Raw genomic sequence first — 137330 nt, 5'->3', positions numbered from 1 at the left:
AACCGACGACGTCGAGGTTAAGTGGTCACGGTGTTGGATTGCAAAACATGCGAGCTGCGTTCAAAGCTCCCTCGTGCCTTTTATTATTATTTTTTCGCTATTCGCTGTACTGAAATTTCTGTCTGTGTCGTGGTTTAAGTCCGTTTGCAAAAGCGAGGTGTAAGGAAGAGACCTATAATGAAAGTTGATGTTGCACAACCACTCTATTAGCAGCCGAAAGGAAGTGGCTTTCGAATGGAAATCGCAAACCTTTGATGACAAGTCAACGGAATGCTCTGGTGTGTCATATACAGCGTTAGTGACAGTACATGTGTCATATAATAGAGCTAATTTGTACGATTGGTGAGTTAGTGAGTGAGATATACTTCTTTGCCCGATGTAGGAGTTCGTATGAATGTGATCACTCCCAAGGGAATGATGAAAACAAAATAGTTTGTCACATGAGCTGCAACAAATTAAAGCAACAGTTTCACAATCACCCAGTTTCTCTGTGCTCTATCAAACCAAATGTTTTTAACGTTTTAAGTTGTGTTATGTTTGGAAGTATTGGTTCTTGAATTCCTTTGTTATAACATAGCTCACATCCGTTTATTTGTTGTTTTTACTTTGTGAGACGTCTATGTGGTATCTCGCCTGCTCTCACGATTCACCACAATTACTTGTGATGGTAACGTATTCTTACCACATGACTCATATTCTGTAATTAACGCACAGTGTGACAACTGTCAAGACTACAGAAAGACAACAAACATTTCAATGACCGAATTGACAGTTCATAATGATGGAAAAGAAACCCGAGGTATTTTGAAAACGGTTCGCTCGTTGGCAGTCCAACACGAGGACCACTTTCCCACGATGCCATTGCTACTATTAGACTGCTCTTTATTACACTCTTTCTTCTTGGACCATTCACTGTTTCTATTTTACTTTTTTTCACAGTTCAGTACACCTTCTTTCTGTTTTGACTGGCAATCCACTGGGTCATCGTACTATTAAATCTGAGGGGGTGCTTTGGGGAGGTTGCGTTGTGAGCAAAACTGACTGTTGTTTGGGCTTCTTGTGCATGTGAACAATGTCGTGAAATAATACTTTAAAGTTCGTGAAATTCAAACTTTGAAACAAAGAAAACGAATGTAATTAAATGCCAAAGAAAGCTAATTGTGTGCTCTATGAACACTATAGTATTAAAATTCAGTAACGAAGTGCATTACGAACGTTGCACGATATGAAGTGCCATGTTAGACTTGGAAAAGGCACGGAAGTAAGATACTGCTCTACTCGGAAGAAAATAACTATTTGAAACTACCGATACTGTTCACTGAAAATTAATTTGATTGTTAGCATAATGCCTGACGGACTGGACGACACACTGTTTGCCTAAGAATGCAAGGTGAAGTGCTCCCTGAGGTAAACGTGACTTACCTCATGCTTAGCATGCTGGTTTTGTGTCTGGAGTACCGACGTGCTCGAAAGCAAATACAAATCAGCAACTGTAGCAGCTAAAGAAAAATAAGCTATTCTAATATTTTTTGATTGTCGGAAGTAACCTTTAGCTGTGTGTAGCATGGGTGCAATGAATACACGGCAGTAATTTAAAACTTCATTATGAGTCATGGAGGTGGGTTTTACTCTAAAAAAAATCGTACTTGAGAAGTGAAACTCTGATTATTGAGAAAAGGACTGTACAACATAAGAAGATTAATAATTACAAAATTCTCTCATTACAAAGAAATTACAAACATATTTTTAAAATTCCTCCAAAATCTTCACAACCAGTAAAAGAGCAAGACTTGGCAAAAAATATCGTAAAACTTGTAATGTTAATTTTAATTGTAACTTATTGTACACATTTCTTTCTAATTTTTTTATATAGGTTAAAAAAGTAATAAAAAATGCCCTGATTTGAGTTTAACAGTTGAAGATCGTCTTTGTACAGTTAGGAACCACGCATACACTTCGCTGAGTTCTGTAGAATGTAGATTGGAGGTAAATGTTGAATCACTGAAAACCATCGAAAATTTGGTTTTAAGTTTCATATCATTAATCTTGAGCTAGAATGTAACTGCAAATGAAGGTAAAATGTTGCATCACTTAGCACAAACGAAGATACTATTAATGTCTCTTGTTATTAATCTTGTGATTAAGAAAAGGAATGCCACTAGCACAATATTGACACATTTCGTGAAGCACAGTCACCGATGAGGTCGCTGATAAAAGTGAAAAGTGTTTTAGGCTTAAGGGTAGCAAGTAAGTCAATTGAATGTCTCTGCAGATTAGCAATAAACGTAGAATTAAATATGAGCAGACTCAGGGAAGTAGTTTTCCACTGACAACTCATACGTCCAGTTCAAATCTCGTAAATAAGTTTACTCTCAGTGCTGCTTTTTCCTTTAAGTTTGTGCAAAACTTAGTTAAATCTCTGACGACTTCATCGAATTTGTGGTTTTCACAATACATTACAAAAATCTAAGCTGCACATGCAATAATGTCTCTCTAAGAAATGACCTTATTCCAAGTAAATATGTGAAAGGGTACGCCGAGCATTGCATGAAAATGTAAGATAAACTTTTCGTACAAAACATGAATAATTGTAGATTGCAGTAATCAGTGTGATCAGAAAACATCACATACGGAAAGAATTATGCAGTATTCTGTGCCGGATAGAAAGCAGAGTTCATAAGAGCTTACAAAACATCATTATCTAATGGTGACAAATGGCCAACAATATGTACAAGAAAATCTAGCATGCACACAATAGTAGTTACTCAGAAATAACAACTAACACGTAACTCGTAGTAACAGTGGTAGTAAAAATACATAAATAAAAGAACATTAACACAGCGTAGGTGAAGGAGGTATATAGATCAGAAATAAATGACAAACAAACGTATCACGGTTCATGTAATGGAAAAGTAAAGGGAATTATTTGCACTTTAAAGTCAAAGTCTGTCAGTCTGTGTGAAATTTTATCCCAGTGTCATGTACTACTCTAGTGCACTGATCAGCTTTCTAACTGCTGTACTGTAACATACTATACTTTCTTTCAGATATTGGACTTTTCTTGTAATAGCCTTTATCTCAATGCAGTTTCCAAAAACATCATATTCGTCTAATAATACATCTCATGTCAGTTTACCTGCCAAAAACACCATGTCAGTTTGGCTGTGTTTCATTATCACACCATAAACACATAATATAGCTATTATTGAGCCTCCCTATATTCATTTACATTTCCACATTGTGCAATTCCTAATCACACATATTATTACTTCCATTCCTCTGTACTCATTACTTTCTTACTTCTGAGTGTACCTGTTATATTCTCGATTTACTGTCTTCCTATACTAATTTTTCATAATTCTGTTGTCATTTACATCATTTATAGCACATAACAACAAATGCTTACACCAAATGAGCTCTGATAAAACCTGTGGACGCTGCGATGTAGATATATCCACAAAAATAGTTCATCAGAAAAGCGATGCAGCCAAATTCACAAGTTCATTATCAAACGAGGGTGTTAAAAAAAAAAAAGGATAACATTGCCATGGGCGGAGCTTGCGTAATGCATATTTCTGCCGCTATGCTTGTATAGCGCAACTCATCGCCAATTCAGAGCCGCCTGTGTTGTCGACCTGTATTGTTCTGTTCTGCTGCAGTGTTTGTTTTTGCTACGCTGTTTTTTTCGTTTTTTATGACGGCAAGTTCAAGTGAACGACGTGCAGCTGTGAAATTTTGTTTTCTACTCGGCAAAAATGCTGCTGATACTGTTTTAATGTTGAAAACAGATTACCAAGATGACGCTATGGAGAAAACCCCAACTGTACGAGTGGTTTGCTCCATTTAAAAATGTTATTCTGTACGTCCGCCGACTGCCTGAATCGATAAAAACATTGAAAAAATTCGAGAGCTTGTGCTCACAGACTGCCGAAGAGACAATTGATCAACTGTCAGAGATTAGTGGGTTATCTTGGAGTTCGGTTCACCGAATTTTAACGGAAGATTTGAGAATGAAAATACTGCCAAGTTTGTTTCTCGATTTCTGACTGACAATCAAAAGGAACATCGAGTTGAAACATGTGCTTTGAAACAACAGCCTGAAACTGATCCAGATTTTCTGTCGAGTCATGGTGTTATGGTTATGACCCAAAAACAAAGAAACAGTCAAGCCAGCGGAAGACGTCATTGTCACCCCGTCCAAAAAAATATCGTCAAGTAAGATTAAAATCAAAACAACGCTGATTTGTATTTTTTGATGCCAATGGCATAGTTCATTCAGAGTTTGTTCCCCCAGGTCTGACCGTCAATCAAACCTTTTATTTGAAGTTTTCAGAAGAAAGCGCAACAGTGTTCGCCAAAAATAAAAAAAAAATAAAAAAGAGCAGATTTGTGGCAAACAGAAGACTGGTTCTTTCACCACGACAATGCACCTCCACACACAGCCTCCACTGTTAAGACAGCTTTTGGTTAAAAATGGCATGGTTCAACGGCCTCAAGCACCTTACTCGCCTGGTCTGGCTCCTTGCGACTTGTTGTTATATCCACGCATGAACAGAGGCATGAACGGACGCTGATTTGACAACGTTGAAGAAGTAAAGGGGGGAAAAAAACAAGGGAGGAGCTGTCAGCCCGGCTATAAAGATGATTACAAAAAATGTTTCGAACAGTGGAAGCACCGGTGGGACAAATGTATTAGTTGTAATGGAGAGTATTTTGAAGGGGATAAAATTGTTCTGTAAACAATTTGAAAATTTACAGCTTTTAAAAACAATTCCGGTTTATTTTGCATACCCCCTCCTACTGTGTGGCGCCGTATAAATATTCAAATAGTCGATAATTCACAGTTAAAAGACTCTTAAATTTTCTGTGCGTGCATTGTACCTATCTTCGCGGTTTACAAGGGCCTGAGAACTGCTTTTGTGATCGCCCAGAAAGCGATGGAGAACAAGCTGAGCATCATTTCCAGTCTGCATGTCTACATTATTCCTTGTGCTCACTGAAAGAAAAGAAAATGTTCCTACTTGCTGTTTACTCAGCGGGGTCAAGAACTATGATTATATATAAAAGTTTAGAGTTTCAACCAATAAAGGTATTCTGTAAAAATTCACACACACAAAATATAATAACATCCATAAAAATAGTAATAACGGGAAGTTCCAAGTGAAATGGTTTATCGCCCTAACTTCTAATCACAAAAGTTAATTACACGCCTCAAGAGTGCCGCACGGTTTCTTCAACACTACAGCGTGCACAGAGCCAGTGACTTCGGTGAAATCTAAGGGATCCAGCACGGTCTACAGTCCTCGCTTGTTCACTTGCTAATTTTACTGAAAAAGCATTCAAGTCAACTAAGCCCTGACGTCATCCAAGGCACAACGCACAAAGGTGTTTGACTGATGCGAACAGTCTGATATCTTGGTGCGAAGTATTTCTGCGCAACTACCTCTCTTGCTGCATTTGTATATGGGCGCAGCGGACCGCTAAACGGAACATCTGCTATCAACCGACCTAGGCACAGGTAGCAGTATCTGAATGGCCCCTTCGTCGGGTACGTATTAAAAATAACTTTGTCGTTTGACAATTGACAATCTTCTTAATTTTTTTTAAAGCAGAGTTAAGTTTGCTTTTGTTACTGAAGAAGTCTTCGCTCGATTGCATTTAAACTTTGCCAACTGGAATTTCTAGAACCGAACTGACACTAAAACATGATCCCTGAAATGTTTCTTTAAGATTACTTGTAGTCATAGTTATGTACAATAGTCTTGAAACTTAGTACAGCTATATTAATGCCTGAATGTAATAGAGTGCCATAATTAGAAATTTCTATTACGAATACAAATGATACTTAATCTACCACGATTAAGAATATTTTAGTTCAAAATGTGGTTTTTAGTAAATAACTTGAAAAGTAATTGAGGTTACTTTTTGGTGTCACATATTTATGTTTTGACATGTAACTGAGGTTACATACGAATTTCTGAGTCTAATATTTAGCAGCTTTAATTATTATTAAAGATGCCGATTCTAGCGAAAATATTGCTCTGAGCATGGTGAAACTTGTAACTTTTATTTGCGACATACATATGCATATTCTGAATAACTTTTAACTTTGTGGTTTTATTATTCAGGCAACATTAATGATCTTCTCCTTGGTGTTTTCCAACTGTGCCTAGCATCGTCATAAAGAAGTGTTTTCAATGATGTATCCTATACATGCATACATGCATCCTATACATGTATGCAACTATAGCTCATAAGTCTGGAATATATGCGTAATAGCCAAATTCGTTTATATGTATATCATTATGTCTGTCATAATCTGACTTGCAGACAGAAAGGTCTGTAGTTAGTTCAGCAGGATAATGCTCTCGTATGCCATATGCAGCAAATAAAAAAAATGATTACAAAAGCTAGACCATAAAAATGACAAAATTTATGCCATACCAGTTGTACCTGATGACTCAAAACATCTTCACGTAAAACATAATTGTGCTGTCTTTTACAGGTGTTACTTACCATTTCAGATTTTAGTTGTGTTACTAACAACATATCTGTTCATCACCTTCTTTTTATTACACGCAAACTAATGAAATATATTACTGTAAAGAAAAATCAACTTCACCGAAAACATGATCTCCAGTATACGCTCTAGCCATACTTATACATTCCTCGTTAACATCATAATTCCTAACCACTGCATCCTCCTATCACATTTTCATCATAATCCTCATAATTCTCATCATCAGTAATCACTAATACCTTCACGATATTTATCTCTACTGTACCATCGTCATAATAATTACCTCATATTTCATAATATCCTTATACATCGTAAATAATCAGAAGTTAATACTTCTGCTTTGTTTATTTAATCAATCCTTACATGAGAAATGTTCCACAGTCACACTTCATAAGTAACACTATTGGTGAAACTAATCTTCATTACCGCACAGCTGATCATGAAAAGAAAATCTCGACAGAAGTACAGGTTACCTCAGACACTCATAATTTCTTCCAGACAACACACTCTTACCTTTAACAAGATTTAATTATTCCTTAAACTGGTAAAAATCCTGCATATACTTCAATTCATCAATACTACCACTACTTGAAAATTGACTTTCCATTTGGGCAAAACAATTAAAATGTAAATAATCTTTTATCTCACCACAAATGGTACCAAGTCTTTCATTTTCTAACTCGTGACTGGTGCTGTTATATGGAAAAAATGATAGTGTTAAAAGTTGTATACTGGTTTCGCCAATATCTGGTTCAAATCCAAAAATTTCGTGTTAGAAAATGTTTACTGACAGCACATTTCCAATTTCTGTTTTTTTTGTGCTGGACTGTTTAACATCGTGTCTGGGACGATCAGTAAGATATATTTAACCGAGTTAAGTTTTATTAGTCCCTAAATGCGTGTAATCGAAATGTTCAGTTTTGTCAGATGCAAAATTAACTTTATCGGCAATATGACACATTCTCAATCATAGCTCACAAGTCATTTGACTTACAACATATTTGCATTACGATAGTAGAAGAAAAATCCTTGTACTTATCGACTAGAAAGGATGGTAGGAGAAGACGGGTGTACCATGAAACTGAAAAACAGTTAACTTTAGCTCGGAATGGCATCGTTCGCTAATCGATGTATCAAAAAAATTATAATGGACCCTTTACCTACATTTAGACTTAGTAAATTGCACTGAATTCAGATTGTCACTTCTTTCGTAGCTCTTTTGCTCCAATGCGCGGAATGTTCACTGTCTTTTGTGTAAATACGTCTTTGTTCAAGAAAATAATCATGTAAGTTGACTGTACGAAGATATTTGTAATTTTAACTGGAGGCTTTCTGTATCCACAAAACATTTCTGGTATGTCACCCAGGCTGTTTACTGTTTCGAGTGCTATTAAAATTGTGTTCTCCCGAAAGGTCACCTGAATGGTACAAACACACACAAAACCGGAAAGTGCCAAAATATGAATGAGAGTAGCCAAAATCATCGCACTTACATTTTCTTTCATTAAGTGTAAGCTGTTATTCTATTGTTCTGACATAGCCGTCTTTATGCTGCATCAAAGTTTTACGTTTCTTTGTATCTGAGGAACAAGTAAGAAAAATGTTATCTGAGTTTCTGCTTAGCGTTACTCGAAATAATAGTATTGTAGTTGAGCCCTAATGGTACAGGAGTTGGTTTGTTTGGTCAGTTGTTCTACTTTGCCACTGCGCGGATTTGTTTCATTGTTTTAACTCATGTCGGCTACGTTTGTGCTCTTAGTTAACGTACAAAGTTGTTCTTTTCGTTCGACAGAGTTCAGTTTTAATGCGTCTGCCTGTTTACTAATTGTTTCAACAGTGACATTAAGGTGGTCGTGATGTTCTGTGAATTGCAGTGGTATTTATTTTTGCAAGTAGCTCTTCTTTGTAGTTCTGTTGCGTAGTTTTCATATTATGTTGTTCAGTTTCAAGGTTGCATAGCCTTGCCTCAAGCCTCGTAATAATAGGTGGTAATTCATCTCCACTCCGTCGTCGGATTTCTACAGAAAGGTTTTTCTATTTTTCTTCAAGCTTCCAAATGTGGAATGTGAGATTACTTTTTTTTGCTTTTAATGTCTTTTCACATTTCTTCTTGTGATTTTGTGTTCTGTTATAAGTTGTGTCTATCTTTAATAGTAACTCTAACAAAGTTGGATTATTATGTTCCGTATGGATGTCTACTAGATTTGCAACGGCAGAGTGCGTGTTGACAGTAACAGATGTTGGCACGAGCATTGTTTGATTAAAACAAATGGAAACAAAACTCAATACAACTGTCTGAGTATGTGGTTGTTGCGAAATTTCGCATTGCTGAGGTGACTTGCCGCCTCCCGATTCGACTTCTGAAATTTCTTGTTCACTGTTGGACATATGTTTTAGTGCATTTCCTGGTGAAGAACTCATCTGTGTTGGACACTCACTGCGTTCTCTGAAATCTCAAATAAATCATTTTTGTGTAACGACAGTTGTACTTGTTCTGTTCTATTGGTTTGTGCCGTGGTTTTTGGTCTAGTGGCACGACGAAATACTGAGTAGGAAGCCATAATGTTGAAGTGTAAAAACTGAATTTAAAATACCTATTTGCAGCTAAATAAACTAAAGTAATAAATTGTTTCATGCAACAGAAATATCTGCAAAACATCTGTGTAAATCTGGATTGTTTAACATGATTTATACTGCTGTCTGCCTATGCAACAAAGATTTTCACACTCAATATTTTTTTTGCAGAAGGAGAAAAAAATTTCACACAAAATCACACACAAATATGACAATGGATTTACAATAGCTGAAAGATAAAATACAAATGTCAGCACACTTACGCGTAGCGCTAATTTGCTTACGAGAACCTGTGCTGCAATCCCACTACGTAATCAGCTTCATATAAAATTTACTGTCTATACATGAGACAGCTGAACATATTGATTTAATAAAACTTTCCCCACATGTAACTTGTGATTCAGCTATCGTATTCAATTGCTCAGCGAAATAATACCTTCATCTCTTTCTCTACAGTTGCAGCAGATACGGTTGTTAGTGTATAGAGCGCTCTCAAATGAATTTTTCTGCCTTTGAACTTCTGAAGAGTAATTTTTAAATGTTTATTTGGGCAACGGGTTTTCATATCAGATGAAAGGTCTCTGTTGGATTCCTTTCATGTTAATTTTTTAAAACTGTTGACATTTACGGCATACATTCCACTTCTAAATTTACTGTGGTGTTTCTGACTATCTGGGAGGAGACTGAGCAGTGGTATGTGTTACTTTTACACATAATCAAGAACGATCTATCACACTACTACACTTTAAAACACAGTTTATATGTAATTCATGTCACACATTCTCATACGGAACCTACATCCGCTTTCTTTTATATACTGTATATGATAAGATACTGTCATCCCCCTTCCCTTCTGTGTGAAAGGATGAATGAGCATGTATTTCTAGTTGCATGCTTGATGGTAGCAGACAAGCCTGTCTGCTAGAGAACAGTAGGACCAGCGTCGGAACAGGTAGCTACGCTTTCTAAAAGCAAAGAGGTTTCTATTCTTAGTATGGTCCTGTCCATCCCTTGTCATGTTGGTATAGAAAGCTGCCTCTCTGGTCACTTCCGTTTTGTATCTGGAAGCACCCTTGGGAGGGGCCCACGGCAGTCTGTCCACGTCGAGCGTCTGAAGTGGTGAATCTCCGGTTAAGCGTGTCTTTGCTAAGTCCGTAGGACAATGGATTTCTTAAGTTCAGCCTAACTGAAAATTTAATCATCTTTATTTCAGGTTTAGATCTAAAATATGTTATCTTAAATTGCAACGCAGTGTAATTCGAGTGTGAATTTCAGAATGTCTTCCAGTAGTAGCTTTGTCACTACTTTGTGAGTAAAGTGGAACCACGTGTGGATGATCCGTAACTCTAAGATCATCAATCTTAAATGCGAATGTGCGTGAGATTATAACATTTCGTCTTGACAATATTTTTCAATATAGCAACTTTTCTTTATGTTCAACCTACATGGGGTGTACTTTGTGAGACCAGTACCATGTGCTTATACAATTGTTTGACCCATCAGGTTAATAGTAAGACGATAGTAACCAGTTCGAGGTTTTTCTTTTGTAATTTTTGTTTCGATGTAATTTATTTTAGTTATCATAATTATTGTGGAGTTACACTCTTTGTGTAAACCAAGTTGACCACGTGAAGCATGTAGTGTAATCATCAAAGTAGATTTCACAGAGAGTTAGTGTGAATTTAGTATACCATTGTGTGGTAATTTCATGACGTACAGGATTGCGCTACGAACGTAACTTCTTGGGTGAAAATTGAATTGGTTGGTTGTGGTTAATTTCCTCTTGCATATGTTTCAACGTTCTTCGTGTGTTATTTTATGAATGCAGTGTTGTATGCAGTCTCCCAATCTTGGCTCCATATTTGATGTGTTCTGTAAGATTACAAACTCACGTTTTCACAATCCTAAATAAGGCACCAGTTAAGTTATGAATCAAGATTAATATGCTGAAATTTTAACGGAACAATGATCAATGTTAAAATAAATGTCCAAATATAAACTGATTTATTTCTTTTTATATATATATATCACCGGTTATCGTAAGATGAGTACTAAAAGATTGTAATTAATGATAGTCTGGTTGGGAATTTGTTAAGCTAGACTGGATACCTAGTGAAACAGTTGCTCAGTAATGCAAAGTTAACTTCCCCAGATAGCTCACGGCTTTTAACCCACTTTTATTGTCTTGAATATCAGCACCGCTTTCAGAACAAATTAATGCATCAACATTACACAGATCGTATGACATAATATTAATGCTTTAACCTTGATCATTAAGATTCACGACTCTTTGTCTAGAAACAGTGTTGTGATCTATTTTCTACCTTGGTCTACGTTACCTGCAAGATGATGCTGAGCTCAGTTTGTGTTCTTGATGTTGATACGTAGGTAAAAAACAAACCAACACCGTCCGAAGAGGCCTTGAAGGCCCAACGGTACAGACCTGCTGCTGTGTCATCCGCAGCCCTTAGGGGCCATTGGATGCAACATAAGTCCATACCAAGAAAGGAAACAGAACTATCTACTAAACATGTAAACAGATTTTGTTGCATTTGCAAAGACCCGGTCCACTACACTCTCTAATAAGTTTGAAAATGATTGAAAGAAATGGAAGACAGGAATATAAAAAAGATTGCTCGGCGACCAATTTAGAGTCCAAGAACAGCATTGTGCATTCCCAAGTTCTGAAGTGCCAATGTTCATAACTCTAGTGGTCTGTGGAGCTTCAGCTTGGTATTCACATCATGAAAGATAACGACGGGACCTGATTCCATGGTCCTTTAATCTTCTGAGAGCAGTTTTCGACGAGGTCGGGAAATGTGAAGCTTTCCTTAGTTTTAAAGTGAGTGATGGAGCATTCTGAGACCCTCTGACCAATTCTTCATATTGTCTCCGTGTAGAGACTCTTGGTCTTCCTGGCACTGGACTTCTCGCTACCTCTCTAGATCCTCTAATCTGTCTTCTTGCTGTGGAAGCCTCAGATGCACTTAACACCGTTTTCAAACACAGCAATTATTAGACAGCAACTATTCGCTCGCGAACATTTAATCAGCCATTTTGAAGCACACCTATGACGTATGCCAAGCAGCCAAAATCAGGTGGTGGTCGAAGTAATTACAAATAAATACATCCATTTTCAATATTTTTACAATGGCCATTTATCTGTTTGTTCAAAGGTTAGACAATTACAGAATGGAATCTTTTGAAGGAATATGGAACCTAGAATAGCCTACAACTGCACACTTTGTAGCAAGTTAAGGTTTAAAATGTTACCCGCACAGCAGGTCTAAGTAAAAGTGACACCATACTTTTTAGTTATGGAATAGGTTAAGAAAAATACAAGAAGTCAGGAGAAGAAAATTTCTGTTTCACAACTATCCAGAAGTAGGCTATTTTGGTTCCACTTAAAAAAAAAAAGTGGTTGTGGTGTTGGACTGCTAAGTGAGCGAGTTGTCTTCAAATCTCCCTCGTGCCACTTTTTTCTGCTGTTCGCTGTATTCAAATTTGTGTCTGTGTCGTGGTGTGACGTCCGTTTGCAAAAGTGAGGTGTAAAGAAAGGACCTAAAATGAAAGTTGATTGTGCACGACTACTCTATTAGCAGTCGAAAGGAAATGGCTTTCTAATGAGAACCGCAAAAGTTTGATGACAAGGAGACAAGTCAACCGGATCGTCCATAGGAAAACACGTCTGGTGTGTCATACACGGCATTAACGACAATACGTGTGTCATATGATAGGTATCTCTTATGGACGCACCTAATTTGTACGAGTGGTGAGTGAGTGTAATTTGCCTCCTTGCCCGGTTTAGATGTTCGTATGAATATGAATATCATCACTCCCAAGGAAATGATGAAAACATAATAGTTTGTCACAGAAGCTGCAACAAATGAACGCAAGAGTTTCTCAATCACAGCATTTTCCCTGTGCTCTGTCAAAACATATGTTTTCAACGTTTTTGAAGTTGCGTTCCTTTTTGGAAGTTCCGAGTGATGAAATCCATTTCTTGTAACAGTTCACACCCTTTTATTTGTTGTTTTCATTTATGTGCGACGTATATGTGGTATGTCGCCTGCGCTCACTATTCATCACATTTACTTGCGACGATAATGTCTTCTTACCACATGACTCATGTTCTGTAACCATTGTATAGTATGACAACTGCCAAGAATACAGAAAGAGAAAAAACATTTCAATGACCGGACGGACAGTTTATAATTTTGTGAAAAAAAAATTAAAATTGTCACGAGAAAACTTTGGACACGGCTCGTCCGCGTTACAGTCCAAAGCCATGTGGTAGCTCTTCCACGGCGTTCGATGTTGCACTTGTTAACCTTGGACCGTTCACTGTTTATGTTTTGCTTGTTTTTCTTGCTTCAGTACATCTTCTTCCTGTTTTTATGCTTGATCTGTGTTCAGTTTTTGACGGGCTAACCGCTGGGGCATCCAACTACTAAACCTGAGGGGAGTGCAATGGGGAGTTTCCCTTGCGAGGATAGCGATGTCATCAGCAACTCTTATCATTGGTATCCTTTCCCCTTGAATTTTAATCCCACTTGTGAACCTTTCTTTTATTTTCATCACTGCTTCTTCGATGTCCAGATTGAACAGTGGGAGCGAAAGACTACATTCCTGTCTTACACCCTTTCTAATCCGAACACTTCGTTCTTGGCCTCCACTCTTACTGTTCACTAGGACTTTAAAGTATGTAAACAAGAAGATGCAACTTTCAACAGTTCTTGAGAAAATCGAGTTTGAGAATAATATTCGAGCGTTTTCTGTACGTTTTTTAGGGCCGTTCGTCTTCACGGAATCGGCGACTAAGCACTTAGTTTCATATGCGGTAGGTCTGTGGATCGAGTCTCACTGCCGGTAGTTTATTTTTCAATCCCAAGCAATCCAACAATTGATTTATTACGACCGTGAAAAGTATCAACATCTAATAATTCAATTACTTTTGTCTTAATCTTTAACATGAAAAAGGAGAAAATTTTTTTATTTTTTTTAAAAAATCAGTGTAGTCATTTTATTTACAGTATTGTATCCACATTTGTGACATGCAGCACTGCAAGAATCAGGATGATACTGATCGTAGAAAATGTAAACAATAATTATCATGATCTGCAACATATTGCAAGGAACGCCGAATTCTTGCATGTCAATGATTTTTTGTTTTCAATGAGTCTATTACAAAACAAACTTGGTTTACATTTTGTGTGATGTCCTTAGGTTAGTTAGGTTTAAGTTGTTCTAAGTCTAGGGGATTGATGACCTCAGATGTTAAGTCCCATAGTGTTCAGAGCCATTTGAACCATTTGAACTTGTTTTACATTTATAATTGGTTCCCGGCCCCCTCACAATTTCGCAGAGTGCCAGCTTATCGAAGCATAGCGGCGAATACTAACCAAAGGAAGCAGCTCTAAGAGCGAAAATGAAGTCAGTGACCTCTCGCTTATGAAACTGAATGGTTACTCGCTCGGCTGCGAGCTTGTTCCGCTTTGCTGAGCATACAATGTTTATAACGACACCTAAAATTTTCAAACTTGTTTTTCTCTAAAATGTTTGAGATATGCGTTTTTCTTATTACAAATATTGAAGTCCTAGTCATGCCCTTCACACCCAATCAATACGAAGCAAATCTGTGACGGGATGTTATTACGGTCCTCTTGTCAATGTGGCTTCTCTTGACCTGCCAACGCGCGGTACAAAACACCGCTGGACATTCATTTGTTAGTTCGCAAACTGAGTACTCTGGTGTTCATTCTCGTAGTACCTATAGTCTCAGAGAACTTCAAACGCATCTCTTCATTCCTCCGCACTTCAGTATGTCGCTTCTTTTCACACCGATTCTTCCAAACGAGTCTCTTAAACTTCAGTCTAAATTCTATTTTCATTACCAACTTCTAAAGTGAGTCTATTTCTGTGCTGGGCACGCCTTAAAATACAATGCCTGATTTCAAAATCTCTGCCTCGTCATGATGTAATCCGTCACGAATGTTCCCATATCTCCAGGCCATTTTCAAGTGTAATTCTCCTTCTCGAATTTTTGAACCGTGTGTTAGCTATCACTAGCTGACCTTTTCTGCAGAACTCAGTCTTTCTCCTCACTCATTCGTATAATCAAACCCATATTCTCCCATAACTGTATTTTCCTTTACATACTAAAGTACTCGTTCAGCATTCTCATACATTTTCTCTGTTCTTCATCTCCTACTTGTGACGTCGGCGTGTACAGCTGAACTATTTTTGCTGGCATTGATTTACTGTCGATTTTGATGGGAACAACTGTATCACAGCAACTCAATCTCTGCCCTACATTCCTCTTCATGATGACGCTGCTCCCACTATAACATTTTCTGATGATTTTGGTATTAACCTACAATCGTTTCACCAGAAATAGTTTTTTTTATGCATTTCATTTCACTGGCCGTGCTATTGAACTTTCTCACTTTAAGAGTACTAAAGAGTGATCTGTTTTAATTGTTAAAAACTATTCAACAGTGAAGATCACATATGTATGTCCTTATTTAACACAACCGCTTTCAGCAGACCTTTGCTAAATCTTCAGGTCTTAAAAATCTTTTTGTTCATTTCACGCTGAACCTCAGGCCAAGATGCGAAGTGGATGTTGATAATGTGCTGATTTTTATTCACTTGACATCTTGGTGTGAGGTTCAGCTTAAAAAGAAGTTCTTCCATAACAAAAATACTTCTTAGATCTGAAGATGACAGCAAAGTCTGTTGAAACCGGTTGTTTTAAATAAATATTTTACTCGGTATTGTCTGTTGAAAGGTTTTCGGCTCTACTGTATTTAGATTGAGCTCTGGCACCTTCGTTTCTAGATTGTATAGCTTCTCCAACTCCTTCAGACTTATAGCATTCCACACACCTTGTCGAATGTTGCCCACTCGTTGGTTATTCAGTCTTTCTATCACAGTCACCTCCCCTCAGCAGTCTCCTTCCGAAGATCCGACTGGGGAATTAATATGGAATCTTTAGCCACTAAAGAGACTGCGACACTTCTTGAAGTACAGGCCGCATGTCCTTTAGGTACTCATTATGTTTCTTTAATGCAGTGGTTTCCATTCCTTCTGCATCCTCATGCTGTTAATCATTGCTGATTCTTCGCCTTTTTAGGGAGTTTTCAGCACTTTGTGGGTGAAAAGGTGCCCCTAACATGTGTTCACGTCTTTGACCTCTGTAAAAAGTTGCTAGCAGAACAGCGGCCACTTCTCATAGGGGTCGTGGTTTTCTATCAACGCTTCAGCTGTATACAATTATGCGCGCCTTGCGGTTATTCACAGAGAGCAGACGCATGTAAGCAGATTGATAGAGATTTTGTAGTGACCCGTCACGTTTGACCGTCGAAACTGAATGGCACGATTTCTTTTTTAATTGTTACTGCTGTAAATTGCAGATCATCCTTTGTTCTCTGTCTAGGATCTCCTTCTACATCTACATCTGTAGTCCGAAAGTCACCTTACTGTGTATCGTGGAGAGTACTTTGTATACCGATGTCACTTCCCCCTTTTCCTGTAACAGCAGCGTATGGCTCGCGGGAAGAACGATTGCTGGTAAGCCTCGATGTGTGCTCGAAACTCTCTAATTTTACCTTCGTGGTCTATTCGCGAGATATACGTATGAGGAAGCAATATCTTGGGTGACTCTTATAGGAACGTATCCACTCGGAACTTCAAAAGTACACCATAACGTGATCCAGAATGCCTCTCTTGCATGCCCTGCCGCTGGATTTGGCTGAGCATCTGCTTCGCGCGTTCGTGGTTACTAAATGAGCGTGTGAAAAAACGCACTGCTCTTCTTTCGACCTTCTCCAGTTTCTCTATCGGTCTTGCGTGGTACGGATTCCGTACTAACGAGCAATATTCAAGTACTGCTGAAACAAGTGTTTTATAACCTACTTCCATTGTTGGTGAACTACATTTCCTGAGGATCCTTCCAATGTATCTCATTCTGCCATCTACGTTACTACCGATTAATTGTATGTGGTCGTTCTACATCAAATCGCTCCTTAAGCATACTCGTACATATTTCGTGGAAGTAACTGCTTCCATTGACTGTTCTGCAGTTTTGTAGTCTTCTGTCTACGTAGTCAAAATACGTTACATTTGTTTATGTTGTGGGTCATTTTCCACTTCCTACACCAAGCGTCCATCTTCTGCAGGTGTTGCTGCATTTCGCTACAATTCTGTAGCGTCGTGACTTCTCTGTACACCATAGCATTATCTGCGAAAAGCCTCATGGAACTTTCGACATTATCTATTAGGTTGCCTATAAGTATTGTGAAGGGTACTGGTCCTATAACACTCCCCTTGATGGTAAAAATGAGTATGACACACACTGACTCTGAGAGGTGAGAATTCAAGTATGTCGACACTCTTTTTCAGGAAAGCTCCGAATAAGAATCTTTGGTAATATCGCTAACATCCTTGTGATACATATTACAACGTCGTTCCCAATAACATAACGGTATGTGAGTATTACGCTTGCATTTGTTTTGTGGTACCTGAAAATCAAACGCTGGAAGGCAGCGAAATTAGGAGTCAGAAAGCAGCAGATTTCTTCCGAAATTCACTATAGCGTTTCTTGAATCTAATGCAGAAGCCTGATTGTCAACAGAATCTTTTGTGATCACGCCTCTACTTAATTTGCCGCTTTTTGTTTTGTTAAAGATCGAGGAACTGGTTTATGTATTAAGGTATATGCAATACATTTTATTTAGTCAGCACCATTTAGAAAATTATGGAGTCACTCCAGATGTGTGTGATAAGCAAGCTGTTGGATGTCGTGGAGCAACATTCATACGTTATCAGGCTTTTGCCTGTGGCAAGTGAGTAAACCATTACGCTCCAAGGTTCGAGTACTTATCTTCTTGTGCTTGAAAGCGAGTAAATGACGTAAGGTGTAGCTGGGAAGGGACCACATAAATTAGCGTCTTACTCATGTTACGCCACAGCTTTTCAGTAGTCGTCGTTTTATTCGTGATCGCTCATGACTTTCCTCTTAAGCTCTCTTATACTCGGAGCAGGGCTCGCAAATATTTCCAAGTGATTTCTTGCCGACAGAGAGGCAGCTGTTCTGGAACGGCTTTGTAAGCCGTAAATTCACCCACACTGTAAGTGGGTGTCGTGTTGCTCAGTACCAACATCGCACCGATAGACGTGATGGAATCACAGGACAAAATCCTGCGTGGCCCTAGGATGGACCTGCCGCTGCCAGATGTCTCTCTGGGAAAATACGTTTTCAGCAACATGTTGAAACTTGGGGACAAGACCGCACAGGTAAGTGATTGCTGGAGCGATTCTCATTGTTTAACGACATAATTGTTCACGTCTAGTGCTGGGTATAGCCATCATGGTGGATACATTCCTGGTGTCTCTTCACTTGTCTTTCCCAATTATTATGTGAACTGTGGCTGCCTGCAGGTAGAAGAAACAGAGGAAGTCCTCAGCCGACTATTGCTTGATGTGTGTCACTCCGGGTATCTGGTGTCCATGTACTAGTTGATGACACTCATGCGTTCGCATCTTCACCCATTCTTACTGTACAATAAGCTCTCGCCTGTATCTCAGAGGGTGGGACGCGTCGGCAAAGTGCGGTTTTAGGCACCCTGTATCAGTCTGGTAGTCTCGTTAGCGAGATATCCAGTTATAGATGTGTGCTGCACAGAGACTGTGCACTGCCCTTCCAAATTACACAGGGCAAGCGTAAATGTCCTGAGTGTAAGTGGTTAAGCACAATAATGAGTGTTCTTTAGCCTCCTGATGATGCTGATATTAGCCAGTTTCTTATTCATACAATGTTGTTTAAAATTCCGCGTACGGACCAAAGTTACTGCCAGACACTCCTTTGAGTAATAACGCTCCTGGTTGGTAGCATTCCGTTTAACTAGTGACGTTCTTTCAGTTTCCTGGTTTCTCAAATGGAGATCACAAATTTGTGTTGTCTGATAGTAAGGATTTAGTTTGTTCTTCTTTTACAGGGTGTTTCAAAAATACTTTTACAAACTCTGGGGACAGGTTTCTCTCACCAAAACAAGAAAAAAAAGTCATATAAACATATGCCAGTAAACTTTCGTTTTCGAGTTGTTGTTGAAATCTGACGTCCAAAGGCTTTCGCGGTACAAACAAGCAACTTCACTTATCTATGCTAGTCATTATATACTAGAAGGTGTTACGTTGCCATACGGACTGATATACATTTGCCATTCATCTGTCTCCAACGTGCCCATTGTATATACGTACTTTAGTGAGTTAACTGAGAATGCTCAGTTCAAACATGGTAGATATTCATGCCGTGACCTGGCAGACATGAATAAATACCGCGTTTGAAGGGAGCACTCTCAGTTAACTCACGACCTGTAGTACATGTATACAATAAGCACGTTGAAGACAGATGAATGGCAAATGTAAACAAGCCTGCCTGGCAACACAATGGACCCTACGCTGGACGGCTGTATCAGACGGCGTCTCCAGACCAAAGATAGCCGAGTCATCCAGCCTTTGGTGCCGTGTTTCGTCGCGTTGCCGACACGGAATATGTAGCTCCACAAACTATGGAGATCACGTGTTGCTCGTACGACAAAGAAGAGCACGTTCTACGAGCTGGCGAAGAAGAGCCAGGTATCAGTGCAAGACAAGTGGCCGTGGCACGTGGTACATCTTCAAGTTTAACATGGAGGATACTTCACGAACAAATCACAGACCCGTATCACCTTCAACGTGTGCAGGGCCCTACGCCTGCCAATCACCCACCACGAGAGAACTTCTACCTATAGTTTGTTGCACAAACCCTGACAAACCCTTGTTTGCCTCTTCAGCTTTGTTTACAGACGAGGCAAATTTGGGAGACACAGAATAACGAACAACAAACACATATGGAACGATCGCAGTCCTCATGCTACAGTACAGGCCAGACATTAGCATCAGTTTAAGATTGATGTGTGGGCTGGAATTGTAGGTGACTGCCTCTTAGGGGCATACGTTCTCACATCACGTCTTAGAGCTTCAATCTCCAGGTATTTTACGCAGAATTCCCTCCATAACTCAGTAGAAGAAAAATGTGATTTATACATGATGGAGTTCCAGCACATTTCGGTCTCAGTTTTCGAAATTCATCGAATGGTATCTACCATGACAGATGGATAGGTAAGAAGGATCAGTTCCGTGACCCTCACGTTTCGCCAACCACGGTCGTTTAGATTATTATGTGTGGGGGCGCCTTTAACAATTGATCTATCGGTACGCCACGCGGATGCAGAAAATCTTCAAACGGTTGAGTGGCTCTGAACACTATGGGACTTAACATCTGAGGTCATCAGTCCCCTAGAACTTTGAACTACTTTAACCTAACCAACCTAAGGACATCACACACATCCATGCCCGAGGCAGGATTCGAACCTATGACCGTAGGGGTCGCGCTGTTCCAGACTGAGGAAAATCTTCGTCATGGATGCCTGTGAAACCTCTGGAAACTGTAAGGGAGTATTGAAAGGCTGCGACAATCCGTGATTCGATGAGTGAATGCGTGTTTGGAAGCAAGAGAAGAACATTTCGACCATTTATTAAGAGTTTATGTGTTCATGAGCTCCTTTTATTAATAACTCAAAAACGAAGGATTTTCGAGCATATGTTTACACGAACGTTTGTTCTTGTTTTCGTGTAAGAAACCTATCTCCAAATATTGTAAAAGTATTTTTGAGCACGATGTACAATAAAAGAGATTCAACGCTTTTGTCAGGCTTCTTTCAACGGAATGAAGTTACCAGACGGTCAGCATAAGAAAATTTGTAGTAGTATATAGCAGATGATGACCTGTTCTATTTACTTTGAAAGAGTGAAAGGCGACAAACTGTCCTATGAAAGACCCTTTTTGTGTCGCCTTTGGTCCTTTGGGTCTTTCAAGTCAACAAAATACCTCCGGTCTCTTCGCACTGGAGACATAAGTAATGACTGTAGTCTTCGAGCAAACCTTCTGGATGGTGACTGTCGAACCATTGATCGATTAAAGGTTCCTTGATTATGTTCTCACTTGTTGGTGTCAGTCGAGGCAGTGAATGATGACTGGTTGAATATAAGATAAACTTTTCAAGAAAATTTGTGGAAGATATGCACGGTCACTTTCTAAATACAGTATAGGTCGTTCTAGACTTCATTTGACGATGGTTCGTTTCGACAAATAAACTTCAGGTCTGAAATTTCCTGGCAGATTAAAACTGTGTGTCGGACCGAGACTCGAACTCGAGACCTCTGACTTTCACGGGCAAGTGCTCTACCGACTGAGCTACCCAAGCACGACTCACGACCCGTCCTCACAGCTTCAATTCTGCCAGTACCTCGTCCCCTACCTTCCAAAATTCACACAAGCTCTTCTGCGAACTTTTTTGAAGGTAGGGGACGAGGTACTGGCAGAATTGAAGCTGTGAGGACGGGTCGTGAGTCGTGCTTGGGTAGCTCAGTCGGTAGAGCACTTGCCCGCGAAAGGCAAAGGTCTCGAGTGCGAGTCTCGGTCGGGCACACAGTTTTAATCGGCCAGGAAGTTTCATATCAGTGCACACTCCGCTGCAGAGTGAAAATCTCATTCTGGAAACTTCAGGTCTGTTTATATCAGTTCTGCAAGTAAAAATTCACTAACATTACCATAAATTATAGTGTGTCAAATCAAGGACTCAAAACCAAGTCATTGATCCGACATAGCACGATTTGATATGAGTTCTTCATGTCTTTCTCCGTAGACGACAGCCTGATTACGTATACACGGTACTGATAACACTCTGCCTCTCGACTTTACTTCTTGTTGTTTTCATACTCTCTATACTGATAAGAGTGTACATTTTGAGATTAAAATGTACGTTTGCTTGGCACGTAGCGAGACATCACTCTTCGAAGATCTTATTACATCATATTGTTGCTTGTGCATAACAATCCAGATGAGAAACTTCCTGGCAGATTAAAACTGTATGCCAGACCGTGACACGAACCTGCGAATTTCGTCTTTTGCTAGCAAGTTTTCTACAGACATACATTTTTTCTTCTGTTCTCTACGGTATTTTTCTCGTTATTGTTCTCATTCTTTGGTGTAGGTAGGACGTCACACAGTACACCCTCAAGTTGATAGTTGAATAATTCACTTAGCTATTTTTTATTTTTTATTTATTTTTTGTTACAAAGGGCAGTCAGCGCTCTGACCGACTGAGATACCGAAGCTTGCCTCACTACCCGCCCTTACGGCTCAACTTTCGGCAGTAGCTCGTCTCCTACCTTCCAAACTTCACAGAATTTCTGCTGCATACCTCGCTGCACTAGCACCCCTGGAAGAAAGGATACTGCAGAGACGTGGCTTAGGGGATTCACGGCTCTCGCGCTACAATAATCAGCGTCATAGCCGACGCGAAATGTCAGTAAAAGTATGATGATATAAAAGTATCTTCTAGCCGTCCTTACAGCTGGTGATAAGGAGGAGCTCGATGACCAGAGACAGAGGTCAACAAACTCATGAAACGCAGTAAGTTGTCTCATTTGCTCCTCCAACTGTGATGCGTAAGTCACCGCATGGAGTGTGGTAGGACGCACATGGGTTACTGTGACCATTCTACCCTCTTCGAATGCAATATCGGATGATGCACAGAATCATCATGTAACCTAGAACGTAGTTAATTTTGCCGTAACTATCCGTGAGCCGCATGCAGAAAAGAGTTTTACATTTCTTGATTCATTATGAAATTTTAAAAGTGAGCTTTTACATTGTGCACAACGTCCCTCCTCCAGTGTCTCCCACCAGAGACATTTGAGCATTCCTCAGACCCTCGTTCTCTGGCCTGTCACAGCCGTGACGAATCACCCAGCTCTTTGTTGAATTCTCTGTCTCGTCCGCTATCCAACTTGCAGGGGACGAAGCATCTAACGTTGACGTAGAAGCGGATGGGAAATGCGACCTCACGAGAGACAGCTCCCGCGTCACGTGGGACCATTTGAAACTGTAGCGGCTGTATCTCGTTCGCAAACCGTACAGTTTGCTTACAATAATGGACTCGCGAAAAATACTTACGTTAGTTCTATTACAACGCGTACTTCGTACCCTTTCCACGTGCCAGCCATGTTTCGTGTCTGTAGTACACAGCCGCGTGGGGTAGCCGTGCAGTCCCAGGCGTCTTGTCGTGGTTCGCGCGGCTCATCCCGTCGGAAGTTCGAGTCCTCCCTCGGGCATGGTAGTGTGTGTCGTCCTTAGCATAATCTTAGTTTCAGTTAGATTAAGTAGTGCGTAAGACTAGGGACCGATGACCTCAGCAGTTTGATCCCGTACTCCTTACCACAAATTTCCAAATTTGTAGTACACGTAAATAAAAACTTCACTGTCCTTGAACATGTTATAACACAAAAAGGAAGGTTCCATGTAGGCGGTATGGACAACAGCTCATAGAACCTGACGAAACCGGGCAAACTCACTCCTAAGAGAGAACGCACTTATATTTACATAACACAGAATATGGCAGAAAGTCCCAGAAACTTTTTAGATAACGTAATGATTAAAAAAGAAATTAGTATACAGCAAAATGCAAAGGCACACACATTGTTTGGTAATTCGGGGGCTCTACCAGCAGTGCTACGCTGAATTCCGACAACAGAAGACTGTGTATTTTGTGTAATGATATTCCGAAGGCTTTAATCGTGGTTGTATTATGAACTGGGATTTAATTATAATAAATTCTACGAAGAACGACTAGTCTTCAATATGCAGTTTCCTTAAGATGGCGTACTTACATAATACACGAGCTATAATACGAAAATAACTAAATAACACAGGCTGTCCCACTCGAAAGAGGCTCCTCAGACATGTGTAGCAATTTCGCTGAAATTTCACCATGTAATCTGTGACATTTGCCGCGGCAACACTGCGCTCTGCAACACCGTTTGGCGCAACAGTGTGTTTCCGCGCTTCATTGTGGCTGGAGGTCAGTGTTTAGTGTTAAGTGAAAATGTATCGCTACTCTGTTGAATAGCTCGAGCTTCTTGTGAAACAATATTCGATTACTGGTTTCATTAAGACATGTCAGCGAATGTGTTCTGAACGGTTTGGTGGCCAGCATATACCGTCTAAATGCCGTATACAGAAGTTAATGAACAAGTTCGACAGCAGTGGAACTGTGCTGGAGCTTCACGGTGGGGGACAGCCGCCATTATCGGAAGAAAAAGTGACTAACGTCAAACAACGATTGTTGACTTCTACTGCAAAGTCTGTTCGACGTTTAACTCAGGAATGTGGAATATCACGGAGCACATGTTGCAGAACGGCGAAGAAAGCAGACATGTATCCACACAGGTTTACAGTTGTTCAGGAAGTGAACGCCAATGACAAAGACAAACGCATTGCATTTTGTCATTGGTTTCAGAAATTTATTGCTCAGAGGCCGTGAATATTGCAGTACACGTGGTTCAGTGATGAGGCGTGGTTCCACCACTCCGGCTATGTAAACTCTCAGAATACACGTTTGTAGTGTCATGAAAATTCACATGCACTGGCCGAGCAACCCCTGCATTCACAGAAGATTGGATTGTTCTGTGCACTATCAATCGTCGCATCATCGGACGAATTTTTTTCGAGTCTACTGTGTCAAGTTCAGGTAACATCGAAATATTTCGGGAATTTGTGAGCCAGTTGGACGATGAAGAACTTACACTCGGCTGGTACCAACAGGATGACACAACATATCACAGGTCTCGAGTGACCATGGCTAAAGTCGAATCATTTTGCCACGGTAGAGTGATTTCGAAAGAACTGTGGCCCCCAAGGTCACCTGATTTAATACCACCTGATTGGAGTGGCCTAAAAGGCAAGATCTACAGGAACAAACCGCACAACTTGAAAGATTTACGAGAGATCATTATCAGTGAAATCCAGCCAGTGACACCTGATGTACTGGCAGAAACATTGGAGAATCTGCCGCGTCGTGTGCAAGAGTGTATACAAGACGAGAGCGGTCATTCCCCACATCTTTCGTGTCTCACTTTTATTTCCCCGTGAACAAGTTATGAAATGTTCATATTTTTCATTTACTGATAGTTATGCAAAATCTTGATGTGTAATTTAAGCAAATGTTTGTTTGTGGGGTCTCTCTCGAGTGGGGCATCCTGTATGTCTAATATATTACGAAAATACAAGACATCGTATGTATAACGACGCAGTTTTGAAAGGTCCTCAATCTACTGAAGCTTAGAGACGGTATATGTTCGTAGGATGTAAGTTAATATGAAACACATCAAACGAAAAATACAATATTGCATCTTTCAAGCTCTATTTCTAGCGTAGAGAGTGATCTTGCCTCTCATTAGTTTAACATTTGGTAACACATTGCCGAAATATTGCAGAACTTATTTTGTGTTTTAAACGAGGCAATGGCTCCTCAGTGTGAAATAACAGGAACTGTCATCACAAAAATCGTAAAGTTCCATGTCGTTAGCTGACTCGTCCCACTTGAGGACGGCTCGTAGAACTACATACTGACTCATCTGTCGAGCGGTCTATGGCGCTGCAGTCATGGACTGTGCGGCTGGTCCCGGTGGAGGTTCGAGTGCTCCCTCGGGCATGGGTGCGTGTGTTTGTCCTTAGGATAATGTAGGTTAAGTAGTGTGTAAGCTTAGGGACTGATGACCTTAGCAGTCACGTCCCATAAGATTTCACACACATTTGCACATTTTTTTGACTCATCTGTTCAAAATGGCTCTTAGCACTACGCGACTTAACTTCTGAGGTCATCAGTCGCCTAGAACTTAGAACTAATTAAACCTAACTAACCTTAGGACATAACACTCATCCATGCCCGAGGCAGGATTCGAACCTGCGACCGTAGCGGTCGCCCTGTTCCAGACTGTAGCGCCTAGAACCGCACGGCCACTCCGGCCGGCGACTCATCTGTAATAAGCAGGGAGCGTGTGGGAAACAAAAATTTCAGTGTTCCAGACACAATGAGATAAATAAACTAAAATAAGCAGCTTACCCCAGAAATAACTTGTTGCACCACGAGCCGTTTATTTATTCATCGTCTACTCGATTATTTTAGAAGGATGTGATGACAGCAGGTTTCAGCTTGACAGCTTAGCCGACAACAAGACTGAGCACTGCGACCCATAAAATAATCGCAAAGAAATAAAATAATAAAAATGTAGCTGTAAAACTGCTACTGAATCAAGTTTGCTTTCGTACTGGCATTATTTTGCTTTTCGCTTCAGCTTCAGCACCTTATGCCATACTTCGGATTGTGGAGTTGTCATTTGTTTTTACACTGGCAGTCTGTCTTTCTTCACTACGCAACCACCCCTTAAACATCGTGAGAGCCATCTGTCTGCAAATCGTGTAAGGATCGTTCTACATTTTTCATAATGTGTTTTTAAAGCCGAGATACGGAATAACCGCGATCTTCGTGTGCAATGGTGTGCTACTCACGTTGTTTTTGTGTTGTTTGGGGGAAGAGACCAAACTGCGAGGGCATCGGTCTCATCGGATTAGGGAAGGAAGTCGGCATTTGCCTGGAGCGATTTGAGGAAATCACGGAAAACCTAAATCAGGATGGCCAGACGCGGGATCGAAGCGTCGTCCTCCCGAATGCGAGTCCAGCGTGCTAACCACTGCGCCACCTCGCTCACGTAATCACTACACCAAGGCCAAAAAGCAGGTGTGTTGATAAGACACATACAAGAGATTGAATAAGAATAAATCAAAACAAGTATGATACCTTCAACTGGGGATCCATTATTCTATAGCGTACTAAGAAGATGACAGTTCTGTGTGTAGCCTCAAGGCAATTTTTGACAAATTTGGTGTGGATGGCGGTTTACTTTCTGTAATTTTGTCTTACGAACAAGCAGATATTAACATTATGAGGATATAAATGACACGTATGCTTCCGTCTTTCTTGGTTTCGATGCTGTTATGAAGAATTAACAGTAACTGACCAATGAGGGAATTAACTGTGGCATATGCTGTAAAGAATACAGTGACTGTCGCTGTAAAACTGCAACGATTGTAGTCATTGATCTATGCGAGCATTGGGAACCGAGGGAGGTGGAGTGGTGTTTAAAATTCTTAGCTCGAATTCGACAGAAGCTGTTTCAGGTGTCCTGATTTAAGTTTTCCTTGGTTTACCCAAATACTTGATGGGATGGTGCATTAATCAGGCAGTGGTAGCCTCCTCACCTACACTTTTCCAAATGAGCTATGCTCCATAGCTAATCATCACTACGTCAGAGAAACGTTAATCTCTAACCTAGCTTAACGGATAGGAGATGGATTATGAAAGAGACCTTCGAAGAAAGATTCCAACAATATCTAGTTTTTTTTTTTTTTTTTTTTGGGTCATCAGTCTACTGACTGGTTTGATGCGACCCGCCACGAATTCCTCGCCTGTGCTAACCTCTTCATCTCAGAGTAGCACTTGCAAACTACGTCCTTAATTATTTGCTTGACGTATTCCAATCTCTGTCTTCCTCTACAGTTTTTGCCCACTACAGCTCCCTCTAGTACCATGGAAGTCATTCCCTCATGTCTTAGCAGATATCCTTTCAACCTGTCCCTTCTCCTTATCAGTGTTTTCCACATATTCCTTTCCTCTCCGATTCTGTGTAGAACCTCCTCATTCCTTACCTTATCAGTCCACCTAATTTTCAACATTCGTCTATAGCACCACATCTCAAATGCTTCAATTCTCTTCTGTTCCGGTTTTCCCACAGTCCATGTTTCACTACCATACAATGCTGCACTCCAGACGTATATCCTCAGAAATTTCTTCCTCAAATTAAGGCCGGTATTTGATATTAATAGACTTCTCTTGGCCAGAAATGCCTTTTTTGCCATAGCGAGTCTGCTTTTGATGTCCTCCTTGCTCCGTCCGTCATTGGTTATTTTACTGCCTAGGTAGCAGAATTCCTTAACTTCATTGACTTCGCGACCGTCAATCCTGATGTTAAGTGGAATTCCCGTTGCACTCTAAATGTTACCACCGTTGCTTTTAATGTCACCAAAGGTTGTTTTGACTTTCCTGTATGCTGAGTCTGTCCTTCCGACAATCATATCTTTTTCGATGTCTTCACATTTTTCCTGCAGCCATTTCGTCTTAGCTTCCCTGCACTTCCTATTTATTTCATTCCTCAGCGACTTGTATTTCTGTATTCCTGATTTTCCCGGAACATGTTTGTACTTCCTCCTTTCATCAATCAACTGAAATATTTCTTCTGTTACCCGTGGTTTCTTGGCAGCTACCTTCTTTGTACCTATGTTTTCCTTCCCAACTTCTGTGATGGACCTTTTTAGAGATGTCCATTCCTCTTCAACTGTACTGCCTACTGCGCTATTCCTTATTGCTGTATCTATAGCGCTAGAGAACTTCAAACGTATCTCATCATTCCTTAGTACTTCCGCATCCCACTTCTTTGCGTATTGATTCTTCCTGACTAATGTCTTGAACTTCAGCCTACTCTTCATCACTACTATATTGTGATCTGAGTCTATATCTGTTCCTGGGTACGCCTTACAATCCAGTATCTGATTTCGGAATCTCGGTCTGACCATGATGTAATCTAATTGAAATCTTCCCGTATCTCCCGGCCTTTTCCAAGTATACCTCCTCCTCTTGTGATTCTTGAACAGGGTATTCGCTATTACTAGCTGAAACTTGTTACAGAACTCAATTAGTCTTTCTCCTCTTTCATTCCTTGTCCCAAGCCCATATTCTCCTGTAACCTTTTTTTCTACTCCTTCCCCTACAACTGCATTCCAGTCGCCCATGACTATTAGATTTTCGTCCCTCTTTACGTACTGCATTACCCTCTCAATATCCGCATACACTTTCTCTATCCGTTCATCTTCAGCTTGCGACGTCGGCATATATACCTGAACTATCGTTGTCGGTGTTGGTCTGCTGTCGATTCTGATTAGAACAACCCGGTCACTGAACTGTTCACAGTAACACACCCTCTGCCCTACCTTCCTATTCATAACGAATCCTAGACCTGTTGTACCATTTTCTGCTGCTGTTGATATTACCCGATACTCATCTGACCAGAAATCCTTGTCTTCCTTCCACTTCACTTCACTGACCCCTACTGTATCTAGATTGAGCCTTTGCATTTCCCTTTTCAGATTTTCTAGTTTCCCTACCACGTTCGAGCTTCTGACATTCCACGCCCTGACTCGTAGAACGTTATCCTTTCGTTGATTATTCAATCTTTTTCTAATGGAAACCTCCCCCTTGGCAGTCCCCTCCCGGAGATCCGAATGGGGGACTATTCCGGAATCTTTTGCCAATGGAGAGATCATCATGACACTTCTTCAATTACAGGCCACATGTCCTGCGGATACACGTTACGTGTCTTTAATGCAGTGGTTTCCATTGCCTTCTGCATCCTCATGTCATTGATCATTGCTGATTCTTCCGCCTTTAGGGGCAATTTCCCACCCCTAGGACAAGAGCGTGCCCTGAACCTCTATCCGCTCCTCCGCCCTCTTTGACAAGGCCGTTGGCAGAATGAGGCTGACTTCTTATGACGGAAGTCTTCGGCCGCCAATGCTGATTATTTATCAAAATTTAGGCAGTGGCGGGCATCGAACCCGGGACCGAAGACGCTACTCCTAGACCACGGGTAACACCCCAATATCTAAATAAGATACTTGTAAAAATAAAAGAAATTAAGTTAAATTTGTTGTTCCTATTAGACCGTTCCCTTAAAAGAATTCAAGCATCCACTCTTTCGACTCTGCATCCAGAAACAGAACGGAAAGAGACCCAAGTACGTGGACACAGAAACGTGTTACCTGCCACGCTTTATGCAGTGACTAATATTGTGTAGATGAACATCAGCGACCAAAAGTTCAGCGTGCTACTGAAAAGAGGAAGTTGGACGTGTGAATATTGAGCTAACTGCATAGGAAAGAATTACTTCCTGCTTCGAATAAGTATGTGAGGCAAAGACAACGAATAAAAATCACTGGACACACAATGAACCATGTCCCCCAACTGGTACGGACAGAATGTAGTCTCTCGGCGGTTCACGACGCAACGATGCTATTTATACCCTGTTTCGCGAGGCAGAATCCGCGGACGATGGAAGCACTGTCTGAACCGCGATTTAACATACCACAAGATGTAGCATCAATGTTTTTTATGAAACTTTTGTCTTACATGAAATGATGTTCTAGACCTAAGACAAAACACGATCGACTAAGAGAAATCACTCTGCAACTGGATCGATATGCGGACCCACCTGCACAGGAAATATAATACGGTATACAAGACAATTGTCTGCAGAAATGGCGGATGCCACTAAAGAGGTTGTTCCCGGAAAAATGGTGTATCGGAGACTCAAGAAAAGTTGTTTGCATGCTCTGCGTCCAGCAGGGTGTATTCCATTCACGGCCGTGTAGACGTTCTCGACGTGTCATTTAGATCGAGGCTAGGTTCTGAACGAATAGAGGGAGCCCTTTTTACTTTGCAGAACGGCTCTCGCTGCACGTTACCCTGGGTGAAATGTGTTAGCAAGCACAATCAAAGGAACGCCAAGAAAGAATGTCCTGGTATGGAGAAAATCATGCTGGGTGGGTGAACGAAACTTTACGTCTCCATTGACGTTAGAATACCATTGGTCCTCACAGGTAAAGAGTTGAGGTACACGTCTGACTTTTTGTGCATCCTAGTTGCTCCAAACTTCCCCTGCATGAAAAATAGTGGCTGCCGGCTTCTAGTTGCTGTGATACATCAGTTTTATGTAATGTGATGTGCGCAAATAGACGAAGGGTCAGATATTGTTTTACTGCATAGTTATTCGAGCAGTTCCTGCGTATTATTCAAATGGTTCAAATGGCTCTGAGCACTATGGGACTCAACTGCTGCGGTCATAAGTCCCCTAGAACTTATAACTACTTAAACCTAACTAACCTAAGGACATCACACGCATCCATGCCCGAGGCAGGATTCGAACCTGCGACCGTAGCGATCGTTGCGTATTATTCATCGGTCTGGGCCTTTACCATGTTGGATAACGAAACAGAAAAGATTCTAAGAAGAGCTGCATCATTCGTCATGGATTTGTTTAGTCCTCATGAGAGAGTCACAGGAAAGGTCAACCATCGGCAGTAAGGGACCTTAGAAGTAAGGCTCTGCATAGCGGATAGGTTATTCTCGAAATTACAAGTGCCTATGTTCCGAAATTTTTCTAACATATATCTCGCCTAAGAGAAATCATAGTTTATATAGAGACAGCGACAACCTTTCTTCCTGAGCAGCCTTCGGTAACTGAACAAGGAAGAGGGCAGGGAATGATAGATGTACAGTAAGTGCCCTCCTCAAAAAGTAGCTTCCTTCATACACCGCCGGGTGCCTTTTGGAGTACAGATGTACGTATGAATTTCTAATTTATCCAAAATTTTTGATGAAACATGGAGGACATAAGAAATATGTCTGTTAGTACCAGGTGGTTGCAATTAAAGTGCAGCTCCTCACAAAGCTTCAGTGTGTGTTGTAATTACCATATCCCAGTGAAACTTGGTGGATATTCTAATGCGTTAATGTGGAACCCATTTATGCAGAAAGAAAATATTTCCAGTTTTGACCAGAAGGTGCAAATCTGGTGCTGTGAATGCAAGAAATGTTTCCGTATGTAATGGATTAGGAACGTGGCGTGGTGAGAAAAGGTCAGACAAGTGAGAAAGGCATAATTTTCATTTTATTATTAACCGCAGCTTACACAATTTGTTCAATATGAGCACCGGAGACGTCCACGAGATGCTGAATCCGTAATACGTAGTGATCAACAGCTGCTCGGTTCTAGGCGCTCCAGTCCGGAGCCGCACTGCTGCTACGGTCGCAGGTTCGAATCCTGCCTCGGGCGTGGATGTGTGTGATGTCCTTAGGTTAGTTAGGTTTAATTAGTTCTAAGTTCTAGGGGACTGATGACCACAGCAGTTGAGTCCCATAGTGCTCAGAGCCATTTGAACCATTTGAACAGCTGCTCGCAGCAAGTCCGGTGCAATCCGAGCAACGCTTTCCTGTATACTGACCATCCTGCAGGTTTCCTTGGTAAACGCTTTCATTTAGATATCCCCAAAGCCAAAAGTAACGTGATTCAGATCCGGTGACCTTGCAGGCAAACCGCTGGAGATAACATGTTCGTGGAAGGCTGCACTCAGTTGATCTTTCACAGGGGAGCGATACGAGGTGTTGCCGCATTTTACGTGAAAGCGGTGGTTTCCACGCAATTGCGCTTTTCTAAAGCAGGAATTACATTCTGTACAAGAAGGTCTCAGTAACGTACAGACGACACGGTACACCAACAGGCCCTCTGCATATATTATCTTCAAACAAGAACCGAGAAAAAAGGTTCTTGTGAATTCACACCACATAATTACATAGTGCGAGCGAAATTGCTGGTTAACAGTAACCGAAATTCGGCAGTTCTGTGTCTTCACTGCACCCTTTAGTGTAAAATGTCACTCCACAAAATACTGCCCAGACCCATATCATAAAATTCAATCCGTGTCAGAACCCGAAGGGCAAATTCAGACGGTGCTGCCGATCATGGGGTTTCAGTTCCTTTACCGTCTCGATCTTGTACGTGTATCAGTGTAACAGAAACCACAAAACTTTCCGTACTGTGGACCATGGGACGTATAATTCTTATGATCCTGTTCGAGCACTAGCACTACTCGCGCTTCGTGCTGCATGATCAGTTACAACAGCAAGCTCGGCAATAACTTCCACCGCGATACGTCGCCTTCCTCTTCCAGGTGCTACACCATTGGAGTTTCCGAATTTCATTATCGTCTTCTTTAAACAATTTGAATACAACGGGCCTATCATCAGGCCTCTCAGTCGGCGACACTCTCTCAGTACGGAACTGTAATAACAGCCGTTTGCATAAAACAGTTTCACTTACAGGACATGACGTCTTTTCTCGACAGCCACACAATTCACTCACGTTATCGCTTTTCAAATGACAGCGTCGATGTCATACCATTGCAACGTTCCCTTAGAAAAATTATGAATGACAGTGCTGGTAAACTTCTACGTTATTTGATTTTCAAACAGCTGAGCAAAACTGAACGTACTCAGACATTTCTCTCGGATTAACTTATTCTGATCATCACTAAACTGACACACAATATTTTTAGCGAAACGTAATCTATCAATAATCCCTACAAAAGAATGGCCCTGACTAACAATAAGTCCGCAGCTCGTGGTCGTGCGGTAGCGTTCTCGCTTCCCGCGCCCGGGTTCCCGGGTTCGATTCCCGGCGGGGTCAGGGATTTTCTCTGCCTCGTGATGACTGGGTGTTGTGTGATGTCCTTAGGTTAGTTAGGTTTAAGTAGTTCTAAGTTCTAGGGGACTGATGACCATAGCTGTTGAGTCCCATAGTGCTCAGAGCCATTTGACTAACAATAACCTATACGTTTCATGAATCACTTACCTCACAAAAATCCTCGTTACTCGAACTACTGCAATACAGCGAGCGCCAATACTGCCAGCTAAATAAAAGATTCTAACTACTGAAGGCACTAACTACTGATAGGCACAGTTAGCAAATGAAAGATTTTGATAGAGTACTAACAATGTATTTACCTTAATATATATAATTTCCTTTTTTCTGACAGACACAAGTCCAGATCGTCCGCTCAAAACTCTGGCATCTCTCTCCCCACATCCACCACTGCTGGCGGCTCACCTCCAGCTGCACAATACTACGCTCTGTTTACATCCAACTGCCCAACACTACGCAAGCGAATATCCCAACAATGAACCCAAGCAGCCACAGACTGCACACAACGCAGTCAGCCATTTTCATACAGAGCACTACGTGGCGTTACCAACATAAAAACCTAAGCAGCCTACTTACACCATCATACAAACGGTGCACAGCGCCACAGTTAGAACTAATTTTTTTTTCCAGCGTGAATCAGTTTTGCATTAACGCATTGACATATCTGCCAAGTTTCGTTGCCATATGATAATTACAGCCTGAAATGGACGTCCGTGAGTAGCTGCACTCTAATTATAATCACCCGGTGCCAATAACAGTATTTAATTTGAGAAAAAATTCAAAAAATTACGTCCATTTCCTCATCACTGTATGGAAGTGAATCATGGAGCTTAGGAAAGATAATCTAAGCGTTTCAGATGTAGTTCTATAGATGAATGCCGAAAAATGGATCGATACGACAAGAAATGAACATCTCCCCAGAATAGGCGAGGAACGGTTGATGTGTAAAACACTGGCGACATGGAGGTATGTTATGACATTCGGGGATAACTACCGTGGTGCTGGAGGCAGCCGTAGTGCAACATTCCTTTCGTCTGTTATTCGCAGCTTCTGTGGTGAAATCCTACTCGCTGCTGTGGTCGCATCCACGCATAGGCGCATTGCGCGACTTACTGCTGCTTACGTGCAATCGGAAACATTCATTGGCGGACTCGGATTAACAGTCAGCAGTACTAGGCTAGTATATGCCCGCGAGGTTGGCCGTGCGGTCTGACGCACGGCTTTCCGGGCGGGAAGGAGCGCCGATCCTGGGCACGAAGCCGCCCGGCGGATTTGTGTCGAGGTCTGGTGAGCCGGCCAGTCCGTGGATGGTTTTCCATCTGCTCGGCAAATGCAGGCTGGTTCCCCTTATTTCGCCTCAGCTACACTATGTCGGCGATTGCTGCGCAAACAAGTTCTCCAGGTACGCCTACACCACCATTACTCTACCACGCAAAAATAGGGGTTACACTCGTCTGGTGTGAGACGTTCCCTTTGGGGTCCACCGGGGGCCGAACCGCACAATAACTCGGTTCGGTGTGGGGCGGCAGAGGGGTGAAGTGGACTGCGGTAGTCGTCGTGGGGTTGCGGACCACTGCAGCTGCGGCGGGGACGGAGCTAGTATACCTGCGACCGTAGCGGTCACGCGGTTCCAGACTGTAGCGTCTATAACAGCAGGGTCACCCCGGCCGGCGAGCAGAGAGCACGAGAAATGAATAATGGAAAACGGGCCTCGGTGTGTGTTGATTATGGAGAGGATGGAAAGAATGGGGAAAGAGGAAGCTGAAAGGAAGAGGAGCAGGCTTGTGGCTGTTACATGTTCCTGTAAAACGTCCCACTACCGTTGATGTAGTTGAACATGTCGATTCTGTGAAGAAAATGGCTCTGAGCACTATGGGACTTAACAGCTGAGGTCATCAGTCCCCTAGGACGTGACACACATCCATGCTCGAGGCAGGATTCGAACCTGCGACCGTAGCGGTCGCGCGGTTTCAGACTGAAGCGCCTAGAACCGCTCGCCACACCCGCCAGCGATTATGTGAAGAATAGAACACATTGTTCTAGTTGTTTAGACGATTTTAGTGAAATAATTAAATGCAGATGATGTCATAATACACGTTCCTCAGAATGTATATGATGCACAGAGTAATGACATTGCTGAAGTTAAGGAAACTAATGTAGAAGTACCAACCCCAACATTCAGTGGAATCGTGGAGTCTCGGTGTGGGCATTACTGGAGTAACTAACTGCTGGGACAGCAACATGGATTATGTAAGTGCAGTACTATTTGCCCCATTGGGTGGTTACGTTAATGGCAGAGAGCTTGCGCCAGACGCAGAGTGAGGTACATACACCGGTGATTTTTGCGTCGTGTGGAGTGGAACTGCGGATAATTTTGTTCTTTTAGATACTACGGGGGAATGCACAAAATGTTGATGATAGTTGCAGCTATTGTAGCATAAATGGTAGGGGGCACATAAATTTTTCAGAAGCAAGATGAACAGAGGAAAACAAAGAGGAGACGAGTTCGTAAAGTGGATGATCACGTCGACAGGGCTGAATCTGTTCTAGAAGGGGAGAGTAACATTAGCAGGAAACCTGGTTACAGTGAGGGGCCGAGTCTTCTCCGTGCAGGAGGCAGTGCAGCGTTGCTATGTAGCCAATGAGAAAAAGTAAGAAGTAGTGAAACAATCACCGTAGTTCGTTGCATTAGCATTTGCAGGGGTTACACTCGTCTAGTGTGAGACATATCAGGCATGTTAGGTTGCGAGACGAGGATATCCGAGCACAGAAGTGAACTGCACCGCGCAGTGTTAGCCATGTAAAAAGTAGGTTGATATCATCACACCAGCGGAAGTCTCTTGTTATGGATGACGTGACTAGGTACTGGGTTTTAGAGAAACAAATGTGAGCCAGAGACATGTAAATGAATCTTGAGGTAGAGGCACTTCTCGCCACTGGAGACCAGCAGCACCACTACGACGCCGAAGTTACTCTGGACAACAAGACGACTGGACACTGCCAGCAGCAGGCTAGGGTTCGAGACCAGGCTGCAGCTGCCACCAGCACTAAGTCCTTCACGGGACTTGGTGCCCCAGCTCCGAAGACCTGCCGTCTGTGGCTGCTACCACTGATGCTGAGACTCGCACCTCTGCAGAAGCCGCCGTCCGATTCCTGCCAGAGGGCAGTCAGTTGATCCCCGCGCACAGGCACCTCCACGTGCTGTCGTGGAGACGAGTGTAGAGTGAAGGATCACCAGGGCTCCACACGGCCAAGGGAAGTAACGCGCCACTGACGTGAACGGCTGTGGCACCCAAAGGTCGCCGGCCTACGTTCAGCACAGGAGGGCGCCGCCTCAGCATCCAGGGTGGACACCGCCGTTCGTGCGTGAGCCCCGCCAAGAACAACAGAGGGAGGAGTATTTGTCTCGCTGAGCCACAACACGTCACGTATTGAAGTTAAATGAAACCAGTCTTTACTGTCAACGGTGTTCCTATTGGGCCCTCCAGACAACCAGTACCACCTCACACCAGTCTCACTCTTCAACACATATATCGATTTTCTCTTAACATACTTCTATACCTCCCGCCATCTCTCCACACTCAGATGTGTTCTTGTGCATTTAATCTGATCTTGTTTTACATTAGTGGCATTTTACATTAATATCACACAAAAGTAGAACAAGAAGTACAATTCCATTGTAAGTAAGCTGGTCCGAGTGGCCGAGCGGTTCTAGGAGGTACAGTCTGGAACCGCGCGACCGCTACGGTCGCAGGTTCGAATCCTGCCTCGGGCATGGATCTGTGTGATGTCCTTAGGTTAGTTAGGTTTAAGTAGTTCTAAGTTCTAGGAGACTGATAACCTCAGATGTTAAGTGCCATAGTGCTCAGAGCCATTTGAACCATTTGAACTTTTCAGTATTCCGCTTCTAGCCAAACCTGTAATAGAAGTTAAATATATTTTCTTGTTTCATTTATAAATGATAGCCTTCACTTTTTGTACGCTGCAGTTTTCCTTCTAAAATTACTCTTGAAAAGTAATTTTGTTTTTCAAAAGTGAAAAATGTCCCAAGGTACAATATGGTCATGTATTTAGGAACAAGTATTATAACGAATTTAAAATGGTTGCGTTCGAGAAAATGTTTAAACAAAAAAAAAAATGGCTCTGAGCACTATGGGACTTAACATCTATGGTCATCAGTCCCCTAGAACTTAGAACTACTTAAACCTAACCAACCTAAGGACAGCACACAACACCCAGTCATCACGAGGCATACAAAATCCCTGACCCCATCGGGAATCAAACCCGGGAACCCGGGCGCGGTAAGCGAGAACGCTACCGCACGACCACGAGCTGCGGACAATGTTTAAACACTGATGTGATAATGTACAGGAGGAGACAAAAATAAGGAAATACTAAAAACACGTTACCATGACGAATACATAGTAGGAAACACGTGGGCATTTTAAACAACTTCCAGTCGTCTCGGAATGCATAAATAGAATCCTATTTTTCCTGCCATAAATGTTAACGAGCGGTTCTAGGCGCTTCAGTCCGGAACCGCACTGCTGCTACCGTCGCAAGTTCGAATCCTACCTCGGGCATGGATGTGTGTGATGTCCTTAGGTTAGTTAGGTTTCATTAGTTCTAAGTTCTAGGGGACTGATGACATCAGCAGTTAAGTCCCATAGTGCTCATAGCCAATTGAACCATTATAAGTACATACATTCAAATGTCCTTGTTAATCACGTGAATTGGAGAAATGTTCAATTACTAGGTAAAAAAAAGGAGACTAAAATGAGAGTTGCAGTCGACTTTTTTAAGATGTGTGCTCTTGAACTTGAGTTTGCCTGTACTTGCTTGTGTGCAGGTGTACCCCGGAGAGCAGGATCTGCGGCTGTCGTACAGGGAGTTGTCGAGGCGCGCGGCCTGTGTGGCCGAGGAGCTGCGCATGCGCGGCGTGGGCCCCGGGGACGTGGTGGCGCTCGGCTGCCGCGTCGTGCCGCAGTTCGCGCCGCTCCTCATAGGCACCCTCCTCAGGAACGCCGTGCCGGCGCCCTTCAACCCAGACCTCGACAGGGGTACGTCTTCGCTCTTCGTACTGACAACAGCATCGCCTAAGTGGAAAGTACGGCCAGACTTGTACTCTGGCGCCTCAGCCGGTTAAGCGGCTGGACGACAGGTGGCACTCTCATATGATATTCGATTTATTCGTAACGATTGATAAGCGTGTCTTACTAGAGCAGCATACCGTATTTTATAGCATAAGCTACCCGTGGTCTAGGGGTAGCGTCTTTGATTCATCATCAAAGCGTCGTCGGTCGTGGGTTCGATCCCCCCCACTGCCTAAATTTTGATAAATAATCAGCATTGGCGGCCGAAGACTTCCGGCATAAGAAGTCAGCCTGATTCTGCCAACGGCCTTGTCGAAGAGGGCGGAGGAGCGGATAAAGGTTCAGGGCGCTCTCTTGTCCTAGGGGTGGGAAATTGCCCCTAAAGGCGGAAGAATCAGCAATGATCAACGACATGAGGATGCAGAAGGTAACTGAAACCACTGCATTAAAGACACGTAACGTGTATCCGCAGGACATGTGGCCTGTAATTGAAGAAGTGTCATGATGATCTCTCCATTGGTAAAAGATTCCGGAATAATCCCCCATTCGGATCTCCGGGAGGGGACTGCCAAGGGGGAGGTTACCATGAGAAAAAGATTGAATAATCAACGAAAGGATAACGTTCTACGAGTCGGGGCATGGAATGTCAGAAGCTTGAACGTGGTAGGGAAATGCAAAGGCTCAATCTAGATATAGTAGGGGTCAGTGAAGTGAAGTGGAAGGAAGACAAGGATTTCTGGTCAGATGCGTATCGGGTAATATCAACAGCAGCAGAAAATGGTACAACAGATGTAGGATTCGTTATGAATAGGAAGGTAGGGCAGAGGGTGTGTTACTGTGAACAGTTCAGTGACCGGGTTGTTCTAATCAGAATCGACAGCAGACCAACACCGACAACGATAGTTCAGGTATACATGCCGACGTCGCAAGCTGAAGATGAACAGAAAGTGTATGAGGATATTGAAAGGGTAATGCAGTACGTAAAGGGGGACGAAAATCTAATAGTCATGGGTGACTGAAATGCAGTTGTAGGGGAAGGAGTAGAAGAAAAGGTTACAGGAGAATATGGGCTTGGGACAAGGAATGAAAGAGGAGAAAGACTAATTGAGTTCTGTAACAAGTTTCAGCTAGTAATAGCGAATACCCTGTTCAAGAATCACAAGAGGAGGAGGTATACTTGGAAAAGGCAAAGAAGTGGGATAGGGAATGACGAGATACGTTTGAAGTTCTGTAACGCTATAGATACAGCAATAAGGAATAGCGCAGTAGGCAGTACAGTTGAAGAGGAATGGACATCTCTAAAAAGGGCCATCACAGAAGTTGGGAAGGAAAACATGCAGGAAAGTCAAAACAACCTTTGGTGACATTAAAAGCAACAGTGGTAACATTAAGAGTGCAACGGGAATTCCACTATTAAATGCAGAGGAGAGAGCAGATAAGTGGAAAGAATACATTGAAAGCCTCTGTGAGGGTGAAGATTTGTCTGATGTGATAGAAGAACAAACAGGAGTCGATTTAGAAGAGATAGGGGATCCAGTATTAGAATCGGAATTTAAAAGAGCTTTGGAGGACTTACGGTCAAACAAGGCAGAAGGGATAGATAACATTCCATCAGAATTTCTAAAATCATTGGGGGAAGCGGCAACAAAACGACTATTCACATTGGTGTGTAGAATATATGAGTCTGGCGATATACTATCTGACTTTCGGAAAAGCATCATCCACACAATTCCGAAGACGGAAACAGCTGACAAGTGCGAGAATTATCGCACAATCAGCTTAACAGCCCATGCATCGAAGCTGCTTACAAGAATAATATACAGAAGAATGGAAAAGAAAATTGAGAATGCGCTAGGTGACGATCAGTTTGGCTTTAGGAAAAGTAAAGGGACGAGAGAGGCAATTCTGACGTTACGGCTAATAATGGAAGCAAGGCTAAAGAAAAATCAAGACACTTTCATAGGATTTGTCGACCTGGAAAAAGCGTTCGACAATATAAAATGGTGCAAGGTGTTCGAGATTCTGAAAAAAGTAGGGGTAAGCTATAGGGAGAGACGGGTCATATACAATATGTACAACAACCAAGAGGGAATAATAAGAGTGGACGATCAAGAACGAAGTGCTCGTATTAAGAAGGGTGTAAGACAAGGCTGTAGCCTTTCGCCCCTACTCTTCAATCTGTACATCGAGGAAGCAATGATGGAAATAAAAGAAAGGTTCAGCAGAGGAATAAAAATACAAGGTGATAGGATATCAATGATACGATTCGCTGATGACATTGCTATCCTGAGTGAAAGTGAAGAAGAATTAAATGATCTGCTGAACGGAATGAACAGTATGGTTTGAGAGTAAATCGGAGAAAGACGAAGGTAAAGAGAAGTAGTAGAAATGAGAACAGCGAGAAACTTAACATCTGGATTGATGGTCACGAAGTCAATGAAGTTAAGGAATTCTGCTACCTGGGCAGTAAAATAACCAATGACGGACGGAGCAAGGAGGACATCAAAAGCAGACTCGCTATGGCAAAAAAGGCATTTCTGGCGAAGAGAAGTCTACTAATATCAAATACCGGCCTTAATTTGAGGAAGAAATTTCTGAGGATGTAAAAAAAAAAGCTTCCTTCTTCCCTACGAGTTTTCATCGTTAAAAATCATTATATCGCCCATAATTCCGTTTCCTGGTTCGTTCTTACTGGAGCGGCCTTCAAATGACTTGACAATGGACAACAGTAGACGCAGTGATACGTGGAATAAAAACATTTCCATTGTCACAACATACCATAAATCTGAAAAGTGAACTTACAGACACAGTTCTTGGTCAATTTGTTGTAATTCATCATAGTGTCGAAATATCAAACTACACTGCAAAATTTAAATTAAATGAGTTATGCTGATACAAATGAAGGAAGACATTTTAATTCAATAAGGTATGTCGGGAGATAAAGATTAACTCATGGCTGGAAAGGCAAGCTACAAATTTTCCCGTTGGCCAAAAACGGGGAAATATCCCGAAATTGATAATGGTTCAAATGTTCAAAAGTGCGTGAAATCTTATGGGACCTAACTGCTAAGGTCATCAGTCCCTACGCTTACACACTACTTAACCTAAATTATCCTAAGGATAAACACACACAACCATGCCCGAGGGAGGACTCGAACCTCCGCCGGGACCAGCCGCCCAGTCCACGACTGCAGCGCCTTAGCCCGCACGGCTATTCCCGCGCGGCGTTGATAATGGTGTAACTGCTTATGTCAATAAACTTCGGAATGGTGGTTGTGCTGTGTCTTATGAAATGTTTCAGCTTGCGAGATAGGTGCCACGCTAACATTGACATAAAGGATTTTAAAGCAAGCATTGGTTGGGTGGTTCGTGTTATGAGACGGCAAAATCTCAGTCTACGAAGGAGAACATCTTCGTGCCAGCGTTCACCTCTAGACTACACGGATAAGATAAAAAGAGTTCCACCGTTACGTAATATGTACAAGTACGACAGCAATATGACTATTTGCTCTCCCAGGTAGGTAACGCTGACTGGACGCCAGTGTTTCCTGATATGCCACATAACACTCCCGTTCTTCCAACTGGCTCAAAAAGTGTCTTGTGAAGCCGACTCGAGCGGAGAAACTAAGAATACGACGATGTGCGAGTGGATAATCCGTATAAGAGAGAATTAGTGTCGATATTGTTAAGAGTTTCAAAAAAACTGGAATTTCTTGTGCCATTGACGGTTCCGAGTAGGACACGTGGAATAGTGAAAGTGGAGATGTGTTGTCTGAGCCTGAAAATAGTGATGATAGTAATAAAAGCAGGCCGCAGAATACTGAGAGAAAAGAAGCAATGAATCAATGCTTCTCCGCTCTTCATTGTTAGCTAATCAAACCGTGGTATGAACCCAGACCCTTTCTGCTAATTAAAAGTAAATACCGGTACGTAGGTACCACTTTTTTTCTCAAATTACCGTAAAAATAACTTTTACCTACCTAATACACATAGTTTCCCTTCGTAGAAGCATCACTCTACTACACCCGTAATTCTCTCCCTAGTGTTTACAAGAAAAATTTTCGAGTAAAAAAGAGGGAAATTATGCGTTAAAATACGGTTATATTACATCTTAATAGAACGTATGTATTACTGAAAGTTGGCGCTGTTACTCGTAGGTCTTCTTCTTCTTCAACCACTCCAGGTTTAGATCTAGAGCCTGTTCCGGCCTCACCATGTCTCCCACGGTCTTCCTACGTTTCTCTTGCCACTTGGCTTATAATTCATTGCTCGTTTGGGATGTCTTTGTGGCAGCATACGAAGTACACGGTCCCTCGAATTTTTTTTAGTGTTCCGGGTATCTCAGTTGGTAAAAACGGAACCCTTGTAGCATCACTCGGCTATCTGACTGTCTGTCTGCCTGTCCGTCCGACTATTCAAAACCCTTTTTCTCAGGAACGGTAAGGCGCAGCAACTTGAAATTTGTCACTTCTGTGGTCCTTTGGCGGTATAATATACGTAAGCTGCTAAGTCAATGCAAGCAAGAGATAAGGAAGTTTATGTGACACTTTTTGTTGGTCTCAAACTCACTCATCGAAACCTATAGGTGCTTCCCCTTGACGAAGATTTATGAAATCTAGCAAGAAGAAAGGTTTCATAGCACAAGTAAAGCGAAAAAATCATAAAATCGTTGATTCTTAATTATGTCTAACGAAAAAAATATGTATTTTGTCAATTGTTATTCGACTTCAAATTAAAACGTCCTCGAAAGTCTTGGAATCCGTGGGACCAATACCTTATCACTATCAAAGCAGATGACGGGCAAAACTCGTCGAGGTCCTCGATTGCCAAAATGGATGAAGGGAACCCTCAGTACGTCAGTCCTACTCTCACCCGGCCAACTTTTCTTCTTTGTGTTTGATTGCCTTTCTGAATTATTGGTTCAATCCCTAATTCTTCCATACTCATTTGGTTTTTGATTTCGTCTTCCCAGTGCAGCCTTTCAAAGATCTTACAAATGTAATTTCTGATGCTTTCGGTTTTCACAAATCTTTATTTTTCGGCGTCCAGCCTCCCGCCACTTATAATAAAGTAGGAACTGCCATGAGAATAAGATTTCAGTGATATGCAAAGAATCTTACCTTAAAGAAATCCTCGTACTGATTCCAAAACTCGTCTTCGATTTTACGGGACACATATATTGCTAAAGTCATAGAGAATTTAATATTGTGATTAATGTTTTAGGAATACCCTGACAGTATCTATATCCACGAAGCAAAAAACCCTTTGGGGACACGTGTATTACATTGCTCTATATAATTTTTTGCTATTTTAGACTCAATACAGATTCAATCAAAACTGTTGTTACTGATGTCGCACACCCTCTGCATAATCGCCTCCATTGCCATCGTTTGCCTTTTTCCATTTAAGCGTATGACGTAAGCTTTTTGGTTTATGAGTCCAGGACATACAGGCCCGGCCCACCGAGAAATTCCGTTACGCAAGTTATCGACTAGTCGTACTCATTTACTTCAGAATTATTGGTATTATGGATAACTAATGCACGTAATTTATGGACCTCACCCATTAGGGCCTAATTTCAGTACCATGGGTTCTTAATCGGGAGCAAATTTTACGTTGCACCGAGAAATTCCGTTACGCAAGTTATCGACTAGTCGTACTCTTTTACTTCAGAATTATTGGTATTATGGATAACTAATGCACGTAATTTATGGACCTCACCCATTAGGGCCTAATTTCAGTACCATGGGTTCTTAATCGGGAGCAAATTTTACGTTGCATGAAGTACCAACCAAGGGCAAAATTTGACCCTGTTACAATACGCTATAAATCTTGTAATATATATTTTTTAAGTGATTGTGTTTCCAATGTGAGTCAGTTTAAAAGTGCCCAGTGACATAATTAAATCCCTAATGTTTGGAAGGTGTAGGGTGTCCGCAAATGTATAATTTGTTATACTATTTTTTTCTGATAAAAGGGATAACAAGCAGCAATGGTCAAATCTTGGACAATGAAAGAGTGTATAAACTAGAAACATCAAGTCCGTACTTGAATATAAAGGCTGTCTAAAATTTCCATTCACTCTTTGAGCTAAAAACTGAATAACACATTTCTGTCGACGAACAGTTCCAAAAGCAGAAATAAAAAGACTTGCACAAATATGGATTATGATGTATTGATCCTTTCAAGAAACACTCTCTATACAGAGAGAATATTGTCATATAAAGATGAAATTTAGCCTCTGCCCACAAAAGGATTGATTCTGGATTATTCTTACACAGATGGCTACAAACACCACACCCGAAGGAATTTGTGAATAGGCCTATGAATAAACGAATGGAGATATTACATAAATGTAATAAAAAAGTAATCATAAATTTGATTCAACAAACAGCAGTTTTCTGAATGAATTACGCCAGTTACTGCATGCCAAATGAAATTTAGGCACAATGTAAATTATGAACACAGGTAGCATCAACCCAGGCCAAGGAGGCCCTTGAACATAAAAGTTGTATTTTTCACTTCCAGTTTAAAAATCTTGACCATATAAAAGTATAGCACTTTACGAGGTCAAAGACAAACAGAGAAAAGGCAGGTAAACGTAGAATATTTATTATGATTTTGTAATAAAAGAAAAATGTAGGGGCAACTGTTTCCGTGCTTGGTTAATTATCAATCGGAAATTAAGAATAAACACACAAAACGTTCATCTAGTCAGAAGGTAAGCATAAAAATAAAAAAAATTGCACTAGGACCGTCCGAAAAATGAGCAAAATCTGTGACCCGTTGGTCGCACGCTTTCTTGCCAACTCTTGCGCATCGTGTGTCAGTTGCATAGCCGTGGTAACGTCAGTGGTGCTACGAAGATGCGATTCTCGCGTCATGCATTATGCGAACAGAACAAATTAGAACTAACGTTTCAAGCGCTCAGTGTAAGTTGCGGGCCTGGGGAGCTGTGAGCGAGGAGATGGGCTACCTGTAAGGGTCAGGCTTCCTCTTAAACCTCCGCACCATAAAGGGCGTACTGAAAAAAGCCAAAGTAGTGATGGTTAGAGCACAGTTGTGATTAGTTTTGGCAAAAGTGTATATATTGCTGACAAGTACCCAGTCTCAGGCAGTTAAAACCGAATAAAAATGATTTTAAAACATTGTCATCCGTCCACGTTATATACTGGTGTCTGCCAAACTCCCCATTTGTGTGGAACTGATGTTTAATGACCTCGCCGTCGACGGACCTTAATTCCTAACTTCTTTTTTCAAAACTGGTTGCTTTGTCAGTGAGGAGTGATCCAGATCCTTATTTATGGAAAATACACTCGTTTTCCTTCCAAAAATGTCTCTAAGGACTATGGGACTTAACATCTGAGGTCATCAGTCCCCTAACTTAGAACTACTTAAACCTAACCTAAGGACATCACACACATCCATGCCCGAGGCAGGATTCGGACCTGCGACCACAGCAGCAGCTCGGTTCCGGACAGAAGCGCCTAGAACCGCTCAGCCACAACGGAAGGCCTCATTTTTCTGTGTTATTATGTCCTGATAACCAGTAACCCGAGTTACATAAATACAGACAGTTAAACTGTCACATATAGGGGAGACTGTTGTACCTTGGATATTTTAACAGGTTTTCGTTTCTAGCAGCCATGTAATAGAAGTTTAATATATTTTCTTTTTAAATGACGATATCCACCGCAATGAATTTTCACTCTGCATCGGAGTGTGCGCTCATATGAAGCTTCCTGGTTGATTAAAACAGTTTTAATGTGCCAGGAAGTTTGATGGCATTTACTTTTTGTTGCTGCAGACTTTTTCTGAAATTACGAAAATTACTCCAGAAAAGTAAGGTTTTTTTGAAACATGAAGAAATATTCCAAAACACAACATGATTTTTTATCTAGGAACAAATATTCTACTGCAATTTAACAGAGTTGCTACCTAGAAAATCTCGTCAATACTCTATTTAATAGTCTTTCTGTTACCTTGTTTAATACATACTAACAATCAGTAAGCGTTGTCAAATTAAGTAAAAATATTATCAGAAACTAGTTAAAAGTTGATATTGAAGTGTTTTTATTTTTATTTTTTTTTTTTTTTTTTAATTTGAAGTGTTTGGAAACCAACACATTTTTCATTTACGAGGCGCATAAAACTGTTAAGAGGTTAAAGAAACTCAGTTCATTTGCAAATATTAGATCTTACTCCGTTCCAAGTTAAAAATATTGTGCATAGCTAACACGTTATGCAAATAGTTTAAAAAATACGTAGAATTAATATTACATTCTAAGTAGCTTTAATATAATATACAGCACTTAAACGTGTAATACTCAAAATATTTACAAATGCTGCACAATGCACAACCTCGTGTCGTCGTCTCCCCCGCCTCCCTTACCCCCTGAATCCGGTTATGGCAGCCTAACACGAATTGCTTCATTTGAATCAAAACTCGGTACCTAGATTCAACACATCGACCAAAAAACATTATGTGTTCCTAGTACTCTATAGTCCAGGTACAACACTCTGCCTCACATATGTGCGACAATGCCTGAAACCCTTAACCGGGAGACAGTAAAACAGCGATCGACAAACTGAAAATTAGTGTATAACATAATCTTACTTCCTACGGATGGTCGCTCCTCTAGCAGCTTTCTTTCACGATACCTCATATTAGACCTTAGAATGGAGAGCTATACAACATGACTGCAACGAATGTAGCGAAGTAGTAAACAGAAATCTCACCGATGCCTTCGCAGTACACCTGTAGAGGTTTTACTGGTAATTTTCGGGCTATTTCCGTTGGATGTCTTTGTACGTTACAGGGTGAGCGTTCGTTGCTGCTTGAACAATATGATCGAGTAAACGAGATCACATATCTAATAAAAGACGCCTACTAGCCTGAAGATTAGACGAATGGCAATCGGACTGGGACACTTGAAACACTGCAGAGGGCGTATGCAACATATCCCCAAGCTTTAGAAACATGCTCAGTTCGCGTAACACTGACCAAACTCAAGGCGTGGTTCAAATACTAATTGGTCATGGCCCACATCCCAAACAATTTCTTGAATGATATCAGTTTGTCACAATGACTATTAGTGTCAGGATTTCACCAGCCTTTTGCGCTACATTGTTCATTACTAAGCTCAGAAAAGTCTTAGGGTACCTTCTAATATCTTGTCGAACATACTTTTGCCTGGCGTAGTGGAGCAATTCGACGTGATAGGGACTCAAAAAGCCGTTGGAAGTCCTCTGCACAAATATGGAGCCTTGCTGCCTCTGTAGTCGTCCATGACTGAGAAGCTGTTTCCGGTGCAGAATCTTGTGCACGAACTGATATCTCTGTTATGTCCCATAAATCTTCGATGGGATTCCTGTTGGGCGATTTGGCTGGCCAAATCATTTGTTCGATCTGACAAGAATAATCTCCAAACCAATCTCTAACAACTGTGGCTCGATGACGTGGCGCATTATCATCCATAAAAATCCCATAACTCTAGCATGCTGAGTATAGGCGGACAGCAATTCATTTCTCAGACTGTGATGCAAAAAGAGTCAGCCGGAGTTGCAAGTAAAATGGAAGTTTATTTAGTCGATGACCGGTTTCGGGTTACGCCCACTCTCAAACTAACCAATGTTCGGCAAGTAAAATGACCGTCCAATCTGTTATTTTCTTAGCAAACATTGGTTCGTTCGAGTATGGGCGTTGTCTGCAACCGATCACCGACTAAATAAACATCTGTTTTAGTTGCAGCTCTGTCTGTCTCTTTTTGAATCACATCATAAAAATTATATCGAAAGTATCCGAACATAAGCATTTACAGTCAACTATGGGCTCAACTGGATCTGAGGACCCAGTCAATTCCACTTAAAAACAGCCAACACCGGTTTGGAGCCATGACCAGCTTGCACGGTGCCTTGTTGACAACCTGGGTTCACGGCTTCATGGGGTCTGCGGTACATTCGAACCTTAACATCAACTATTACCAACTGAAATCAGATCTGATGTGACCAGTCCAAGGTTTTCCAGTCGTCTAGGGTCCCACCGATATTGTCACGAGATCGGGGGAGGCTATGCAGGCGATGACGTGCTTTTAGCAAAGGCACTTGCGTTGGTCGTCTGCTGACACAGCCTATTAATGCCAGATTTCGCCGCACTGTCCTAACGGATACGTTTCCGTAAGTGTCGCATTGGTTTCTGCGGTTATTTCACGCAATGGTGTTTGCCTGTTAGCACTGACAACACACTACGAAAACGCTGCTGCTATCGGTCATTAAGTGAAGCCGTCGGTCACTGTGTTGTTCGTGGTGAGAGATAATGCCTGAAATCTGATATTGTCGGCACACTGTTGACACTTTGGATTTCGGAATACTGAATTTACTAACGATTTTCGAAATGGAATGACCCATGCATCTAGCTGGAACTACGATTCCGCATTCATAGTCTGTAAATTCCCGCCTTGGGTGCATAATCGCTTCGGCAACTCTTTCACATGAATTACTTGAGTACAGATGACAGGTCCGTCATTGCACAGCCCTTTTATACTTTGTGTGCAATACGACCACCTTCTCCATATGTACATTTCGCTATCCCATAACTTTTCTCACGTCAGTTTATTGTTTCGGCTACATAACCCTTCTAAAGTGTAAAATGTAACCCTTTAAACAATCAATGGACTTACCTGTGTCACTATGTTTTAGGAGCCGAATGAGGTTGGCCGATGTTTAGAGTTATAGGCAAAACAGCAGGTTTTACCGAAACAGTAGCACTTAGCGTAGTCACCTTGTGGCATCCGTTCCCATTCTTCGATGAGAGCCTTTGAGAGTTCTCGGAGAGCTTTGGTGGAACAGGACGACCACGAACACGTCTGTCAATCACGTCTCATGTATACGCAATGGGGTTTAGGTCGGGACACACCGCTGCCCTTTCCGTTAGATGAGTATGTGCCAAGCAAGATCGTAAGAGATGGAAAAGAGCCACCGTGGTACAACAACCGAGATAGAAAACTGCTACGGAAGCAAAGGGAACTTCACAGCAAACATAAACATAGCCAAAGCCTTGCAGACAAACAAAAATTACGCGAAGTGGAATGTAGTGTGAGGAGGGCTATGCGAGAGGCGTTCAATGAATTCGAAAGTAAAGTTCTGTGTACTGACTTGGCAGAAAATCCTAAGAAATTTTGGTCTTATGTGAAAGCGGTAGGTGGATCAAAACAAAATGTCCAGACACTCTGTGACCAAAATGGTACTGAAACAGAGGATGACAGATTAAAGGCCGAAATACTAAATGTCTTTTTTCCAAAGCTGTTCCACAGAGGAAGACTGCACTGTAGTTCCTTCTCTAGATTGTCGCACAGATGACAAAATGCTAGATATCGAAATAGACGACAGAGGGATAGAGATACAATTAAAATCGCTCAAAAGAGGAAAGGCCTCTGGACCTGATGGGATACCAGTTCGATTTTACACAGAGTACGCGAAGGAACTTGCCCCCCTTCTTGCACCTGTGTACTGTAGGTCTCTAGAAGAGCGTAGCGTTCCAAAGGATTGGAAAAGGGTACAGGTCATCCCCGTTTTCAAGAAGGGACGTCGAACAGATGTGCAGAACTATAGACCTATATCTCTAACGTCGATCAGTTGTAGAATTTTGGAACACGTATTATTTTCGAGTATAATGACTTTTCTGGAGAATAGAAATCTACTCTGTAGGAATCAGCATGGGTTTCGAAAAAGACGGTCATGTGAAACCCAGATCGCTCTATTCGTCCACGAGACTCAGAGGGCCATAGACACGGGTTCACAGGTAGATGCCGTGTTTCTTGACTTCTTCAGGACGCTCGATACAGTTCCCCACAGTCGTTTAATGAACAAAGTAAGAGCATATGGACTATCAGACCAATTGTGTGATTGGATTGAGGAGTTCCTCGATAACAGAACGCAGCATGTCATTCTCAGTGGAGAGAAGTCTACTGAACTAAGAGTGATTTCAGGTGTGCCGCAGGGTAGTGTCATAGGACCGTTGTTATTCACAATATACATAAAGGACCTGGTGGATGACGTCGGAAGTTCACTGGGGCTGTTTGCAGATGATGCTGTGGTGTATCGAGAGGTTGTAACAATGGAAAATTGTACTGAAATGCAGGAGGATCTGCAGCGGATTGACGCATGGTGCAGGGAATGGCAATTGAATCCCAATGTAGACAAGTGTAACGTGCTGCGAATACATAGAAAGATAGATCCTTTATCATTTAGCTACAAAATAGCAGGTGAGCAACTGGAAGCAGTTAATTCATAAATTATCTGGGAGTACGCATTAGGAGTGATTTAAAATCGAATGATCATATAAAGTTGATCGTCGGTAAAGCAGATGCCAAACTGAGATTCATTGGAAGAATCCTAAGGAAATGCAATCCGAAAACAAAGGAAGTAGGTTACAGTACGCTTGTTCGCCCACTGCTTGAATACTGCTCAGCAGTGTGGGATCCGTACCAGATAGGGTTGATAGAAGGGATAGAGAAGATCCAACGGAGAGCAGCGCGCTTCGTTACAGGATCATTTAGTAATCGCGAAAGCGTTACGGAGATGATAGATAAACTACAGTGGAAGACTCTGCAGGAGAGACGCTCAGTAGCTCGGTACGGGCTTTTGTTAAAGTTTCGAGAACATACCTTCACCGAAGAGTCGAGCAGTATATTGCTCCCTCCTACGTCTATCTCGCGAAGAGACCATGAGGATAAAATCGGAGAGATCAGAGCCCACTCAGAAGCATACCGACAATCCTTCTTTCCACGAACAATACTAGACTGGAATAGAAGGGAGAACCGATAGAGGTACTCAGGGTACCCTCCGCCACACACCGTCAGGTGGCTTGCGGAGTATGGATGTAGATGTAGATGTAGATTTCAATTTCCAAATACGCCCACCACATGGGCTCTGGCAAAATCGTGCATGAGAACGAGTTCAGGACGACCATCGTATGCAACAGCCACCAGATGGTCCAACAGGATATGTTCGATGTACTATCTGGCGGTGAGGCGGCCATGAACAACGACGAGATCCGTACGGCTGTCAACACTGATGTCTCCTCATACCATCACTGAATCTTGGCGGAATCTGCGCTTTCCTGGATAGCATTCTGCAGGTACCGCTCACCATGACGTCTCCACACACTAACACGGCCTTGTCCCAGAGAAAATGTGGACTACTCTGTGGATAACATGTTTCGCCAGTGACGAAGTTTCCAGTTGATATCGGAATAGCAGAAGAGAAGGCGAGCTGCGAGATCTTCTAGTGTCAAGTAAACGAACGGGACGTCTGGGTCATAAGGTCGCTTTTCGTAACCTGTTCCTTACAGTCTGATTGGACACAGCGACTCCAGTGGTCCTTCTGTGATCGTCTGCAGTGCTCTGACGATAGCTGTACGACGTCTCAACGCAGCGATTGACAGATATCGGTGTCCCCTTGGGCTGTAATGTGTCACTGATCTTGTCCAGCTCGCATTATGTACTGACGTGTGTCCCTATTGCGTGTCCACAACCTATGAATGACAGATGGAGTGATACTCGCATTTGCTGCAACACGACGGAAAGTCCATCTTTTTTGGATCAAACAGGTTGACAATGAAACTTTCACTGCAGTTAGATGTCGTATTTCACGTGCTTGGTTGAAAACATTATCCACAAATAACAACGGCCAGCTGTGTACCTCATTAGAGAACACTGGGACTCCAGTACTCACTTCCTTCTCAGCGGTCACGTCATACTGTAACGCGTAACACAGCCGATAGATGGCCAATTACTTTAGTTGTGGCATACATTGAAGCCGAAGGTCCGAAGCTATTCAATAATAGCCCGGCTACCGCCTGGATCCCAACAGGTTTAATTTACAGGACGTTGACACACATGTTCCCCTAAATCTTTTAAGGAGTATAGAAGAAAATTGTGTGGAATAGGACACAGCATCTACTGCTCTATAGACATCGCAGAAAATTTCATTCTGTCACCTGTAAGAATCGTACGAAAAATAGTGCTACCACTCTTATGCTGACTAAATAAGTGCAACATGTGGAAAACAATTCTCACTAGATTCTCTTACTGAAGGCAAATGATCACAGTTGGGTAGTCACTGCTGAATAATATTTAAGTCCATGACCAGGTGACTTTGTGAAAAGAAACGCTGTATAATTATTTACTTTCATTTTAATGATGGGAACGTGTGTGAATGAATATAAGAAGATTTGTTAACACGGTTGATTATTGCAACGCAAAGATAAATTCATTTACATGAAGGTCGTAGTTAAAGTTACATAAACCACGTGGGATCTGTATCATAGCTTGAAACAGACTTCGCTCAGGAAAGATTCGTGAAACCAATGAAAATGCAGGGTATCATTAAATGTATGAATAACAGCTTTACACAGTTCACTGAGGAAACAATTGCCTAGCAATGATAAGACAAATTCTGGCCAATACTAATCGAAACTGGTTGTCCCACAATGTCATTCATAATTTCTCAGTACAGACGTGAATAGCTTGCATCAATACGGCACACCAAACAACCTCACATCTCTTCATTTGTACACAGGGAAATGCAGGTCGCAATTCTTGATATATATTTTCACATACAAACCCTGGTTGTAATCACCAACCAATCTCTTTCTCACTAGATATATCTGTGAGGAGGCGCGGTTCCTCCTTACAAGCAACATACTATACGACCACAGAACAGGACAGACAGTGCTACCAGCACTGGTCTCCTCGAATTCCTATTGGCCGACCAACCGCTCATCTGAAGAAAGGCATTAAGGCAAACCATCACGGCTGATCCAGGATTGACTACAGCAACGATATCGATTAGTGGGCACAGACTGTCGTAGCAAAACTGCTTGCGAGTTAGCAGACGCATAAAACATGAAAAATCGACGTCGACGAATATAACAGGCAGCTTTAAATTTCACCGATAACTGTTATCAATCAATCTGAAAGTTAGTCCCTTATGACTTTAATTGCATTCCTTCTATTTCAATTGGTTTTATTTGAATATACACTCCTGGAAATTGAAATAAGAACACCGTGTATTCATTGTCCCAGGAAGGGGAAACTTTATTGACACATTCCTGGGGTCAGATGCATCACATGATCACACTGACAGAACCACAGGCACATAGACACAGGCAACAGAGCATGCACAATGTCGGCACTAGTACAGTGTATATCCACCTTTCGCAGCAATGCAGGCTGCTATTCTCCCATGGAGACGATCGTAGAGATGCTGGATGTAGTCCTGTGGAACGACTTGCCATGCCATTTCCACCTGGCGCCTCAGTTGGACCAGCGTTCGTGCTGGACGTGCAGACCGCGTGAGACGACGCTTCATCCAGTCCCAAACATGCTCAATGGGGGACAGATCCGGAGATCTTGCTGGCCAGGGTAGTTGACTTACACCTTCTAGAGCACGTTGGGTGGCACGGGATACATGCGGACGTGCATTGTCCTGTTGGAACAGCAAGTTCCCTTGCCAGTCTAGGAATGGTAGAACGATGGGTTCGATGACGGTTTGGATGTACCGTGCACTATTCACTGCCCCCTCGACGATCACCAGTGGTGTACGGCCAGTGTAGGAGATCGCTCCCCACACCATGATGCCGGGTGTTGGCCCCGTGTGCCTCGGTCGTATGCAGTCCTGATTGTGGCGCTCACCTGCACGGCTCCAAACACGCATACGACCATCATTGGCACCAAGACAGAAGCGACTCTCATCGCTGAAGACGACACGTCTCCATTCGTCCCTCCATTCACGCCTGTCGCGACACCACTGGAGGCGGGCTGCACGATGTTGGGGTGTGAGCGGAAGACGGCCTAACGGTGTGCGGGACCGTAGCCCAGCTTCATGGAGACGGTTGCGAATGGTCCTCGCCGATACCCCAGGAGCAACAGTGTCCCTAATTTGCTGGGAAGTGGCGGTGCGGTCCCCTACGGCACTGCGTAGGATCCTACGGTCTTGGCGTGCATCCGTGCGTCGCTGCGGTCCGGTCCCAGGTCGACGGGCACGTGCACCTTCGGCCGACCACTGGCGACCACTGGCGACAACGTCGATGTACCGTGGAGACTTCACGCCCCACGTGTTGAGCAATTCGGCGGTACGTCCACCCGGCCTCCCGCATGCCCACTATACGCCCTCGCTCAAAGTCCGTCAACTGCACATACGGTTCACGTCCACGCTGTCGCGGCATGCTACCAGTGTTAAAGACTGCGATGGAGCTCCGTATGCCACGGCAAACTGGCTGACACTGACGGCGGCGGTGCACAAATGCTGCGCAGCTAGCGCCATTCGGCGGCCAACACCGCGGTTCCTGGTGTGTCCGCTGTGCCGTGCGTGTGATCATTGCTTGTACAGCCCTCTCGCAGTGTCCGGAGCAAGTATGGTGGGTCTGATACACCGGTGTCAATGTGTTCTTTTTTCCATTTCCAGGAGTGTATTTTAAACATTCCGTATCGATTCTTCATTGCGCAGGGCGATAAGGGTTCATGTACAGATATTATGATAATTGGTACCCACTTCAATGTGTTAATTGCTTTTTTTCTGCTTCTATCAGTCTTCCCACAAACACATCACATATTTTGTACTTGATGTTTTCTGCGTGATCGTAACTGCGCCATGAAGTGTGAACTGTCAGTATGGACTATCCGTATTGCAGCTAGGTGACTACGCTTCAATACTTTTCCTGATGGACAGGGGAAAATAAACATCATTGGCTTGCTTGTACGATGTGTGCTTGGAGGTACTAACCATACTATTCCTAATAGCTATAATTATGTATCTGAAAATGACGTAAATACTTACGTAATATTGCTCTGCACTTATACCCCCAACACCCTCTGTATTAACAACAGCTTCTATTACCATTCCTTACCACTATGTACGTAATATAAAGTATTGCACGTTATGATTACTGGACATGTGCGACCTATGTAATAGTTTGCAGAAAACAGATCCAAAATTTATGAAAACAAATAAAGTACAAAAGTTGAGGGGTAACAGTATAGCATCAAAGTTTACATTCGTTACTGTCTGCCGACGATCAATTACTCATGGCTCTGAAGAAAAGTGATGCCATGTGACAAATGAGAAAGTAAAAGGATATTTGACTAACAGTCAACATGGGTAAAACAGAATATCTTCTTGTTGAAAGTGGGAAAGATGAGAATTTGGATTTTGAGTTTGATACGGTAAGCAATGTGGAAATATTCAAATATCTCGGTCCACTAATCGATAAGACTGGACTGTGTGACGACGATATATCGCATAGCATAAGTCGAGCGAAGGTACCTACTAGCTAATCAAATGATCTGTTTTGTAGCCGGCACATTTCCGTACGAACAAAAAAAGTAGGGCTCTGTGCTGTGGTTGAAAGCATTCTGATATACGGCTCAATGTGTCTGACATTCAACGAGAGACAAAGGGGGAAGAATTAATGCTGCTGAAATGACTGTGTTACTACGGAGCAGAAAGCAACCCACTTCGATCGAATAAGGAATAAATATATAAGAATGGAGGTGGATGCCATGCAACCAGTCACAGATAGGGCCGATGCTCGATAACTGACAAGGAACCCCTTGAGTGCAAGGCCAATGATACTACGAAGCTGCAATATTGGCTGATAATGGCAACAAGCGGCAGGACTGGAGGTACCCCATGGTGAACACAGCATGAGGCTGCGGAGTGTAGCTGAACTGCTTAGCCAACGAGTAACTCACGACAGTGCTGTAGTGCTGGTGGTGCTCATACAAAGGAGAGCAATGGCAACGATAAACAAAGCAAACATTGCACTATATCTACAACAACACTAGCCATAGTTGGCATTTCGTCAGAAAGGAACCCAAGGAATTTCGCAGTGTGAGAGAGAAGTGACAGATGAGATACTAGCGTTTCTGCAAGATGAGGCAGTTGAATGCGTGGTTTCGCATAGGATCGACTGTGCAGACAATGTGTATGAGGACTGCAATGATGACGATAAGTGCTTAACAAGTGAAAGTGGTACTGAAACAGGTGTCGAGCTATTTAGTTCATCATCCTTGTCGGACAGCGAGCCACAAACTCCTTTCCAGTGAAACGTACTAAAGGACAGTAGTTGTCAAAGGAGCGGATACTAAACATAATTACGTACGTGGAAGATCGTAAGCAGCATATATATATAGTCTGAACCGATTTCCAATATGTCGGCAGCAATATGACCGTGTAGTGCATAACTACACATACTTAGGGAGGACAAGGCTCACTTGCTGCAAAAACTGGTGTTTACGTACATTTCAAGGATGTGCATGATAGTGACCTACTGCGTCATCCACATCAAATTGCGCATGACATAGATTACAGTGATTTAAAAGGAAGAAGTGGATGCTTGCATAATTTCAAACAATGTTACAGAATTTGAAGGTGTAAGATAGCGAAATTTCAAACAAAGTGTCAACTTGACGATGCACAGCAAAGTGCGGAATCGGCCCGAAAATTTTAAAATTAAATAAACAAACTTATCCCATCGTTCAGTAAGGAATTTGTTTTCAAGTCAGACCAATCGGTATTTTAAGAGGAAATACATATCAAAAGAGACCTGGAAATCTGAGGTACGAAGAGAGTCGTATCAAGATCAGCTATCATCAATGCCTTAACGTATTTGTATACAATTATGCCGACTGTTAATCTGGATGGTAAATCGGATGGAAAGTTATTTATTGTGCTGCTAGAAGTTGGAGGTGCTCTGCCCCCGACGTTTCTTTCTCGTGTGAATGATCTTGCAATGGAAGTAGGGAATATGTACGTCACAGGAAGCCAGAGTGTGGAAATGGGCGTAAGAGAACTACAACTATGGTATGAGCACTGCTTGTGGCTAATTTGTGGTAAAAATAACTTTTTTTGCTTGATTTCTGGTCTCTGTTTAGAGCAAACTATCCCTCCTGAAAAGTGTGTGACATTGCAATTCATGACGAAATAAATCTCGGGTGAACAGCCTGGTATGAGTGTGCGTAGGACACTAGTGTCCTATGCACACTCATACCAGGCTATTCACCCGAGATTTATTTCGTCATAAAATACACCTGGAGAAGTTGAAGAATCACATTGCAGTTCATACCACCAACAGCCACTGGACAAACAGCCTCTGGATGTTTTTTTTCCGTTCCTATAAAACATATTATCACACCATCTGCAGCTACGACGTAAAAGATAGACAGTTTCACGATCATCTGTACAAGAGACTGTTTTGCACTGGGTTGCATGCCATCACATTCCATCAATTCTCATCATCCTGCACGGTTTGTAACTCGGAAGGGGTTCGCCTTCGATCTTGATTGTGCCGACGTATGTGATCACTGTGGCGCTCCATTTTTCATTCGGTGTTGATGGCTCCTGTTAATGGTTTGTTTTGAAAATTTCTTGAATGTCGACGATGTCCGTTTGGCGAAGTGTAATACTTACATCCGATAGAAAGTTGATCTCTGCACTTCCCTGACACTCATTTTCTCTTACCCTCCTGATTGATATGGTGAGTCATTAGCAGCTAATATTTGTCCTGTCATAGATGTTAACAGAACGGTTTCAAACGATCCTTACTAATGACTGAACTTGCGACCTCGCTGTCAAGGGGTTCCTTGTGACGTGGTACGGGGAAGAACAACGATGGTAGCAGTGTTAGCTCATCTGGTGTCCGCCAGAGAGAAGATGCCGAGGGAGGCCGTGGACAACATGGAGAGAAACTGTACGAGGGGCGTTTGAAAAGTCTGTGCAAAAATAAAAAACTACATACGTGTTTGGGGTATCCTTTTTCATTTTTTAACATAGTCTCCTTTTAGACTTATACACTTCGTCCAACGCTGTTCTGATTTGTTGATTCCTTCCGAATAATAGGAATTGTCCAAGTCTGCAAAATAGCTATTACTTGCTGCAATCACCTCCTCGTTTGAATAAAATCTTTGTCCCGCCAACCATTACTCCAAATTGGGGAACAAATGGTAGCCCGAGGAAATCAAGTCCGGAGAATAGGGGGGATGTGAAACGAGTTGGAATCCTATTTCTATTAGTTTTGCGACCACAACTGCTGAGGTGTTTGCTGGTGCAGTGTCGTGATGGAAAAGGACTTATTTGCGGTCCAATCGCCGGCGTTTTTCTTACAACCTGGTTTTCAAACGGTCCAGCAATGATGAATACTATGCAACTGTAATAGTTTTACCCTTTTCCAGATAGTCGATAAGGATTTTCCCTTGCGAATCCCAAAAGACAGTCACCATAACCTTTCCGGCCGAAGGAATGGTCTTCGCCCTTTTTGGTGCATTGTTTACATTGTTCTTTGGTCTCAGGAGTAAAGTAACGTATTGATGTTTCATCTATAGTGACGAAACGAGACTTAAAGTCCTGTAGATTCTTCCTGAACAGCTGCAAACCATCCTTGCAACACTTCACAAGATTCCGTTTTTGGTCAAGCGTGAGCAATCGCGGAACCCATCTTGCGGATAGCTTTCTCATGTCCAAATGTTTAAGCAAATTATTATGTACCAGTTCATTCGAGATGCCCACAGCACTAGCAATCTCACGTACCTTAACTCTTCTGTCATCCATCACCATATCATGGATTTTATCAATGATTTCTGGAGTCTTAACCTCTACAGGGCGTCCAGAACGTTCAGCATCACATGTGCCCATATGGCCACTCCGAAAATTTTGAAACCACTTATAAACTGTTCTAATCGAAGGTGCAGAGTCACCATAATGTTTATCAAGCTTCTCTTTAGTCTCCTGAGGTGTTTTGCCTTTCATAAAGTAGTGTTTAATTACCTCATGAAATTCTTTTTCGTCCATTTTTTGACAATCACTCGACTTCCTTGATTCACACGAATGACAAACACAAAGAAATAGACCAATACTGCTGAAACTTGGTGTGTGTTCTTTCCAAAGATGCTACTAACTAAGCATGACCTCGATAGACGCCGGTGGTGCCACCTTCCGGACTTTGCACGGACTTCTCAAACGCCCTTCGTAACCAAAGCCGTGGAAATGAGATGTCTATTGGAAGAAGGTTGGCGGGATAGAAATTCGTAGCATCTGAGAAGAGGCAACTGCTGATAATAGAAAACACTTGCTAAAGTAAAATAAATAAACTGAACTGAATCGAAACATCTTAGTTGCATAAGTGAGCATAACAATGAACATTGTCTAATAAATGTAAACCGAACAAGTATGCCCATAAGTGGAATTCATTGGCATTGTTGCAGACGAGTTGACGTTGGTAGTGCAGCAGATGATGAGACCGAAGCTGGTGGTGAGCCAGGAGCCGGCGCTGTCGGCAGTGAGAGAGGCGGCTGGGTGCGCCGCGCTGCCGCTGTCCCAGGTGGACGGCTGGCTGCAGCGAGACGCAGACCCGGAGCGGGCGCTGCAGGCGCTGTCCCCGCCAGACGCGGCCGGCTGGATCGACTCGTGCGCCGCCATCCTCTGCTCCTCCGGCACCACGGGGCCGCCCAAGGGCGTCATGCTCTCACACCGGGGGCTGCTCACAGTCTGTGCTCTGGTCAGGTACACACATCCTCTCTGTTACTCAGGTAGATTCACTAGCTTTCAGTTTCTCGTTGTCCCGCTTCCCGACTGACGACGTTTCTTTGTATTACGTACGTACAGCTGAGAGCAACTTACTCCGTCGTAGATCAAGGTCTGATACTGGTAGCAGATTTCTTTTCCTTCCATCTTTTCCTCTCTGCAATATTTGCTTAGTCCACAGTTTCATTCCGTGTCTCACTTGTTCCTTGCTTTGGATGTGTTGTATACATTTATTTCCAGTACAGCGAATTCGCTTTGTTTATTTTCCAAAGTTAATTTAAAGCTTGCACTTGCAAAACAAATAAATAAATAAACAAATAACTAAATAAAATTAAGTAGCGGGTGGTTATAATTGAAGTGCAGCAACTCCCACAGCTCCAATATGGGCTGTAATTATCGTATGGAAGCGGAACTTAGTAGATATTCTAATGCGTTAACGCGGATCTATTTACTCCAGAATTTTTTTTTCTTTTTCATTTTTGACCAGCAGGTGCAAACGTGGCTCTGTGAATGCATATATAATGGATTAGGAATGGGATTTGTGCAGGAAGGGACAAACAAGTGAGAAGGGTATAATGTTGATTTTATTACTAACCGCTGCTTACACAGTTTGTTGAGTATGAGCACTGGAAATGTCGACGAGATACTGCAGCCGTAAAACGACGGGATCAACAGTTACTCGAAGCACTTCCACTGGAATCTGAGCAACGTCTTCCTGTACACTGGCCTTCAGGTTCTTTTATATACCCCTTGAACTAAAAGTCACATGAATACAGATCACGTGATTTTTCAGGCCACGCTTTTGAAAAACCTATGGGGACAACACTTTCCTAGAAGGTTGCATTAAGCACACCTTTCACTGGGCTAGCGACAAGAGGTATTGCCCCATCTTGCATGAAAACAGTGATTACCACACATTTGCGCTCTTCCAAAACAGTAATCACGTGCTGTGCAAGGAGTTCTCGAAAACGCGCAGGTGTCACGATGCATCTGACAGGCCCTCTGACTGTATTCTCTTCAAAGAACAACAATCCGAGAATAATGGTGTGTGTGGAGCCACACACGGCGACTGCAATGGCTCTTAGTGCACAAAACGCCGTTTAATAGCTCTGTGTATTCACTGCATCTTGTAGTGTAAAATATGCCGCCGGCCGTTGTGGCCGAGCGGTTCTAGACGCTACAGTCTGGAACCACGCGACCGTTACGGTCGCAGGTTCGAATCCTGCCTCGGGCATGAATGTGTGTGATGTTCTTAGGTTAGTTAGGTTTAAGTAGTTCTAAGTTCTAGGGGACTGATGACCTCAGATGTTAAGTCCCATAGTGCTCAGAGCCATTTGAACCATTTGAAGCAAATGACAGGGAAAATGTCATACCGTCGTACAAACAGTGCACAGTGCCACAACGGAACTAATGTTGTTTTTCCAGCGTAAATCATTTCCGCGATAACGCATTAGCATATCTACCACCTTTCGCTGCCGTAAAATAATTACAGTCCATACTGGACCTTCATGAGTAGTTGTACTTAAATTGTAAACACTCACTAATCGATTTTTTTTGTTCGTTTGGAGATACATGACTGCAGTCCTGGTACACAGTGAAATACATTTGAGTGACAAAAATCATGGGATAGCGATATGACATACGTAAATGACGGTAGTATTGCGTAAACAAGGTACAACATTGCAATACATTGACAGAACTGTCATTTGGACTCGGGTGATTCACGTGAAAAGGTTCCGACGTGACTATGGCCGCACAATGGGAATTAAGACTTTGAACGTGGAATGGTAGTTGGAGCTAGATGCATGAGACATTCTATTTCAGAAATTGTGAGAGATTACAAATTCCGAGGTCCACAGTGTCAAAAGGGTTCCGAGAACACCGAGTATCAAACATTACCTTTCACGACGGACAACGTTTTGGCGGACGGACTTCACTTAACAACCGACTGAAGCGGCGTTTTCGTAGGGTTGTCAGTGCTAACAGACAAGCAATACTGTGTGAAATAACCCCAGAAATCACTGTGAGACGTACGACAAACGCATCCGTTTGAACACTGCGGCTAAATTTAGCGTTAATGACCGACGCGAGTGCCTTTGCTAACTGCATGATATCGCCTGCAGTGCCTCTCCCGGGCTCGTGGCCGTATCGATTGCCCCTAGACGAATGGGAAACCGTGGTCAGGTCAGATGAGTCCCGATTTCTGTTGACACCATGGTAGGGTTCGAGTACAGAGCAGAGCGAATAAGGCACTGTGCAAGCTGGTGGTGGATCCATAATAGCGTGGGCCCTCTTTATATGAAGTAGACTGGGTTCTCTGGTCCAACTGAACTGTAAATGGTTATGTTCGGCTGTTGGAGGCCATTTGCAGCCATTCATGGACTTCATGTTATCAGACATGTCACGGGCCACAATCGTTCACGAATGGTTCAAATGGCTCTGAGCACTATGGGACTCAACTGCTGTGGTCATAAGTCCCCTAGAACTTAGAACTACTTAAACCTAACTAACCTAAGGACATCACACACATCCATGCCAGAGGCAGGATTCAAACCTGCGACCGTAGCGGTCGTGCGGTTCCAGACTGTAGCGCCTTTAACCGCTCAGCCACGTTCACGAACGGTTTGAAGAACATTCTGAACAATTCGAGCGAATGATTTGGCCACGCAGATCACCCGACACGAATCCCATCGAATATATAAGATACATAATCAGAGACCAGTTCATGCACAAAATCCTGCACCGGCAACGCTTTGTCAATTACGGACGGCTGTAGATACCTCTGGCTCTGTATTTCTGCAGGGGACTTCCAACAAGTTGATTCGAAGCGACATAGAGTTTCTGCTGTACTCCGGGCAAAATGATGTCCTACACAATTTTAGGAGGTATCCCATGACTTTTGCCCCCTCAATGTATGTGGATTGGTCTGCACACTGAATCGGCGGTAGCAGAAGTCATTTTTAATGCATCGAATCAAAAACTAGAACACAAGAATATAAAACAATAAAGTTACAGTCAACAACGTATAAAAATTGTGTAGCTGTAATGTCTTTTCTGCATCTTAGAAATTTTACACCACTTGGTCAGACTGTTCTCCTGGTCGAAACATTCAGAAATAGGTGATCACTTCTGTCATCTGTTGTGATCGCTCTTGATAATTCCTCTTCTACTTACGTATTGGTAGATTTCATATTACAAAGTTTGAGATAAATAACTATATAAGTATATTAGAGTGCAACAAACTCTTTCCGTTGCTAGTGTTCTGATTCGTTGCGTTTTCATAGGTGCCACGATTTCATAGCACGAATATTTATCCTAAAGCTTAAATTACTTTATATTCTTCCACTGTTGTATTTGTTGACTTGATCAACGTGTGAGGGATCACACTGACGATGATTCGGTGACCATGACGTGTAATATATCACTAAATGTTGTTTTTGATTCTACTACGTTCTGTTATCAGGCATAATTTGCACCCAGTGTATGATAGATATTAAACAAGTGGAGCTTTGCAATTTGCGGTGATGTATGTGGGATCTTACAGACGAATGGAAAAAAAACTAGTAGAAGCCAACCTCGGGGAAGATCAGTTTGCATTCCATAGAAACACTGGAACACGTGAGGCAATGCTGACCTTACGACTTATCTTAGAAGAAAGATTAAGGAAAGGCAAACCTACGTTTCTAGCAATTGTAGACTTAGAGAAAGCTTTTGACAATGTTGACTGGAATACTCTCTATCAAATTCTAAAGGTGGCAGGGGTAAAATACAGGGAGCGAAAGGCTATTTACAAGTTGTACAGAAACCAGATGGCAGTTATAAGAGTCGAGGGACATGAAAGGGAAGCAGTGGTTGGGAAGGGAGTAAGACAGGGTTGTAGCCTCTCCCCGATGTTGTTCAATCTGTATATTGAGCAAGCAGTAAAGGAAACAAAAGAAAAATTCGGAGTAGGTATTAAAATCCATGGAGAAGAAATAAAAACTTTGAGGTTCACCGATGACATTGTAATTCTGTCAGAGACAGCAAAGGACTTGGAAGAGCAGTTGAATGGAATGGACAGTGTCTTGAAAGGAGGATATAAGATGAACATCAACAAAAGCAAAATGAGGATAATGGAATGTAGTCGAATTAAGTCTGAGGGAATTAGATTAGGAAATGAGACACTTGAAGTAGTAAAGGAGTTTTGCTATTCGGGGAGCAAAATAACTGATGATGGTCGAAGTAGAGAGGATATAAAATGTAGACTGGCAATGGCAAGGAAAGCTTTTCTGAAGAAGAGAAATTTGTTAACATCGAGTATAGATTTAAGTGTCAGGAAGTCATTTCTGAAAGTATTTGTATGGAGTGTAGCCATGTATGGAAGTAAAACATGGACGATAAATAGTTTGGACAAGAAGAGAATAGAAGCATTCGAAATGTGGTGCTACAGAAGAATGCTGAAGATTAGATGGGTACATCACATAACTAATGAGGAAGTATTGAACAGGATTGGGGAGAAGAGAAGTTTGTGGCACAACTTGACCAGAAGACGGGATCGGTTGGTAGGACATGTTCTGAGGCATCAAGGGATCACCAATTTAGTATTGGAGGGCAGCGTGGAAGGTAAAAATCGTAGAGGGAGACCAAGAGATGAATACACTAAGCAGATTCAGAAGGATGTAGATTGCAGTAGGTACTGGGAGATGAAGAAGCTTGCACAGGATAGAGTAGCATGGAGAGCTGCATCAAACCAGTCTCAGGACTGAAGACCACAACAACAACAACATGTGGGATTTTACCCCAGCATCCACTGGGCAGCACTTTGTTTTGTACGTCGATATCGCACACTGCGTGAATTTGTTTGGTAGATGATTGACAGTTCTTGGGTAAGAAACTTTCATGTTGCTGATACTATTCCAAAGGCGAATGTGCGTAATAATGAATTAATGTTTTCACATATATCATAGGCGGCAATGGAAACTAGATGAGTGCTGTGGATTTTGCCATTAGTTGGAATTTTGTCATTCACAATTAAGTATCACAACAAGAGGACCCGAGATGGGACCAAGGCTTAATGTATATTTCTCCATTAAACTCTCTAGGTGATCTGCGTTTCCTTTTGTTCGATGGAGCTGCTAATGGCTGTTCTAGCCACAATATGATACAGCGTTCTATTCGAGAACCGTTTTGTAGGTAAATGAATTCTAGATAGCACACTCTGATGCCCAGACATACATCGAAAATATCTGCAATGTGACGGGGCCATCAAACTTGTTCGTTTTGTACATTAAGTGAAGTGTAACGGGTGCACACAATTTTTTAAAAGATGCTGTGTTTTAGCTAGACAGCCACTTACAACAAAGCGAAAAACCAGAAGCCGTCGAGATAGCAAAGCGGTCGCCCAACATGAATCGACTTGGTTGCAACTTGTTGCAGGTCGTCAGGCCAGCCTTAGGTGCATAGCCAGCGACCCCACCGCGGGCCGTAAATGCGCGTGTTCCAGAAGCTTATGACGGGTCACAGGGTGAATTATGTAATAAGCTCTACGTTTGGTTGGCAATTTACACTGCATTCGCCAAAGACAACGAAACAAATTAACATAAAATATTCCCAAAAACAAGAAACTGATATCCCTCTCACATGAACATGTCGTGGTATCATAACACAGCACCCCACGATGCCCAACAACTTCCAACTAATACAGGGAAACATATAATTCCTATTCCTATTACATGCTTCTGGGGCTTGTAAAGGAGTCTCAGTATATAAAGTTCCGATAACGAACCAATGTCCAGAAATGTACCGTTTGCATGTAAAATAAGATCGGGGCACTTTGAAATCTGCTGCTTCACGGAACGCTGACAGCGGAGAAAATAAGCTCTGCTTGTGTGCTCTACAGAGTCCCATGACGTGGGCAATGTTTCGAGGACTTGTCGTTGGGATCTCTTCCACGTAGCGCAGGACACCGCCTACAAAATCGGGAGGAAGTGCGTATCCGGGGAATACAGCAGTCAACTCTCCTAGATGCAAACGCAGCAACTTTTTGCGGCCGTTGTTGTGGTAGGTATGTGATGTTATAGATACAACAGAAACTGACGGCGGCACCCTCTTCTCAATTTGTGGGTGTAATGTGAAGCGGGAGAGCTGAAAGTGATACGATCTTTAGACTTATTTTATATCCAACGCTACATTTCAATACCTGTGTTACCTAGCAAAACTTTATCTAGTAAATCACATCTAGACTCATAGAAGGCTATGACAGGAGTTGTGGTTTTCCGTGATTTCCCTAAATCGCTCCAGGCAAATGCCGGGATGGTTCCTTTCAAAGGGCACGGCCGACTTCCTTCCTCGTCCTTCCCTAATCCGATGAGACCGATGACCTCGCTGTCTGGTCTCCTTCCCCAAACCAACCAACCAACCAACCAACAGGAGTTGTGAAAAACCATGTTTATGAAAGGCAGTAACCACCACTAGTAGACACTCTGATGAAGTCAGGCTGCAGTAGAAACAGGTGCGTCCATAGTTATACTGCGTAGTGAGATGGTCACAAACACAGAAGGTTTTATTAAAAAAGAAAATGTACTCAGCGATTCGAAACTGCTGTGTAAGCTCCCTTATTCTATACGGTGGGCTCATCTGTGTAATACGGATAGTGGCGTGAATGAGCTAATTCACAGCACACATGAAATCCCGCTTCACCCTGTAGTGGGCGTCAGTAGCGCAGAGGGCGCGGTAACTGGGAACTGGCAGACCCAGCCCAACGCCGAGCTTTGATGTTGCGGTGTAGGACAGCTAAGGGCAGCTGGAAGTACGGAACTGGAGTGGCGACTTGGACTGGGAGCCTGTGCCTAGCCGCTGAGGGTAGCTGCTGACATGTCTGGGCGCGGAGCCTTGGGTTTTGCGTGGTGCGCTGGCCAAGCGTGTTTAGCATCGGCGTGACTGCCCATGCAGATGCCACATTCAACGCATTCCGATGTAGGTGAATTGAACGATAGCAACGCAACTGGCCACATCTTCTGGGAAACAGAGCCCTGTCGGCTTGGGAAGCGGCGGACAAATCTGCGGTACACTACTGGTGGGCAGGATTTGACGTGGTGGCAGAATCTATTTGTATGGGCGGAGCCGACGCAGGATATGACGCTGTCTGTATGGTTAGGTTTAAGTAGTTCTGAGTCTAGGGGAATGATGACCTCACATGTAGAAGTCCCATAGTGCTTAGAGCCACGGTCGACCACTGGTCTGAGTGAGTCAGCTGCCGTGTAACAGGCAGCAGAGAAGACGACAACACTCTGAAGCAGCTCGAGAGCGCCACCTGGATTTGAAGCGGATAACGTGGCAGTGGGGCTTAGAACCTCAAAGACTGGGTGTAGCCTGCTGTCAGAACGAGGCGCTGTCTGACTGGAGCAGTGGACCGCGTTTGTCTCCGCACGTCCAAAAGATATGGCAGCCGGGAGCGAGTTAGTGTTACCGGGTGAGGGGTTTCCGTTAAGACGCTCGAATGGCAGTGTATAGTGTCATTTTGTGTGCTCATTGTCGAGTCTGTGCTGGCATTCTGAATTGCCAAGGTTCTAGTTGATGAAACACGGCGAAGCCGCTGTTGGAGCTGTAAACTGTAGACAAGTGTGTTGTAAGAGTGCACTGTATTTTAGAGAAATACGGCGAGGCCACCTTGAGGCTCGAATTTTGAAAAGCTCTGATTAGTTCGAAGAATTGTGTTTTATGGATAAGCCTTACTGTTACTGAAGATGCTTTTCTACGTATCTTGTTATTAGATGTACATTGTTTAACGTGTCACTATACATTGCGTATGTCTCTCTGTGTTGTCTGTATCTGTATGGTGTTTCCTCAAAGTTGACTCCTATAAGAAAGAAATGTTATAGTGGATGCCGTGTATTAGGTTAAGCATTGCTAATTGTATGCTCAATTGTATCGCTTTAAAGGTTTTATTTATTGGTGTGAACTGCGAGTTCATTTTAATTTTGTTTTACTATACGAGGGTACAATGAAAAGTAACGCCTCATAATCTTTTTACTGTGTTCTCAACATCAGCTGAGGTACCACACATCATGCACGTTACTCGGTCGACTTCCCCGCTTGACTGATGCAAACTACAACCCTCTACCGCCAGAGAGATCCAAATTGTGGCACATAACATGGAGGTATGTAACGCAACTACGACCGTGCGTGAAGAACAGCGTGTTTCAATAGTGTTTCTGAAAGCATAAATTCGAGGTGTTCATGCACACATGGAGCACCATCTCCATCATATGACAATGTAAAACTACACGTGAGCGCTGCGAGTTCTGCAACAATCCGATGCCTGTTCACTGTCATCGATCATCCTCCATACAGTCCCGACTTGGCCCCATCCGATTTTAATCTGTTTCCAGGACTTAAAGAACACCCTCGAAGACGTCACTTTGACAGTGAAGCGGTGGTGAAGGTTTTGATTTCATCAACAAAATCAAACATTCTACTGTGACGATATGATCGTACTGGTCTCTCGTTGGAAGAAGTGCGTTCGTCTCCAGGATGACAATGTTGAGAAATAAATATGTAGCCATAAATAATAAGATATAGATTGTTAATAAATGTGTTCTATATAAAAAAGCCTTAAGAGATCTCATAACAAAAATTCGGAGGCGCTACTTTCCAGCACGCCCTCGTATCAGATGTCAATATTATTTAATAAAACGGAGCGCTAATTCGTCGTTGTTCATCTTCATACATGTGCTTTTATTATTCTATGTTAAATATTATACAAAATGAAACTGCATTTAATTAAAAGTCCACGATCACAGAACCCGCAGCCAAATTTTACTCCCACCTAATTCCTGAGGCTCACAATATGTTACACGTCACAACTTAACTGGAGTTTTGTTTACTCTGGAATCTTATAATATTTCTACCCGTAACAATGTTCTAGCACAAGTTCCGTGGTGTTTGATGCAACAACAGGTTCCTTCGCCTGAGAATGTTTGTGCGTATCTCCTTTGGTAAATTATTCTCAAACACAAGTTCTCAATTCCCGGGGTGACTTTAGATTTGTGAATGTGAACTGAGTACTGGGGTTGCAGCCTGGGAGAGAAAAGCGCCCCAGCCCCGAGCGGCCAGCGGCCAGAGGCGGTCGTGTCCACGACGCCGGTGTCCTGGGTCTCGGGCCTGATAGCGCACCTGCTCTGCCTCAGCGCGGGACTGCGCACGTGCTTCCTGCCGCACTTCGACGAGGGCATGGTCGCCCGCGTGTGTGGCCAGTACCACGTGAGTAGCGCACCGTCCCACGCGTCTGCGACATCCAAATCTTACGCAGAAATTCCTGTGTGAAACATTTTCCTCTGTTGGTTGTCAATAATTTTGTTATATGAATAGAAATAATAATAATATTTATAATTTTTATAATTGCCCTTTAGCTTACACCGTACAAGAGCTTATTTTCACTCCAAATATACAGGTATTGATATATCACTCCTGAAAACCACCCCACGGATTAAAACTGTGTGCCAGACGGAGACTCGAACTTGGAACCTATGCTCTACCGACTGAGCTACGCCAGCACTACTCGCGACCCCTCCGCGCAGTTTTAATTAAGCCAGCGCCTCATCTCCTAGCTTTCAAGTGTCAAAGAATTCTTCACGCGTAACTTGGCGGGGGCAGCCCCAGCAATGAAAAATTGTTCTCGCAAAAACTCCCCATGTTGTGACTGAGCCGTCTTCCCAATACCTCTCTTCCAGGAGTGCTAGTCAGGCAAGTTACTAAGGAAACCTTCTGTGAAGTTCGTAGGGTGGAGACGGAAGTAAATCTGAGCCCACGCCGTCCAGCTCAGCCGGCAGTCAATCTGCTCTCATTTGGCCGGCAGCGGGCAACCAAGGCTATTCGCGTGTGTTTACGTCTGCGGAGCCACCACGTTTTATATAATTGAAGTTGGGGGGGGGGGGGAGATAGGAAAAGAAAGGGAAGGAAGAAGGAACTGATATCATCTGTTTCAGGACTTTCTTCGCATTGGGATTCGAACCCGGAATCTACTCCTTCCTAGGTAGTTGCGTATACTATTGCAGCCGGCCGAAGTGGCCGTGCGGTTAAAGGCGCTGCAGTCTGGAACCGCAAGACCGCTACGGTCGCAGTTTCGAATCCTGCCTCGGGCGTGGATGTTTGTGATGTCCTTAGGTTAGTTAGGTTTAACTAGTTCTAAGTTCTAGGGGACTAATGACCTCAGCAGTTGAGTCCCATAGTGCTCAGAGCCATTTGAACCATTTTATACTATTGCACCAATCCGGCCACAGTATTTGTCATAAATGCGCGAACTATCTCGGCACGCCCCCCGGCCCAGCCACATTCACACCTATCCACAGTCCTCGTCCATGGGCTCCATGCTCGCTACTTTTAGGTTACTACAGGGAAGTCGAATGATATACTACTGGCCATTAAAGTTGCTACACTACGAAGATGACCTGCTACAGACGCGAAATTTAACCGACAGGAAGCAGATGCTGTGATATGCAAATCATTGGTTTTTCAGAGCATTCACACAAGGTTGGTGTCAGTGGCGACACCTACAACGTGCTGACATGAGGAAAGTTTCCAACCAATTTCTCATACACAAACGGCAGTTGACCGGCGTTGCCTGGTGAAACGTTGTTGTGATGCCTCGTGTAAGGCGGTTCTAGGCGCTCAGTTCGGAGCCGCGCGGCCGCTACGGTCGCAGGTTCGAATCCTGCCTCGGGCATGGATGTGTGTGATGTCCTTAGGTTAGTTAGGTTTAAGTAGTTCTAAGTTCTAGGCGACTGATGACCTCAGGAGTTTAGTCGCATAGTGCTAGGAGCCATTTGAACCATTTGAACCTCGTGTAAGGAGGAGAAATGCGTACCATCACGTTTCCGACTTTGATAAAGGTCGAATTCTAGCCTATTGCGATTGCGGTTTATCGTATCGCGACATTGTTGCTCGCGTTGGTCGAGATCCAATGACTGTTAGCAGAATATGGAATCGGTGGGTTCAGGAGGGTAATACGGAACGCTGTGCTGGATCCCAACGGCCTCGTATCACTAGCAGTCGAGATGACAGGCATCTTATCCGCATGGCTGTAACGGATCGTGCAGCCACGTCTCGATCCCCGAGTCAACAGATGGGGTCGTTTGCAAGACAACAACCATTTGCACGAACAGTACGACGACGTTATCAGCAGCATGGACTATCAGCTCGGAGACTATGGCTGCGGTTACCATTGACGCAGCATCACAGACAGGAGCGCCTGCGATGGTGTACTCAACGATGAACCTGGGTGCACGAATGGCAAAACGTCATTTTTTTGGATGAATTCAGGTCTGTTTACAGCATCATGATGGTCGCATCCGTGTTTGGTGACGCACATTGGAAAGCGTGTATTCGTCATCGCCATACTGGCGTATCACCCGGCGTGATGGGGTGCCTTTGGTTACACGCCTCGGTCACCTCTTGCTCGCATTGACGGCACTTTGAACAGTGGACGTCGCATTTAAGATGTGTTACGACCCGTGGCTCTACCCTTCATTCGATCCCTGCGAAACCCTACATTTCAGCAGGATAATGCACGACCGCATGTTGCAGGTCCTGTACGGGCCTTTCTGGATACAGAAAATGTTCGACTGCTGCCCTGGCCAGCACATTCTCCAGATCTCTCACCAATTGAAAACGTCTGGTCAATGGTGGCCGAGCAACTGGCTCGTCACAATACGCCAGTCACTACTCTTGATGAACTGTGGTATCGTGTTGAAACTGCATGGGCAGCTGTACCTGTACACGCCATCCTAGCTCTGTTTGACTCAATGCCCAGGCGTATCAAGGCCGTTATTACGGCCAGATGTGATTGTTCTGGGTACTGATTTCTCAGGACCTAAGCACCCAAATTGCGTGAAAATGTAATCACATGTCAGTTCTAGTATAATACATTTGTCCAATGAATACCCGTTTATCATCTGCATTTCTTCTTGGTGTAGCAATTTTAATGGCCAGCAGTCTATTTTGCATCTGTAGTGAAGTTGTGGATTAATTGCTCATCGAGGGGAACCAATTATATGAACGCGTATGAGAAAGAACGGACACCAATTAGTCGTATAACGCAGCCGACGCAGATACTTGCAGGTAAGCGACCTTAGAGTTTTAAGGGTGTAGAAATAGTTAGAAAAAGTCTGCTATCAGTTGTGTAGATAAACAGCGTAGTTTTGACAGAAGCCATCAGCGTCCATCTGCATTTGATATCCATGAATAGATTCAAATTACAAGCAACAGAGGTTTTTGCATTTCATTTCGACTTTGCAAAAATGGTTCAAATGGCTCTAAGCACTATGGGACCTAGCATCTGAGGTCATCAGTCCCCTAGACTTAGAACTACTTAAACCTAACTAACCTAATAACATCACACAGATCCGTACCCGAGGCAGGATTCGAACTTGCGACCGTAGCAGCAGTGCAGTTCCGGACTGAAGCGCCTAGAACCGCTCGGCCACAACGGCCGGCTTTCGAGTTTGTACCTCACTTTTATTGAAACTGATTAGTAGTGCTATAGACGAAGGATCGTGTCAGAAGATAGAGGCAACCGGAAATTTAGACATGATGACGGGATCATCAGTGATGCAATTATACAGCATGTTGGATATGATGTCAAGAATATTAAGATACACTGAAGCGCCAAAGAAATTTGTATAGCTCAAGCTGGTGGAGACTCCGTAATGATGTGAGGTGTGTGCTGTTGAAGTGATATGGGACCCTGATACGACTACATCTACATCTACATTGATACTCCGCAAGCCACCCAACGGTGTGTGGCGGAGGGCACTTTACGTGCCACTGTCATTACCTCCCTTTCCTGTTCCAGTCGCGTATGGTTCGCGGGAAGAACGACTGTCTGAAAGCCTCCGTGCGCGCTCTAATCTCTCTAATTTTACATTCGTGATCTCCTCGGGAGGTATAAGTAGGGGGAAGCAATATATTCGATACCTCATCCAGAAACGCACCCTCTCGAAACCTGGCGAGCAAGCTACACCGCGATGCAGAGCGCCTCTCTTGCAGAGTCTGCCACTTGAGTTTATTAAACATCTCCGTAACGCTATCACGGTTACCAAATAACCCTGTGACGAAACGCGCCGCTCTTCTTTGGATCTTCTCTATCTCCTCCGTCAGACCGATCTGGTACGGATCCCACACTGATGAGCAATACTCAAGTATAGGTCGAACGAGTGTTTTGTAAGCCACCTCCTATGTTGATGGACTACATTTTCTAAGCACTCTCCTAATGAATCTCAACCTGGTACCCGCCTTACCAACAATTAATTTTATATGATCATTCCACTTCAAATCGTTCCGCACGCATACTCCCAGATATTTTACAGAAGTAACTGCTACCAGTGTTTGTTCCGCTATTATATAATCATACAATAAAGGATCCTTCTTTCTATGTATTCCCAATACATTCCATTTGTCTATGTTAAGGGTCAGTTGCCACTCCCTGCACCAAGTGCCTATCCGCTGCAGATCTTCCTGCATTTCGCTACAATTTTCTAATGCTGCAACTTCTCTGTATACTACAGCATCATCCGCGAAAAGCCGCATGGAACTTCCGACACTATCTACTAGGTCATTTATATACACTCCTGGAAATTGAAATAAGAACACCCAGAATTCATTGTCCCAGGAAGGGGAAACTTTATTGACACATTCCTGGGGTCAGATACATCACATGATCACACTGACAGAACCACAGGCACATAGACACAGGCAACAGAGCATGCACAATGTCGGCACTAGTACAGTGTATATCCACCTTTCCCAGCAATGCAGGCTGCTATTCTCCCATGGAGACGATCGTAGAGATGCTGGATGTAGTCCTGTGGAACGGCTTGCCATGCCATTTCCACCTGGCGCCTCAGTTGGACCAGCGTTCGTGCTGGACGTGCAGACCGCGTGAGATGACGCTTCATCCAGTCCCAAACATGCTCAATGGGGGACAGATCCGGAGATCTTGCTGGCCAGGGTAGTTGACTTACACCTTCTAGAGCACGTTGGGTGGCACGGGATACATGCGGACGTGCATTGTCCTGTTGGAACGGCAAGTTCCCTTGCCGGTCTAGGAATGGTAGAACAATGGGTTCGATGACGGTTTGGATGTACCGTGCACTATTCAGTGTCCCCTCGACGATCACCAGTGGTGTATGGCCAGTGTAGGAGATCGCTCCCCACACCATGATGCCGGGTGTTGGCCCTGTGTGCCTCGGTCGTATGCAGTCCTGATTGTGGCGCTCACCTGCACGGCACCAAACACGCATACGACCATCATTGGCACCAAGGCAGAAGCGACTCTCATCGCTGAAGACGACACGTCTCCATTCGTCCCTCCATTCACGCCTGTCGCGACACCACTGGAGGCGGGCTGCACGATGTTGGGGCGTGAGCGGAAGACGGCCTAACGGTGTGCGGGACTGTAGCCCAGCTTCATGGAGACGGTTGCGAATGGTCCTCGCCGATACCCCAGGAGCAACAGTGTCCCTAATTTGCTGGGAAGTGGAGGTGCGGTCCCCTACGGCACTGCGTAGGATCCTACGGTCTTGGCGTGCATCCGTGCGTCGCTGCGGTCCGGTCTCAGGTCGACGGGCACGTGCACCTTCCGCCGACCACTGGCGACAACATCGATGTACTGTGGAGACCTCACGCCCCACGTGTTGAGCAATGCGGCGGTACGTCCACCCGGCCTCCCGCATGCCCACTATACGCCCTCGCTCAAAGTCCGTCAACTGCACATACGGTTCACGTCCACACTGTCGCGGCATGCTACCAGTGTTAAAGACTGCGATGGAGCTCCGTATGCCACGGCAAACTGGCTGACACTGACGGCGGCGGTGCACAAATGCTGCGCAGCTAGCGCCATTCAACGGCCAACACCGCGGTTCCTGGTGTGTCCGCTGTGCCGTGCGTGTGATCACTGCTTGTACAGCCCTCTCGCAGTGTCCGGAGCTAGTATGGTGGGTCTGACACACCGGTGTCAATGTGTTCTTTTTTCCATTTCCAGGAGTGTATATTGTGAAAAGCAATGGTCCCATAACACTCCCCTGTGGCACGCAAGAGGTTACTTTAACGTCTGTAGATGTCTCTCCATTGATAACAACATGCTGTGTTCTGTTTGCTAAAAACTCTTCAATCCAGCCACACAGCTGGTCTGATATTCCGTAGGCTCTTACTTTGTTTATCAGGCGACAGTGCGGAACTGTATCGAACGCCTTCCGGAAGTCAAGAAAAATAGCATCTACCTGAGAGCCTGTATCTAATATTTTCTGGGTCTCATGAACAAATAAGGCGAGTTGGGTCTCACGCGATCGCTGTTTCCGGAATCCATGTTGATTCCTACATAGTAGATTCTGGGTTTCCAGAAATGACATGATACGCGAGCAAAAAACATGTTCTAAAATTCTAGAAGAGATCGACGTAAGAGATATAGGTCTATAGTTTTGCGCATCTGCTCGACGACCCTTCTTGAAGACTGGGACTATCTGTGCTCTTTTCCAATCATTTGGAACCCTCCGTTCCTCTAGAGACTTGCGGTACACGGCTGTTAGAAGGGGGCAAGTTCTTTCGCGTACTCTGTGTAGAATCGAATTGGTATCCCGTCAGGTCCAGTGGACTTTCCTCTATTGAGTGTTTCCAGTTGCTTTTCTATTCCTTGGACACTTATTTCGATGTCAGCCATTTTTTCGTTTGTGCGAGGATTTAGAGAAGGAACTGCAGTGCGGTCTTCCTCTGTGAAACAGCTTTGGAAAAAGGTGTTTAGTATTTCAGCTTTACGCGTGTCATCCTCTGTTTCAATGCCATCATCATCCCGTAGTGTCTGGATATGCTGTTTCGAGCCACTTACTGATTTAACGTAAGACCAGAACTTCCTAGGATTTTCTGTCAAGTCGGTACATAGAATTTCACTTTCGAATTCAATGAACGCTTCACGCATAGCCCTCCTTACGCTAACTTTGACATCGTTTAGCTTCTGTTTGTCTGAGAGGTTTTGGCTGCGTTTAAACTTGGAGTGGAGCTCTCTTTGCTTTCGCAGTAGTTTCCTAACTTTGTTGTTGTACCACGGTGGGTTTTTCCCGTCCCTCACAGTTTTACTCGGCACGTACCTGTCTAAAACGCATTTTACGATTGCCTTGAACTTTTTCCATAAACACTCAACATTGTCAGTGACGGAACAGAAATTTTCGTTTTGATCTGTTAGGTAGTCTGAAATCTGCCTTCTATTACTCTTGCTAAACAGATAAACCTTCCTCCCTTTTTTTATATTCCTATTAACTTCCATATTCAGGGATGCTGCAACGGCCTTATGATCACTGATTCCCTGTTCTGTACATACAGAGTCGAAAAGTTCGGGTCTGTTTGTTATCAGTAGGTCCAAGATGTTATCTCCACGAGTCGGTTCTCTGTTTAATTGCTCGAGGTAATTTTCGGATAGTGCACTCAGTATAATGTCACTCGATGCTCTGTCCCTACCACCCGTCCTAAACATCTGAGTGTCCCAGTCTATATCTGGTAAATTTAAATCTCCACCTAAGACTATAACATGCTGAGAAAATTTATGTGAAATGTATTCCAAATTTTCTCTCAGTTGTTCTGCCACTAATGCTGCCGAGTCGGGAGGTCGGTAAAAGGAGCCAATTATTAACCTAGTTCGGTTGTTTAGTGTAACCTCCACCCATAATAATTCGCAGGAACTATCCACTTCTACTTCACTACAGGATAAACTACTACTAACAGCGACGAACACTCCACCACCGGTTGCATGCAATCTATCCTTCCTAAACACCGTCTGTACCTTTGTAAAAATTTCGGCAGAATTTATCTCTGGCTTAAGCCAGCTTTCTGTACCTATAACGATTTCAGCTTCGGTGCTTTCTATCAGCGCTTGAAGTTCCGGTACTTTACCAACGCAGCTTCGACAGTTGACAATTACAATACCGATTGCTGCTTGGTCCCCGCATGTCCTGACTTTGCCCCGCACCCGTTGAGGCTGTTGCGCTTTCTGTACTTGCCCAAGGCCATCTAACCTAAAAAACCGCCCAGCCCACGCCACACAATCCCTGCTACCCGTGTAGCCGCTTGTTGCGTGTAGTGGACTCCTGACCTATCCAGCGGAACCCGAAACCCCACCACCCTATGGCGCAAGTCGAGGAATCTGCAGCCCACACGGTCGCAGAACCGTCTCAGCCTCTGATTCAGACCCTCCACTCGGCTCTGTACCAAAGGTCCGCAGTCAGTCCTGTCGACGATGCTGCAGATGGTGAGCTCTGCTTTCATCCCGCTAGCGAGACTGGCAGTCTTCACCAAATCAGATAGCCGCCGGAAGCCAGAGAGGATTTCCTCCGATCCATAGAGACACACATCATTGGTGCCGACATGAGCGACCACCTGCAGATGGGTGCACCCTGTACCCTTCATGGCATCCGGAAGGACCCTTTCCACATCTGGAATGACTCCCCCCGGTATGCACACGGAGTGCACATTGGTTTTCTTCCCCTCTCTTGCTGCCATTTCCCTAAGGGGCCCCATTACGCGCCTGACGTTGGAGCTCCCAACTACCAGTAAGCCCACCCTCTGCAACTGCCCGGATCTTGCAGACTGAGGGGCAACCTCTGGAACAGGACAAGCAGCCATGTCAGGCCGAAGATCAGTATCAGCCTGAGACAGAGCCTGAAACCGGTTCGTCAGACAAACTGGAGAGGCTTTCCGTTCAGCCCTCCGGAATGTCTTTCGCCCCCTGCCACACCTTGAAACGACCTCCCACTCTACCACAGGTGAGGGATCAGCCTCAATGCGGGCAGTATCCCGGGCAACCACAGTCGTAGTCCGATCAGGGGATGCTTGGGACGAGCTGGCCGTCCCCGACAAACCCCCATCCGGACCCCCACAGTGATGCCCATTGGCAACAGCCTCAAGCTGTGAGACCGAAGCCAACACTGCCTGAAGCTGGGAGCGAAGGGATGCCAACTCAGCCTGCATCCGAACACAGCAGTTGCAGTCCCTATCCATGCTAAAAACTGTTTTGCAAAGAACGTCTGAACTAATCTACAGAGAGCGCAAACAAATCGACAAAATTTAAACGGTTATTAAAATACAAGATTGCCTAGTAAATGCAGTAATGCTGCTACTTGCGCACTGCTGACACTGCTCGGCGGCGGAAGGAGACTAAGCGAAATTACACTATTCAGGTACTAAAACGCGATGCTACACTCTCAAATACTATAATACGCCCGAAATTTATGAATTAAACAATGATAGTACCAAAAACACGCAAAGAAATTAAGAATTAAACTATGTAACAAACGAGTGAGCTAGGAGTGTACGACTTGCTGCTCAGCTGCTTATCCAACGGCGGCAGGGAGCACACTAGATTGGAATCTGTCAGGTGACAGGTACGTAAGCATCCTGTCTGATCACTTACATCCATTCATGCCCATTGTGCATTTCGACGGACTTGGGCAATTCCAGCAGGTCAATGCGACACCTCACGGGTCCAGGATTGCTGCAGAGTGACTCCAGGAACAGTCTTCCGAGTTTAAACACTTTCGCTGGCCACCAAACTCCCCATAGATGAACATTATTGAGCATATCTGGGATGCCTTGCACCGTGCTATCACGAATTTACGGGCAGCCCTGAAGGATTCATGGTGTCGGTTCCCTGCAAAACTACTTTCGACATTAGTCGAATCCATGCTACGTTGTGTTGCGGCACTTTGCGTGCTCGCGGGGGCCCTACACAATATTAGGAAGCTGTACCAGTATCTTTGGCTATTCAGTGTATAACATACCCTCTGAAAGTCCAAATGATAAATTAGTCTGGAATTGTGTGACTTCGGGAATAGAGTGACTGTGAAAAATGACTAATTGTCCTCTGCGTATAGATTCCACTACGATTAGGGCGTAAGAAGCGTTAGGATCGATTTGAGAAAGTCATCCTTTTTTATCGTAGCAGCCCACAGCGGTTTTATATCGCGTAGCTGCCAGCCGTAGACCTTTTTGTAGACCGCGAGACCACAAGCGTAATAACTGTCGCACACATTGTCCGTACAGCTCCCGTTAGGAAGTGCCATTACCTACGCCAGTGCAAGTGGGGCCAAGAATCGCTGCGTCTGCAAGTCTCTATGTTTGAACCTAAGGTAACTGCGGAAGAAACTGTTTCTAAAATGCTACGTCATGAACAAGCAGTAGGGATCGTAGGGCCGTCGAAGCGCCTACTTAGAAGAAAACTAGTATAAGCATTGTTAGCATACCACCAGAAAATACGAATAGTCAACTGGAAAATCCTGAAAGAGTACCGGTAACGAACAGAGGCGACAACATATGAGAAAAAGTACTACCAAGGCCTAATTGAGAATGTGTTTATTGTCTTACACGACTAGTTCCGGCGTCAAATTACCACCATCCTCTGGCCCCACCACTGCCGAAAGAGTATTAGATTGCCCCGGCGCATTTATTGTGCAGTCCTTGGAAACATTGGAGACAACACAGTGTCGAGTAGAGACTGCTGAGGAAAGGAGGCCCACGTGTAGTAGTAACAAGGATTCCACAATAAATGCTTCAGGGAAATATAATACGTTTTGACAGTGCTGGAGCTTGAGGATGGCGGTAATGTGCCGCCGAAGCCAGTAGTATGAGACAATGAAGACATTCTCAAGATACATCATCAACTAAAGTCCCTCATCTAAGCAATAGGATGGACATCCATAAAGAGACGACAATGTCGTGTAAACACCGATAATTAAACACTTGCAATAGAACTGGGAGCAGATACACATTCAGATTCCAGGATCGATTGCAAGATTAGAGAGAACAGACTAAAAATGAAGAAATGTCTTACACAAAAGACACAAATCGAGGTTGGATCCTTCGCAGGAATTCATCGTGTGTCAGACAGAGATGTTCAGGATCCCGAAAGCATTTCCGCGAGGGAGACGCTCTCGGTTAGCAAGTAACAGATTAAATGCTTTCCTCGAAAAGGCGGAAAAGACAGGAAGCCGCCTCCTGCCCAAGAAGAGGAAATCCAAAGAAAATCCAAATAAACGAAAGCGTAAACAATCCTAGAGAGTGATAAATTCCGGAGCAGATGGCAACACATGAAGTGTCTCTCATAAGACGTCGTTTCCATTCAGGCGGATGATGGGGAGGCACATCATGATTAACGTCCAATCTACGGAACGGATGATATATAATTTCTCTTTAAAAGTTGAAATCAGCTCAGTACCAGTATTGCTGTTACCCACTTTTTTGATGCGAAATTTGGAGGCCCGCAAAATTACATATAGCACAGCCAAAGAAAATGAAAAAAGATCGCATGAGGGAAAATCAAGTAGTCGTAAATTTTTGTACAGTGCTAGGAGGAAGTATCGTGAGCAACATAACTACAGTTCCCTACCGATGGGGTGTAAGAGTGGGGTTGTGGGGGAGGGTTATTGAAAGGTCATTTTTTTACGTTTTTCTTAAATAACTCGAACTCGAACGAAAATGTTTACAACTACGAAATTAAATGGAATGAAATTTTCTATAAAAACAGATCCTCGCATTTTTTCTCTAGGACTAATCGCGTCCGCGTTGCAGAGAATAGAATAGTTGCGGATTATTAAAAATAGTGTTTTAGTGGTATAAAATTGCTGTTTCTTGTTAAGTGAAGTGGGTTAAGAACAATGTATCACGTTTAAGTACAGCAGAGCGGTATTCAGGGATAAATTGTGGTCTGGGGTCACCGCCACTTCTTGTTGTCGCGTCAGACGGCGGGAGACAGGCAGGTACAACCGCTGTCTGGGTCAGCCCAAGACAGATCTTCGGTTTGTAATCGTTGACTGTATTAGAGCTGTCTTCAGTGACGTGTCCTGCATAGAACTGAACCCTAGTGACCAGCAAAGACGTGTCTGGAGACGCCCCAAAAGGCAGCGGGATACCAATCTGATCGTCGTCCGCCATATGGTATGGCCATTTTTTTTTGAGACCCTTACCGCCGTACTAGGCAAGGTCCTAATGGAGGTGGTTTGCCTTCCTCCGACCATAATGGGGATGAATGATGATGATGATGAAGACGACACAACAACATCCAATCATCTCGGACAGGTGAAAATCCCCGACCCCGGGACCCGTGCTTGGGAAGCCAGAACTCTACCGCGACAGTACGAGCGTCGGACTTGTGAAGAATACTAATAATAAATGCAAATTTTTGCCTTCTTTAGTAATTTGTACTTCATACATTTGTGCCCAAGTTGGAAATATTCAACTATAGATGCATAACATGCCATTTACATTTTACAACATCTTGTCGCCCAACTTGGAGCGATCTCGATTTAATTTGAATTTTCTATGTTTTTGGCGTCCGGAAGGGAGCCACGTCCATACCATTTGAGTGTCACATTACCCCAGTTTCAGATTTTACTACAGATATTAGTACATTAAGAATATATTGACTGTAGATGTGAATACAATCGTTGGTAAGTTACACTTTATTTACCATAAATTGCTCATTATTCAATTAGATGTTTTTTACTTTTGCTGTCATTACTAACAGACCGCTAACTAGACAGCTACTGACAAAGAAATAATAGTTATGTGGAACGTAGTGCAGTCACATATTAAGGTTTGATTTCAAATGTCCCCAGGTGAAAGATTTGTACATACCTCCAAACATAGCTGTAACGGTAGCAAAGACAACTGACAGTCCCGTCAGAGAGATACTGCCACGGCTCACTATGCTGATGGTCGCCGGCGCTGCCATGGATGCCGGCACGCAGCGGTTCGTCGAGAAAGAGCTGGGCGTTCCGGTCAAGCAGTGGTAAGTGCGGTGGCGGCAGAATATTGTATGTTCTGCTACTCAGGTAATCTGCAGCTTGTAACCTGTCATACTTGTTAAGCAACCATATTTTCCTAACTCTCTTAACATTCTTTGGAACACTTAGTCAAAAATGGTTCAAATGGCTCTGAGCACTATGGGATTTAACATCTATGGTCATCAGTCCCCTAGAACTTAGAACTACTTAAACCTAACTAACCTAAAGACATCACACAACACCCAGTCATCACGAGGCAGAGAAAATCCCTGACCCCGCCGGGAAAACACTTAGTCACTGACGCTGTCACAGCCTTATGATCACTGATCCTGTCTACGTTCACTGATACGAAACGTTCTGGTCTGTTTGTTGCTAGGAGGACACGACGTCGTCCTCACGAGTCGGTTTTCTATATCCTCGAAGTCGTTTTGAGACAGAATCTCACACAAGTCTCTGTCTCTGAGATTACTTTTATGCGCATGACTCTCCCATTCTATAGCTGGCAAAATGAAGTCTACCTCCGGCACAGTAGCATGACGATGAAACTACGCTACCGCTACGGTCGCAGGTTTGAATCCTGTCTCGGGCATGGATGCGTGTGATGTCCTTAGGTTGGTTAGGTTTAAGTAGTTCTAAGTTCTATGGGACTGATGACCTCAGATGTTATGTCCCATAGGCCTCAGAGCCGTTTGAACCATTTTGAAACTTACTTGCTATTTCCAGCAAGTTCCCTCTGAAGTAATCTGCTACTACAGTCTACAAAGACGCCAAACTGCCATGTTTTCCTCGCCTCTGATGCTAACTTCACGAAGTTTGTTTCACATCCGTAACCCGTAATAACCCTACTACATGTTATCGAATACTCTACGGCAATACCGAGCGAGGTGGCGCAGTGGTTAGGCACTGAACTCGCATTCGGGAGGACGACGGTTCAATCCCCTGTCCGGCCATCCTGATTTAGGTTTTCCGTGATTTCCCGAAATCACTCCAGACAAATGCCAGGGTGGTTCCTCTGAAAGGGCACGGCCGATTTCCTTCCCCATCCTTCCCTAATCCGATGAGACCGATGACCTCGCTGTCTGGTCTCCTTCCCGTGTAACACCTCCGATTTATGTATCTCGACCCGATCCGGATCTGAATAGCACCCCAAATAATAATTAATTAATGTGACCGTGTACCTAATGGGGCTGGCAATCGGATTTGACTGCTACGGAGTTGCTACATTCCATTTTGTCCTTCTGAAATGCTGTAATAATGAAATGTCTGGTGACAAGAAGAACGCCAACATAGTTTCATTAATCAAGAACCTATATTCGCCTCTAAAACACAAGAAAAAGGAGACAGCCACTGCCTTCGTCATACATATTTAATAACGGCTAATCTCAACACAGGCTTCTTCGTTATTCATAATCGTCGCACGCTAAATACAACCACTGCAATCCAACACTGCAATCCAACACTGCAATCCAAATGATGCCGGCGCGGTAGACGTGAAACCACAAATATCAGCACAGAAATATCACTGATCACTCTCGTAATTGTACTTCTTCACTTTCCCGTATTATTCTAACACAAAGGGGTTAAACCGCGGCGATGGCCACTCCCTTTTGTCGGTAAGCCTTGCCTTACATCAACAGGCCTCCACACGGCTCGGCCCGCAACCTGGGAACTACTGACTCAACTCACACTCGCTCTCGCAACCCGACACTATCGATTGTTTGCCCTGTCGACCTGTGCCGAGTGCAAACTTATAGTAAGGGCCTACGGACCCTTTACACCCGAAAAAGCCCAACCTCCACGGTAGTATATTCAATGTCATCACTGGCATATAACCAATCCGTGCGATATACACTCCTGGAAATTGAAATAAGAACACCGTGAATTCATTGTCCCAGGAAGGGGAAACTTTATTGACACATTCCTGCGGTCAGATACATCACATGATCACACTGGCAGAACCACAGGCACATAGACACAGGCAACAGAGCATGCACAATGTCGGCACTAGTACAGTGTATATCCACCTTTCCCAGCAATGCAGGCTGCTATTCTCCCATGGAGACGATCGTAGAGATGCTGGATGTAGTCCTGTGGAACAGCTTGCCATGCCATTTCCACCTGGCGCCTCAGTTGGACCGGCGTTCGTGCTGGACGTGCAGACCGCGTGAGACGACGCTTCATCCAGTCCCAAACATGCTCAATGGGGGACAGATCCGGAGATCTTGCTGGCCAGGGTAGTTGACTTACACCTTCTAGAGCACGTTGGGTGGCACAGGATACATGCGGACGTGCAGTGTCCTGTTGGAACAGCAAGTTCCCTTGCCGGTCTAGGAATGGTAGAACGATGGGTTCGATGACGGTTTGGATGTACCGTGCACTATTCAGTGTCCCCTCGACGATCACCAGTGGTGTACGGCCAGGGTAGGAGATCGCTCCCCACACCATGATGCCGGGTGTTGGCCCTGTGTGCCTCGGTCGTATGCAGTCCTGATTGTGGCGCTCACCTGCACGGCTCCAAACACGCATACGACCATCATTGGCATCAAGGCAGAAGCGACTCTCATCGCTGAAGACGACACGTCTCCATTCGTCCCTCTATTTACGCCTGTCGCGACACCACTGGAGGCGGGCTGCACGATGTTGGGGCGTGAGCGGAAGACGGCCTAACGGTGTTTGGGACCGTAGCCCAGCTTCATGGAGACGGTTGCGAATGGTCCTCGCCGATACCCCAGGAGCAACAGTGTCCCTAATTTGCTGGGAAGTGGCGGTGCGGTCCCCTACGGCACTGCGTAGGATCCTACGGTCTTGGCGTGCATCCGTGCGTCGCTGCGGTCCGGTCCCAGGTCGACGGGCACGTGCACCTTCCGCCGACCACTGGCGACAACATCGATGTACTGTGGAGACCTCACGCCCCACGTGTTGAGCAATGCGGCGGTACGTCCACCCGGCCTCCCGCATGCCCACTATACGCCCTCGCTCAAAGTCCGTCAACTGCACATACGGTTCACGTCCACGCTGTCGCGGCATGCTACCAGTGTTAAAGACTGCGATGGAGCTCCGTATGCCACGGCAAACTGGCTGACACTGACGGCGGCGGTGCACAAATGCTGCGCAGCTAGCGCCATTCGACGGCCAACACCGCGGTTCCTGGTGTGTCCGCTGTGCCGTGCGTGTGATCATTGCTTGTACAGCCCTCTCGCAGTGTCCGGAGCAAGTATGGTGGGTCTGACACACCGGTGTCAATGTGTTCTTTTTTCCATTTCCAGGAGTGTATTTTAGAATCTGAATTTAGGATTTCGCTTCTATTCACTTCCGGTTGCAGCCAACCTTTCGTTTCTAATACTATGTGGGCATTATTACGCTTTAATAAGCGATACTAATTCTGGGACCTCACCACGAACGCTCCTGCAATTTGCTGGTATCACGCTAGTAATTTTCTAACTGATTTGGAAGGACGTAAGCTCTCTGAGTTATATCGCCAACCTTTCTTCGATTTCGGCACTCAGTTCATTACAAAATAAACTTGAAAACGGAAAGATTGATTGGTCACTGCTAATCCTCCCTCGATAATAGACAGCCCACGACGTTCTGTAGTCAAATGGTTCAAATGGCTCTGAGAACTATGGGACTTAACATCTGAGGTCATCAGTCCCCTAGAACTTAGAACTACTTAAACCTAACTAACCTAAGGACATCACACACATCCATACCCGAGGCAGGATTCGAACCTGCGACCGCAGCGCTCGCGCGGATCCAGACTGAAGCACCTATAACCGCTCGGTCATACCTGCTGGCGTTCTGCAGTCGATCACAGAGATAATCATGTCAAGTTACAATTGTCTTCAGCTTTCATATTCTTGTAGCGAGCTTACTTTTGCAAATAGCTCTGGTTTTTAGTGCGGCCCAATGTGCATGGTAAAACACAAAACCTGAAATATTCAGGGTGTTTGTTTTAACTTGAGACAACTAAATATCTCGAAAACGACGTATCATACGAAAAAAAATGTTCTAGATGAAAAGTTAACATTAGTAAAGATGACATCTGTCTTTGCTACAACTGGTCACATCCTACCTAGCCTACCTGCTTAGGTGGAGTCAGCCTTGTATTTTAAAATGCGAACCACGCCCCCGCCCCCTTCAACTTTTATTGTAGGACTCCACGTCAAAAAATATGTATAGTTTATTCAAACCATTGTTTTCCTTTCGTGGTAAATGGTGCTGTAATCGACAAATATCAAGTGTGCCCTATTTGGCAATTAAGAATCGACACATTTGATTCTACATATCATTTACGATGTAAGTGTGAACCTTTGTGTTCTATGGGTTGTTATTTAAAGATCAATATTGCGTTTATAAAGGCTGCGTTGCTGGGTGGGGCGTGCCACTTGGTAAGGCGCTGAGCGATGGGGCGAGTGCGTGAGTGTCTACACGATATCTATGTATCCATAACAGGTGCGCCTGTCACTATCACTTGACGGCCATTTTACGCTGTTACAGTGGCTGCGGTTTGCATTCCGTCGGTAGCCACTTAGCGGTCAACGCGAGAGATGCGCCGTTGTATGGGAGCACACACGGAAATCCGTCACCCTGATGGCCAGGTTGGAGGGCGGCCACCGAAAACAAGCATCTGATGGCTCAGGCACTCACCACAATGAACCCTGTAGGGAAGAAGAAACTATATTGCCATGCAAGTAGCTCAACTGCAGGAAATTTCAATATCTAGCCACATTATTTGTAGCGTACAATCACATTTGCAACTCTCAAGTAACATTCCGACATCAAAATCTACCGTTAATCCACAAAGGTTTACATTTACATCGTAAATGAAATGCAGAATCAGATGCGTCGTTTCTTAATTCCTAAATCAGTCACACTTGATGTTTGTCGATTACAGCACCATTAAACAAGAAAGGAAAAAAAAGTTGTTTGAGTAAGCTATACGTATTTTTTGGCGTGTAATCCGAATACACAATAAAAATTGAGGGGAGGGGGTGGTGGTTCACATTTGAAAATAAAAAGCTCACCCCACCCAAGAAGGAGATATGGATAGGAGGTGACCAATTGTAGAACAGACAGATGTACATTAATAGAGGATGTAATCGGTGTAAGTGTAGATATACTTGTTGGTGACTGATGAACGTCATTACATCAGCATTTGTGTCATTTGGATACTAGTAATTATAGCCATTACGTGTCGTATGTTTTTAAGTTGGTTAGTACTTCCAAGTACATGTGACAAGAGCAAGTCATTAGTGCTATTTTCCCCTGGGCAGCGGGTCAAATGTTGAAGGATGGACAGTGGACACAAAACAGTTAGTCTATGCTGATAGGTGTGGACTACTTAGTGGTGCAGTTAAGACTGTGCAGAAATCATCAGGTAGTGAAGTATGTGATGTGTTTGTGGGAAGACTGTTCGACACAGAGAGAAGAACCAACACTCTGACGTGTGTACGTATTAAGGTATCGTATATAAAAATATCTCCAATTACATCCTCTACATATTGTATGTAAAATAAATAACATATAAAACCAAGGAGAACGAAAGTAATTTGGTGTGCGGCTGTTCCCGGCGGAGGTTCGAGTCCTCCTTCGGGCAAGGATGTGTGTGTTTGTCCTTAAGATAATTTAGATTAAGTAGTGTGTAAGCTGAGGGACGGGTGACCTTAGCAGTTAAGTACCATAAGATTTCACACACATTTGAACAGTTTTGAAAGTAATTTGGTAAAATCAAAAGTTTAATCCCTATTCTGGAAATATTTTGTGCCTTTAAAATAATATCATAATAAAAATTATACGAATTTAGAGAGCTACTGTTCCTCTCTGAAGCCATGATACAAAGACTCACGAAGTTGTCACTGAGTCGGTACATGTGTTGTACGGTGTGAATTTAATGCAGTCAGTAAAGACTAGCTACTTGACGGCCTAGAGCGACTATCTTACTTGAACCAACCTAGTTGCCTAGCTGTAATTACCCTCCCTCCAAATTAGAAACTAAGAAATCTATTTTCATGACTCCCATACTGTTTAAGAAATAATTTTTTTAAACTGTGATTGCAGTGATGGACTTTAGATGTAACTAGGTTGAATTAGGTTTAATACATATTGCAAAGCAAGTGAAAGTTGAATTTCGCCGTCGTATATAAATCTAAGTTTCTACTCACATGCTCCATAAGCCACCTTGGTATAGAATGCATTCTGTCTCTCTGTCAGCCACACAAAGCTCTCCCCGCCCCCTCCCGCAGCTGCTCCCCCCCCCCCCCCACCACCACCCTACCCAATACCTTCTGCACATGGAGAGTGGCATGGCAAGAACTCATTCAGGATTAGAATCATTGTGTTACTGAGTCACTTATTATTTCGTGGTGCAACTGCACCTTATCATAAACTGTATTATGCAAGTTTCCAGCAGTATCGATGAAAACGAAAATATCTACTTTTAGTTGTCTGCAATGGGAACATAAATGCCCAAATAGTAACATACGAAAATAGTTTGAGAAACATACATCCGAAAGCAAAAAGCTGCAGGTGTGAACTTGTAGTGTTGACGTGGTTCGTGTATACTGGTGCTTTTCCGTTGTGCAGGTACGGCTCGACGGAGTCCATACTTGTCCTGGGATCAGCGCCTGAGACCTTCCCTCCAGCCGGCTCTTCCGGGAAGCTGCTTTTCAACGTGGAGGCCAAAGTATCCTCAGAACTCTTTCTTCTTTCTTGCTTTCTTATATAGCCTGTATAAGAAGGGCGGTACACAGGTTAGCTTCTCGTTTTGTGAGGGCACTTCCAGACTCCACAATAACGTTTGGAACGTTGTATAGTGTACTTCTCTACTATTATTGGTTCCATCAGTGTCCTTAATGAGTTGAATAACAGAAAAGATAGGGCTATATAGTGAGCAGTTTTGCTACATAGCGACTAAGGCGTTTTCAGTCTCTTTAAACATCGGTATTTTAGAAATATTTTAAATAATTTTGTTAATTGGTCTGTTTGCTAGAATTAAAATATTGTTAAATTCTTTCTGACAAATAAGAATTCCTGAATTTTATTTATAATTTTGTTTTTGTACCTTATGTAATGTGCTAAAACCTAATTATATTTAAGTTTAACTCAGTGGAGAAATTTAGGTACCTAGGAGCATACGGTACCATGTGCAGTGAGCTAGACATCTAATGAAAGAAAGACACGAATTGTAAGATTCAAGGCTGCGTCACACATAAGAAAGATCGAGCGCAACATCATCAGTCAGCCGCGCGAAGGCGCCATGTCACGGACTAAGCGGTCTCTCCCGCCGTAGGTTCGAGTCCACCCTCGTGTGTGTGCGTGTGTATGTGTGTGTGTGTGTGTGTGTGTGTGTGTGTGTTGTACTTAGTATAAATTAGTTTAAGTAGTGCGTAAATCTAGGGACTGATGACCTCATCAATATGGTGCCTTAGGAATTCACACACATTTGAACATCATCAATCCACCATTTGTATTTTACTGCTGGATAACTGATTAACACGAAACTTAATATGTTCGAAAGAAAAAGGATGGTTGGTATCTCTGCCTGGAGAAGAAGTACACTACTGGCTATTAAAATTGCTACACCAAGAAGAAATGCAGATGATAAACGGGTATTCATTGGACAAATATATTATACTAGAACTGACAAGTGATTACATTTTCACGCAATTTGGGTGCATATATCCTGCGAAATCAGAACGCAAAACAACCACCTCTGGCCTTAATAACGGCCTCGATAAGCCTGGGCATTGAGTCAAACAGAGCTTGGATGGCGTGTACAGATACAGCTGCCCATTCAGCTTCAACACAATACCACAGTTCATCAAGAGTAGTGACTGGCGTATTGTGACGAGCCAACGTTTTCAGTTGGTGAGAGATATGGAGAATGTGCTGGTCAGGGCAGCAGTCGAACATTTTCTGAATCCAGAAAGGCCCGTACAGAACCTGCAACATGCGGTCGTGCGTTATCCTACTGAAATGTAGGGTTTCGCAGGGATCGAATGAAGGGTAGATCCAATGGCCATAATACATCTGAAATGTAATGTCCACTGTTCAAAGTGCCGTCAATGCGAACAAGAGGTGACCGATACGTGTAGACAATGGCACCCCATACCATCACGGCGGGTGATACGCCAGTATGTTGATGACGAATACACGCTTCCAATGTGCGTTCACCGCGATGTCGCCAAACACGGATGCGACCCTCATGATACTGTAAACAGAACTTGGATTCATCCGAAAAAATGACGTTTTGCCATTCGTACACCCAGGTTCGTCGTTGAGTACACCATCGCAGGCGCTCCTTTGTCTTGCAAACGTCCACACCTGTAGACTCGGGGATCGAGACGGGGCTGCAGGATCCGTTACAGCCATGCGGATAAGATGCCTGTCATCTCGACTGCTGGTGATACGAGGCCGTTGGGATCCAGCACGGCGTTCCGCATTACCCTCCTGAACCCACCGATTCCATATCAGTTTGGTAACAGTCATTGGATCTCGACCAACGCGAGCAGCAATGTCGCCATACGATAAACCGTAATCGCGATAGGCTACAATCCGACCTTTATCAAAGTCGGAAACGTGATGGTACATATATCTCCTCCTTACACGAGGCATCACAACAACGTTCCACCAGGCAACGCCGGTCAACTGCTGTTTGTGTGTGAGAAATCGGCTGGAAACTTTCCGCATGTCAGCACGTTGTAGGTGTCGCCACCGGCGCCAACCTTGTGTGAATACTCTGAAAAGCTAATCATTTGCATATTACAGCATCTTCTTCCTGTCGGTTAAATTTCGCGTCTGTAGCATATCATCTTCGTTGTGTTGCAATTTTAATGGCCAGTAGTGTATAATACATTGACGTGACAAAAATCATGTGATACCCACTGTTGCCTGGTGTAGCGCAGAAGCTCGACATAGCATGGAGTGAACAAGTCGTCGGAAGTACCCTGCTGAAATATTGAACCATGCTACCTATATATCTGTTCATAACCGCGGACGTTCTCCCGGTGCAGATTATGTCCCATAAATGTTCAATGAGATTCATGTCAGGCGATATGGGTAGCCAAATCATTCGCTCCCAGTTGTTCAGAATATTCTTCAAATCAGTCGCGAATACTTGTGTTCCAATGACATGTTTGGGAACATGAAGTCCATGAATGGCTGAAAGTGGTCTCGAAGTAGCCGAGCATAACCATTTCCAGTCAATGTTCTGTTAAATTGGAGCAGAGGACCCAGGGCATTCCAAGTAAACACAGCCCACGCCGTTATGGAGCCACTACCAGCTTGCACAGTGCCCTGTTGACAACATGGGTTCATGGCTTTATGGGGTCTGCGCCACACTCGAACCCTAGCATCAACTGTTACCAACTGAAATCGGGACTTATATGACCAGGCCAAGGTGTGGTCTAGGGTCCAACCGACATGGTCACGAGCCCAGGAGAGGTACTGCAGGCGATGTCGTGCTGTTAGCAAAGGCACTCATGTTGGTCGTCTGCTGCCATACCCCATTAACGCTAGATTTCGCCGCACTGTCCTAACGGATAGTTTCGTCGTACGTCCCACACTGGTTTCTGCGGCTGTTTCACGCAGTGTTGCTCAAACGCCGTTAAGTGAAGACCGTCGCCCACTGCGTTGTCCGTGGTGAGAGAGATAATGCCTGAAATGTGATATTCTCGGTAGAGTGTTGACACTGTGGATCGTGGAACACTGTACTCCTTAATGATTTCCGAAATGGCATGCCACATGCTTCTAGCTTCAACTACCAGTCCGCGTTCAACGTCTGTTAAATCCCATCGCGCGGTCATAGCTCCGTCTTAACATTTTCACATAAATCAGCTAAATACAGATGACAGCTCCGCCAGTGCACTGCCCATTTATACTTTGTGTGCCCGATATTACCTCCATCGGTATAAGTGCATAACGCTGTCCCACGACTTTTGTCAGCTCGATGTACAGTGTGACAGGTGAACGTCTAGATGGCTGATCTTGTGACGCCAATGTTTATAAAGGCAAAGGCTGGAACTGTAATAGACAGAAAAACATCAGAAAACAAGTCCATTTTGGGAAATCAAAATTGGAGAATGGTTCAAATGACTCTAAGCATTATGGGACTTAACATCTGAGGTCTCAGTCCCTTAGACTTAGAAGTACTTAAACCCAACTAACCTAAGGTCATCACACACATCCATGCCCGAGGCAGGATTCGAACCTGCGACTGTGGAAGCAGCGCGGTTCCGGACTGAAGCGCCTAGAACAGCTTGGCCACCTCGGCCTGCAAAACACAACTGGATTGGCTGTTGAACAGCGGCTTATGTTTCCAGAACGAGATTTTCACTCTGCAGCGGAGTGTGCGCTGATATGAAACTTCCTGGCAGATTAAAACTGTGTGCCGGACAGAGACTCGAACTCGGGACCTTTGCCTTTCGCGGGCAAGTGCTCTAGGTAGGAGACGAGGTACTGGCAGAAGTAAAGCTGTGAGGACGGGGCGTGAGTCGTGCTTGGGTAGCTCAGTTGGTAGAGCACTTGCCCGCGAAAGGCAAAGGTTCCGAGTTCGAGTCTCTGTCCGGCACACAGTTTTAATCTGCCAGGAAGTTTCATATCAGCGCACACTCCGCTGCAACGTGAAAATCTCATTCTGGAAACATCCCCCAGGCTGTGGCTAAGCCATGTCTCCGCAATATCCTTTCTTTCAGGAGTGCTAGTTCTGCAGGGTTCGCAGGAGAGCTTCTGTTAATTTTGGAAGGTAGGAGACGAGGCACCGGCAGAAGTAAAGCTGTGAGGACGGGCCGTGAGTCGTGCTTGGGTAGCTCAGCTGGTAGAGCACTTGCTCGCGAAAGTCAAAGGTCCCGAGTTAGAGTCTCGGTCCGGCACACAGTTTTAATCTGCCGGAAAGTTTCAGCGGATTATGTTGTGTGACAGAAATACACTATGAAGAGAGTGGAAGCCATTTTTCTTGTGTTGATTTTAAACAGAGTGCGTAGTTCTCCTATTTCCTATCCTCTGTGGCGGTGTTAGCAACAGCACAAATTATTTAGTGATGTCCTCTGTGTGTGCGTGTTTGTCTTCCATAAAAAATGAGAGAAAATCGGTAAAATAGTAACGAGTTGACCGAAATCTGTAAATAGCATCATAAATCGGTGTATTTTCAGGGCATACAAGGTGACGGCTGCGGTTTATAGACAATATTTATGTAGGTATTGGTTCAAATGGTTCTGAGCACTATGGGACTTAACATCTGAGGTCATCAGTCCCCTAGAACTTAGAACTACGTAAACCTAACTAACCTAAGGACATCACACACATCCATGCCCGATGCATGATTCGAGCCTGCGACCGTAGCAGTCGCGCGGCTCCGGACTGAAGCGCCTAGAACCGCTCCGCCACCGAGGCCGCCGTACGTAGGTATTTTTAAGAAGTGAGAGAAAATCATCAAATCCCACAAATTTGTAAATAGCGTCCTACATTGCGGTCCCTGTGTGGCAAGTAAGGTGGTGGTGCTTACAAATCCATAGTTACATGTGTCTTCGCGATAATTGGGCCAAAACCCTGTTGAACAACAATGGATCTGTAAAACAGCAACGACCCCTGTTTTTTCACGAATCCTCTTACAAAAATCGCTAAAGTTACCTCAAAACAGTAAAAAATATGTATTGTAGAAAATACCATTGGACATGATAGTCTGTCGAAAATTGCGAAAAGTTAGGCAATACCGTTGTATGAAATGTTCTGCTGGATTTTTGAGAATATCAGGTGAATTTATTGCTGCTACTGCCGCTGTTGCTCAGCTCAGGTGTAGACGAAGAATGCCAAGTCTCCTCTCAGATTGTTGGGGACGCTAAGGGGGTGTAGTTGGGGCTGTACAAGTAGGACCACACGGCACCAGTGAAGGAGGGAATACAGTATTTTGGGTAATAAATTATCACTTGAGACTACAAGCATTTGACCATCAGCTACTATCTCGGCAAACATGAGCGCAAGTGTGCTACTCAGTTGCCATCTGGCCCATAAATTATGATAGTTAAAATGTTAGTTATGAATCATTAGCTTTTATTATAATAAGTGTAGCCCATTAATTACATCGTTAACAAGAGCCGAAGTGAATGGTTTGTTTACCTATCGGTCACTGAATTACGCTAGGGCAATTGGTCGGTGTGTTTACATAAGGAGAACAATGGGCGCTTTTCTTAGAAGCTGCATGGCCCACTTCTGAGAATACAATTAGTGACAAAGCTCTGTAAAGGTGGTTCGTGGCTCCCCAGGTGGTGGACCTGGAGACGCAGGAGCCGGTGGGTCCCGACCAGGAGGGCGAGCTGTGGGTGAAGTCCCCCGCGGCGGCGCTGGGCTACTGGAACAACCCGGAGGCGACTGCCGCTGCCTGGGACAAAGAAGGCTGGTTCCACACGGGGGACGTCGTGCGCTACGACCGCGACGGCTACTTCTACGTCGTGGACCGCGTCAAGCAGCTCGTCAAGTTCAGGGGACACCACGTGAGTACTGCCTCTTTACATTTTACCACTACGTTGATGGTCCAAATATGTTTCATTCCCATGTTTACTTCTATGATTCCTATACATTTTGCAGCTTTTGTTTGTAGACCAGTGCGGTATTTTAAAGTGTTATTGAATGTTGTTTATAAGATAAAATACTCTTTTTTAACTGAAGTTAAGAATTTGGGAGATTTTTTTTCTGTGTTCACATGAAGGATGAAATGACTGTTTCTATTCTCTTGGCTGTAGGACAGGGCCCTCTGCAATATATGCTGAATGTTTGTCTTTCGTTACTGGCTATAGTTCAAAGAATAGCATTTAATTCGACTACAGGTTCTCTAAATTTGCCCAATAGGGTTTCACGTGAACTACATCGTCTTCCTTCGAAGACCTCTCACTTAGCTTTGCGGCGTGTTTGCTACGCCTAAGCATTGTGGTACACTGTCCTGTTACAATACTAGCCGCTGCCTCCGAATTTTTTTGAAATTTATTTTAACGTCTACTCTATAAGGGCTCCAAACACTGGAAGAGTAAGAATTGGTCGTGCTAGGTCTTAAGCATTTTGTAGCTAGTTCCTTAATAGATGCATCACACGTTCCTAGAACCTTTCCAACAAATCTAAGTCTTCGTGTTCCCTATACTGACTTTTTTCCAATTCAGCTGTTTCTCAACAAAATTAGCGCTAATGTCAATTTCATTCATCGTTGGACAGATGTTTGATTTAATCGACTCATATTTATGTCTTAGGCTGAATTTAATGCACACACCTCCTCAAGGATGAGCGAAGTAGATATTAGTCTCACTGGCAGTGAGAAATGTCTGAAATCCTTAAAACTGCGGAGACGTTTAAAAGAAGGGATCGGTTGATAGTACATATTCCGAGGTATCAATAAATCTCAATTAAGTACTAGGCGAAGTGTAGGGGAAAACAACTGCAGAGGGAATCTGAGAGACATAAACAATAAGCAGGTCCATGCATGTATGGGCTTACACAGGATAGAGAAGCATGGAGAACTGCATCACACCAGTCTTGGACTGAAGATCACAACAACAACATCAACAACTGCAGCTACAATACTGAGTTTATGTGATTGTCGCATTTCATATTGACATGCTCAAGATGTTCATCACTGATCTTGTCATCAGATACTGTGGGGTTATTTCTCTTTGTTGTAGACTTTAGTATATTATTATTGGTTAGTTAATTAAAAATATTATTTATTATTATAAATAAATACTCTTTATGTGTTTTTATTTTAATTATTGGTTGTAGTTGGTTTAGTTTAGTTGCTTATTTCCTTTTATCTTTACTCTCCTGAAAACCTGGAAAATATAAATATTTCGTTTTAAATACCAGGACATGTATTCCGCAGCGTCGATCTCGCCCAACATATAACTTGACATGCCAGTATGGAGCACGCAAATCAATTGTTGTAAAATACTTCAGTCCACTGAACTTTTGAATCAGCTCATTTATATTTTCTAGGTGAGTACATATTGGTACAATAATTGTGTTAATTACACGAGCATCGAGTACTAGGCGTACTTTTCCACCTGGTTTTGGAACAACGAGAAGCGGACTGGTAGGGACTGTTTGAAGGTTTCATCAGATTCCAGTCGAACATCCTCTGTATTTCTTCGTCCACAGCATTGCGTAGTTTCCAAGAAATGGGATAGAAACTATGGCAGTATGTTCTGTGTGGCTTGACGTTCAGATGACATGTATAATCCTTGATTATGCCTGGTTGCTCTTTGAATACTCTCGTATACATGCATAACAGAGCAGACAATTGTGTCCTTTGCTCTTCCTGAAGGTGCTCTGGCTCACTTCACTCCTTTGTATCTGCTCGGATACTTCTACTACTTGCATTACGCTAATCGAAATAGTCTTGAATTGGCGGTGCTCTTTTATTATTAATTGTAACTTTGCAGCTCGACCGTATATTCCATGTTTTCCCTCTGTCCTTAGCAAGTCTACGTGGGGTTCCATCGATCCAAAAATTTACCTTCACGGTAGAGAAATCTAATTATGCGTCCTTCACCCGGACAGTCTCTAATCCAAGAACATAGTCGACTATTAATTTATCTACTACTAGGAACGCAAATGTTATCGCTGCATTTCCTAGATTCAGTTTTAGCATCGTCTGCATCCTCACGAGTTGGAATCGCGTGCCAAACGCTCCTAGTATCTTGCAATGCTGTGCAGGAAAAGTCGATAACTGGGTCCTCTTCATTAATTTATTAAATAGGTTCGTAGATACTGCATTTACTAATGCGCCCATATCTAAAACTACTGTCACTGGAATACCCTCTATTGTAACTTTAATTGCAGATAAGGGTTCTGATAAGTATTTATAACGCACCATCACATTGGATATACCCTGGAACGTGGCTAATCTTTTGCGCTTCAGTCCGTGCCCTTGGTACTTGTATTGTGTTCAATTGTATTAGACCGTGGACCTAGAAACGACGGCGAGGCTTCGTCCCGCCTGTAGCCCTCAGTGGTTCACAACCCCACAACAGGCCACAGTAGTCCACTCACCCCACTGCCGCCCCACATCGAACCCAGGGTTATTGTGCGGTTCGGCCAACGTCTCGTACCACGAGTTTAACCCCGTATGTTTGCGTGGTAGAGTAATTATGGTGCACGTGTACGTGGAAACGGTGTTTGCGCAGCAATCACCGACGCAGTGTAACTGAGGCGGAATAAGGGGAACCAGCCCACATTCGCCGAGGTAGATGGAAAATCGCCTTAAAAACCATACGCAGGCTGGCCATCACACCAGACCTCGACACTAATCCGCGGGGCGGATTCGTGGATTCGTGCCGGGGACCGGCAGGCCTTCCCTCTCGGGAAGCAACGCCTCAGGCCGCGCATTTAGCCGGGCGGGCCCGCCCTTGGTAATACTCCACGAAATCTTCGTATGCATACAACCGGGTTTATTGATTTTCGATCAATGCTTCAACAATTTTCTTCCATTAGCATTGCAACTTGTGGCACTGCATGCATTCCGTTGTAATTTACATTTCCCATAGGCGAAGCGCGTCCGTTACCGAAACATCTTTCGTGGCTCGAGGCCTGCGTCCGCTCTGCTTCACGCAGCTCGTTTCTATGATGTTTTACTGCCCTTCGAATCTGTTCCACATTTTGCGAAATATTTGCGACAGAATGGACTATTTCGTCCTTCCATAGTTTGAAATTCGCTCCTAATTATTGTTACCTCCTTAATATCTACGAGGGCAGTTCAATAAGTAATGCAACACATTTTTTTTCTAGGCCAATTTTGGTTGAAAAAACCGGAAATTTCTTGTGGAATATTTTCAAACATTCCCGCTTCGTCTTGTATAGTTTCATTGACTTCCGACAGGTGGCAGCGCTGTACGGAGCTGTTAAAATGGCGTCTGTAACGGATGTGCGTTGCAAACAACGGGCAGTGATCGAGTTTCTTTTGGCGGAAAACCAGGACATCTCAGATATTCATAGGCGCTTGCAGAATGTCTATGGTGATCTGGCAGTGGACAAAAGCACGGTGAGTCGTTGGGCAAAGCGTGTGTCATCATCGCCGCAAGGTCAAGCAAGACTGTCTGATCTCCCGCGTGCAGGCCGGCCGTGCACAGCTGTGACTCCTGCAATGGCGGAGCGTGCGAACACACTCGTTCGAGATGATCGACGGATCACCATCAAACAACTCAGTGCTCAACTTGACATCTCTGTTGGTAGTGCTGTCACAATTGTTCACCAGTTGGGATATGCAAAGGTTTGTTCCCGCTGGATCCCTCGTTGTCTAACCGAACACCATAAAGAGCAAAGGAGAACCATCTGTGCGGAATTGCTTGCTCGTCATGTGGCTGAGGGTGACAATTTCTTGTCAAAGATTGTTACAGGCGATGAAACATGGGTTCATCACTTCGAATCTGAAACAAAACGGCAATCAATGGAGTGGCGCCACACCCACTCCCCTACCAAGAAAAAGTTTAAAGCCATACCCTCAGCCGGTAAAGTCATGGTTACAGTCTTCTGGGACGCTGAAGGGGTTATTCTGTTCGATGTCCTTCCCCATGGGCAAACGATCAACTCTGAAGTGTATTGTGCTACTCTTCAGAAATTGAAGAAACGACTTCAGCGTGTTCGTAGGCACAAAAATCTGAACGAACTTCTCTTTCTTCATGACAACGCAAGACCTCACACAAGTCTTCGCACCCGAGAGGAGCTCACAAAACTTCAGTGGACTGTTCTTCCTCATGCACCCTACAGCCCCGATCTCGCACCGTCGGATTTCCATATGTTTGGCCCAATGAAGGACGCAATCCGTGGGAGGCACTACGCGGATGATGAAGTTATTGATGCAGTACGACATTGGCTCCGACATCGACCAGTGGAATGGTACCGTGCAGGCATACAGGTCCTCATTTCAAGGTGGCGTAAGGCCGTAGCATTGAATGGAGATTACGTTGAAAAATAGTGTTGTGTAGCTAAAAGATTGGGGAATAACCTGGTGTATTTCAATGCTGAATAAAACAACCCCTGTTTCAGAAAACAAATGTGTTACATTACTTATTGAACTACCCTCGTAGCATAATACTCGCTGAAATTGGTAAGCTGTCAATAGGCAATTTGCTTACCGCTTCTTTTATGCTTTCGTCTACACATTGCATCACCTGCTGCTCTTTAGCGGATACCAACTCATCTAGATTAGTTGAGAAATCTTGTTGGTGCTTACTGAAATTTGCTTGTATCAACTGGTCACACAAAGAAGCTATGCTAGTCGCAGTTTCTGTTAACTGTCCTACGGAAATTTCTGCTTCCCCCTGCATTGATCTAATGGTTTTTATTTCTTGGATAATCTTTTGGATTTCAAGAGGAAACTGCTTTTGCGTATTTCGCAATTCCGTCATCTCATTTGAGATTTATTGTTGCTGGCTAACTATTGCTTGAATTGCAGCTGACAGTTTGTTTTTGACACATGTCTGCTTGCTTCTGTGATACAATTTGTACCATTGCTGACATTACTTTGCTTTTGCGACACTGTTTGTACCACCAATAACATATCAGCTTGTTTCTGTGACATATCCTGCGCAACTGACAGATCCGTTTGCTTCTGTGTTTCTGTCGTTACCGATACAGATAGAAGTCTCAGCTGCTCCAAAATTAAATGTTGAGACGCAGCTGCAATCTCTTCTACACTAGGAACTTCACAGATTTCCTGAACGTCTGAAGCTTTCTCTTGATCCATTTCAATTAATGATCGTGTCTTGAGCATAACCCAATTAGAAAAAACAAAATACCTATATGCTTTTACACACCTAATTATACCACTTCACATAACGAATTCTCCTGAAAAGAATTCACAGAATAATTGTCTGACTACTTCTGAATAAAATAGAGAAATGAACTGAAAATATGGCACTATTCTACAATGTACAAGTTGAGACTATTCAGATTGAGACAAGAATGTTGATCGTTGTGTGTGCTGCTCAGCTCACACGACCGGACTCCACGAATATTAGTTGTTGTACATGAAAAACACACACAATATATGGATTGATATATGCATACAACAGAGAAATACAATATATACAAGAATTGTTAATTGTTGGACGTCCTGTACTCGGACGAGAATTAAATATTTTACTATCATTGGTTAGTTAATTATAAATATTCTTTATTTATTATTATAAATAAATATTCTTTATATGTGCTTTTATTTTAAATATTGGTTTAGTTATTGGTTTTAGTTGGTTTAGCTTAGTTTCTTATTTCCTTTTATCTTTACTCTCCTGAAAACCTGTAAAATATAAACATTTCGTTTGAAATACCACAGAAGAGCAAGAGATGCATTCCTCAACGTCGATCTTGTGGAAATTCCTCGTCGTCATCTGCTCCATCTGAAATCTCTGAAACCTTTTATTCGTTACGCAGACCGTTCGGCACAACTGTGTGCTATGTTGTTTGATGAGTCTAGACGACAGGTCCAGCAATTTAGCAATTTAAAGTTTATTAATTCAGAGATGATCTGTCGATGAATTATGACCGTGAAAATGCAGGTTCGCACTTTCGTTCCAAACTTCAACTCCGAGCGATCTACGTCTCGTAATATCTGTACCGTGATAATTAACTAATTTCGGTATGGAGATATACATATCTTGAAAACTTGATGTTAGTTATTGGATTTTGTTTTCGTCATAAAAACTATTTGAACATTATTATTTATTATTATTATTATTATACAAATTTGGCCGTTAAAGACCGTGAAAACAGTTATTTCTTGCGCTTCTGGGAAGTCTTCTTTCTCTCAGTCCACACTTCTTTCATTCTTGCGCTGAAGGCGGCTTTTCTCTCTTCAGACCATTTAGTTCCACAAGTCTTCTTAATTTTCACACCGAAACTCGTGAATGAATTCAGTTTTTTTCTAAAAAGGTTTCTGTTAAATATTGTTTCCTGATCTATGTCCATTTCTTTTAGATCTCTTTCTGTGTTGATAAACCATAAATTTTTATTTTTTAGATTAGCGATGTACGAAAATATTTGTTTTGTAGGCCTATTCGGGTTCCTCATGATGTGAGCATAAAAGGAGCATCTTCTTTTTCTAATTTCGTCTGTAATTTTGCTGCACTTCGTATACACTTCTTTGTTGCTTTTTAGTCTGTATACAGGCTTGCCTTGATCATCTGTTATTTTCCTGTGTCCAAGAATTGTCCTCACAAATCTTCTTTCACGATTTTCTATCTGTTCTGCGTATGTAAAATTTGCCAGTGTTTCTGATGCATGTAGTATCTGCGGTCTCTAGTTTTTGTATTCTAGTCCTGCAAGCTGGATGACCTTTTGCCACAGGCTGAATTAGTTCACCAAGATATTTAAAATGTTTAGATACCTGTATTTTCCCGTATTTCGTAGTTATTTTCTTTGGTGGATTTTTGATATTTGTAACGATTTCTGTCTTTTCAAATGAAATTTGCAAGCCTGCTTTTTCAGCAGTTTCTTTAAGTAATTATATTTGTTTTATTGTTTACTGGGAAGATGTTTAAAACGTGTTGACATTAGCTTTGAGTTTAAACTGCTTGCAGAGCATAATTAACCTTTCTCCATTTTTGTTGGTTCGTTTGTGTGCGGGAAAGTTGCCGACAATATCGCGGAATTTCTTTTCTTTTCCAATCTGAGCGTTAAAATCTCCTAGAAGTATTTTTGCATTGTTTTCTGGGATTTCTGATATATGATCCTTAAGGTTTTCCCAGAATTCATCTGTTTCTTCCCTATTTTTAGCATTATTTTTGTCATTTGTGGGAGCGTGAACATTGATTAATGTGTATTTTTTATTTGCACATCGAAAAGTGAGGAAAGATGTTCTCGATGATGTTGACCAAAAATGTTCGACAGAATTCAGAATTTTTGTGTTTACAGCAAAAGCTGTGCCAAGCTGAGGGCATTTCTTCATTACAATTTTTCCAGGTTTTCCTTTAAATATTCTGAATTTGTTTGATTCAAATGTGTTTTCATCAGTGAAGCGAGTTTCTTGTAGCGCCACAATTTGTATGTCTTCCGTGTGTAACTGGTCTGTAAGGTGCTTAAGTTTTCCCACTTTGAGAAGGGAGTTTATGTTGAGAGTTGCTATGTTGAAGATTTTTCTGGGTTTAATCTTGTTGGATTTGCATGGTGTTGCAGACTCCCCAGAATCCTTGGGTCTGCTTGCGTCGTTGCCGACGGTGGATTGGCCACCTGGGGTAGTTTCGTTATTGAAAGACATTTCCATCATGCGTTAAGATTGTAACTGTTGAAATTCTTCAAAGTTGGGGAGATTACTTGCGTAACCTACCAGGAGTACGACTAACGTTGTTAGCGTTAGAAGGTTTCTTGAAACAGCCGCCGCTAACATGAGGAACAGACGCTGCCCACAAGCCGCCCAATCTGGGTACAGACGCTTGCAGTTATAGATTTTTGGTTCCTCCGCTCACTCAGCCGTTGGGAGTTAAAAATTCCTCATCCGCCTATGAGACCGTTGACCGGTTTTCACCCGTAACCCTAGGCAGGGGCCCTCACAGGGTGCTACCATCCGGAGCCAGATGGACCCAGGTTTTTTTACGAGGTTGTTACTCCTCCCCCTCCTCCTCCCTCATCACTTGTAAGATGAGGATCCGGGTTTGGGACCGGCAATGGCGGAGTTTGAACATTTACTATATACCGTAATGGAGTCTCTCAGCAATACAATCTCTCTCCTCCTCTCACACTTCACAAACAGTCTAAAAAACGCTTCTTTGATTCTTTAAGACACAGAGACGTGTTCGCAGCACGGAACGTTCACTTCTCGCAGTCGGTATAAGCCGTTCATCACCATATCAGTTCATCGCGCCCCAATTGGAGCTCCCCCAGGACACCACGGGACTACAAGCCTCACCGCCACACCCCCACCCGCCCATGCTAGGCGAAATCCTCTGCCTGACTCATGCAGCACCATCACCGCCAGAGGGTGGTACGGGACTACAAGTCCCACCGTCACACCTCCAAAGTGAATTGCAGTGACGCAGTCACTGCCCTGTGGAAATCTACTGCCTCACCAACACAGTTAGACCGCAATAGACCGGTGATGCTGTATTGTAACATATCACCCCGGACTACAAGTCCATTAAAAAAAAAAAAATTAGAGCCGCGACGTTTGAAGTCGTTGTTGTTGTGGTCCTCAGTGATGAGACTGGTTTGATGCAGTTCTACATGCTTCTCTATCCTGTGCAAGCTTCTTCATCTCCCAGTACTTACTGTAACTTACATCGTTCTGAATTTGTGTAGTGTATTCATCTCTTGGCCGCCCTGTACGATTTGTACCCTCCACGCTGCCCTCCAATGCTAAATTTGTGATCCCTTGATGCCTCAGAACATGTCTTACCAACCGGTCCCTTCCTCTTGTCAAGTTGTGCCACAAACTTCTAATCTTCGATCCCCAAATAGCAAAACTCCTTTACTAGTTTAAGTGTCTCACTTCCTAATCTAATTCTCTCAGCATCACCCGACTTAATTCGACTACATTCCATTATCCTCGTGTTGCTTTTGTTGATGTTCATCTTATATCCTCCTTTCAAGACACTGACCATTCCGTTCAACTGCTCTTCCAAGTCCTCTGCTGTCTCTGACAGAATTACAATGTCATCGGCGAACCTCAAAGTTTTTATTTCTTTTCCATGGACTTTAGTACCTACACTGAATTTTTCTTTTGTTTGCTTTACTGCTTGCTCAATATACAGATTAAATAACATCGGGGGCTACAACCCTGTCTCACTCCCTTCTCAACCACTGCTTCCCTTTCATGCCCCTCGACTCTTATAACTGCCATCTGATTTCTGTACAAATTGTAAATAGCCTTTCGCTCCCTATATTTTACCCCTGCCACCTTTAGAATTTGAAAGAGAGTATTCCAGTCAACATTGTCTAAGTCTACAAATGCTAGAAAGGTACGTTTGCCTTTCCTTAATCTATTTCCTAAGATTAGTGGTAGGGTCAGTACTACTCACGTGTTCCAACATTTCTACGGAATCCAAGCTGATCTTCCCCGAGGTCGGCTTCTACCAGTTTTTCCGTTCGTCTGTAATGAATTCGTGTTAGTATTTTGCATCCGTGGCTTATTAAACTGCTAGTTCTGTAATTTTCACCTCTGTCAACACCTGCTTTCTTTGGGATTGGAATTATTTTATTCTTCTTAAGTCTGAGGATATTTCGCCTGGTTCATACATCTTGCTCACCAGATGGTAGAGTTTTGTCAGGGCTGGCTCTTCCAAGGTTATCAGTAGTTCTAATGGAATGTTGTCTACTCCCGGAGCCTCGTTTCGACTTGGGTCTTTCAGTGCCCTGTCAAACTTTTCACGCAGTATCGTATCTCCCATTTCATCTTCATCTACATCCCTTTCCATTTCCATAATATTTTCCTCAACTACATCGCCCTTGTATAGACTCTCTATATACTCCTTCCACCTTTCTGCTTTCCCTTCTTTGCTAAGAACTGGGTTTCCATCTGAGCTCTTGATATTCATACAAGTGGTTCTCTTTTCTCTAAAGGTCTCTTTAATTATCCTGTAGGCAGTATCTATCTTGCCCCTAGTGAGATAAGCCTCTACATCCTTACATTTGACGTTAAAAGTACCCGCGTCTAAATAGAGCTTCCATTCGATACCTTAAGTGGATTTCTTACGATCGTCCTATGGTGATGTTCCGCTGTACAGAATGCATTGTCAGCAAACAATCTTATAATGCCACAGATCCTGTTCGAAAAACTATATAGAAACACGAGATGTGCTATTTCGCTTCCTTGGGGCATATCCATTGATACTTTTGTTTCTACATCTACGTGCTTACTCTGCTATTCACAATAAAGTGCTTGGCAGAGGGTTCAATGAACCACCTTCAGGCTGTCTCTCTACCGTTCCACTCTCAAACGGCACGTGGGAAAAACGAGCACCTGATTTATCTTATTTTATCATGATGATCATTTCTCCCTATGTAGGTGGGTGCCAACCGAATGTTTTCGCAATCGGAGGAGAAAACTGGTGCTTGAAATTTCATGAGGACATCCCGTGACAACGAAAAAAGCCTTTGTTTAAATGATTGCCACTCCAATTCACGCATCAGGTCTGTGACACTATTTCCCCTATTTCGCTATAATACAAAACTAGCTGCCCTTCTTTGTACTTTTCCGATGTCATCCTTCAGTCCCACCTGATGCGGAGCCGGCACCGCACAGCAATATTCCTGAATAGGGCGGACAAGCGTGGTATAAGCAGTCTGTTTAGTAGACCTGTTGCACCTTCTAAGTGTTGTGCCAATGAATCGCAGTCTTTGGTTTTCTCTACCCACAATATTATCTATGTGATCGTTATTTAGGTTATTTGTAATTGTAATCCCTAAGTATTTAGCTGAATTTACTGCCTTCAGATTTGTGTGACTTATCGCGTAATCGAAATTTAGCTGATTTCTTTTAGTACTTATGTGAACAACTTCACACTTTTCTTTATTCAGGGTCAGTTGCCACTTTTTGCACCATACAGATATCTTATCTAAATCATTTTGCAACTCGTTTTGATCATATGATGACTTTACAAGACGATTAATGACAGAATCATCTGCAAACAATTTAAGACGGCTACTCAGATTGTCTCCTATGTCGTTAATATAGATCAGGAACAATAGAGGGCCTATAACACTTACTTGGGGAACGTCGGATATTACTTCTGTTTTACTCGATGACTTTCCGTCTATTACTACCAACTGGACCTTTCTGACAGGAAATCACGAATCCAGTCGCACAACTGAGGCGATACTCCGTAGGCACGCAGTTTGGTTAGAAGACACTTGTGAGGAACGGTGTCGAAAGCCTTCTGGAATTATAAAAATATGGAATCAATTTGACATCCCCTGTCGATAGCACTTATTGCTTCATCCGTAAACGTTTACCGTCCAGTATAACCTACTGGGCTCTGTTGGTCAAATATTCCTCGGGACAATTACATGTTTGCGAAGATATTCCGTATGGTCGTCTACGACGTGGTGCAGTGTGGTAGGACTTTCAGAGATCTAGGAAACTATCTGTTCACGTGCAAGATGCCGTGTATGAATAAAACAGGCAGTGTTTGCCACTAGTGTCTTTCCTCTGAATCCGTGCTAATTCTGTTTCACTCCAGGCGTGTCATAAAGCTATCAAAAACACAACAACGAAACAGGTTGCACCTCGTTTCGCTTCCGATGGCGTTGGACCACGCAAGAGACACTCTCTAAGCAGAGACGCGAGGGCAGTTACTGAAGATATTTTGGTGCGTGTGAACAGGTGCTGTCGCCGCAGCTGGAGTCGCTGCTGATGTCACACCCCAGCGTGCAACTGGCCGCCGTGGTGGGGAAGCCGCACCCCACCGACCAGGAGCACCCCACCGCCTTCGTCGTGCTGCGGCCCGGAGCGTCCGCCACCGCTGAGGAGCTACAGGCGCTCGTAGACGGTGAGTCTGATTAGCGAAACTATTTCGAATACGATGTTCCACATGGACTACCTGCACCGAAACTGCATGCGGCATTCACAGCTGACGTGGACTGGTTTGCGGTTTATGATGCATGTCCATTAGCAAAGTGGTGTTGGTCAAAATAATGGAAAAGAAAATGATCAACATTCTTTCCAATCCATCCCTGATACGCCCTTGATACTATGTTCTTTTCTGCCTCTGTTTGGACTGATTGGATTGTTTCGGGGAAGACACCAAACAGCAAGGTCATCGGTCTCATCGGATTAGGGAAGGAAATCGGCCATGCCCTTTCAAAGGAACCAGCCCAGAATTTGTCTGAAGCGATTTAGGGAAATCACGGAAAACCTAAATCAGGATGGCCGGACGCGGGATTGAACCATCGTCCTTCCGAATGCGAGTCCAGTGTGCTACCACTGCGCCACCTCGCTCGGTCTGCCTCTGATGACAGCGTCTTCTACCCTTCCTTCAAATCTACATATCATAAATTTTTACAGGTAAATTACCCATTATTTATCTAGACATAACTGCAATGACGAACTAAATTACATCTATAGGCTGTTTAGCTAAGCTGAAGCGTTGAAAGTTTCGAAATTCTCTTTTCACTCGAATGAATTATGAAAATGCCCTCAGTAAACGACGTACCGTATCTTAGGATTAAAATATAGAGAGAGGAAGGCTATTTACAACTTGTGCAGATATGAAATGGCAGTTATAAGAGTCGAGGGACGTGAAAGGGAAGCAGTGGTTCGGAAGGGAGCAAGACAGCGTTACAGCCCATCCTCGACGTTATTAAATCTGTACATGAGCAAGCAATAAAGGAAGCAAAAGAAAACTTTGCGAGGGAATTAAAGTTCACGGAGATGAAATAAAAACTATGATGTTTACTGACGACGTTGTAATTCTGTCAGAGACAGCAAAGGACTTGGAAGAGCAGTTGAACGGAATGGGCAGTGTCTTGAAAGAAGGATATAAGAAGAAAAACAATAAAGGCAAAACAAGTGTAATGGAAAGTAATGTAATGAAATGAGACGATGCTTTGGGAATTAGATTAGGAACAGATACTCTGAAAGTAGTAAAAGAACTGATGGTGGCTGAAGTAGAGTGGATATAAAAATAGTCTGGCAATGGGAAGCAAGACGTTACTGAAGAAGAGAAATTGTTAACATAGAAGTGTTAGAAACTCCCTTCTGAACGTATTTTTGTGAACTGTAGCCCTCTACGGAAGTGAAATTTGGCGATGAACGCTTCAGACAAGAAGCTTTTGGAATGTGATAGTGCAGAGACAAACTGAAGATTAGGTGGGATGATCGTGAAACTAATGACATGATATTTAATGCAAATTTTTGGCCTAAATTGTGTGTTGATAGGAGACATTATGAGACATCAAGAAATCGTGAATTTTAGTATTGGAGCTAATTGGGGTGTGGCGGGGGGGGGGGGGGGGGGATGCAGAGTGTGACGAAGCGACGAGTACAGTAAGCAGGTTCAAATGGACCTGGGTTGCAGTAGTGATTCCGAAATTATTAGTCTTGCACAGGATAAGGTTTCGTGGACAATTGGCTCAACCCAGTCTCCGGACTGAGCAATAGCAGTCTCTTCTCATAGATCAATTATTTAGAGAATACGGTTTCAGCTTTGCTTTTTGAATGAACTACAGTATTTTCTGCTGCTAGTATCGTAGTTGTAAATGAGACGAAGTAACGGCGTTTCCGAGAAATTACAGTATTTATAACATAGGAGAAGTTTTGAAAATTAAATCAATTGTTCTGACACGGAGAAGTTGGTGTTGTTTTACGGAACAGTCGCGTCTGATTGAAGAGGCACTCCAGCCTGACGCAGCTAAAAGAGTCTACTTATTAAAGCGGGAGGGTGGACAAAAGTTAAATTATATAATGATACCAATCACAAATGGTTACATGTGGCTGAACTGACCCACCAAATGGAACGCAAAGGACATGGCATCTAAGTGTCATTCACCTATTAACTACGATAACACAACGCTCCTGTTTCTGACACATCCTTGAAAGAAACGCACACGTCAAAAATTGAACGGATTTATAAAACAGGAAACTGACATATAAATGTTATTGAATAATAACTGGTGTCATTAGTTTATTGTAAAGATACACTATTACACTGCAAAATTCGATCAACAACACAACAAAACGAACTCACAAAATAATATCGCCATTAACATACCTTAAAATTCCATTCATGTCATACTTTTCTAATGCCACTGCTACTGTAATATACGTTTTCAGTCGTTGGTGCAAGCACTTCTTAAGTTCGATGTTTCAAAATCTCTTGGTTAGTCGGAACTTGTGCACAGACTTCATCTGTGAGTTTATCTCAGAAAAACCTCCAGTGGCGTCTAATCAGGCGAAACTGGCAAGCTAACTGATAACGGCTTTATGATCTGTCCAGCGGCCTGGTAAGAGCTGGATGATGGCTTTCGTAGTCGCGAGCGACTAGTGTTCCGGGCACCCATCGTGCTGGCATCACGTACGTATACATTTTTCAAGTGGTACTTCTACTAGGAGAACCAGTACCACTTCGGTAAGAAATTGTGCGCATCTTTTACACGTTAATGCTTCTTCATTGAAGTAAGGGCCATTGCTTGATTCCAATAATCCCATACGAAACACTCTCCATGGTTCTGGTGTTCAAGCAGTCAGCTTGAACGTTAGAAGCAGTGGAGAGTGAACTTAGGGATTCTCCGTTGTCTAACAATGCGTATTTTTTACATTCAAGTTCCCATGGTTTGTAAGGGGAGCTTCATCGGTGAAGATAATTCTTTGAAGTAAGAACTCAGTGTCTTGCTGGCGCTTCAGAACCAAGCGACAGAATTTCGTGTGTCTTTTATAACGCGCTGGTTAACCAGCTGATGAATACACGTGGAATCTGTTTGCGCGTAAAATGCGAACAAGCTGGTCTGACTTATTCCTGAGGCACTCGCAGTTTCTCTGGACCTAACTTGTGGATTACGAATAACAACTACCACAGTGTCAATTTCCTTCAGTCAAGTTGTTGCAGTGTTGATGCTTAAAATTAATAAAATTTCTCGGGCTATTATGTGGTGGTCGAATGGATTTCACATTTAAATCCAAAGTTTCATCTCCATCTGCGGATGACATTTTCAAGGGAGACCACAGCTTCTTTGACTGCCCGATTCACACACTAGCTCGCTACTGACAGCAGTGAGCACGGTATTAATCGGACACTCAAAGAAGCTGCCGCACTCGTTGAAAATGTTATCCGCATATGGAGACGAAACTTTTGATTTAAATGTAAGATCCATTCGACCACGGCCTAATAGCCCGCAACATTTTCTTAATGGTGAACCTTCCGGCTGTGAAACTACTAGGAGGATTGCTCCGTACTATTTGCATAATGCTCCAGTGTCATTACAATAGCTGTTTTTTGTACATTCACTGAATTATCATTCTTGTTGGATGCCGTCTGTCGGGACACCTTTTCAAGTATTCTCTTGGTGTTCCTTGTGCGTTCCCCGTAAAGAAGTAGCACATCTAGTTAGTCTTATTTTCTAAAAGACGTTATTTTTGAAAACTAACCAGCTCTCGACACTTGTAAGTGACAAAGACATTTACTCTCTTCAGCTTTAAACCGGTATCGCGGCGCTGCAACACTGATTTCACGTAAACTCCGCTTCGGAAGCCCCGAAGGTACCGACGGCGCTGCATCATCGGCCGACAATCATCACTGGATGCGGATGTGGAGGGGCATACTGGTCAGCATATCGCTCTCCCGGCCATTGTCAGATTTCGGAGCCACTACTCCTCAATCAAGTAGCTCCTCTATTGTCCTTCCAAGAGCTGAGTGTACCCCGCTCAACAATGGTTGGCAGACCCAGACGGTCATCCATTCTAGTGCCTGCCCCTCCCGACAGCTCTTAAGTTCCGTGATCTGATGTGAACCGGTGTTACCTCGGTGGTAAGAACGTTGGCTTATCCGAGTAACGTAGTTCCTTATTTGAGTTTGAAATCACAAACTGCCGCATAAGACAACAATCGCTTGAAAACAGATAAGCTTTAGATTTTAGATACTGTAATTATTTCAAAACTAGTAATTGGATATAACAAAAGAAAACTCTGTCGACATCCTCGTTATCGATTACGGTAGTACAGAGATTGCAGAGATGGCATACCTGATGACTCATGGTACTGACGAAACTGGTGGCAGATGCTGACGGCAGAGGTGATGATGATAAATATGAAAAGGAATGACTTGTGGCAACATTTATTGTGGTAAGGTACCACTTTTACATCTTAATCCCCTTTCGTACGCACTTCGTAATTAACTGCAGGTTGCATAGATAAGTGATATTTGTCCAACGCACTCCCCAGGACTTTAGTAGCGGTTACTTGGTGAGTGATTTATAACCTTTCGATAGATAAAGGATCCTTTTTATCAGAGACAGAAGTGCTGGGGCTGAGAGAGCAGTGACGGAGGAAACGGCTGTACGAACGTCAGGATAAAGCATCGCTTCCTTTCTCTAGGCGTCGATTGAGAGTGGTGCTGTAGACTGGACTGGAGTTGGGGGCGGGGAGGGGGGGAGACTGCTAGTAAAGTGTCTCTGGATGAATTAGACTTTTATTCATGTTAGGTTCAGAAGCGGAGGCCTCTGGCCTGTTCAAATGGTTCAGATGGCTCTGAGCACTATGGGACTGAACTTCTGAGGTCATCAGTCCCCTAAAACTTAGAACTACTTAAACCTAACTAAGCTAAGGACATCACACACATCCATGCCCGAGGCAGGATTCGAACCTGCGACCGTAGCGGTCGCGCAGCTCCAGACTGTAGCGCCTAGAATCGCTCGGCCACCCCAGCCGGCTCTGGCCTGTGTATGACATAGTGATACGTAGAAGCTCAGCGATCCGTCGTCAGAAGGACCATCTGGGCGACGGCGTGCATAGGCAGCGTCACCCGATGAAGTCGGCAGGACTGCAATTGCTGGCAGGAAGAGCACGCCGTGGCCGTTCAATGAGAGCCACATCCAGGCTGCTGGCCCGCTTCGGTGCTCAAACCGTGGCCCCTAGCATGATCGGTGCTGCAGGACGGTGCCTAGCCTAGGCGGTGGTCAGTGGCAAAATGGTCCACAAGGACCACAGTACGGCGGCAGGGTAGTCAGGCAAATATTAGTCCGTGTTTGAGCATGCGTCCCTCCAGCAAGGTGGACGAACTCAATAGGTGATTTGGCGGAGTGAAGACTCTAGCTAGTCCACGTATAATCTTCTGCTCAGACTAATGAGAAAAGGGCGAGGGAATTGACACGTCCGCGCCATATCTTTTCTAGAAATCATCTCCGTGTCTGTAATAGGACGTACGTGGCATTATCTGTCCTTGGTACTAACCGGTTATTTACTCGAACGCCAGCCTGAAGACTGCCCAATATTGTCTGCCCTTATGCTTGTTGACGCTCGATCAGGGCAAAACCTTATCACTTTCCAAAAGACATCCGAAGACGTATGACGCTATGCTTAGCGGACAGTTTCCAGCTGCTTTATAAAGGTTGTCGAAAATGTCTTATTAGCAATTATTATTACGTTGAAGGGGAGTAGATGTACTTTGTTTCTTCCAGTTAATTTCGTTTCTCACACCATGAAGCGAAACGAACTTTTCAAACGCACATCACGTTTCACAACGCCGTTAAGAACTGATAGTGAGAAAATTAATAAGCAATTTAATGTGTGATGGATCTCTGAAACAAAAACTTATCTAGGTGAACAAAAATTGGACGAACTGTTGTTTTTCGCAGAACATAGACTCAGAGAAGACACATTTCTTGTGTAGGGGAGAGTGTTGTATCCACAAGGTAGTGTACCTAGGAACACATGATCATTCCTGGTAGATGTTTCAATGTAGAGACCGATTTTAGGATCACATCAGGGAATGCGCAACAGAGACCGCCATAAGCAGTTTACGGCATCTTGTATTGTTTATGTTGTGAGACATGAGATTCTGTTGTGTGTAGCACCTACAACTTCAGGAAAATTTGATGATTTATTCGCGATAAATTGAGCAAGTCAATAACGCGTTCGTCCAACCCTAGTCCTTATGGAAACAGTTATTCGACATGGCGCTGATTAAAGTTATTGGATGTCCTCCTGTCGGATATCGTGTCACACCCTGTCCTGTTTGTGCTTTAGATCGTCAAAATCCCTAGCAGGTTCGTGAACCCTGAGCTTAATGCTCCAAACGTTTTAAATTGGGTTGAGATCCGCCGACCATTCTGCCCAAGGAGGTGTTTGGCAAGCACGAATATAAATAGGAGAAACTTTCACCGTGTGCAGGCGCGCATTATCTTGCTGAAATTCACGCCCAGGATAGCTTGCCAAGAAGGGCAACAGTACGGGGCGTAGGTTGTTGTCGATGTACCACTATGCAGTAAGGGTGCCGCGGATGACAACTGAACACATCCTGCTATGAAACGCAACGGCACCCCAGACCATCATACTAGTTGTCGGGCCATATGGCGAACGACAGTCTGGTTGGTATCCCTCCACTATCCGAGGCGTCTCCAGACACGTCTTCGCTGGTCACTGGGGCTCAATCGAAGTTGGACTCATCGAAGACAACTCTACTCAATTCAACGAAATTACACGCCGAATGTATGCTACAATGCTGCAGACGGGCTTGTTGGGGTACAGAGGTCCATCGTAGCCGGCACAAGAGGAGCCGTGAGCTCCGCCTCCTGTCTCTGTGCGGCCTATTAATGGTCCTCGCGTACGCTGAAGCACCAGTTGCTGTCTCAATCGATGACAGTGATGACTCTGGGGCTCTGAGTGCCACTCTGATTGCTCAGTTCTCTTATTTTGTCGTCTCTCTAGGTCGACCGCTTCCTTCTCGACGCTGTGTTCGGCTATGGTTCACCCATTCCTGCCAACATCGTCGAATAGTAGCATCGCTCCTGTTCAAATGTCGAGCGATTCACCGATTACTCCAACCGTCTTTTTCGAGACCAACTACACGTCCTCTCTCAAATGCTGACCTCTGCATATACTTTCACGAGGCTGTCTGCCAGGCAAAGTTACAGACCAGCTGAGTACACAGAATGAATTTCGCAAAGACGTTATGTATCTGTATCGACATGTCCCCTGTTTACAATTCTGGCCAGGTGTGAGGTAAAATTGCTCTGCAGCGTGACATATCGATCCATCGACCGACAAAGTTTATTATTTTACATTTGTAGTCGACATCTATAAGAATATTAGTTTGCATCTAATTTGCACAAATCCTTCGTGATGAGAAGTTCTTTTTTTTTATCTTAGACTGTATATTAAAGATACTTGGATGATACTATTAAGTCTTCTGTTTAGAAATTTTATGGTGATTAAAATTCTACACATTTTTCAAACTAAATGCAGGGTGTACATGAAGTCAGTGAACACATCCAATTATTTATTGCACAAGATACAAACATCTTACAGATATCATACATATGTCATTTTGAAGAGAATTCCTGACAGTTTCTTTTTTTTTCACGTATACCACCACAGCGTAATTTGGTAATTTGCTAGTCGCAAACATGACGAGTTCAGATGCGGAGCGAGCTTTCTGTGTCTTGGAGTTCGACAAAACAAGTGTGCTACAGCTGTTCAACGGATGTTTGGAACAATGCACGGTAAGAAACCACCAACAAGGAAGGCCATTTACCACTGGCACGATAAATTCGTTACGACGGGTTGCTTGTGCCCGGCAAAGAGAAGCGAACGTCCCGGTGTGAGTGAAGTGAATGTGCTGGCGCTCGCTATCGGCAAATTACCAAACTACACTGTGGCAGTATACATGAAAAAAACTTTCATGGTTTCTCTTCAAAATGCAATATGTGTGACTTCTGTACAATGTTTAGTTCTTGCGCAATAAATAATTGGAAGTGTTCCCAGACTTTATGTACTCTCTGTATGTTGTTGTTGTTGTGGTCTTCAGTCCTGCGACTGGTTTGACGCAGCTCTCCATGCTACTCTATCCTCTGCAAGCTTCTTCATCTCCCAGTTCTTACTGCAACCTACATCCTTCTGTATCTGCTTAGTGTATTCATTTCTTGGTCTCCCTCTATGATTTTTACCCTCCACGCTGCCATCCAATGCTAAATTTGTGATCCCTTGATGCCTCAGAACATGTCCTACGAACCGGTCCCTTCTTCTTGTCAAGTTGTGCCACAAACTCCTCTTCTCCCCAATTCTATTCAATACCTCCTCATTAGTTATGTGATCTACCCATCTAATCTTCAGCATTCTTCTGTAGCACCACATTTCGAAAGCTTCTATTCTCCTCTTGTCCAAATTATTTATCGTCCGTGTTTCACTTCCGTACATGGCTACACTCCATACAAATACTTTCAGAAACGACTTCCTGACTCTTAAATCTATACTCAATGTTAACAAATTTCTCTTCTTCAGAAACGCTTTCCTTGCCATTGCCAGTCTACATTTTATATCCTCTCTACTTCGACCATCATCAGTTATTTTACTCCTTAAATAGCAAAACACCTTAACTACTTTAAGTGTCTCATTTCCTAATCTAATTCCCTCAGCATCACCCGATTTAAATCGACTGCATTCCATTATCCTCGTTTTGCTTTTGTTGATGTTCATCTAATATCCCCCTTTCAAGACACTGTCCATTCCGTTCAGCTGCTCTTCCAAGTCCTTTGTTGTTTCTGACAGAATTACAATGTCATCGGCGAACCTCAAAGTTTTTATTTCTTCTCCATGGACTTTAATACCTACACTGAAGTTTTCTTTTGTTTCCTTTACTGCTTGCTCAATATACAGATTAAATAACATCGGGGCTACAACCCCGTCTCACTCCCTTCCCAACCACTGCTTCCCTTTCATGCCCCTCGACTCTTATAACTGCCATCTGGTTTCTGTACAAATTGTAAATAGCCTTTCGCTCCCGATATTTTACCCCTGCCACCTTTAGAATTTGAAACAGAGTTTTCCAGTCAACATTGTCAAAAGCTTTCTCTAAGTCTACAATTGCTAGAAATGTAGGTTTGCCTTTCCTTAGTCTATTTTCTAAGATAAGTCGTAGGGTCAGTATTGCCTCACGTGTTCCAACATTTCTGCGGAATCCAGACTGATCTTCGCCGAGGTCGGCTTCTACCAGTTTTTCCATTCGTCTGTAAAGAATTCGCGTTAGTATTTTGCAGCCGTGACTTATTAAACTGATAGTTCGGTAGTTTTCACATCTGTCAACACCTGCTTTCTTTAGGATTGGAATTATTATACTCTTGAATTATTATATTCTTGAAGTCTGAGGGTATTTCGCATGTCTCATACATCTTGCTCACCAGATGGTACAGTTTTGTCAGGACTGGCTCTCCCAAGGCCGTCAGTAGTTCCAATGGAATGTTGTCTACTCCCGGTGTCTTGTTTCGACTCAGGTCTTTCAGTGCTCTGTCAAACTCTTCACGCAGTATCGTATCTCCCATTTCATCTTCATCTACATCCTTTTCCATTTCCATAGTATTTTCCTCAAGTATATCGCCCTTGTATAGACGCTCTATATACTCCTTCCACCTTTCAGCTTTCCCTTCTTTGCTTAGAACTGGTTTTCCATCTGAGCTCTTGATATTCATACAAGTGGCTCTCTTTTCTCCGAGGGTCTCTTTAATTTTCCTGCAGGCAGTATCTATCTTACCCCTAGTGAGATAAGCCTCTACATCCTTACATTTTTCCTCTAGCCATCCCTGCTTAGCAGTTTTGCACTTCCTGTCGATCTCATTTTTGAGACGTTTGTATTCCTTTTTGCCTGCTTCATTTACTGCATTTTTATATTTTCTCCTTTCATCAATTAAATTCAATATTTCTTCTGTTACCCAAGGACTTCTAATAGCCCTCGTCTTTTTACCTACTTGATCCTCTGCTGCCTTCACTACTTCATCCCTCAGATCTACCCATTCTTCTTCTACTGTATTTCTTTCCCCCATTCCTGTCAATTGTTCCCTTACGCTCTCCCTGAAACCCTGTGCAACCTCTGGTTCTTTCAGTTTATCCAGGTCCCATCTCCTTAAATTCCCACCTTTTTGTAGTTTCTTCAGTTTTAATCTACAGTTCATAACCAATAGATTGTGGTCAGAGTCCACATCTGCCCCTGGAAATGTTTTACAATTTAAAATCTGGTTCCTAAACCTCTCTCTTACCATTATTTAATCTATCTGATACCTTCTAGTATCTCCAGGATTCTTCCATGGATACAACCTTCTTTTATGATTCTTGAACCAAGTGTTAGCTATGATTAAGTTATGCTCTGTGCAAAATTCTACCAGACGGCTTCCTCTTTCATTTATCTCCCCCCAATCCATATTTACCCACTATGTTTCCTTGTCTCCCTTTTCCTACTCTCGAATTCCAGTCACCCATGACTGTTAAATTTTCGTCTCCGTTCACTACCTGAATAATTTCTTTTATCTCATCATACATTTCATCAATTTCTTCATCTGCAGAGGTAGTTGGCATATAAACTTGTACTACTGTATTAGGCATGGGCTTCGTGTCTATCTTGGCTACCATAATGCGTTCACTATGCTGTTGGCAGTAGCTTAGCCGCACTCCTATTTTTTTATTCATTATTAAACCTACTTCTTCATTACCCCTATTTGATTTTGTATTTATAACCCTGTATTCGCCTGACCAGAAGTCTTGTTCCTCCTGCCACCGAACTTCACTAATTCCCACTATATCTAACTTCAACCTATCCATTTCCTTTTTTAAATTTTCTAACCTACCTGCCCGGTTAAGGGATCTGACATTCCACGCTCCGATCCGTAGAACGCCAGTTTTCTTTCTCCCGATAACTGGGTAGTCCCCGCCCTGAGATCCGAATGGGGGACTATTTTACCTCTGTATACAATCTGTGAATGGTTAAGCCACATTTTGTTGGTCGTGTACTATCTTGTACCTTGAAAAGGGAGCAGTCTTCTACTGTAGAGGAGGATGTATTTGCAAATGTAATGAGTTTATTTAACTCCTGAACAGTTTTACCTGCACTGAAAATAGAATTTTCTCTTAGTTTTGAATAGCTGCTATTTAATGTATTTAACTTGAAATTGGTTTTTGATAATATTTCTACTTAAAATGATTGAATGTACTGATTATTAGTGAGTTGTAGAGTAATGTTGTAACAGAGAGATGGGCTGAACAAAAGAATGTAATCATGAGAAATGGATGCTTGCACATAAATGCAGATGATATCCAAGCCTGCAAACTAAGCGGTTTTATTTGAGCAATGTCCTCAACATTGCCGTGTTCTGTGTGGTTGTGAGTGCATTGTGTCATGTATCCTAAAATTCCACCTTTTACAGTTTGGCTTAACCAAAATCAAGCACGTAAAAAGGACCGAGCCAGGGTTTTAACTGCACATTATTCACCATTTGACAAACTTCATTACGATTAAAAAACACTGTATGTGTACTAAAAGAAACAATTTCTGAGATCAACAAGATTAACGTTAAAGATCAGTTAAAAAGGGCACAACAGTTTGGATTCCAACAACAGTTTTAAAGTGAAACCGGGCCCTTTATCAAATTGTAAATCTTTATAAACACGTCCATAGACTGGAAATCTTTAGTGTCGGATCAGCCTTACAATACAATGAATGAAGAAATAAATTTAATGTTTTGTGCTACGGCCTTTTCTTTTCGCCCTTTTTTCTTTTTGTAAAGTATTAAGTGTGGTGTCACCGCCAGACACCACACTTGCTAGGTGGCAGCCTTTAAATCGGCCGCGGTCCGTTAGTATACGTCGGACCCGCGTGTTGCCACTATCAGTGATTGCAGACCGAGCGCCGCCACACGGCAGGACTAGAGAGACTTCCTAGCACTCGCCCCAGTTGTACAACCGACTTTGCTAGCGATGGTACACTGACAAAATACGCTCCAGTTGCCGAGACGATAGTTAGCATAGCCTTCAGCTACGTCATTTGCTACGACCTAGCAAGGCGCCATTATCAGTTGCTATTGATCTTGTAATTCATGTACCGTCAGACCGACGTTCACCATTAATGGATTAAAGTTAAGTATTCCACCAGCCACGTCCGTTTTTCTAAAGTCTAATTTCCCTGTCCTGTTCCAGACCTCACGCCAGCCTGCGTGAGCTAAAACGCGTGCCTTTCGGCTTCCTGTAGTATTCCTGGGTTGGCTCTCCTGCCAATCCACAACATTAAGGAACTCTACCTCGCACAAGACCGGTCACAGTTCACAACGTGCAGCCAGAATGTTCAGCAGAGATAAATCCATTAAACACGAGGTCTAAGCTACGTAATGCAGATTGTATCCTTTTTCTCTCACAGGATTTGACTGCTAACATCAAACACAGTAAACAGAGCCCAACAGGGCGATGATCTTAAAAAATAAGGAATAACCAAAACAATGTGTTTGCCTCTAGGCAGCGCATCTACGAAATACAGTCAACCGTGACCAAACCAAATGGGACGAACCGAACGCCAGAGCCGTTGTAGCTCCCGACACTACAAGAAAGGGGAGGGGGGAAAGAGGGCTGTCGCATTAAATAGACTACTTAACCGAAAGAATGAGGAGATTGCATCATTAGTTGCTTCCTATAGTAATAGAAAAAACTTTGCCAAATTTCAAAACACACTACACTGTTAAAACAAGGGGACAAACCTGGCATAGAATAACTGGCCGCTTAGGCACATTAGAACGAGAAAAGCAGCAGTTCCAAGAAAGAGTTAACAGATTAGAATTACATAACCTAGAGAGCAGCGACATTGTCAGCGAAGAAGGTGCGTGCCACGTGGCTACGAAGGAACTACGGTTCAAGAGTTACACAAGCCGGCATACAACACTCTCCGTGACGCTGGAACAGACTAAGGCGCGACTATGTCTGGACCACCATTACACGCTCATCGCTGCCACAGTTGCAGCACTCAGAGAAAATGGTAAAACTGAGTCAACTTTATAGCACAGACGCACTGCGGGTATCACAAAATATGGTGAAATAGAAAAATAATTCCAAAAGAACCGTCATGCATGACCTAAGACACCTAAACAGCCAGAAGTTTGCAACTCAACTTGGCTCCACCCCGACTTACAAAGGCACTGGGAACGATACAGGAGGGGCAGGGAGACTCTTACCCGGTTGTAACACTGACACACGCTGGTAAAACTTCGATCGACCCTTTCAGACAAGTAGTGGGTTTGTTGGAGCTAAAATTCACACTATGCGAACAACCAACAAGTGGCTTTATTCTGCAGCCACGAATCAGCTACCATGCTCAACGAGATTATCACACGGCAAATGAATCAGTTCCTGAAAACCTGAGTGATATCTTCACTAAGAAAGCCATTGTACACACGTAAAATACCCAACGTCCAAAGACAGTATGCCTCACCACAGTTTAGAGCCACGTGACCCCCTTGACACTGAAAGAGGACGACGTCGCCGCCCACGCACCAACGGTGCCAGGTCACTGCTCCCCGTGGCAACGCCTCGCTTTCCCGATCGCGCCACTACCACCACGCCCACTAGATGAACAGCGCACACAGTACTGCGGCTGCCAACTCTTGCAGATACATTTGTAAAAGGAAAGGGAGCCGACACGTCTCAAATTCGAACTTGAGCAAATTGTTGGTGTTCGTAAGGTGGGTGCTTCTGTAACATAGGTAGCCGAAGTGTTCGTGTTTCACAAGGCACTGTGTGGAAGATTTATACCACATACAGGGAAATCGGAATACATCATCCGCTAAGTGACAGTGCGGATGTAAGTTTGTGTTGAGTGATCGTGATACACGGTCATTGAAGAGGATTGTGACGACAGCTGCAAAAGTCACTGTAGAACTGCATATCGCATTAAAACATTACTAAGGGAGCTCCATAAGCTGGGAATTGCACGGCGAGCTGAATTTATAAAACTACTCATCAGCGATGCAAATGTCCGTCAACACTCGTGGCCGAATTTACGTGCCAGGAGTGGAACTTGGCTGGGGTTCAGCGATAATTTGGGCAGCCATATCGTTCCATTGCATGGACCCCATGGTTACCGTGCAACGTCGTATGTGGCCATTTGGTCCATCCCACTGCACAGTGCTCGTTCCCCGCCGGTGATACTGTGTTCCAAGACGCAGCTCACATCGTACATGACTGGTTTTGGAGGCACCAGGATGTATTGCTGCACCTCCCATGGTCACCACAGCCACCAGATCTCAATATTATTTAGCCTTTGTCGTCTACTTGGAGAGACGGGTGCTTGATCGCTATCCGTTTCCATCGCTGATACCTAAACTTGCCACTATTATGAAGAAAGAATGTTTAAAGATTCTCTTGAAAATCATACAGAATTGTATTTATGCATTCCCAGACGACTGGAAGTTGTTTAAAATGCCCACGTGTTTCCTACTATGTATCCGTCATGTTAACGTGTTTTTAGTATTTCCTTACTTTTGTTTGCTCCTGTACATTATTCCACCAGTGTTAAAACATTTCCTCGATCACAACCATTTTAAATTCGATATAATACTTGTTCCTAAATACATGGCCATATTGTACTTTGGGACATTTTTTCACTTTTGAAAATCAAAATTACTTTTCCAGAGTATTTTTTGAATTTTTAGAAGAAAAATTGCAGCGTAAAAAAAGTGAAGGCTATCATTTAAAAATGAAATAAGAAAATATATTTAACTTCTATTACAGGTTTGGCTAGAAGCGGAATTCTGAAAAGTATTGCGAGGTGCAGCACTAACGTCTGGACTTATAAAATTAGGCAGTGCAGCTCACGCACCTTTGATTTTCTTTGTTCTTGCAGGAAAGGTGGCCGATCACAAGAAGCTGCGAGGCGGCGTGAGGATCGTGGGGGAGCTGCCGCACACGGCCAGCGGCAAAGTCGCCAAGAGGGTCCTCAGGAGGTGGGCGGCGGGCGGCCAGTAGCGCCAAGCAGCGCAGTGGACGTTCCTGGTCCCCAGCGTCCACTGCCATCACGAGCCATCAACTGCCTCATAAATCTATGTAAACAATAATCAGTTGCCACGTGTATGAAAGACTTTCGCCTGAGAGCGGCTAGACCGATTTGACTTTTTTTGTGTCTGTCCGCTATTGTCTCGACAAGGATTGAAAGAAAATTTTTGGAAAATCCAGTTGAAAAGTCGGAAATTAATACCAACTGTCACATATGTGAAGTATCATCAATTAAGAATGGCTTGACAGATTTGGTTGATTTTTGTCTTTGTTGTGTTCGTAATTGTAAGGAAAAGTTTGTATGAAAGAAAATTTTTGAAAAATTCGTCAGAAAAGGCGGATATTAAAATTAATTGTGAAACTTCAGAACGACTCGGCCGATATGGTTGATTTTTTTGTTCTGTCCGTCATTGTGGATAGTTATGCTATCTTTGACTTGAAAAAGAAAATAAAAAATAATTTTGCTTTCAGTGTGACATGTTACATGTTTCCACAACAAAAGAAACCTGTTAGTTCTACACATAATATATTCACCAATTTACTACAAATTTTTATACGACACCCTAACGAACGAACGACATAGGCTATATATTTTTGTAATATATAAAAGCCTACGACCGTTCGAACCTTCGTTGTCGTATATATATATATATATATATATATATATATATATATATATATATATACCATGCTCAACTAGATTATCGCACGTAAAATAAATCAGTTCCTGAAAAAAAAGTCCAAATGTGTGTGAAATCTTATGGGACTTACCTGCTAAGGTCATCAGTCCCTTAGTTTACACACCATGGCGTCTAAGTACTTGTCCAAAGAAAGAAAAAGTGAAGAAGCAAAATCATTCAGTCCTGAATGGGAATTGGTTTACTGTTCAAATAGTTTGAAAGGACATGCAAAGTACTTACTACGGCATCGCACTACTATGAGCTGGAAAACACTCAATGGAGCATCTACACAATACAAGCCCAAAGACGGTACGATGCACTTGTCTTCTGATGAAAGAGAGTGAACGCTAGTTGAACTTAAGGCGACAATTCGGGAAGAAACTGAGTTAAGAGTAAGTAGAGCACTGACAAAATCTATGATCGAGATAACCTATTACATAATTTCATCAAGTCTTTTAAAGTAAGGGAAGAATCATTCGGTAACAGATATAAGTCACGCCGTTAAAAAGAATTAATTTCATGGAAAAATCAGCATCAAGTTCACGACATGGAACATTTCCTGGAATTCAGTGCAGTCATTTGTGGACCAGACATGAATTGTTTCAATAATTCAAACAATTCATCTTCAGTTCTGTCTGACAGGAATGGGGGAAAGAAATACAGTAGAAGAAGAATGGGCAGCTCTGAGGGATGAAGTAGTGAAGGCAGCAGAGGATCAAGTAGATAAAAGGACGAGGGCTAGTAGAAATACCAGGGTGACAGAAGAAGTATTGAATTTAATTGATGAAAGAAGAAAATATAAAAATGCAGTAAATGAAGCAGGCAAAAATGAATACAAACGTCTCAAAAATGAGATAGACAGGAAGTGCAAAATGGCTAAGCAGGGATGGCTAGAGGACAAATATAAGGATGTAGAGGCTTATCTCACTAGGGGAAAGATAGATACTGCCTACAGGAAAATTAAAGAGACCTTTGGAGAAAAGAGAGCCACTTGTATGGATATCAAGAGCTCAAAGCAAAACCCAGTTCTGAGCAAAAAAGGAAAAGCAGAAAGGTGGAAGGAGTATATTGAGGGTCTATACAAGGGCGATGTACTTGAGGACAATATTATGGAAATGGAAGAGGATGTAGCTGAAGATGAAACGGGAGATATGATACTGCGTGAAGAGTTTGAAAGAGCACTGAAAGACCTGAGTCGAAACAAGGCCCCGGGAGTAGACAACACTCCATTAGAACTACTGATAGCATTGGGAGAGCCAGCCCTGACAAAAATCTACCATCTAGTTAGCAAAATCAATGAGACAAGCGAAATACCCTCAGACTTCAAGAAGAGTATAATAATTCCAATCCCAAGGAAGCAGGTGTTGACAGATGTGAAAATTACCGAACTCTCAGTTTAATAAGCCACGGCTGCAAAATACTAACACGAATTCATTACAGACGAATGGAAAAACTGGTTAAACAAACCTTGGGAAAGAACAGTTTGGATTCCGTAGAAATGTTGGAACACGTGAGGCAATACTGATCCTACGACTTATCGTGGAAAATAGATTAAGGAATGGAAAATCTACGTTTCTAGCATTTGTAGACTTAGAGAAAGCTTTTGACAATGTTGACTGGAATACTCTCTTTCAAAATTCTGAAGGTGGCAGGGGTCAAATACAGGGAGCGAAAGGCTATTTACAATTTACACAGTAACCAGAGGCCAGTTATGAGAGTCGAGGGCCATGAAAGGGAAGCAGTGGTTGGGAAGGGAATGAGACAGGGTTGTAGCCTATCGCCGATATTATTCAGTCTGTATATTGAGCAAGCAGTAAAGGAAAAAAAAGGAAAATTCGGAATAGGAATTAAAATACATGAAGAAGAAATAAAAACTTTGAGGTTCGCCCATGACATTGCAATTCTGTCAGAGACCTGGAAGAGCAGCTGAACGGAATGGACAGTGTCTTGAAAGGGGGATATAAGACGAACATCAACAAAAGCAAAACGAGGATAATGGAATGCAGTCGATTTAAATCGGGTGATGCTGATGGTATTAGATTAGGAAATGAGACGCTTGAAGTAGTAAAGGAGTTTTGCTATTTGGGGAACAAAATAACTGATGACGGACGAAGTAGAGAGGATATAAAATGTAGACTGGCAATGGCAAGGAAAGCGTTTCTGAAGAAGAGAAATTTGTTAACATCGAGTATAGATTTAAGTGTCAGGAAGTCGTTTCTTAAAGTATATGTATGGAGTGTAGCCATGTATGGAAGTGAAACGTGGACGATAAATAGTTTGGACAAGAAGAGAGTAGAAGCTTTCGAAATGTGGTGCTACAGAAGAATGCTGAAGATTAGATGGGTAGTTCACATAACTAATGAGGAGATATTGAATATAATTAGGGAGAAGAGAAATTTATGGCACATTTTGAAAGAAGAAAGGATTGGTTGATAGGACATGTTGTGAGGCATCAAGGAATCACTAATTTAGCATTGGAGGGCAGCGTGGAGGGTAACAATCGTAGAAGGAGTCCAAGAGATGAATACACTAAGCAGATTCAGAAGGATGTAGGTTGCAGTAGGTACTAGGAGATGAAGCAGCTTGCGCAGGATAGAGTAGAATGGAGAGCTGTATCAAACCAGTCTCTGGACTGAAGACCACAACAACAACAATTATATTTACAAAGAAGGGGAAACGGTGGAACTATTACGCGTATAAATGTATATGTAATATACTATAAAGGGGAAACGATAGTTCCAAAAATCTCGAAAAAAACTTTCCAGATTTACGTCTAATTTTCATACGATACTCTACTCAACGTTCAGACGGAAACTGGACGTAGTGACGGGGTAAGAGCAGATAGACGGAGAGAGGGTGGAAGGGGGGGGGGGGGAGATTATGCATAGAGAGATGAGCTGAACGGGAGATGTACGGTGAGGGGGTGGGAGTATGAGAAGGTGGGCAGAGAGAGGGACGGGGGAAAGAATTTAGAGTGGATATTCAAATCCTAAACATATTTAGCACTTAGTATATTACTAAATACCGTTACATATGCTCCAAGATTGCACTTTTCTAAATTTTTCTCCTATTTTCTTCATATCTCTAACTTAACTAGAGAAAACCAGAGTGCTCTATGAATCCAGTGCAAGAAATGGTTTTGAAATTTCACCAAACGATTCTTAGCTGTGGACTTGTATTTGTTGGTGGGCTATTCCAGATCATCCAGTGGCTCTCTATTAGTAAATTTACAAATTTCATTATATATTACGTATGCTGTGCTCTGCAGCTTGTAACATATAAAAAAGTCAGGATCACCAGGATGAGCTGTTACTTAAATCAAAACCTTTCATTGGGTGTCAGTTCCGAACACATAAGCACTTAGGCACAAAGGTGATACTATGACTTCAGTATTAAAATTTAATTGTTTTAAATTGGTTCCTTTGTTATATCAGCTACTGATTAGCAAGGAACACTATATAGAAAATGACGCCATATGAGTTTCTATTTACTGATTATTGGTCATCATCAGGTCTTGGGATCAGGATCTTGGTGCCACCTCATCAGTTCGCCAGACAAATACTGGTAAAGGAAACCTCTATGATCATCAGCTGGGGCTATCTCTGACTAGAGCGCCACTGCACAGGCGAATTTTATCCATTTCTGCTTTATTTTCCGAGCCCTCATCCTGACCTTTAATCATACTTGTATCCACCATAATGGCCTTAGTTGACCCAGGTTCTTTGACCTGCACTCCCAGCCTCCATAACCGTCTTTCATGGAATGACGTAGAGGTGAATTTCATGTAAAGGGGATGCTCTACATAAAATTCACTATCTTGTATAAGACTATAAACTGCCTTGCAATTTCACGGTGCCTTATACGATACAAACTGTTTGAATACGAAATTTACACAAAATTTCATTGGAAATAAAAAAATAATAATAAAATTACTGATAATGAATGCTCTTGGCACTAAAAGTGTTCTGTTTTTTTTTTAGAAAACAATAAGCCTTAAATCATTTTGGAATCAAAAATTTCTCTTGAAGATGAAGAAACTTTGGAAAATCTTTATTCTTTTGAAGTAAATCTCTTAAAGAAGTCCAACTACAGAAATTAAAAATTTCTCTTCACTACTCGAAATCTCTTTTCTGTATTGTATATTATTTATCACACTAAATACAAATAACGTTATGACTAAAACAGTGCTTCAAAGGCGCACTGTCAGATACTAGTATGATTTTGAGATGGTGCTGTTTGTTATGTTGCGGAGTCAACGACGAACGGTACACACGAAAGAGGTCATTCGTTGTGTCTTACCTGTTGCTGCAAGACGATTTTAAGCTACTTCTGGAATTTGAAGCTACATTTCCGCTCAGGTCTATTAACTATTATCTGTTGTTATGACGTGACGTAATAGCACGAGTAACCTTATGTCGAGTTTGAGTGGCTATTGTATAGGATAGAAAAGGGTCGATTAACCAAACACAACTGTCGTTCTTTCACCGGGAATCAGTCCAGTCTAAGGATATTATCCAAAGAGATTACATAGTGTGACATTCTGTTATTGAGTGTAAATTTCTTCTGTAGCGGTTTCAGAGTCTGTTATTGATATTGACATGTAAACGTATTCGTAACAGAAGCCGTTACTTGTCACCTGATACAAAGTAGGGTGTTCACCGTTTTTATTCTAAAGATATTTTTGCTGACTGAGTCCGTTACGATGTCGTACCAATAGCTTCTATCATCATAAGGCAATTTTTGAAACGAATATTTGTCTACGAATTCGAACAGTTCCTGGTGGGATGTTTCCTATATTCGATGTGCACTAGGAATTATTTGTTAAGGTTCTATAAATATGTGCCATGCAAGTCCACAAAGTTTGGAGCTCCTATGTAGCTTTGTAGGTGGCGACTTAATCAGTACAACAAAGAAAAAGGGGTTTACAGTGTTGGTAGAAGCACAATACCATTGCTCTTTCACTGTGTCCCTGCCTCGGTCTCTTTCTCTCTCTCTCTCTCTCTCTCTCTCTCTCTCTTTCTCTCACTCCCTAACAACCTTCCTCACTGCTTCCCCCTCCCCCCCACCCTCTGTCTTTCTCTTTGTCTGTCTTTCTCTCTCTTTTGAGTCATCAGTTTTCCGCTGGTTTATTGCAGCCCGCCACGAATTCCTCTCCCGTGTAGCACTTATTTGTTCAAATGGTTCATATGACTCCAAGCATTAACATCTGTGGTCATCAATCCCCTAGACTTAGAACTAATTAAACCTAACTAACCAAAGGACATCACACACATCCATGCCCGAGGCAGGATTCGAACCTTCGACCGTAGCAGCAGCGTGGTTCCGGACTGAAGCAAATCGAACCGCTCGGTCACACTTATTTGTTAGATGTATTCCTATCATCCCATTCCTTCTTCTTGTCGGTGTTTTCCATATATTCCTTCCTAGCCGATTCTGCGAAAAACCTCCCCGTTCCTTACCTCATCAGTCCATCTTATTTTCAAAATTCTTCTATAGCAGCACATCTCAAACGATTCGTTTCTCTTCTCTTCCAGTTTCCCTACAGTCCATGATCCCTACCATACAAGCTGTGCTCGAAACGTACATTCTCAGAAAATTCTTCTTGAAATAAAGGTCTACGTTTGATACCAGTAGACTTCTCTCGGCCAGGAACGTCTTTCTAGCCAGTTCTACTTTGCTTTTTATGTTCTTCTTGCTCCGTCCGTCATGGATTATTTTTGCTGCCGAAGTAGCAGAATTCCTTAGCTTCATCTACTTCACGATCACCAAATCTGACGTTTACTTACTTGCTGTTCTGATTTCTACTACTTCTCATTACATCTTGAATTTCGATTTACTCTCAAACCGTATTCTACATCTACATCTACATTTATACTCCGCAAGCCACCCAAAGGTGTGTGGCGGAGGGCACTTTACGTGCCACTGTCATTACCTCCCTTTCCTGTTCCAGTCGCGTATGATTCGCGGGAAGAACGACTGTCTGAAAGCCTCCGTGCGCACTCTAATCTCTCTAATTTTACATTCGTGATCTCCTCGGGAGGTATAAGTAGGGGGAAGCAATATATTCGATACCTCATCCAGAAACGCACCCTCTCGAAACCTGGCGAGCAAGCTACACCGCGATGCAGAGCGCCTCTCTTGCAGAGTCTGCCACTTGAGTTTATTAAACATCTCCGTAACGCTATCACGGTTACCAAATAACCCTGTGACGAAACGTGCCGCTCTTCTTTGGATCTTCTCTATCTCCTCCGTCAGACCGATCTGGTACGGATCCCACACTGATGAGCAATACTCAAGTATAGGTCGAACGAGTGTTTTGTAAGCCACCTCCTTTGTTGATGGACTACATTTTCTAAGCACTCTCCCAATGAATCTCAACCTGGTACCCGCCTTACCAACAATTAATTTTATATAATCATTCCACTTCAAATCGTTCCGCACGCATACTCCCAGATATTTTACAGAAGTAACTGCTACCAGTGTTTGTTCCGCTATCATATAATCATACAATAAAGGATCCTTCTTTCTATGTATTCGCAATACATTACATTTGTCTATGTTAAGGGTCAATTGCCACTCCCTGCACCAAGTGCCTATCCGCTGCAGATCTTCCTGCATTTCGCTACAATTTTCTAATGCTGCAACTTCTCTGTATACTACAGCATCATCCGCGAAAAGCCGCATGAAGCTTCCGACACTATCTACTAGGTCATTTATATATATTGTGAAAAGCAATGGTCCCATAACACTCCCCTGTGGCACGCCAGAGGTTACGTCAACGTCTGTAGACGTCTCTCCATTGATAACAACATGCTGTGTTCTGTTTGCTAAAAACTCTTCAATCCAGCCACACAGCTGGTCTGATATTCTGTAGGCTCTTACTTTGTTTATCAGGCGACAGTGCGGAACTGTATCGAATGCCTTCCGGAAGTCAAGAAAAATAGCATCTACCTGGGAGCCTGTATCTAATATTTTCTGGGTCTCATGAACAAATAAAGCGAGTTGGGTCTCACACGATCGCTGTTTCCGGAATCCATGTTGATTCCTACATAGTAGATTCTGGGTTTCCAAAAACGACATGATACTCGAGCAAAAAACATGTTCTAAAATTCTACAAGAGATCGACGTCAGAGATATAGGTCTATAGTTTTGCGCATCTCCTCGACGACCCTTCTTGAAGACTGGGACTACCTGTGCTCTTTTCCAATCATTTGGAACCCTCCGTTCCTCTAGAGACTTGCGGTACACGGCTGTTAGAAGGGGGGCCAGTTCTTTCGCGTACTCTGTGTAGAATCGAATTGGTATCCCGTCAGGTCCAGTGGACTTTCCTCTATTGAGTGATTCCAGTTGCTTTTCTATTCCTTGGACACTTATTTCGATGTCAGCCATTTTTTCGTTTGTACGAGGATTTAGAGAAGGAACTGCAGTGCGGTCTTCCTCTGTGAAACAGCTTTGGAAAAAGGTGTTTAGTATTTCAGCTTTACGCGTGTCATCCTCTGTTTCAATGCCATCATCATCCCGTAGTGTCTGGATATGCTGTTTCTAGCCACTTAATGATTTAACGTAAGACCAGAACTTCCTAGGATTTTCTGTCAAGTCGGTACATAGAATTTTACTTTCGAATTCACTTAACGCTTCACGCATAGCCCTCCTTACGCTAACTTTGACATCGTTTAGCTTCTGTTTGTCTGAGAGGTTTTGGCTGCGTTTAAACTTGGAGTGGAGCTCTCTTTGCTTTCGCAGTAGTTTCCTAACTTTGTTGTTGTACCACGGTGGGTTTTTCCCGTCCCTCACAGTTTTACTCGGCACGTACCTGTCTAAAACGCATTTTACGATTACCTTGAACTTTTTCCATAAACACTCAACATTGTCAGTGTCGGAACAGAAATTTTCGTTTTGATCTGTTAGGTAGTCTGAAATCTGCCTTCTATTACTCTTGCTAAACAGATAAACCTTCCTCCCTTTTTTTATATTCCTATTAACTTCCATATTCAGGGATGCTGCAACGGCCTTATGATCACTGATTCCCTGTTCTGTACATACAGAGTCGAAAAGTTCGGGTCTGTTTGTTATCAGTAGGTCCAAGATGTTATCTCCACGAGTCGGTTCTCTGTTTAATTGCTCGAGGTAATTTTCGGATAGTGCACTCAGTATAATGTCACTCGATGCTCTGTCCCTACCACCCGTCCTAAACATCTGAGTGTCCCAGTCTATATCTGGTAAATTTAAATCTCCACCTAAGACTATAACATGCTGAGAAAATTTATGTGAAATGTATTCCAAATTTTCTCTCAGTTGTTCTGCCACTAATGCTGCTGAGTCGGGAGGTCGGTAAAAGGAGCCAATTATTAACCTATTTCGGTTGTTGAGTGTAACCTCCACCCATAATAATTCACAGGTACTATCCACTTCTACTTCACTACAGGATAAACTACTACTAACAGCGACGAACACTCCACCACCGGTTGCATGCAATCTATCCTTTCTAAACACCGTCTGTACCTTTGTAAAAATTTCGGCAGAATTTATCTCTGGCGTAAGCCAGCTTTCTTTACCTATAACGATTTCAGCTTCGGTGCTTTCTATCAGCGCTTGAAGTTCTGGTACTTTACCAACGCAGCTTCGACAGTTGACAATTACAATACCGATTGCTGCTTGGTCCCCGCATGTCCTGACTTTGCCCCGCACCCGTTGAGGCTGTTGCGCTTTCTGTACTTGCCCAAGGCCATCTAACCTAAAAAACCGCCCAGCCCACGCCACACAATCCCTGCTACCCGTGTAGCCGCTTGTTGCGTGTAGTGGACTCCTGACCTATCCAGCGGAACCCGAAACCCCACCACCCTATGGCGCAAGTCGAGGAATCTGCAGCCCACACGGTCGCAGAACCGTCTCAGCCTCTGATTCAGACCCTCCACTCGGCTCTGTACCAAAGGTCCGCAGTCAGTCCTGTCGACGATGCTGCAGATGGTGAGCTCTGCTTTCATCCCGCTAGCGAGACTGGCAGTCTTCACCAAATCAGATAGCCGCCGGAAGCCAGAGAGGATTTCCTCCGATCCATAGCGACACACATCATTGGTGCCGACATGAGCGACCACCTGCAGATGGGTGCACCCTGTACCCTTCATGGCATCCGGAAGGACCCTTTCCACATCTGGAATGACTCCCCCCGGTATGCACACGGAGTGCACATTGGTTTTCTTCCCCTCTCTTGCTGCCATTTCCCTAAGGGGCCCCATTACGCGCCTGACGTTGGAGCTCCCAACTACCAGTAAGCCCACCCTCTGCAACTGCCCGGATCTTGCAGACTGAGGGGCAACCTCTGGAACAGGACAAGCAGCCATGTCAGGCCGAAGATCAGTATCAGCCTGAGACAGAGCCTGAAACTGGTTCGTCAGACAAACTGGAGAGGCTTTCCGTTCAGCCCTCCGGAATGTCTTTCGCCCCCTGCCACACCTTGAGACGACCTCCCACTCTACCACAGGTGAGGGATCAGCCTCAATGCGGGCAGTATCCCGGGCAACCACAGTCGTAGTCCGATCAGGGGATGCTTGGGACGAGCTGGCCGTCCCCGACAAACCCCCATCCGGACCCCCACAGTGATGCCCATTGGCAACAGCCTCAAGCTGTGTGACCGAAGCCAACACTGCCTGAAGCTGGGAGCGAAGGGATGCCAACTCAGCCTGCATCAGAACACAGCAGTTGCAGTCCCTATCCATGCTAAAAACTGTTTTGCAAAGAACATCTGAACAAATCGACAAAATTTAAACGGTTATTAAAATACAAGATTGCCTAGTAAATGCAGTAATGCTCCTACTTGCGCCCTGCTGACACTACTCGGCGGCGGAAGGAGACTACGCGAATTTACACTATTCAGGTACTAAAACGCGATGCTACACTCTCAAATACTATAATACGCCCGAAATTTATGAATTAAACAATGCAAGTACCAAAAACACGCAAAGAAATTAAGAATTAAACTATGTAACAAATGAGTGAGCTAGGAGTATACGACTTGCTGCTGCAGCTGCTTATCCAACGGCGGCAGGGAGCACACTGACTGTGACCAACCGACACTGGCCGTTCAAAACAAAAACAGAAGACAAACGACTACGCGAATTTACACTATTCAGGTACTAAAACGCGATGCTACACTCTCAAATACTATAATACGCCCGAAATTTATGAATTAAACAATGCAAGTACCAAAAACACGCAAAGAAATTAAGAATTAAACTATGTAACAAATGAGTGAGCTAGGAGTATACGACTTGCTGCTGCAGCTGCTTATCCAACGGCGGCAGGGAGCACACTGACTGTGACCAACCGACACTGGCCGTTCAAAACAAAAACAGAAGACAAACGACTACGCGAATTTACACTATTCAGGTACTAAAACGCGATGCTACAACCCTCAAATACTATAATACGCCCGAAATTTATGAATTAAACAATGCAAGTACCAAAAACACGCAAAGAAATTAAGAATTAAACTATGTAACAAATGAGTGAGCTAGGAGTATACGACTTGCTGCTGCAGCTGCTTATCCAACGGCGGCAGGGAGCACACTGTACTCATCAGATTATTCACCTTTAACTCTTCATCACTTTCACTGAGGATAGCGATGTCGTCTGCTTATTTTATCACTGATATCCTTTCACCATGAATTTTTATCCTACTCTTGAACTTTCTTTTATTTCTGTCATAGCTTCTTCGCTGTATAGATTGAACGATAGGGGCGAAAGATTACATCCCTGTCTTACACCATTTTTAATCCGAGCACTTCGCTTTTCGTTCTTGGTCTTTCATTCTTATTCTTCCCTCTTGATTCTTGTACATATTGTATATTACCCGCCTTTCCCTATCGTTTTCCTCAGAATTTCCAACATATTCCACCACTTCATGTTGAACGCTTTCTCCAGATTGACAGATCCTTTGAACGTATCTTGAATTTTTTTGTCTTGCTTCCATCAGCAACCACAACGTCAGAACTGCCTCTCTGGTGTCTTTACCTTTTCTAAATCCAAACTCTTCGTCATCTAACAAATCTTCAATTTTATTTACCATTCTTTTGTATGTTATTAATGTCAGGAATTTGGGTATATGACCTGTTATGCTGATCTGCGAAAATTCGCGCACTTGTCGGCTCTTGCAGTTATTCGAATTGTGTGGATGAAAACATATCACGGCTCATAAATTTCATAAACCATCGTGAATAGTCATTTCGTGGGCACTTCCCCCGATGATCTTAAAAATTCCTATGAAATGCTCTCTATCCCTTTTGCCTTATTTGATCTGAAGTCTTCCTCACTTCTAAATCCAGACTCTAATACTGGATCCCCTATTCCTTCCCTATTGACTCCTATTTCTTTATCTACCGCGTCATCAGACAATTTCTCCTGTTCATAGAGACATTCAGTGTATTCTTTCCACCTACCCGCTCTCTCCTTTGCGTTTAACAGTGGAATTCCCATTGCTCTCTTAATGTTTCTGTCTTTGCTTTTAATTTCACCGAAACTTGTTTTGACTTTTCTGTATGCTGAGTCATTCCTTCTGACAACAATTTCTTTCTCGATTTCTTCGCATTCTTCTCGACTAGTCTCTTAAACTTCAGCCTATTCTTCATGATTACTGAGTTGTGATCAGAGTCTCTATCTGCTCCTGGGTATGTCATACAATTCAATAGCTGTGTTCTGAATCTCTCTCTGACCATGACGTAATCTAACTGGAATCTTCCCGTATATCCCGGCATTTTCCAAGTACACCTCCTGCTCTTGTCTTTCTTGAACAGAATGTTCCTATTACTAGCTGAAATTTATTGTAGAACTCAATTAGCCTTTCTCCTCTCTCATTTCTAGTACTAAGCCAATGTTCTCCTGTAACCCTTTCTTCTACACTGAAGAACCAAAGAAACTGCCTAATATCGTTGCAGGGCCCCCGCGAACACGCAGAAGTTCCACAACACGACCTGTCATCGACTCGACTAAAGTCAGAAATAGTGCTGGAGGGAATTGACACCATGAAACCTGAAGGTTCTCCAAAAATCCGTAAGCGTACGAGGGGGTGGAGATGTCTTCTGAAGAGAACGTTACAAGGCATGCCAGACATGCTCAATAATGTTCATGTCTGTGGAGTTTGGTGACCATCAGGAGTGTTTAAGCTCAGAAGAATGGTCCTAAAGCCACACTGTACCAATTCCGGACGTGTGGGATGTCGCATTGTCCTGCTGGAATTGCCGAAGTCCTTTGGCATCCACAATGAACATGAATGGACGCAGGTGATCAGAAAGGATGCTTACGTAGTGTCACCTGTCAAAGTCTTATCTAGACGTATCCCATATCACTCCAACTGCACTCGCCCCACAGCATTACAGAGCCTCCACCAGCTAGAACAGTCCTCTGCTGACATGAAGGGCCCATGCAGGCCCATAGAGTCTTGAGGTTGTTTCCATACCCGTACACGTCCATCCGCTCTATACAATGGTTCGCACGCTGACACTTGTTGATGGCTCAGCATTGAAATCTGCAGCAATCTGGGGAAGGGCTGCACTTCTGTGACGCTGAACGATTCTCTTCACTCGTCGTTATTCCTGTTCTTGCAGGATCTTTTACCGGCGGCAGCGATGTTCGAGATTTGATGTTTTATCGGATTCCTGATATTCATGGTAAAATCGTGAAATGGTCGTACGGGAAAGTCCCCACTTATCGCTACCTCGAAGACGCTGTGTCCCATCGCTCGTACACTAGCTATAACACCACGTTCAAACTCACTTAAGTCTTGATAACCTGCTATTGTAGCAACAGTAACCGATATTACAAATGGACCAGACACTTGTTGTCTTATATAGGCGTTGCCGACCGCAGCGCCGTATTCTGCCAATTTACATATCTCTGTATTTGAATACGCGTGGCTATTCCAGTTTCTTTGGCGCTTCAGTGTACTTCCTCCCCTAGAACGCCATTCCAGTCCCCCGTGACTATTAGATTTTCATTTCCTTTTATGTACTGAATTACCTGATCAGCAAGCTCATATCCTTTCTCTGTCTCTTGATCTACTGCTTGCGACGCTGGCATATATACCTGTATTATTGTTGTCGTTGTTGGTTTGCTATTGATTCTGATGAGAACAACCCTAGAATTTTTCACGGTAACTCTGGCCTACCTTCCTATTCATAGCGAATCCTCCTGCCGTTATGCCATTTTCTGCTGCTGTTGATATTACCCTATACTCAGCTGACCAGAGATCCTGTATTCTTCCTGTTTCACTCCACTACCCTCACCGAGCAAGGTGGCACAGTGGTTAACACACTGGACTCGCATTTGGGAGGACGGCGGTTCAAACCCGTCTCCGGCTATCCTGATTTAGGTTTTCCGTGATTTCCCTAAATCCTTTCCGACAAATGGCGGGATGGTTCCTTTGAAAGAGCACGGCCGATTTCCCTCCCAATTCTTCCCTAACCTAGCTTGTGCTCCGTCTCTAATGCCCTCGTTGTCGACGGGACGTTACTACCCTCACTGTATCTAGATCAAGCCTTACCACTTACCTTTTGAGATTTTCTAGCTTTCCTATCGCGATCAAACTTCGGGCATTCCGCGCCCCGATTCATGGAATGTTACTCTTTCGTTGGTTATTCAGTCTTTTTCTGATGGCAGTCCTCTCCAGGAGATCCGAATGGGGGACTAGTCCGGAATCCTTTGCTAGTTGAGGGCTCAACATGGTACTCTTCCGGTTACAGGCCACGTATTCTGTGGATACACATAACTGGTCTTCATTACAGTGGTTTCCATTGGTTTTTGTATTCTCTTGCCCATTACGATGCTTCCGCATTTTAGTTGCAGTTTCCCACCCGAAGTGCACGAGAGTGCCCTGAACGCCTGTCCACCCCTTCTCCCTCTTCGACAAGGCCGTCTGCAGAACGAGGGTGACATCTTATGCCAGAAGTGATTTGTATTCAAAATTTAAACAGTGGAGAGATTCAAACCTGGGTCCACGGCGATTTGATTACTGGCTGAAGATTCTACTCTTTTTTCTCTCTTTTTTATTTTTTTAAGGAAAATGAAAGTTGATATGAATAAATTTCACAGTTCAGGGACTCAAAAGAAAGAAATCTTTTCTCTAGAAAGAATACAATGAGGGAAGGCAATGGAACAAGTGGAAATACTGAAAACTATCCAATAGCTTGACAATTAAAGGCCAGGTGCAACCTGTTTACAAATAAAGCTTCTGCATGTACAATGCACATTCATCATATATTGACGAAAAACATGCTCTGGATTTTTGTCACACTCGACTACATAGTTGGCGTAGTGCCCGAGCAGCCATAGGATCGTATTAGTCTTCGTCCTGGGGAAACAGAAAAGTAATAACAGAGAAGAAGTTCAACGGAGAAAGCAGCTTCAGCTGATCGCATAAGGAAAGCCAGCTGACGATGTATCAGGTCGACGATGCATGTCGAAAGACCAGTCAGACGAAAACCAAGGGTATAGAGGCGTTCGTTAGCCGGGATCAAATTGTGAATAACCCTATACCACGATGATGCGACTTCCATCGGGAGGATAAGAAAGCTATCGTGAACTCACATTGTTTTCCACGACATCAATGGCGAGACCATTTCAACAGGAGACAGGGGTAACTACTCTACCCAATGGGAAAGCAAAGATCTGGTGTGAATGTATTCACTGATAAATCGTCGGATCCCATAAAACATATAATATAAAATGTGCCGCATGTAGAATTGATCCGGTCAACATCTGCAGGCGGAGTCAGACTGGTCGGTCGAAGACGCCTAAATATGCGAGATGTAATGATATGAGTACATATTAAAATGTTATCCCGTATAAACAATATTGAAGCCATTGCTTTGAAACTGGAAAGTCATAACCCTTCAAGGGGACTGAGCCTCGCTACAATTTCATACCGGAGTCGAAAAATATGACTTTTCCGCAGGAAACGATCGGGTAATTGCATCGGCCGGCCGAAGTGGCCGTGCGGTTAAAGGCGCTGCAGTCTGGAACCGCAAGACCGCTACGGTCGCAGGTTCGAATCCTGCCTCGGGCATGGTTGTTTGTAATGTCCTTAGGTTAGTTAGGTTTAACTAGTTCTAAGTTCTAGGGGACTAATGACCTCAGAAGTTGAGTCCCATAGTGCTCAGAGCAATTTGATTTGAATTGCATCGGTTTGAATGCCATCAGCGCAGGGAGAGCGAATGTTTGTGCAGCATAAGCCACTTGACTGAAAATGTAGGAACCTAAGATCCGTACTTTCTGAAGAAGGCTAAAGCAACGGTTCGTCGGCGGTGGCGAAGCACTTCAAGAAAGAGCAGCATACGTTGGGTAACATCGCACACAGCGTTAGGGTATTGGGCT

The 137330-nt window shown here is 43.3% G+C and overlaps 1 protein-coding gene across 1 annotated transcript; it reads left to right on the top strand.

Annotated features, from left to right (window-relative positions):
• The first annotated feature begins 18310 nt into the window (after positions 1–18310).
• LOC124775655 (luciferin 4-monooxygenase-like) lies at positions 18311–121260 on the top strand. The gene is made up of 9 exons (XM_047250483.1): positions 18311–18391; positions 38259–38469; positions 59763–60060; positions 69138–69321; positions 81711–81883; positions 88461–88560; positions 94136–94363; positions 106165–106330; positions 121139–121260. The coding sequence occupies exons 1-9, from the start codon at positions 18311–18313 to the stop codon at positions 121258–121260; spliced, it is 1563 nt and encodes a 520-aa protein (XP_047106439.1).
• Positions 121261–137330: the final 16070 nt, after the last annotated feature.

Source organism: Schistocerca piceifrons, chromosome 2 (genome assembly GCF_021461385.2).
Source record: "Schistocerca piceifrons isolate TAMUIC-IGC-003096 chromosome 2, iqSchPice1.1, whole genome shotgun sequence".
NCBI classification, from domain to species: Eukaryota; Metazoa; Arthropoda; class Insecta; order Orthoptera; family Acrididae; genus Schistocerca; species Schistocerca piceifrons.
This window is presented reverse-complemented; position numbering and strand designations above follow the sequence as displayed.

Coding starts and splice junctions, on each gene's coding strand:
- LOC124775655 (XM_047250483.1), top strand. CDS start 18,311: ATGGACCTGCCGCTGCCAGATGTCTCTCTGGGAAAATACGTTTTCAGC. Junction 18,392..38,258: donor TTGGGGACAAGACCGCACAG/GTAAGTGATTGC, acceptor GCTTGTGTGCAG/GTGTACCCCGGAGAGCAGGA. Junction 81,884..88,460: donor GGCGTTCCGGTCAAGCAGTG/GTAAGTGCGGTG, acceptor TCCGTTGTGCAG/GTACGGCTCGACGGAGTCCA.